The sequence below is a fragment of the Gracilinanus agilis genome, chromosome 4 (genome assembly GCF_016433145.1).
Source record: "Gracilinanus agilis isolate LMUSP501 chromosome 4, AgileGrace, whole genome shotgun sequence".
Lineage (NCBI taxonomy): Eukaryota > Metazoa > Chordata > Mammalia > Didelphimorphia > Didelphidae > Gracilinanus > Gracilinanus agilis.
In genome coordinates, this window is record NC_058133.1 from 487,339,591 (window position 1) to 487,482,101 (window position 142,511).

Here is a 142,511-nt window from a genome sequence, read left to right on the forward strand (position 1 = left end):
CCACTGGTTTAAAGATTCTTCTCTTTTTTAAAAAATAAGGATTTTTACCCCTTTCTAGTCCTGTCCTATGTCTCTTAATCTCCATAATCTTTTAGACATCAAAGACAGTGATTCATTAATCAAAGAACAGCTTCTGTAATTCTCTCATCATCTAGGGAGAGAGGAGAGAGGAGAGACAGAGAGAGAGAGAAAGAGAAAGAGGGAGAAGAGGTTCTAGAACAGAGCCTTGGTGGACTTATACCTTAGGGAGTGCGATCTGACTCATATCCAGCAAATGAGAATTCATTAGAAGTCAGATAGGAAGAAAGCTATGAAAAAGTAATGTCATAGAAAACCAATGAAGAAGAAATCAGGGGCAGCTGGGTAGCTCAGTGGAGTGAGAGTCAGGCCTAGAGACAGGAGGTCCTAGGCTCAAACCCGGCCTCAGCCACTTCCTAGCTGTGTGACCCTGGGCAAGTCACTTGACCCCCATTGCCCACCCTTACCACTCTTCCACCTATGAGACAATACACCGAAGTACAAGGGTTTAAAAAAAAAAAAAAGAAGAAGAAGAAGAAATCATTCAGGATGGTGAAAGAAATCAGAAAGTACAGACATTACATCTAATATTTATAAATATAATTGAAAGCATATTTAACTTAGTTAAAAATGCTATGGGAAAGGTGAGGAAGGGTAAATAGATAACTTTCAATTGTGAGAAATTCGAAAAGTCTTCACGGAAGAGCTGGCTTATGAGTGGGGTCTTATGGAATGGATAAATTTTTTTGAAAAGAGAATGTTGGAGTTGGTAAGGGCAGAAATTTCCAGGTAGGAAAATGGAAGGTCTTATGGAAGAGTGCCAAGTAATCAATCAGCAGACAATTTTTTTTTAAACCCTTAGCTTCCATCTTGGAGTCAATATTGTGTGTCAGCTCCAAGGCAGAAGAGTGGTAAGGGCTAGGCAGTGAGGGTTAAATGACTTGCCCAGGGTCACACAGCTGGGAAGTGTTTGAGGTCAGATTTGAACCCAGGACCTCCCATCTCTAGGCCTGGCTCTCAATCCACTGAGCTACTCGGCTGCCCCCTCAGCAGGCATTTATTAAGGCACTTTAATGTGCCAGGTTACCCTACTGGCTACCATGTATACAAAGACAAAAATAAAACAGTCCCTGGCCTCAAGAGGTTTACTTTCTATTAAGGGGTGAAAAAGAAGAGACAACAACGTGCATAGCCAAGTATATATAAAAAGTAAATGCAAAAACAAGTTAGTTCAATGAGGGATGAGACCTCATAAAGAAGATAACTGAGCTGAGCTTTGAAGGAAGCTACGGATGTAAGAAGCAGAAATGAGGAGCACTTAAGGCAAATGTACAGGATTGGAAGATAAGTGTGTAAAGAAGAGCAAGAATGTTAGTTCAGCTGAGCTGAAAACTTCTTGAGAGGGAATAAATAATGTGTAATAATTGCTGTTGAAGAGTTAGGAAAGGCAGTTGTGTAATGAGCCTAGCAACATAAATTGGGACCAGAGTTTGAAGAGCTTTAAATGCCAAAGAGAAGAGCTTGTATTTTATCCCATTAGTACTTGAGAACCGTTGAAGATTGGGAAGCACTAGAATAACATGGTAAGACCTATTCAGTAGGAATATTCTTTTGGCATCTATGCAAAGAGAAAGAGAAACCTATTAGGAGGCTATTGTAAGTGGTCTTGGGGAAGGGTGATGAGGACTGGACCAGAGTAGTCTCTGAAGGGAATGAATGTGAGAGATGTTGGAGAAATTGTCAGATTAAACAAGTTTAGCAATTTACTGATTATGTGTAGTAATCCAGCTGGACTGGAGAGAAGCTGTTGGAACAGTGAGTCTAAGTGACTATGAGAGTGGTAGCAGGATTATTGCCAAAGTTAGAAAGGAGAGCCGGAATTTGGTGGATAGTGGAGATGGAATTTGGTTTTAGACATGTTGAATTTGGCAGATTAGGAATAGGGAATTCGTCTGTTTTTCTTTGATAGAAAAAAATCCTGGATGAGGAAACTACCTTGAATATTGTAGGTCAACCTAGAACACTGAGAAGTTGAGGTATTCCATAGACCATGCAGAACTTGAACTCAGACTAACTTTTCTTGGTTCGAGGCCACCTGGCTACTTCAGCACCATCCTGATTTGTAGCTGCAAATACGGGACTTTGATCCAGGTCAGCAATAGCTTGAGTGCCCAGAGTGTTTTCATATTCCAGATGTGACAAAATGATGACTTTCTTTAAGGCAACCATCTTAATTCAGAATCAAATTTGCTTTTTAGCCTCCTTGCAAATCTATATCCTTATTTTTTCATTATTTTTTTCATTTATTTATTTTTGTTGTTTATTATTACTTTATTATTTTTTAAATTTTTATTTTATAATAATAATTTTATTTTATTTATAAAAATATAATAAAATTTTATTATTTATTATTATTTTTAATGAGGTCTCCATTGAAAATAATTAAAGTTGAATTTCTAAAATTTTGTTTCATCAAAGCAAATGAACATTAAAAATGATAAAGATACCACCTCATACCTAGCAGACTGACCAGTATGGTGGCAAAGGAAAGTGATAAACGTTGGAGGGGAGGTGACAAAACTGAGACACTAATACATTGGTGGTGGAGTTTTGAATTAATCCAGCCATTCTGGAGGGCAATTTGGAATTGTGCCCAAAGGGCTTTAAAAGAATGCCTGCCCTTTGATCCAGCCATACCACTTCTGAGTTTGTACCCCAAAGATAATAGGGAAAAATACATGCACAAAAATATTTATAGCCAAGTTCTTTGTGGTGGCAAAAAATTGGAAAATGAGGGAGTATCCATCGATTGGGGAATGGCTGAACAAATTGTGGTATCTGATGGTGATGAAATACTATTGTGCTGAAAGGAATGATGAACTGGAGGAATTCCAGGCTTCCAGGAATTGATGTAGAATGAAAGGAGCAGAACCAGGAGAACATTGTACACAGGGACTGATAACGCTGTGGCACAATCAAATGTAATGGACTTTTCTACTAGCAGATCCAGGACAATCCAGAGGAACTTAGGAGAAAGAACACTATCCACATCCAGAGAAAGAATTGTGGGAGCAGAAACACAGAAGAAAACATAGGATCGATTACATGGTTCAATGGGGATATGATTGAGGATTTGATGTTTAAAGATCACTCTATTGCAAATATGAATAATATGTAAATAGGTTTTGAACAATTGATACATGTATAACCCAGTGAAATTGCTTGTCAGCTCTGGGAGGAGGGAAGGAAGAGAGGTGGGAAAGAACATGAATCATGTAATCATGGAAAAATATTCTAAATCAATAATTAAACTTAAAAAAATGATAAAAATATATCCTTCCAAAAGTTAGATAAAAATAATATAAAAGTGATTTTGAGTTATAGTGCATGAAATGCTGCTCTTGTAATTTTCTCTGTCCTCCAGTTTCGTGTCATAGTGCCAGTATAGTCCATTGTATTTAACCTGAGGCATGTGTGGTTTTTTTGTTTGTTTGTTTGTTTTGTCATTTGATGTCTTCACCAGCTATCACTTTGTATATTGTTTTCTCACATCCATTTTCTTTGCCTGGCATTATATCATTCAGTTTAAGTTTATTTATTAAGCATTATTTTTTAAGTATTTTTCATATGTAAGATATAAAGCTTCATAGAAGTCTTCTGTTTCTTTGAATCCTTCCTGTTCATATCTTAAGTAAAATAATAATCTGTGACAGAGATTGCCTGGAACTTCTTTTAGAATTAAGAATTGCTATGAGTCTATCTTATTTTAAAATATAATCTGCCTAGTGGAAAGTCTTTTTCCTTTGAGGGAGGATTGAATGACTTTGGAAACTTCCAAAAGTGATTTAGAGCTCTCCAATGAAGGTGCATTCTTTTTGGAGATATGACTGTAATGAAGACACATTTTCTTTTATGATTCATAAACTGGTCCAGGATGTCACTTTTTAAAAGAATTCCCCAGATGTCTCAGGATTGGTTGTGCCTGGGGGCAGTCATTTTTTGATACTTCCTCTTCCTGACATTTGAACCCTCATGTGTTAAAAAGAAAACAGCATTTTGTGTGCTTTGCTCCCTACTTCTCTGCCCTAGAGGATGGGAGTGGGTTTCATTCTCTTATGTATTTAGGAACCAAGGTTTAGTTAATGAGTTTTGCTGCCTTTTAGTTGTTTTCGTGAACAATTCTATAGTAATTGTCTTCTTTTGTCTTCTTTTACTTTTCTTAAGGGGTAAACTTAGAAAGCAGAAAAATCACTTGATTTATTTGGTCAAAACCCTACATAAGCCTTCTTGTGTTTCTTAGAATTCCTCATCTCCATCCTTTCTTCCTGCACAGCAATATCCCTTTGCATTCCTATACATAATTTGTTTATTATTCCCTCTTTATAAGCAGCTACTTTGTTTCCAGTTTTTTGTTAACCCAAAATATGTTGTTATATTGTGTTATGCTTTTTTGTCATTATTCTCCTTGAAGAGGCATGCTCTCAGTAGTGGGATCAGTGGTCCAGAAATATCCTGCTTACTATGTGCCAGGCCCTGTGCTGTTTGTTGGGGATACAAAAGAGGACCCACAAATCAGTTTCTGCCCTCAACAAGAATGCATTCTAATGAGAGACATGTAAATAACTTAAGTACACAGAAGTTATCTACAGAGCAGATGAAAACAATCTGTATGGGGAAGGTATGTGGGGATGGGAAAGGTATGATTTGAGTTGAGTTGAAAAAAGGCAGGAAAACCTAAAGAGGGGGAGGTGAGGAGACAGAGTATTTCAGGTGCTGGGAACAGCCTGTTCAGAATCAGAGAAGCTCTAAGAGGATATGGAGTTACATGTTTGAGGAACTACAAGTAGACCAGTCAGTAGAGAGGGGTGGTAAAGTCAACAGGCATTTATTATATGCTTAGGAATGTACTAGGCATTGTGCTAAGAACTGGGAATACAAATTGAAAGAGACAGACCCTGTCCTCAAGTAACTTGTATTCTAATGGGGGAAGACAGCACATAAAAGAAAGCTGAGAAGTTGGAGTACTAATGGTGGAGGTTTGGCGGGCGAAGTTCAGAATGAACTTAAGCTGAAGAGAAATGAGACATAGTTGAGCTGTATGCCCTTCTAAAATGGTGGTTCTGGGAATTGCTGTCCAATTAGAAGGACAGGCTGGGACTGAGGCTTCAGGATGAAGGGCTGGGATACTGGGAAAGGAGATCTGGAAAGAATATATGCTAATAATGATTATGTGTCAGTTTGATAAATGCTTTATAAATATCTCATTTGATACAGCAACCCTGTGAGGAAAGTGCTATTATTAGCAGAGGTCAAATTACTTGCCCAGGGTCACACAGCTAGTATGTGTCTGAGACCTTTTTTGAACTCAGACCTTTAAAAGGATGTATATAAATGCTAACTATTGTTATATTTAATTCTGGAAGTAATATGGAGCCATTGGGGGAGAGTTTAGAGAGTGAAAGCTGTTTTAAACTGGAGTTTGAAATGTTTATAAAATAACTACTTTGAGGTATCTAAGATGCAGTTGGAGATTCTTGACTATAATTCAGCCAAGAGGCTAGGACTTGATCTGGGAGTCATTTGCATAGGGATAATACTTGAGTCCATAGGAGCTGGTGAGATCACCAGATGAAATAATTTATAGAGAAAACAGAAGACCCAGGACAAGGCCTGAGAGGAATTCAAATTTATTATTTATTTAAGATTCACTAAAAAATTTGCATTCCAAATTCTCTCTTTTCCTTCTGCCCCTGTTCTTCAAATCAAGAAGACAAGGAATGTAATTTCAGTTGTTCATGTAAAACATTTCCATATTAGCCATATTACTTCCTGATCTCCCCCCCCCCAAAAAAAAAAAAGTAAAATTTAAAAAATGATGCTTCAATCTCTATTCAGGCTTCATCATTTCTTTCTCTGGTGTATAGCATTTTTCATCATATGTCATTCAGACTTATCTTGGGTCATGTTAATTAGAATAGTGAAGTCTTTCACAGTTAATCATCCTCAGTGTATTACTGTAACTGTATTCAGTGTGTTTCTGGTTTTACTTCACATCGTATCAATTCATAAGTCTTTCCAGTTTTTTCGAAAACCATTCTGCTTATCTTTTTTTAACACCCTTACCTGCCATCTTAGAATCAGTACTCTGTATTGGTTCCCAGGCAGAAGAATGGCAAAGGCTAGGCCAGTGATGGCAAACCTATGACATGTGTGTCAGTGCTGACACGCATAACCATTTTTGATGATACATGGCCAAATACAGAGAAGTATGGGGCTGCATGCTGAGGATGAAGCATTTGCTGTAGTGTAATGTAGACACTCTGTGCATTATAGATGACAATTCTACCTATATTAATTTACCTATTTTGGTTTATTAAATACAGTTATGTATTACAATTATACATTTTTGTTATTTAAACTATAAATATTGTGAAATTATGGCTTTTTTTCTCGAAGTGACACACCAGCAGAGTTATGCTCAGTTTTTTTTGGCAAATATTGATACACCAAGTTCAAAAGGTTGCCCATCACTGGACTAGGCAGTAAGGGTTAAGTGACTTGCTACGAATCACACAGCTAAGAAGTATCTGAGGCTAGATTTGAATGCAGGCTCTCCCATCTTTAGGCCCACCTCTCAATCTGCTGAGCCACCTAGCTGCTCCCATCATTTCTTATAGCACAATAGTATTCATCATAGTCATATATCACAACTTGTTCAGCCACCTCCCCCAATTGATAGGCATTCAGTTTCCAATTCTTTGCCATCATAAAAAGAAATGCCATAAATATTTTTGTGTTATAAGTCCTCATCCTTTTTCTTTGATCTTTTAGGATACAGACCTAGTATTAATATTCTGGGTCAAAGAGTTTGCACAGTTCTATAGCCTTTTAGACATAATTCCAAATTGTTTTCTAGAATGGTTGGACCAGTTCATGACTCCACCAACAGTGAATTAATTTTGCAATTTTTCCACATTCCTTTTAACATTTGTCATTTTCCTTTTTTGTTGTGTTATGCAATTTGTTAGGTGTGAGGTGGTAGGTATTTCAAAAGAGTTGTCTTAATTTGATTTTCTCTAATCACTACGGATTAGAGCATTTTTTCATGTGAGATTTGATTTCCTCTTCTAAAAACTGCAGGTCTGTAGCCTTTGACTTTTATCAATTGGGAAATGATTTATTTTTATAGATTTTTGGAAATTTATAAATTTGACTCGGTCTCTACATATTTGAGAAATCAGACCTTTGTCAGACAAAGTTGTAAAAATTTTTCCCCTGGGAGGAATTTCCATAGTTAGTTGCTATGATTTGATGGAAGAACTAGCAATAAAAAAAAAATAAAAATAAAACAAAGCTTGAGGAGTGATTAGGTCTGTTAGGAGGAGAACCAAGAGAAAACAGTGCCCCAGAAATATAGAGGAGAGAGTATCCAGAAGGAGAGGCCAAGGATGAAGACTGTTCAACTTGGCAATTAAGAGACCATTGGTAATTTTGGAGAGGGAAGTTTCAATTGAATGATGAGGTTGGAAGCCAGATGTAAAAGGTTTAGAAGAGAGAAAGAGGAGAGAAAGTGCAAATTATAGATTGCTTTTTTGAGAAGTTTAGCCAGAGAGGAGAGATAAAGTACAGCACTAAATGGATCAGGAATGGAAGAATCAAGTGAAGTTTTTTTTTTGTTTGTTTGTTAGTTTTTTAGGATGGAGATGTTTGTGGACAGTAAAAAAATGGTCAGTAGATAGGGAGAGATTGGAGAGAGTGGGAATGTTATTGGAGACAAATTGCTGGAGAAGAAAAAAAGGAAGATAGGCTTCAGGGTTTATGTAAATTCCATTTTGAACATGTTGAGTTTGAGATGGGATATATAGTTGGAAGTGCCCAGAAAGCAGTTGGTATGTGGAATAGTTTAGGAAAGAGACAAGAACTAGAGGCAGAGCTTTAGTAGTCATCTGCAAAGAGATGGTAATTGAACCCATGAGAACTGATGAGAGCTTTGGGACACCCTCAGGGGCAGCTCCAGGGGTGAGTTGCCCACCTAGGTTACTGAGAAAAAACCTCTAGATCAAGAGAAGAAACAAAATATAGAGTAGTCATAAAAGCCCAGAGAAGAAAGAATATTCAAAATGAAAGGAGGGTGGTCAGTGAGGTTAAGTACTGTGGAGAATTAGGCTGTGGCATTTGGCTTTTCAGAGATCTTTGGGAAGACCTGTACAAACTGATATAAAGTGAAATGGGTTGGTCTAGGAGAACACACAATCATATCTCAGACCAGCTTTTAAAGACTTGAACTATGATCACTGCAACCACAATTCCAGAGGTCTGAGAGTGATGAATTCAAGTTGCACAATAAGCTAACACATTTTTGGACATAACCAGTGTGGAATTCTGTTTTGCTTCACTGGGTGTTACAAGGCTTTGCTTTTTATTTCTTTTTTCCAGTGGGAGAAAGTGAGAAAAAGGAGGAATAAAGTAACCCAAAAAGAATAGAGAAAAGAAGGTCATTGTAAATGGAGAGAAAAGCACAAAAAATAAAGACAAGTTAAGCCAGAGAATTTTGAGAGCTATAGTTTGATCTCATTTAGGTATATGAAAAGAAAAGCAAGCTATACATCATAGAGTTCTGTAGCTTCATCTACAATCCTCTTTTCCCAATCTGCTATTACTTGCAAATGATTGTTCCATTTGTTAAATTCAGAATTAAGATAAAAATAGATGAAAATGAAAACAAAAAATCATTAATGACTTTGGAGAAAGATTTCATTGGAAGCCACATCTCAATGAGTTTGAGAATTGAACAGGAGAAGTGGAGGCAACTATATAAAAACAGTTTTTCTTGGAACTTGACTGAGAGGAGATACAGATTGAATGCTCAAGGAATCAGCTGGGAAAAGCAAGGTTTTTCTTTCTTTCTTTTTTTTTTTTTGTCTTTTGTTTTGTTTTGTTTTTAATGATGGGAGATACCTTGACATATTTAAAGGCAGGAGCAAATGAACAAGTAGATAGGAAGAATTTGAAAATTAGAGAGGGGTTGTTGGAGCACTTAGAGAACCTGATATCAAAGGGACAATTATATAGGTTGGCCTTGATGAGACAGACCCATCTCTTTATCAGAAGTTGGAGTAAAAGAGGAGAGGATTATGATGACAAGAAGTTTTGAGATCTAAATTAGGAGAGATAAGGAAATTAAGGTTATTTAGGAATTTATATAGGAATTTGAGAATTCTTTTTTCTTTCTTTTTTTTTTTTTTGAGACATCTTGATCACAGAAATGGAACACTTGTTGAGTGATAGTGAGATCATCAAAGGTTCTATTCTTTATTCTGTGTGGCTGAGGTGGTAGAAAAGTGTAGGTCTTGAGTGTTAAGGGGATTAATGTTTGAGAGAATGTGTATATTGAAATGTCTTAGTCATAAGGGTTAAGCTACAGAGGAAGACCAAGTACCAAGTTCCTTGAGAAAGGAGGGAAAATGACATTGAGGGCAGTAAATAACTGCCACAGAGGATTAGGATATTTGGAGTAAGAGAACTTAAAAGGTGGTGAAGTTGCTAAATGATATAATTAGGAGGGTTGAGAAGTGATGATAGTAAGCAAAAAGTTTGGCCCTAGTTCACTTTTTCAGAATGTATCTATTATTGTAGAAGGTGCTCAGGGCTTCATCCTCTTCAGCCCGGAGACAGGATTCCTGAAGTTTGTCAATGATAGAATTAGGGGTACTCTGATCCTTTATATTAGTGGTTCTCCAAGTGTGGTCTCTGAACTCATTCCAGGGAATCCATTAGAACAAAACTATTTTCATCATAATACAAAAACTTAACATTTCTAAATATTGAAAGCTATAACCCATATAAACAAAAGCTCTTTGGGAGTGGTCCTTAATTTTAAAGAATGTTAAAAGGGGTCCTGAGACCAAAAAAATTGAGAACCACTTCTCTATATGAGGGGTCTAATGTTTAAAGGTCAGGCCCTCATTTAGGTTTTTGGGAGAATTTTTATTGGGCTAATAATGAGATGGATCTTTCTACTTTAAGATTTTTCCAAGAAAAGGAATAGTAAAGTGAATAGAGTGCTGGGCTGGAAATCAGGAAGGCCTAGGTTCAAATGCCTCATTGGACATTACTGTAACCCTGAACCTCAGTTCTTCATCTATAAAATGAGGAGTTTACTTTACAAAAATAATGTATCTTTATTCATGAAAAAAAAAGTCTTATTCTTTTGGTGCAAAGTTGCTTCTTTTCTTTCTTAATTATTCTGTGGCAGAGAACAGAGAAAGGCCAATTCTTTATTTAGAACTCTAGTCAAAACTTTCATAGCAGAACCAGAGAAGCAGCTTTAAAGTTTCCTGCTTCAAATGTTGGGGGAAAACCTGCCTACTTGTTTATCCAGAACCATATCTGAATTGATTACCAGTTTTCATAGACTATGATAAAATACTTTCAGAGAACAATTCTTCTGAATAGAATTCAGTAATTTGGAAGGCATTGCAGAATCTGCTCATGCTTCATGATATGTTTATACAAAGCTTTGTAATGTTAGTGATAATGATTATGTCACATATATTGCATTATACATGTGGTCCCCTGACTCTTCTTCCCATCCCCTAGTAACTCCAGTGCTTTCCTGAACCATTTCATAACGTCTTTGTCCAGTTTCTATTAGAGCCCCACCCTGCTGTTGATGTAACCTTCTCCTGGAGCCTTCTCTTTTTCGTTGCTGTGAGAGACACACTAAGCATGGCAGTTCTGCTATCACCTGACATTGCATTGCTAAAATGTAAAACAGAGCAACAAAAACCACAGGGCTTATGGGAAAAATAGAGTTTTAAAGGCACACTACTCAAAAAACTTCATTAGTGACACTATAGAAAAACAGTACCACAGTTTTTTATATATTAAATAGTTCTGAAATATATAAATACTATAATAGTGGCTGCTGCTTGACTTGTACTCCAATCTACAGGAGGAAGTTGGACAGGCGGAAACTCAGGAGGCCATGATTTAAAGGGAGTTTGAGTGGTATAGGTGCTGCCCCCCTCTTTCTCCCATCAGAGCTCCTATTGCATATACAAAATGTGGCCCTTTTTCCAAAGATCTGCAGTTTGCTTCTGGAAGTAGGCATTGAAAAGGCTCTAGGTCCTGAGTTATTGTGAAGTAGTGTTGCTTTTTGCTCTTTCTCATAGAAGAAATTATGCAGAAGAAAAAATTAAAATGTTCCCTAATATTTCAATAGTGTTGGATCAAATTCACATTTTGGAAACACCTATTATAGAAGAACTGAATGTATTTTGCTCATTTCACCCTTCTGTTCTTTGCTTGAACCAAGAACTTGCCTCTGTGCTTTCAGGGAAGGGATGAAAAAATCAGTTTCTCCTCAGGCCTCTTTACTCCCTCTACCCTTTCCTTCCCCTATCATAAACATTCTTTTCAGATTCCATTATTATTTTATCTAGGTTGTATGTGAATGGGGTAGCTAGGTAAGTGATGAAGTGAATAGAATGCTAGACCTAGAGTCAGGCAGGAAGGCTCATCTATTTTTCTGAGTTCAAATTTGGCCTCAGCTACTCAATAGCTACTGTGTGATCTTGGGCAAATCACTTAACTTCAATTGACTCAGTTTTCTCATCTTTAAAATGAGTTGGAGAAGGAAATGACAAGCCATTAAGGTATCTTTGCCAAGAAAACCCCTAAGGAGTTGGGCATGACTGAAAAAAATGACTGAACAACAAAAACAAGTGAGTGGGGTGTCTCTGAACTGGTCTGAAATCCTAATCATTATTAGTATTTGGTGAAAGATATTTCAAGTTCCAAACAATTTTTTCTCTTTTTATATTTGATTTACTTTTTGTTTTTCTAGCACTTTCATTTACAAATATAGACCTCCCCCCATTTCCAATCATCTTTATAACAAAATAAAAAAGGAAAGGGGGAGTACTTAAGCAAAACTAACTAAACTCTGATAGGATGTGTGATGTTTGATTACAAGCTTCATCATTATAATTACAGAGCATTCAGTTTTCTTGTTCTGTCCCTTTGTAGTCGTTGTTTAGTATTGTTTAGCTGATTCTGCTTGCTTCACTTTTCATCAGTTCATGTTGGTCTTTCCTTACTTCTTTGAATTCATTATATTAGTTATTACTTACAACTAATTACTTAACTGTAATTAGTTGTTACAGCAACATTCCAGTATACATTCCCCTATTGTGGTTATTTGTCCATTCCCTAATCAATGGACAACTGCTTTGTTTCTATTTTTTTTTGCCTACCACAGAAAATACTGCTATGAATATTATAATGTTAATGAATCCTTAATGCCTTTGATTTTCTTGAGGGTTTTGTCTGGAAGTAGAGTCATTGGGCCAAAAGGGAATAGATATTTTGGTCACTATTTGTTTAAAAGTACCTTTCCAAATTACTTTATAGATTGGTTGAACTAGCTCATAGATCCACAATAGTAAATTAATGTTCCCATCTTTCCATGGTCCTTCCCTCTATCATTGACTTTATCCATGCCAATTTGTCAGGCAAGAGGAAACTTGAGTTGTTTAGATTAATATTATTCTTATTGTGATTCTATATAGTTTTAATAGCTTGCATTTCTTTTGAGAACTATTTTTAGAACTGTTGATTCATATTCTTTGACTAATTAGCCATTGGGAAATGGCTTTTTGTTTTATATACTTATGTTGATTTTGTCTTTATCTTGGGTATCAAGGCCTTAATCAGAGATACTAGATGCAAAGATTTTTTTTTTTTATTGATTCAAAAGTATCCCTTCTTAGCTTAGTTGCATTGGTTTTGTTATTGCATAAGCTTTTAAATTTCAGTTCATCAAAATAATCAACTGTATCTTTTTTGATTTCTTCCCTCCCTTGCAGTTAATTAAAAACAAAAACAAAAACTTTTGACACAAAATGTGTACCATTTGATAATGTAGATATAGATTAGCTAAGAATAAATTCAGAATATTATTTCTAAAAAGAAATCCTGTCACATTGTTTGTTGTCATTTTCTCTTAAATTTTAATCCCAGCAAAGAAAAAATTGGTTATTTTTATTCCATTGTCATTATGAGTAGAAAGTTTAGTACTTCATTAAATTTTGTTATAACAAAAAAATGTTTGACAAGGTTGTTCAGTGAAGATATCCAAATATAGTAACAATTTTGACAAGTTGTAGTTGTGCTCAGTAAGGGCATAACTTATTTAAAGATGTCTAATAATAAATGTATTTGACACTGAATATTTCAAGTATAAGGGAATTTCTTGCTTACTTGTTTTTGTGGGTATGTATGTCATTCTACTCCATATGCTTCTGAATATAATTCTGGACGAAGCAAAATTTTTTTGTTCAGTCAGGTCCTACTGTTTGTGACCCCGTTTGAGCTTTTCTTTGCAAAGGTACTGGAGAGATTTGCCATTCCTTTTCCAGCTTATTTTAACAGATGATCTGAGGCAAACAGGGTTAAGTGACTTGCCTAGGGCCACATAGCTAGTAAGTGTTTGAAGCCAGATTTGAACTCAAGAAGATGAATCTTCCTGATTCCAAACCTAATGCTGTGCCCACTGTGCCACCATATTGGCTAGGTTAAGGAAATAGAATGACTGAAATACTCCTCCACCTATCTTCACCTTCCTTTACTTGATCCTTTATTCTGGTATGCCCTTTTGATTAGCTAGCTCAGCACATCAAACCTGATTCCTTTTTTCCTTTTTTGGTCTATCTTTATTAATTTCTGCATTTATTTCTTTTTCTTTTTATAAGACTTATCCATTTTAGCTTCCAAAATACTAAAATGCTGTATTACTTAAAAGCCATTAAAACAAAGATCAAAATCAAACCAGATTGTCTTACTGCCTTGGCTTACATGTTATTAGTGGTGGTACCAGGTGGCTAGTAATTTCTGTTTTAGAGTATGATTAATGCCAGGCTCAAAATTTATTTTCAATTCTAGATTTGTTGTAGGTAATTAAATTAAGGGCCTTGAGGATTATGTAGGAATTATAAAGTAGTGAAAAAAAATTTTAAGATAAATAGATGCCATGTATCTTACTGTGATCTTCATTGAAGAAATGTTCATTTATTAGTGAAATAAAACAAATTATTCAACAGTTTAGTTTTGAATCACATCAAATAATCACTAATAAAAACTTTTTGATGTTCCCCTCAGGTCAAAAATGGGTCCAATATTGTGCTCCATAGGCTGAGATTAATTGTACAAAACTGTGTTAGTAGGCCTTAGTAATTTAAACCCTATGTTGGGTAAAGGTGCTCAACTTATAATAGGAATTGTAAACAGCAAGATCTAAATGATATTTCTCATCTTTTACGATTTGAAGTTCCATTCCTTTCCTCATTATCTTATCTTTTTGCATTGGTCCCTTCTCTCTGGTCTCACTTGTCCATCCATCCCCTCTTCCCCCCAGCCAATGTCCTGTGGCTCACTCTTTCTTGGCATCATGTAAACCTTCTCTCTTATGTCTGAACTTGGCCTTCACTTTTGTCCTTGAGTTTCACCATCTAGTCTTTCTACTTCTCTATAATGTCTTCTGTTTCTACCTTCTAATGCCATGTCACTTTCCATGCCTTCTCCTTTGGCTCTTAGACTTCTTCAGACCTGGCTATATACTTATCACTGACACTATCCCAGATCTCAAGTACTTTTCTATCCTCTCACTGCATGCCATATCTCTGTTGTTACTCCATGCCTTTTCTTTTCATATTTTTTTCCTGTTTTTTTTGGAGAGACAATTGACTAATTTATACCTTTGGCATGGAGGACAGTGGGAAAGTATAGAAATTAAATGTATTTTCTGGTAAGTTGCGTTAGTTGATCTCAGATGGGTAAAAAGAGCAGGGACATTTGAAGTTACTGAGTTTCCCATAGTTTAAATGAAACCTTCCTAGCCACAATTTGGCTAAGCAATAAACCATGCCAAAATTTGTACTTAAATATTTTTGAAAAATTATGGTGTTTGGAAAACATTTTTCAAGGAATATATTTTCTTTATATCATTTTCAAGACTTGAAACAGTTGCATGTCATTATCAACAACATTAACAAGCACTTATTACACTGTGCTGAGCTTTGGGGGTTACAAAGAAAGCCAAAAAGACAGTGAGGGAACTGACAGCAGGGTCATGTATAGAGAATAAAGTACAACAGAGCATCCAAGAAACTGGAAAACGGAGCAGAGAGGCTAGGAGACGAATCTTGGACATTTGAAAGCATAGCTTTAACCATTTGGAAATCATTTTTAATTTAAGGTTTCAAATCAGTTCTTTAAGGTTGAATTTTGAGAAATGGCAAGGGGGTAGAGCCACTCTGGGCTAAACATATACTTCTAGGTCAGTGATGGTGAGCCTTTTAGAGACTGTGTTCCATGCCCTGCATGACCCCCTCCCCCATGTGTGTTGGGCATGCCCCCCTTCTCCCATGGGAGGGAGAAAGCGCTTCCTTCCATTGGGCTGCTGGGCAGAGGGGTGGGTGAAGTGAAAAAAATGGTCCTCAGTGCAGGTGAAGAGGGGGAGGTGAGTGTTCTGACTACTCTGTTCCACTCCAGCTCTGCCACCTGTGAGCCTTTCACTCCCTTTTGGCTGCTGGTTATATGAAAAAATTGTCATCAGGCACAGTGGAGAGGGGGAGTAGGCAGCTCCACCTGAGTCTCTCTGCCTTTCTAGTAATGAACTCTGGGGGTGGGTGAGACAGCAAGTGTGCCATAGGTTTGCCATCATTGTCCTAGGATAATCATTGGAAAATCAAAGCCGCTCTGCTGATAGGTGTATGCAGATAGTTACTGCCAGTAATCAATGTGTTTGTGTATAGTTCTGTGGTTTATGAGATGTTTTCACTTGTATTATCTCATTTATTCCTTAGGAGAGCCCTATATGAAGTAATAATAGTGTGTTCCTTACAAAAACCCTGATTCTATATAGTGTTGTAAGGGTTAACCTTATTTTTCTCATCAAGCAGTAATATATAGGTAAAGAACCTGCAGCCCTCTAAGGTGAAATGACTGATCCCGTCCTTCCCTCCCCAAGTTCCCACAGCTAGTTAGTGGTAGAGCCCCCCAGGCTGTTGATTACAAGTATGGTATTCTTTTTACTATTGCCTTTGTGGCCACAAAACAAAGAATAGTCTTGAAAGTTGGGGATTGAGAAAGTGGGGCTCTTGAGCAAAGTTCTGTTCCCCCCTCCCCACCAATTATTCTTGCACATACCCAAGGAGGAAAAGCACTTTCAGGATTATAGACAAATATCAATAAAGATTATTTTAAAATCAAAAGATATGCGATAGGATTAGAGATCTTTTAAGTAGGGTTAGAGAAACTTTTAAATACAATGTGGGCCAGAAATGCTAATATGGTTGTAGGCTACTTTAAGGGAAGTATTAAAGGAAGTGGTAGTCTACCTGCTTTCATTTGCCTCGGTTAGACTACATCTGGAGAATTGTATTTATTTCTGGTTTGTATATTTAGGATTGGATGTTGATGGGTTGTATAAAGAGAGTAGGGCAGTGAGGAGGGCAAAGGGCTTCTAGATCTTGCCATTGAAGATTGGTTGAAGCAACTGTGAATATTTATCATGGAGGAAAGACATGACTGGTAGAGAGGGGAGTGGGTCTTTTTAGTTGTTTTCAGATATTTGAAAGGGTTGCTGAGTGGTAAAGAGATTCGACATCAGAACTGGAGGACAGACATGTAAAAGGCAATAGAAAGAGGCAAGTAGTGACCTTATGATGGGTATGTAGGGATGGGACTTGATTTGCATTGTGGTAGATAACAGACTCACTTAAGTACCTGATAAGCTTTTTCAATACAATATAAAAACTGAAAATCTAGGATAAATCAGTAAAATGGAAGACAGGTTTTTGTGAAGGACTGTTCCAGTTAGATCCCTCCAATAACCTCCCTTTAACCTCCTTACAGTTTCTTCTCTTTACTTCCATGTATTACCTACTAAGTACCAAACACAGAATTAAGTACTCTAGAAACAAACACAAAAATTCCAGACCCCATTCTTGTGAGCAGAGCACTTTGTAAATTTTTTTAAACTCTTACCTTCTGTATCTTTCTCTTCCTTCAATTATTATCAGTTTTAAGGCAGAAGAGCAGTAAGGACTAAACAACTGGAGTTAAGTGACTTGCCCCGGGTCACACTGCTAGGACCTGTCTGAGGCTTTATTTGAACCCAGATTCTCCCAACTCTAGACCTGGCTCTATCCCCTGAACCACCTAGGTGCACCCACTTTATAAATTGTAAAGCACTACATGCAGCAAGCTACTATTATTCTAAAATGTGCTTGGTAAAACACTTGTTGACTTTATTGAGACAGACTATTAAGAGCTGAAAGGGCCTAAAATCTTTCTGTAAGGAGCCCCTTTTTCAGCACATCTAACAGGTAAATATTTGCTTAAAATACTGCCAGTGAAAGAAAACATAATGCTTCATAGTCTGGTAGTGTTAGACATTTCTTTAAAAACTCTTTAACGGTGAACCAAAGTCATCTTTTGTGGCTTCTAACCATTGATTCTAGTTCTGTGTTTTAGCTATAAAAACACAAAAGCAATCCACTTCTGTGTTTATGCAATACCCTTTCAAATATTTCAAGACCACTACTATCATTCTTGTCAACTCTTCCTCAAAAATGAGTCTTATTGTCTAGGCCCTTCCATTTTGTGTACCTTTCTCTGGATGTACTCTTTTAGGTGACTTACTGGTTAACCAGAAGGATAGCCTGGCAGCTGGGCCCTTAGACCAAGATTTTGAATTGAACCAGATTAAAACAGAAATATTCACCTGAGAATGGTCCCTTAGAAAGGGGAAAGGGAAGAGGGAGATGGAGATGATTGGCATACATTGTATAACTGCAAGGGAAATGCTTAACTTGACTATTTGCATGGAAAGCACAACATCTAGATGAAGGATGACTATGGATTAGGAATCCAAACTTTGGGGTTGGGTAGCTTAACTAGCTGAACACATAAATATCAAGGTGCAGGAGTAGGGAAAGCATCTTATTGGCTTTTCTGGAATTGGCATAGTTTAACTGTTAGCGTGTTGCTTTGTAAGGATAAAGTTTCCTTTGAAATCCTACTCTGATTCCTCATTGATGTGAAGGCAACTTGGGGGTTTGGGATATTAAGTAATTATTGTAAGCTGCTTGCTCTATGCTTTGCCATTCCATCTTATGGTCCCCAATTCAAATCATCTTTGCACTATAGCTCTTTAACTATATCCTAAAGTATAGAGGGGTTACATTCATTCTGCATATGGAGTTTCCCAACTGATAAAATCAGAGGTCTTTGGAAAGAATGAAAGTACAAAGAAAATTTAGATCATAAAATCAAATGATTAGTGATTAATAATGGTTAAGTGACTCACCTAGGGTTACATAGCTAGGAAGTGTCTGAGATCAGATTTGAACCAAAAATCTCCCATCTCCAGGTTTGGTGTTTTTATCCACTGACCCACCTAGCTACCCCATATAAGATATTTTAGAAGCACTTGGCACAGTCCCTGGCATATAATAGGTACTTAATAAATGAACTCTTCCTTTCCCCTTTCTTCGGAACTTTCTTCTGTTATGTGCATTTTTGGAAATATTTCATTGATCCCTCTTTTCTCCCCATCAATATTGCCACCCAGCTGACAAATCAAGGAAAAAGGGAAAAATTCCACTTGAATAAATAAGCACAGACAAGTAAAACTATGACTCTGGCAAAAAGACATATATTTCTGTCCCTTGGGACTATTCCTTCTGATCTTCTAGAAACATGGTTGGACCACTGCATTGATCAGAGTTCTTCAGTCTTCCAAAGTACTTTTTCTTTATAATATTATTAGGCTTGTACAAATTGTCCTCTGTCTGTTCACTCTGCATCAATTCATACTACCCAGAATTCTTGGCAATCATCTTTTTCCATTTCTTACAGTGTAATAATATTCCAGGATATACATGTACCATCTTTTGTTCAGCCATTCTCTTACTGAAGTGCATTCCTTTATCTTCTATTTCTTTTTTCCCCCTTTAATATGCTTTCAGATTCAGGAACTTTGACTTGCTTGCAGCTTCTCCTTACATCTCATCAGATGCTTACTTCTCCTTCCCCTTCTTCCATGGATATATTTTTCTTATTTTATATTATTTACCAAATGGGAAATAGCAGGTACCATCTCCCTCTTCCTCCTTTCTTTTTGCTTTTCCTCCAGGACCTGTATTTTTCTTACTTAAACTCCTTCAGGATTATTTGGAGACATTGAGATTTTGAAAGGACATTGCTTCTTTCCCTCCATTAGAATGTCATACTTTCATACTGTCCCTCTCAATTGCTCAAAAAATTTAACTTTCTAGGTTTCCCTTGAATCTTATGTTGGATTTGAAAATTCCTACTCGGCTCTAGTCTTTACATCAGAAGTGTTTGAAGTTCACTATTTCATTAAAAAATCAGTTTTCTCCCTGTACGATTATCTTTAGCCTTTTTGTGATACTGTGTTCTGAGATCTCCCATTTTTTATGAAATATTGACTATGACTCTTTGGTACTTAAACTGCTGAATTTAGCTTTAACATATTTGGGATATGACTCTTTTTCCTTTCAGGGTTTTCTTTCAGTATGATTAGTGATTCTTTTCTTTCTTCATTTTGCCCTGCCGTCAGATTGGAATAGATCTGGACAGTTTTCACTTATAATTTTTTGAAATAGAGTGTTTAGTTCTCCCCCTGCCCCCAGTCAATGTTTTCAGAAAATCTAATGGCTCTTAAATTATGTCGACCTTTTTTTTCAAGATTAATTATTTTTGATAGCAGATCTTATATTTTTTCTGTTTTGTTTTAAAATTTTCTTCTGCCTCATGGAGTCAATAATTTATGTTTGGTCTGTTTCTCCCTCAAACTATTCTCCCAAAACTTTTTTCAAGAGCTTTTATTTCTTGATTCATTGCTTTTAAGTATTCATGTAGGCCTTTTCCAAAATCCATTTTTTCCTTTGAGCCTCTTCTTGCATTTGTAAAAAAAAGTTACATGCCATTTCTTCTCTAGATTTGTAATAATTAAAAAAAAATAAACCCTTACTTTCCATCTTAGAATCAATACTTTATATTGGTTCCAAGGCAGAAGAGCAGTAAGGATTAGGCAGTGGAGGTTAAGTGACTTGCCCAGGGTCACCCAGCTGGGAAGTGTCTGAGGTCAGATTTGATTCTAGGACTTCCATCTCTGGTTCTCAATCCACCAAGCTACCCAGCTACCCCCACCCCCCCCATTTATAATAATTTTTGATAGGTTGAATGTTTTTCCTTGATTTTTCTCCTCTCTCCAGTTTTAGATATTGGATTGGGGTTTCGTGCTTTTCCTCCTGTTGCACTTTTGGGTAGGGTGGTTAATTCTGCGTAGTCTGTGTCCCCTGGTTTCTTGCTCTGTCTTCTACTTCCTGGGGTTAGGAGCTTCCCTCCCTTCCAGATCTTTGAGGTTCAGAGTGCTGGATCTTCTTGTGGCATCTCAGTATATAACACTAGGAGCCTTGGAGTTCTGGGTACCTGCACTATCTCAGGTCTGAACATTTCTGGGCCACTCTTGTTTGTTGCTGTTCACACAGCCTGCTATGTGTTTATAAGCTGCTTCTTCCTTCTTCCCTCCTCCTTTAGGTTTTCCTTCAGCTCTTCTTTGGTTGACCTGGGAGGCTATGTTTTGCCTGAGCTGACATTGGCTTCATAGCCCACTGCTGATGGGCTATTGTGGGCTGACTCTCTGTGCAGCTCTTGGGTGGAAGGAATTATTTAATGTAGTTTCTCTTTGGATTTCTTAATAATTTTTTGTTCTGGTGTGAATTTTAGGTTTTTGCCAGAGTAGGTGTGGGAGAACTATTGCTATCTTGGCCATAAGTCATTAAAGTAAGGTTCTAAGCACAGTAAATAGGCACTTATGGGGGAAAGGAGATTAAAGGTATAAGAGATAAACGAGAACTAACTGGATTTGGAATCAGAGAATGTGGGTTTACATTTCAACTGCCTCTGCATGATGGTAAGCCCCTTAGCCTCCTTGGGACTCAGTTTCTTTATCTAGAAATGAAGGGGTTAGAATAAATGACCTGTAGTACTTTCTGGCTCTAAATCTCTGAACCAGTGATCCTACCTACATATGGATATGGTTCTTGCCCTCAAAGCATGTGTAACAGTTTAGCTATCTAGTTTTTGCCATATAATGCTTATCATTACAGAGAGAAGACAGTTGGACATTAAAAAAAGTTGAATTTCAACAAGTAGATAGGGAGTAAATGAAATAAAGACAAAGCAGAATTGTTCTGATTGTTATCCTTTGTCAGTGTGGCAGAAAAACAGGAGCATACTATTTTTTTTCCTGAGAGGAGTCTTCACAAGTACAGAAAGTCCCTTAGATATGTGACCTGGGTTACTAAGGTATGGGTTAGGTGTTGTTCATACCATTAGAAGGTTATTTAATTGGTAGAAGGATAAGGTCAGTAACTTTAATTTGGCAACTGCCTTTTTTGAGCCTTGTATAAAATTGTCTGCCTATCAGTCTCTTTTCCTTGTTGTCTAATGACATTCATTTGCTCTTTTTTATCCTTTAGAAAGTTGTCTAAGGTCTGGAACAACATGCACAGGCTTGTACTTTCCTTTTCTCAACTTGAAAAGGGAGTTTTCTTAGTTATATTTTCTCATTAGAGAACTCCCAATAATCTTGTTCTCTTGACCCTCATATGTTGTATATGTGATATTGATAGTGTTACTTTCTCTTATCATCCCATGTTATTGTACTTGGGTATACTTTGAAATGGGAATTTGAAATTCTTAGCAAATAATGTTGGCTTTAATTTAGAATTAACCTTTTGACTGTTGATGCATGACTTCACATTATTTTTGCATAGTGAAGTAACACATAAGTGATTATAACATAATTTTTGATTACATAGACATATGTAATTGACATAAGATATTTTTCTTTAATGTACAGAAGTATTCTCTGGCTAGCAGAAGAATTAAGTTTGGGGCAGTTCAAGGTAGGTTTTTATGAATTACCAGTAGAATTACATTTAGGAATTAGCACAATCATGTACTGTTAAATATTTTACATTACTTAGAATCAGGGAATCTCTAGAGATGAAAGAGAACCCAGATGACATCTCTTCCAGCCTAGGCTTAAAGGAATCCTGTCTATAACACCCTTAAAAAGTAGATCATTCAGTCCTTGCTGACCTCCAGTAATTTTCAACTCACTACCTTGCTTTTGGATAAGCTAAATTGTGTTTTTCTTACATTGAACTAAAACCTGCCTCTCTACAATTTCCATCCATCACTCCTTTTTCTCTTTGAGCAAAGTAAAACAAATATGTCATTTTGTACATGCACATCAAAGTTCTTTAAATTCTTTGAGTGAGAGAACTATCATTTTTTTCTCTACTCTTTTCTTCTTTTGTCTACTTCTTCTTCCATCTCCCTACCTATCTCATACTAGATAAAAATGCAAAGGTCCCTTATGGACCCAATCCTCCTACTGATCAGCATGGAATTCCTGTTTGTGACCTAAGCTCGCCCACCCCGTGGCAGCCTGGTGATCCCAGCTACTTGGGATTTACTCTGTTGGTGCTGGATTTATGAATACTCCTATTGACTTTTTTTGTCTTAGTGTAGTTCAGAATTCCTGAACTTAGCAGTCTATTAGCCCTCTCAGTGCTAATCATGACTAGCAAGATGTCATTCTCCTAAGAAATGCATCACAACCTAAATAAGCTCATGTTAGCTTTTTCAGCTGCCATGTCACACTCACTGCCACTGTCACACCCACTGAACCCCATATCTTTTTATATGAACTGTTGTCTAACTGTGCCTCCCTCATCCTATATTTGTGTAGTTGATCTTTTTTTTTTTTGCAAGATTTTTCCTTTTCTTGTAGTCAGATTTTTATTCTCTTGATTAGGAATCTTTCTCATTCTTGTGTCATTTGCAGTTTTGTGTGACTCATCTTGCAAAAGGACACCAGAAATGTTTACCAGCAAATGATAGTCTTTCCTTCTCAGTTACTGTCTGCCCATTTAGCGCCAGGTCCTGGGAGGGAAAGTCTAAAGATGAATAAGACACGTCCTTTGTCTTGAAGATGCTGATGGTCTGGTGGTGTTAATATTGCCAGAGGAGTACAAAAATGGGACTATCTATTGGTATTTCAGTGAAGTCATGGGAGAAAAATTAGGAAAGAGTACAGAAGGAAGTAGCATGTCAAATACTTTAGGAACTTAGGCTTTTTCTAGACATTTATTATACTTTACTACATTTCATGTAGATCACTTTGAACATCTTAAAGCACCAAATGTTAGTTATTATTATTACTCTCCCTCCAAATAGCATTCTCTTTGTAGAAGATCATTCTAATAGAGTTGGATAGAGTACTTGGCGTTTACCACAAAGCAAATTAGCACCCCGGGTCTAAGTATTTGATGGGAAACAGGAGAAAATCAGGAAGCTCTTGGGTTACTGTGTGACAGTGTTAGAATTTCCAAGCTTCCTCTCAGGTGTGTGAGAGGAGAGCCCTGTGACAATTTTGCCCTATGGTTTTATTATTATTAATACTAATCCGTCTGTAAAACCCCTTGGCTATAGTTTCAGAGAATAGCAACAATACCCATTACAGAGGCTTCGCATAAAAGAATCATCTTTTCTGGCCCAAACATTGGGTGGGTTTCAAAGGGGGGGAGGGTAACAGATCAGTTTTGGTTTCCTAGGCCCTAGGGCTCCAGGATGTGATTATCATAGTAAAAGGGGAAAGAACCCCTTTTAGCTTTAACACATACTTTCAGTTCTAGAAAATAGAAATGGACAAGAGTAAGAACTTTGAGTACTTGTTCCAGGCAAAGAGGCATAGAATCCATAAGGAAAGGTTGAAAAAATTAGGGAATTAGAGAAAAGAAGGCTGTGGTGGAGAGGGGATGACCTCATTGCTGTCTTCAGATTTTTGAAGGACTATCTTGTAGAAGAAGGATTATATTTGCTCTGTTTAGTCCCCTGAGATAAAGGGACAAATTTAGCTTGATTTAAGGAAAATTTTCCAATATTCCTAATACTTAAGAGTTTTCATAAAGTTTTATGAGGTGCCTTGAAAGGTCATTGTGTCTCTCCTTGGAAGTCTTCAGGCAGAAGTTATAGGTTCATTTGAGGGTATAGGTTGGACTAGATGGCTGTTGAGGCCTCTCCTATTTCTACAATTCTTTGAAAAGACAGGTGGAATTTTATGTCAATAAAGTAATCAGCAAGTATTTAATGGTGTGCCAGGCATTTATTGATTAGGGATAAAATGATGTCAAATCAGGGACAAATGATGTCTTAGGGACAAAAATGAAAATCATTTGCCCCCAGGGAGCTTACATTTATTAGAGAAGACATCAATGTGCATCCATAGTATAGGTTGTGTCGACATGGAATCTAGAGTCCCCAAACTTGTGGCTTAGTGAGATCTGATGAACCCCAGGTTTTAGAAATAGCTTGTAGGTTGGAGATGCCAAAGCTTGTGCTTGTTTCCCTGTTCCAGTGAGAATCCACCCTGAAGGGAATCTCAGGCTAGCTGTTGCAGACTGAATAATGGACCCCAGGGTAAAAGCTAAGTGACACTTTGGTGCAGTTGGTAGTGCGTCAGTCTTGTAAGCTGAAGGTCCTGAGTTCGATCCCTGGAAGGGGAATGTGGTACTATGGGAGAAGCTTCTAAGGCTAAAGAGTCACTTAGTTTTTACCCTGGGGTCCATTATTCAGTCTGCAACAGCTAGCCTGAGATTCCCTTCAGGGTGGATTCTCACTGGAACAGGGAAACAAGCACAAGCTTTGGCATCTCCAACCTACAAGCTATTTCTAAAACCTGGGGTTCATCAGATCTCACTAAGCCACAAGTTTGGGGACTCTAGATTCCATGTCGACAGTTGAAATGACAGAATTGGGCAAATAATTGGATTTCGTGGGGTAGGAAAGAGTGAGGAGTCAAGGAAAGTGCCAAGTTGTCATTGAAAGGATGATAGTGAAAAGAAAGTGAGTGGAGAGGGATAATAAGCTTAATTTCAGACAAGTTCTAGATGCCTATAGGACATTCAGTATGAAATAGCCACTAGGCAGTTGGAAGATGTGTGACTAGAACTCAAGACAATGAGCCTGTGTATATTGATTTGGAAATAATCTTCAGGCAGATAATACTTTATTACATCCGTGGTTCCTGATGAGTTTATTAAGTGAGAGATAATTGAAAAAAAATCCCAGAATAGAGGCCTGGAATTCTCTTATTAAGTAATACGATATCAAGAGAAATAGAGAAGCTAAATAGGTGGGAGTAGAACCAAGAGAGAGAAGTCAAAAAAATCATCTAACAGAGTATCTAGAATGAGATGGTCATTAGCATGTTGATTAGATGTTGTAGAGTAGTCAAGAAAAGGCCATCAGATTTGTCTGTTAAGAGATCATTGGTAGCTTTGGAGAGGGCAGTTTTAGTGGAATGATGAGGTCAGAACTTCTGAAAAAGGCTGACGAGTAAAGTAGAGAGAGCTTTTTCTGGTAGTTGACATTAGCTCCCAAGATAATCCCTCATTCTAACCTAACATTTACTTTTTTTTTTTTTTTTAAACCCTTACCTTTCTGTCTTAGAATCAATACTACTGTATATTGGTTCCAAAGCAGAAGGGAAGTAAAGGCTAGGCAACGGGGGTTAAGTGACTTGCCCAGTTACACAGCTGGGAAGTGTCTGAGGCCAGATTTGTACCCAGGATCTCCTGTCTCTGGGCCTGGCTCTCAATCCACTGAGCCACCCAGCTACCCCTACCTCTACCTCCCAAACCCCCCCCCCCCCCCCAATCTACTTTTAATTCCACCTTTCCTGGGTTCTGAGAAAAGCATTTATTCAGTAATTCTCAGTACCATTGTTAGAAATTTAGGAGGGAAAAAGGAATTTTTTCCCTGGGAATATAGTTTGGCAGCATTTTCTAGCACACCAGAAGATATCACTTGATACAGTATTAGAGTAAAGGAATAGACTTCCTGGACCCAAGTCCCCAGTAACCCAGTTAATTAGTACATCTCAAATATACAGTGAATACTGTGTTAAGATTACTATCTTTTGTTATGTCCTTACATTAATTATCAGGAAAAAAAGATGCAAAGCCAGCTAACTGATATCAGGGCTATAATGAAAGAATTATATATGAAGCCTACTCAGAAAAGCAACTAAAATACTTGTCAGGCTCAATGCAAACTTTAGGAAATAGGTAGATAGAAGTGAAGGAAAAATTTAACTGTTAGAATAAAAATCATTTTATACATTTGTAGTGTACTCTTTTCTTAGTTCCCTGTTTTTGTATTATCCAAGCTGAAAATAATTATGGATTTATATAATAATTTATATAATTATGTTTTCAGCAGAATGTTTTTTTATTAACCTTTATTTGAAGTTCCTTCAGTAAGTCAATTTTGTGTTAATAACATGATTGTGAAGTATGATCCTAGAAGTTTCTCCTCTAAAGTCTAATAGCAATTATTTGTTATTTATTAAGTTAATTAAAAAAATTAAGCTGTTAGACTGAGGCCTGTTTAACCTATGTTAACAGTCTGGTATCTGAAAAAATATATTTTGTGATTCTCGGTATAGTAACATACACCTTAAATCAAAGGAACTCATAAGCATTTGATACAGATCAGTAAAACTTTAGGTATTTTTGAAGTTGGTATTGGTGAATTATAGGTTCATTTTCTTTGTATTTAAACAAAAGTGAAAAATAAGCCTAAAAGATATTTTCATGTGCTGCAGTAATGGTGTACTATTATACATTTAGAAACTTGTATGAGTCAGTCAACAAATATTTATTAAGGACTTCTCATGTGCTAGGCATTGAGCTTAGCTTTGGGAATACAAATGAAAACAAAAAAAGCCCCTGCCTTCATTCAAGAAAATGACATTCTAAATGGTGGAAGACAACAGGTAAAAGGAACCCGAAGGGGAGGAAGGGCTGGCATACTGGCAAAGTTGAGAGAATTAGAATCAAAGCCAGAAGAGGAATGAAGAATAGAGTTGAGGGGGCGAGTATTCCCCCAAATGGAACCACTCACCACTCCCGACTTCTCTCCAGTTATCCATTGTGAAAAGAGATTGCAAGCTTTGAGGAAAGTTTCAGTGGGAAAAGGCAGCTGAGGCACAGTGGGGTAGTATAGAGCCAAGAGAACCAAGTATCAATGCTGAGCTGTATCTTTAAATAAAATAGCCCTAAGTGATTTGCTTTTATTTAGTGAATGCACAGTACTCAGTTCCAGGATAACCTTATTAATTTCCCCTCAAATAGCTTTTAGAGTCTGTGGCTTTCAGAAATAACCCTGAAATAGTTATAGTGCTAATTAGGTTTACGTTGCTATATAATCTGGAAAAACAGAGATGCTATGTGATATTATTAAAGGTGTAAACAACAGTGTTTAGATGCCCGTGTATTTTTAATACTTTAAATGGGCATATCTTCCTGTTTATTGAGAGCTTGAGAACTACTGTTAGAGTGCAATATGCTCTCATATTGAGGCATAATGTAATAAAAGCCAAAGTTACATGTGAAGGCAGGATGGTAGGGTGGAAGCAAGGATTGGGAGCAGCCAGTAATAGAATTAAATCATCATGATAATAAAGGGGAGGAACAAACATTTATTTAGCACCCACTATGTTCTAGGCACTGTGCTAAGCACTTTACAAATATCTGGTTTGATTCTCATATTAACCCTTTTTGAGGTAGTTGCTGTCATTATCCCTATTTTACAGATGAAGAAGCTGAGGCAAATAGGTTAAGCATTGTGTTGCCAGTAAGTGTCTGAAACTGGATTTGAACTCAGGTTTTCCCAGTAGCAACAACAATAATAAACATTTCTATATCTTTTGAGGTTTGCATAGTGCTTGACAAATATTATTTCATTTGATCCACACAACCACCCTGGGAGACAAGTACTGTTATTATTCTTATTTTACAGAAGTGGAAACTGAAGCATCCAGAGACTGACTTTCCAGGGTCACACAGCTAATAAGCGACTGAATCTAGTTTTGAACTGAGGTCTTCTTGACTTCAGGTCCACTCTGACACCTTGCTACCAAGTAGCCAGGAGTTAGTTTTAGCTTGCATTGGAAACATGGAAAAGTATCTCTTGACTTTCTATAGGTAACCTTGTTGTTCAGTCACTTTTAGTCATGACTGACTCTTTATGTCCCCATTTGGGGTTTTCTTGGTACAGATCCTGGAAAATGGTTTGCCATTTCCTAATCCAGATCTATAACATAACAGCATAAAATAAAGTATTTATCCAAATAGTCAGAATGGGATTGAAACAATCCATTTACTAATCCAAGTCCTCCTTCCTAAATGCTGCATATTGTGAAGAGTGAATCAAACTCTTTGCCTATCAATTAGCAACTTTTAAGCTAATCAATCAAAAACTTAAGTACCCCTACTTAGTACCTTGCTGATCATTAAGTATAAGAGTTCACAAGTCATTTGCTAGAGTGGGTGATAACTCCAGAGGCTACTGCCCACCCCCTGGGCGGTGCTAGGCAAATTGAAAGACTGCAATTGGTCCCCATAAAGTTGGGGAGTGACAGGAAGTGACATCGAGAAAACCCGCTTTGAAAAGGCCAGCTTGAGGATTCAGTTATTCTCTCTGCATTGGTGAGTCAGACTGGAGGAGGAGACTCTTTCCCCAAGGTCCTACATCAGGCTTTCAGTGTTAGGTGGAGTGATTTGTTCTTTTGGTGAGGAGGTTCTCTGCTCGTGGTCGCTTTTATGGGAGACTCCCTTCAGCTTGAGTTCTGGTGATATTCTGGTGATATTCTTGGGCGGTTTTAGCCTCTTGTGCAGGGAGTCTTCAGCATTTCCTGGTTCTTCAGATTTTGGTTTCTTAATTAGGATTTTGGATTCTGTTGAGATTTGTTTTTGGATTCGCATTCGTGGTCTGGAGACATTAGAATTAAACTCAGGGTATTTGTAGCTAGGCAGTTCTTTCTGTTTCTTTATCTACATTTTTCCGATTTCACTCTTTCCACCTCTTTGTAAATAAAGCTGCTAAAAGTCATTTTGACTTAAACTGTAATATTTTTAAATCTGCCACCACATTTTAGAATTCTCATATTTAGCACAAAATCTAAATTTAAATTCTTACACTATTGAATGTCTATAGAAGGCTAGAAGTGAAAGAAATTTCAAGTTTGTGTGTATTGTAGCCTCACTACTAAAGATTTAGATTGCATTTATTTAACATAACACCTCAAAATACTATATTTAAAAATTGGAAGGTTAAATAATTTGACTATACACAAGATTTTTTTATTGGAAAACCTGTATATGGCACAACCCCCTCTTCAGATAATGATGCTATCTGATTAACAAATAGTTTCTCTCATATGAAATACATTATATAAGATTCTGGAAAGATTTGAAAGTTTTGATAATACTGAATCCCTATCCTTTTGTAGCTTAGAATTTAATGGAAGATGAAACTTAAAGATAACTATCTATAATTCACAATAAGCATATTAGATCTTTTTAAGTGCTATATAAGATACTTAAAGAAAGCCTTCTAAAGGAAGGAGTAGAATTTGAATTAGACTTTAGCAAATAGGAATTTTTTTAGTTTTCTTGATGTATTTTGTATTTTTTGCACCACTGTCACTAGAAGAAACTCTCCAGGTGTCATACCCTCCACTTGCTCTTTCCCCCAGAGAGCTGTCTCATATAACAAGTAGTATGTACTGGGGGGGGGGGGGGGGCGCAGTAATCAGCATAACTAAATTGATAAAGTCTAAAAATGCCTGCAGTGTGAAACATTTGTGGACCTCTTACCTCTGCAGAGAGATGGGTAGAATGTCTTATCTCTTCTTGAAATCCATGCTTATTTAAAATTTTGCAATATTTACTTTTGATTTATATGTGTAGTTCTTTCTGTTTACATTGTCCTAGCCATTATGCATATTGTTTTCTTGGCAAATTCTAATTCACTCTAAACCAGTTAAGGTACATCTTTCCCTGCTTCCCTGTCATCACATTCATCTTTTCTTACAGTACAGCATATTCTATTACATTCACCATAGTTTCTTAAGCCATTCAACCACTTTGTCTCTAGTTCTTTGCTATCACAAATAGTGCTGCTAGAAATAAAAATAAATAATGATTCACAGCTCTACTGATAATGCATCAGTGTGGCTACTTTCCTATAACCTCTTCAGAATGGATTATTTCCATCTTTTGTTTCCATTTTTTTCGGGGTATGATGTGAAGAAACCTGAGGTGGTTTTGATTACCAGTTTCTCTTTGTTTTTTGGAGTGTTCTTTCTTACGGCTTTCTGTTAATAGTTTATCATTCCTTTGAAAACTGTTCACCTGATTATTTATGGGAAATAACTTTTAGTTTCTCTCATATATGTATTTTGTATCTGCATACACATACACACATATAAATAATTGGAATTAATATTATTTGGGACCCTCAAAAAGCTCTTTTCATTGCCATTCAATATTTTCCTTCATTAAACCACTTCTCTTCTTATCCTCCTTACATTCATTTTGCTTTTTAGTTTCATATAATCAAAGTTGTCTTTTTTTATCTTTCATAATTGTCTCCATCCTTTGTATAGTTAAAATATATCTCCTTCCTAAAACCATGAGAAATACATGGTCTTGTTTTTTTCTGATATTTTTATAATATGACCCTTGATATTAAGACCATTACATTTAGAAAGTTTTGTGCCATGTAGAGTAATGTGTTGATCTAAGCCAGTTGGCTTTCTAGTTTTCCCAGCAGTTTTTATCAAATGAGATTTTAAGTAACTTATGTTTTCTGGTTTATCGAACACCCGATTATTAAGTTATATTGTGCCTGTTTTCTTTTTTTGTCTAGTCTTGTTCCTTTGATCTACCTCTACTAGATAGAGATTTTTAAAATTCCCCTGATAGCCACCACCATCAAAAAAATTGAGCCAGAAATTGAAAATTTTTTAAATAGAGACTAAAAATTTTGGGTCTAGAGAAGATAAATGAGTTATAGTTTGGATAGGCTACATGATGTTTTTCCTTTTTGCATTACTCCAAGATGTTAAATTTTGAAATTTTCTTATAAGGATCATTATTGTAATTTAGTGTTGTTCTATATTATTATTTTTAAATACTTGACCATAGTGGCAAAAAAATTAATTCATATAAATCAACTTGAAATAATCTTAACAACCATATTTAAAATGTCCACTGTATTTCAGCATACAAAGTTCTAGCACCCCCCCAACACACACACACACACACACACACACACACACACACACACACACACACAAAATTTGAAAGAATAAAGGAGTGAGGACCCAACTTGCAAATTATGTAAAAGTTTGCATGTAAATCAAATGCAGTTTTAAAAAAACAAATTGCCCCATAATAGCACTAATCTGGATAAGCAGAACTTTGCTGTATGTTCATTTTGGATTCTATCAGGCACTTAGTTAATATTATGCCTTAAAGATCATCCTTTGACCAGACTAAATAACACAGAAGTTAGCTTCAGGCAGGTGCTCCTAATTTAATTTTATTTGGATTTCAAGTAGTTTGAATAATATTAGTCATGTGATCTCTCCTGGAAACCCATCAAATTGTATAGGTGGTATTATCCAGCAAAAGTATTCATGAATCTAAAAATGTTTAAAAAAATTGGATAGAATCAGCAAATTATATAGCTAAATCACTATATAGTAAGAAATAAAAAATGCTAGAGTTAATTGTTCTGAGACCCTGAGTTCTGTTGTTAATTCTATGTGACTTTTGAGTAAAATCACTTAATGAATGATCTATTTGTGTTTCAGCTTCTTCAAAGGGAAGGGAAGGATAGATAATACTTTAATGTCCATCTCATTTTGTCAATCTTAAGGCATCATACATAAATGTGGGCTGTTGTTAATTATCTTCTGTTGAAAGTTAGCAATATTAAGGAGGTTTGAGATCAGTGAAAAATTTAACCAAACCGCCTAAATACTTTGGTGTTTTTTTTTTTTTTTGTTTTGTTTTTTTTTTTTTTTTGGTCCTGTAAAGGTTTCACAAAATCTAAGGGTTGTGGGGCAGTAGTGGGGGTGGGGAGGGAGGGGCGTGGTGTCTGCTTGCAAACTGTGAATCATCAATGTAATTTGTGTATATATTTGCTTCCCTATACTATTTTGAGATATTCTGCTTAATTCTTATCACTTCTCTTTTATCCAGTGTGTGAACAGATATATAAAAAGATGCACAGAATTTCAGAATTAGAAGGGACTTCAGCAGCTATCTAATCTCTTATACACAGAGGCCTTCCTACTATTACATGCCAGATAAATGATTATCTACAATAATTGGAGGCCTTCAAGAAGTGGATTTCACTGTGTCTTAAGTTAATCCATTCCACTTTTGGAAAGCTCTAATTGTTACTAGGTTTTTCCTGATATCAAGCACAAATTGCCTTGTTTCCCCCACCCCCAGCCCCCTCAGTTTACCTGATTGTTGATAGTTCTGCCCTTTGGGAATAAACAGAACAAATCTAATCTGATCTTTCCCTGAATATACATGAAGACAGCTATTGTGTCCTCCAAATCTTCTCTTTTCCAAGCACCTTCAAATGCTCTGAGAAATCCAACTGGTCATCTCTCAACTGATGGATTTGTCTATACCCCATCCTCCATCTTCTTGGCTCCCTTCACACATCTAGAGCTGGAAAGGACCTCAGAGGCCAATTGAATCCAGACTAGTCCTTTCTATAACAGAGCTGGAAACCTGGAATTCAGGCAAGTTCAGTGAACTGTCCAAAGTCTTTTAGGTAGTAAACTTCAGAGGTGGTATTTGATTCCAGAGTCTTTCCAAGCTTTACAAATCAATCAAAATAATCTTCCTAATTAATAACTCTACATTATTATTTCCCCTTTTAAAATATTCAGTTTTATTTTCAGTTCTGAGTTCTTTCAATTCCACTTATCCTTTCCCACACATTAAGAAGTCAAGAATAACAAAACCCATTACAAATATGTATAGTTATGTACAACAAATTCCCTAGCTGTGTACAAAAAGAAAGAGAAGGAAATACATTTCAGTCTGCACCCTGAGCCCATCAGTTCCCTTTCTGGAGTTGTTTCTGGAGAATGTTTCATCATGAATCCTTCAAAATTATGACATATCATTGTGCTGATCAGAGACTTAATAATTCTTTCAAAGTTCATTACCTCTGTAATATTGCTGTTATTAAATAAAATATTCTCCTAGTTCTGCTCACTTTACTATGTTTCAGTTCATACAAATCTTGCCAGGCTTTTCTGATACCCTCATCTTCATTCCTTATATAGCCCAATAGTATTCCATTGCAAAAATATACTATAACTTGTTCAACCACTTCTCAGTTGATAGGCATCGCCTTAATTTCCAATTCTTTGCCACTACAAAAAGAGCTGCTATAAATATTTTTGTACATATGAATCCTTTCCCTATTTCTTTTATCTTCTTTTGGGGATATAGAGCTCATAGTGGAATCATTGGGTCAGAGGCTATGCCCCATTTGATAGTTAATATTTAAATTTGGGCATACTTCCAAATTGTTTTTTGGAATGGCTGGACTAGTTCACAGCATCACCTACAGTGTTATTAATGTATCCATTTTTACCCCTCCAACATTTGTCATTTTCATTTTTGTCATCTTAGACAATCTGATGGGTATGAGGTGGTACCTCAAGAGTAGTTTTAATTTGCATTTTCTAACTTATTAGAGATTTAGCACTCAAACATCCTTCATGGCTCCTTATTACTGCTAGGATAAAGAAAACAAAAGCTCCTTCAGTTGGCACTTAGGAATTCCAGCTGACATTCCCAGCCTTACTTCCTATTATTTCTCATCACCTTTTCTTTTTGGATCACTGCACTCTTCTCTGTGTCTTCATGTAGGCATTTGGATTTCCTCCTTCCTCTATATTCATTCAAGCTTTTCAGAATAACTGGAGTATATTCCTTCCTTATCTCTGTTTTTCAGAATTTCTTACTTCAGGGCTTAGCTCATTTGATATCTCTCCTGTATACCTTCCCCTATTCCTCCTCAGCTGAATGTTCTCTCCTTACTCAGCTTTTCCTAGGGCACTTTGCCCTTCATCATACCATAACTTGTGTTGTATTTATTTATATGCATATTATAACCTTCTTTATCTCTCCCCCTTCTCCTTTCTCAAGCATCCACATATGGGTACAATATAAGTGTTTGTTGAATTTAATAAAATTCAAGCCCATCAAAATTGCTTTTTTATTTTTAAAGCAGCAATAAGCAAATAGACAAAAAAACTGGACCAGGAAGGATGAGATTCTTCACTTAAATTCTTTAATATTTTGGAATTTGAGGGGAAAAGTCCTACCTTTGATATTGAATCTTCTGGCTGAGGACCAACCTAGCTAACTATGACATATCATCTCTAAATTGACCACTGGTTTTGAAACAAAAATGAAAACACTCTTCCATCAATCCTAAATGGTTATGGTATACCAGTCTCTGGAAAATCAATGGGAGAAATACATAGTGGTAAAAGAAAGATTGCATTAGATTTTCATTGAAGGGATGTCTAGCAAAGGATAGAGTAGAGTGACTAGAATCTTTGTGGCTAAGGACTATAATTTAGAGGGAATAAAGTTTAGCACATATACTCTTTCCTAGCAAATAGAAGCTACTATAGTAACTAATTTCCTCCCCTACTCAAATTTGTCTTAATTTCTTCTTGTATTATTTTCACAGCATAAATCCCCAAGTTGATTTGAGGGGCATTTGTTGTTGCTTGTTTTGGGCATGCCAAGTACTATTTTGGTTAGATCCTAAAATTGCAAGTTAAGACTGTCATATAGGAAATGTATAATTGGAAAAGGAAATGGGCTGGCAAGGAGACACCCTGAATATTTCACAGGTACCCAAAAATATAAAAAAGACAGCATGTTGAGTAGATGAGAATAGTGTTTGTGTTCCACTCACCCTCCAGTCTATTGTTTTTCACATTAAACCTGTCCGGTTCCTTCAGCTGAACCTTCTGACATGAACTAAAGGTCCTTCACCTTTGGTTGACCAATCTAGCAATGACATTCTTAAACTATGATACTCAGGACTGAAGACAGTACTCCAGAAGAGGTCTGAAACAGGCAGAATACAGTAGGATTATCATCTTGTTTCTGGAGGCTATACCTTTCATAATTCAGCCCAAGATAAGCTTTTTTGGGTGACATTGCTGACTTGATTGTACAGGGTTTGAGACAACTAAATGGCACAATAGATAGAGTATGAGACTTGGAGTCAGGAAGACCTAGGTTCAAGTATGGCCTCAGTCACTTGTTAGTTGTGTAACCCTGAGCAAGTACTTTAACTTCAATCTTACTCAATTTTTTCATCTATAAAATGGGGAAATGAGGATAATAAGAGCACCTACATCCTAGGGTTGTTGTAAAGATAAAAAGTGATAATATTTGTAAAGTACTTGGCCCATAATAGGTAGTAGAAAATGCTAGTTAGTATAGTGGCTAGACTGCTGGGCCTGGAGTCAGGAAGACTTATTTTGCTAAGTTCAAATCTGGCCTCAGACATTTATTAGCTGTGTGGCTCTGGCCAAGTCATTTAACTCTGTTTGTCTCAGTTTCCTCATCTACCAAATCAGTTGGAAAAGGAAATGGCAAATCACTTCAGTATTTTTGCCAAGAAAATTCCAAATGGGAGAGACTGAGTCAGACTGAAAAATGACTGAAAAATGATTGTTATTAGGCTACCAAAACCTTATCCTTTTCAGAACAGTAGTTATCTTTCCATGTTTCCTCATCTTACACTTGTGAAGTAGATTGAGTACTTTATATATTTACCCCTATGGAATTTCATCTTATTAGATGCGGTCCAATAATTAAACCTCTCAAGATATTTTTGCCTGCTGAATTCATCTACTGTGTTAGCTATCCATCCTACTATTGTGGCACTGCAGATTTGAACACTGTACTAAAACCATTTGAGCCTTTATCCAGATCCTTGATAATGTTAAAAAGCACATGGTCAAGCACAAGATAACTGCATACTTCACAGAAGATTAATTGCCACCTGACACTGAGCAATTAATGATGACTTTCAAATGACTGCCATTTAACCACTATGAATTAACCTGATTATATTAGCAACTAATTAATATCTCTCCATATTCTACAAAAAAGTATGAAGTATTTTATCAATAACTTTGCTAAAATCTAGGTAAACTATATCCACAGCATTCCTTTCATCTAGTTCAGTAATGTCAAAAAAGAAAATGAGGTTATTCTGGCATGACCTGTTTTTGATGAAGTCGTACTGGCTCATTGTAATCACTGTTTCTCTTTTTGGATGTTCACCAGTCATCTCTTTAATGATCTGTTCTACAAAATTGAAGTCAATTTTAGTAATTGTCCTGTAGTTGTAGACAATGTTCTCTTCCATTTTTTAAAAAATTGGGATATTTACATTTCTCCAACTCTGTCCTCTTGCCTAGTTTTTGATTTTCTATATATTATTGTCAGCGGTTCAGCAATCACAACTTGCAGGTAAGTTAGATTTCTTTAGGGGCACCCTTAAGTGCTCTTTTAGTCCCTTTGGATTCCAGCTCCCTGTTAGGTCACTTTCTTGTTATCCCATCTCATCCACTTCAAGCAAAGGTCTAGCTTTGATCCTTTCTTTTCTCCTTGTGTCCCCTTAAAAAAAAAAAAAAAAAAAAAAAAAAAAGCTAGGTGCTGCATTCAAGGATCAGAGGCAAAGGACCTTAAAGACCATCCAATACTGCCCCATTGTTTTAAAAATGAAGAAACAAAAGCTGAAAGAATCAGAAAGAGTTGGTATTTAAATTTCTCTGACTTGAAGACAATGCTTTTTTTTTCTCACTATATCAGACTAAAATTCCTGTCTGTGAAATCATTGGGGTGATCCCTCTATCAGTGGAGTTCATCAGCTGTTCTGCCACTTAGTGTCTTGGAGAGTTGTCCAACACAATTACTTTGGTAGGGTATAGTGAGGGGAAGATTCAGGAAAGGCCTTGTCTGGAAGGCTTACCTTGAAGGGGAGCCAGGATTTCATGAAGTGTGTGTGAGGAAGGAGAGCATTGTGGGCATAGTGACAAGTTTTGGCAATGGCATGGAGGTAGGAGAGTGTTCTCTTTTTGTTGGGCAAAGGGAGCAAGGGGTGGATACAGAGAGGTTTCTTTGGCTCAATATAGACAGAATGAGGAAGAGTAATAGAAAATTTTGGGCAGATAGCCTGGTGTCAGATTGTTAAGGACACTAAATGTTAAACAAAGGAGTTTCTTTTTTCTCCTGACCGCTAAATAGAGTCACTGAAGACACTGGAGCTTGGACAGTGGGCAGGCTTGTGTTTTTAGAATATCAGTTTGGCAGCTGTGAGGAGATTTCCTTGGAGAGAGATTGAGAATGGGGGAAATTAGGTGAGAGGTAAATGAGGTTTCATTTAGGGTTGTGAGAGGGGAGAGATGGGGGATGTCATTCTTATTCATGTGACCTGGCATTTGGATTTGTGGGTGATGATGATACCAGGGTAGGAGGATAGTAGTATAATCTTCAACAGAAAATAGAGAAATTAAGAAGAGCAAGAAGAGAAGGGCATCATTGGGAATAGCTTGAGTTTAAGTAGACTCATTCATGTACTTTGTCCTTGTCATTTCTTCATTAGATTGTAGCTTACCAAGAGCATAGCCAGTGTCCAATCTTCCACACATATAGTAGGCATTTGTTGGATTGCACTAGTTAAAGAGAAACACTTCCTCTTAGTCTGGGATAAGGAAATTTCACTGTCTTTCCCCATCCTCCCTTCACGTTCCTTTTTCTGTTAGGAGCCTCCCTCGATGATAGCTTTCTTTTCCTCTCTGGAGAAGGAGCTTAGCAGAAAGAGATAGCAAATAAAAAGAACAAAAAGATTCAGTTTGAGACTCCAAGCTTCTGACTAAAATACCCAGATTCTTCACCTAATTTTTATTGGCGGTATTTCTTTTTTTTCATCACTGAGATATTTCTGAATATATTCTCCTCCCCTCCCCTCCCCTATCCTTCATAACAAAGAAAAAAGAAAAAGAGCAGTTTACCAATGTGTCAGTAGTATCTGTGCCACACCCATGGTACCCCACCTCTTTAAAGAAGAGGGAGAAATGCATTTTTTAGCTCTTGTCCCAGGCTAAACTTTTTTTTAAGGATTATTTTTAAATGTCTTTGCTTGTTATGGGGAATTTTATTAATTTAAGAAAAAACATCTTCCCAAATTCAAAGACAAACAAATAATTTTTATTTTTTAGAAAAGTTATCATGGTTACATAATTCATGTTCTTACTTTCCCCTTCATCCCCTCCCACCCCCCCAACCGATGTGCATTTCCACCTGTTTTAACAGGTGTCATTGATCAAGACTTATTTCCAAATTGTTGATAGTTGCATTGGTGTGGTAGTTTCCAGACTACATCCCCAATCATGTCTGCCTCAACCCATGTGTTCAAGCAGTTGCTTTTCTCCTGTGTTTCCTCTCCTGTAGTTCTTCCTCTGAATGTGGGTAGCATTCTTTTCCATAAGTCCCTCAGAATTGTTATGGATCATTGCATTGCTGCCAGTACAGAAGTCCATTACATTCTATTTTACCACAGTGTATTGGTCTCTGTGTACAATGTTCTGGCTCTGCTCCTTTCACTCTGCATCAATTCCTGGAGGTCTCTCCAGTTCGCCTGGAACTCCTCCAGTTTATTATTCCTTTGAGCACAGTAGTATTCCATCACCAGCATATACCACAATTTGTTCAGCCATTCCCCAATAGAAGGGCATACCCTTGTTTTCCAGTTTTTTCCCACCACAAAAAGCGCGGCTATAAATATTTTCATACAAGTCTGTTTATCTATGATCTCTTTGGGGTACAAACCCAACAATGGTATGGCTGGATCAAAGGGCAGGCAATCTTTTATAGCCCTTTGAGCATAGTTCCAAATTGCCATCCAGAATGGTTGGATCAGTTCACAACTCCACCAGCAATGCATTAATGTCCCAATTTGACCACATCCCCTCCAACATTCATTACTCTCCCCTTCTTTCATTTTAGCCAATCTGCTAGGTGTGAGGTGATACCTCAGCATTGTTTTGATTTGCATTTCTCTAATTATTAGAGATTTAGAACACTTTCTCATGTACTTATTGGTTTTGGTTTCTTTATCGGAAAATTGCTTATTCATGTCCCTTGCCCATTTATCAATTGGGGAATGGCTTGATTTTTTTTTTTATACAATTGATTTAACTCCTTGTATATGTGAGTAATTAGATCCCTGTCAAAGTTTTTTGTTATAAAGATTTTTTCCCAGTTGTTTCCCTTCTGATTTTGGTTGCATTGTTTTTGTTTGTACAAAAGCTTTTTAATTTAGTATAATCAAAATCATTTATTTTATATTTTGTAATTTTCTCTAACTCTTGCTTGGTTTTAAAATCTTTCCTTTCCTAGAGATCTGACAAGTATACTATTTTGTGTTCACTTAATTTATTTATAGTTTCCCTCTTTATATTCAGGTCATTCACCCACTCTGAATTTATCTTGGTGTAGGGTATGAGATGTTGATCTAAACCTAATCTCTCCCATATTGTTTTCCAAGTTTCCCAGCAGTTTTTGTCAAATAGTGGATTCATGTCCCAAAAGTTGGGCTCTTTGGGTTTATTCAGCATTTAATTCTTGTTTCAACTCTAGGTCAGTTACATATAGTACATATATCATATGTTGGACATATGGTATATTTGTCTCCTTTATAAGGGAAGCAGTGTGTGATGATGGTTAAAGCTCTGGTTGAGAATTGGAGGCCTTTTCTGATCCCTGCTTTGCCTCTCATTAGTTGGCTTTGATCTGGTGCCTCTCTGAGCCTCAGTTTCTTCTCCTAAAATGGGGTGTGTGGCCCAGATAGTATCTGTATAAGTTTTCTTCCAGCCCTGGCACTCTATTGTTGTTGTTGTTATTGTTTCATGTCTGACTCATTGAGACCTCATGGACTGTAGCATGCAAGGCCCTTCTACCCTCTACCATCTCTCCCAGTCTGTCCAATTTCATGTTCATTGTTTCCATGACCCCTTCTCCATCTCATCCTTTATAGCCCCTTTTGCCATCAATCTTTCCCAACATCAGGGAATTTCCAGTGAGTCCTGTCTTCTCATTATGTGGCTAAAGTATTTAAGCTTCAGCATTTGACATTCCATTAAATAGTTTGAATTAATTTCTTTACATATTGACTGATTTGATCTCCTCCTTGTCCAAGGGCCTTTCAAAAGTCTTCTCCAGCATGATAGTTCAAAAGCATTGATTCTATAGTGCTCAGCTTTCCTTATAGTTTAACTCTCACAGCCATACATTGCAATTAGAAAAATCATTAGCAAAAAATTCAGTTTTCAGACCTTTCCCAGCAAGATGCTGTCTTCTTTCTAGGTATGCTGTCCAGATTTGTCATAGCTTTCCTTCCATCTTTTAATTTGGAAAATAATTTCACTTTTAAAAATTGATCATGGAGGCATTTGCATTTTATATATTTGCATTTGTGATACCTTGCTAGTTGTGTACATATCTTAATATATACATATTTCTGTATACGACCACATATATATGTTATTGCACTATTTGGTAAGAAAACAACCCAGTATAAATAATGCCTTTTGATCTAAAGAAGGCAACGGCTTCACTAAATGTTTGGTCTAGAAAAAGTTTTGCCTGTTTAATTCAGAAAATTAAATTACTTTAGTCAGATAACTAAAAAAAGGCAGTTAAAAAGTCAAAACAGGAAATCTTAAATGTAAAATGTGCTCTTTTGAAGAAATTGGCTAACCTACCAAAGCCTAGCTGATGTTGCTAAAAAGAGTAGAGGAGGGAGGCTCTAGGTAGACAGGCCCAATACACTAAATGTGTGAATTAATATTCAGGAACAGAAAGTAAGGTCAAAGAAAGATATAATGGCTTTTATAAAGAGAGGCTACCATAACAGATTATGCTTCATATATAATAATGCCTAATTGGCCCCCATCTCAGGAGAGGCCAAACAGCAAAGCTGACAACAGTGTTCTATCTAGATTTGATATCGGCTAGAGTTAGGACAAAATCATTAGTTGCTTAACTGGCTTGAGGATAAGCTTGAGATTGTGGCACAAATTAGAGAACATCCCTCTCAAATCCATGACTTGATTCCAGGAATTTTACTTCTTTTATATTGTGTCTCATGACATCAGGCAGTTTTCTCATTCAGTTTTTAGTGTCTCCTTTTTGGGGGCTGAAATTTAGCAAAGGCCTGCTGAGGAGATAGGAGTCTTTCTTGTAAGTTTTCTCCAGACTTTTAACTGTTACTAGATATTTTACTGGATTTTTTCATTTCACTTAAGATAGTAATTGTATACACCAGAGACAGATATCATGGCATAGTGAATAGAGAGAGCTATCCTCACACTTCTGGAAGCCCCAAGTCCTGCTTTTGACATGAATTGACTGGACAAGTTCCTCTGTTTCTGAGTGCCCAGGCAACCCTTTAAGGCTAGAAGTTCCAGGAAGATGTCATCCTGCATTTGTTAGAGCCAGAATGTCTTCAGTTCCCAGTATGGTTGAAATCACAGGCTCAGCCCCTATCCATGCTAGACTAACTGAATTTCCCAATTTAATAGATTTCATGAGTACATCAGTGGTACATCAGTGGTACATCAGGGAAATGTCAGGCCCTCGATAGCACGTTCATTGCCAACCTTGTGGATAATATTAGTTTGCTTATATACTAATTATAAGTAACATTAACATATATATTTCCTTTACTGATGAAGTCAGAGGTACAGAACCAGCCCTTTATACACATGTGCACATACACATACATATTTGATATCATGAGGGTACAACTTAGTCACTAAAATTCCTCCATCAAAACATGGGTTAGGTAGTTACTTTTCTCTCTATGGATTCATGAATTACTATATACTAATTCACACACTTGGCAGAATTCTCTGATTTGAGGTATTGAAATGATAACCAAATATCTTAAATGAAAACTGGAAAATTCAGTCATGCATACAGACCTGTGATGCTTTCATTGATATAGTGGATTCTGGGGGAGGGAACTCCATCTACCAGGACAAATTTGTAACTTAGTCTAAAAAATGGCCTGGAGCAACAAGAGGTTAAATGATTAAGTAACTCATGTTTATTTGTCATTTTGTGGTTTACAAAAGATTTACAACCCCATAGGGAGGTAGTGGAAATGTTATCTAATTCTTAATGTAGTGAAAACTGAGGCTTGGATGAATTGTCCATGTTTATAAAACTAGGTACCTTCTTCATCTGTTTCCCATGAGTCCTTTTTTTTTTTAAACCCTTATTTTCTATCTTAGTAACAAATCTAAGACAAAAGAGCAGAGGTTAGACAAATAGGTTAAGTGACTTTTACCTAGTGTCACAGCTAGGAAGTGTCCGAGGCCAAATTTGAACTCAGGTGCTCTCGACTCTAGGTGTTCTCTCCACTGTGCTATCTAGCTGTCCCCAAATTAGATGCTTTCTAAAGATCCTTCTCGACTCTAATGTTATATTTTTTTGAATGTTGGAGCTGGAATTTGAATCCAGTTCTTGAATCCAAGTTCAGTACTTTTTCTATTTTAGTTACTACCATTCTGTCGTGAACATTTCAAGTCTTCAGTTCTAAAATATTTGTGAAAAGTAAAATTTTAATCAGTCTTCGTGTAGTTTTTTTAATTGACTATCTTTATCAAATAGTTGTACCCTTTAATATGTATAGCAACCCAATGTACATAATTTTGTTATTAATAAAATATAGATCACATGAAGAATTATGCATATAAGAATTGATGTCATACTTGAGTTTTCAAATAAAAATGCAGGCTGCGTTTGCTACCTACTTTTATTAGTTCCTTGTGACTATGTACATCAGATACAGCAATATCTATAGGAAGCTTTATTTCTGTTTGAGATCCAGTGGTGGGGTAATAGACATGGATAGGCCTCCCATGTGCTCATTTCTTCGTTTGCTGCATTTTTGTATCTTGAATATATTGCTGGAATTCAGGAGGGGAAATCGGAGAATATTTGGAATTTAATTTTACACCCCACTGCAGAAATTACCCGATTTTAATATTCTAGGAGTGATGGGCAAACTATTCCCTGCGGGCCAGATCCAGGCTGTAGTTTGTTCATCCCAGCCTCAAGCAATTCCCTAATCACTACATCTGGATGTGGAGCATAGTGATTAGGGAATTGCTTGAGGTAGTGATGGACAAACTACAGCCTGGATCTGGCCCGCAGTGAATAGTTTGCCCATCACTGCTCTAGGAAAATTGATACCCTGTGATCACAATTTGGTTATTAGAATTTGATTACAAAGAATACACTTAACTGACTCTGAGAGACATCATCCAACAAAGCCCTACTCCTATACATCGAGAAATAAAGCTGACCCAGAATTCCCTTTTGTTTACAGAGCAGAAACTCAGATGAAAGTCCTACCAAGTCAGGGAGGCTTGGTCCATCCAGATTGTTTCTTGATAAAAGACTAGCATAGCAAAGTTTAGAAAAGCTCCAGATGAGGACTTTGGGGCCACAGAAACTCTATAAGCATGGCGCTGCCTCTAACTGATGAAATCTAGATCTTTTGAAATCCCGAAATAGGATTTTTAGTCAGTGAACAAACATTTGTTAAGTATCAGGTGTCATGTGAGGTGTTGGGATCATGAAAAAAAAACTGGAATAGCCCTTTTCCTCAAGAAACCTCCATTTTTCTTGGGAAGACACCATCTAAACGTATAAATACATACAAACTAAATGTAGGATAATGGGAGGATAGCAGTAGCAACTGAGAAGGCCTGGAAAAGGACTCTTGCTGAAAGTGGCTGTTAGGATGAAATTTGAAGACATATAGGGATTCTGAAAGAGATGAAGAAAGAATGCATTTCAAACATGGGGGACAACAGCCAATGCAAAGGCATGAAGATGGGGCAGGAACAGAATTAAAATGCTCAGACTATCATCCTTTGAGTTCTTGAGGAAGAATCATGTATACTAATCCTGAAAAGGTAGGCTGAGATCAGGCTTGTAAAAGGATAGACCTTTGAGGATTTGATTCTAAAGGCAGAAGAAGGTCTTTGTAGTTTACCCCATAGAAAGAGAAACCTTTAGGTTAGACCTCCACTTTAAGAAAGTCACTTTGGCAGTTGTGTGGAAGACAGATTAGAGAGGGGACCAATTAGGATGTTGTTGGAAAAGCCTAGGTGAAAGGCAGTGAAGGCCCGAACTAGAATGGCCCAGTGTGAAGAGAGACATAGCAATAGTGCAGAAATATTGTAGAAATAGAAATGACAAGATTTGGCAATTGATTGGATATATGAGATGAATGCCAGTGAGAAGTTCAGGGTAACTCTTCACTGATTAGTATGCAGTATTTAGTTGTTTAATACAAGTGATATTCTCAGAAAGGATGTTTGAATTTGTAAATACAAATTGTATTTGAGAAGAATTGTTTAATTTTAAAAGTATGATAAATTAGCTCTTCAGGGTCTTTTATTTTGGGTAGTGGGATTTCACTCCTTTGTCATTTGAAATTCAGTGAAACAAAGCAGTAACTTATCTTATTAATGCTTGTTGGCAAACTGGATAGATATGCATTTATGTATTTGTAAAAACATAGTTTCCTGGTCCATTTTCAAGGGTATATACAAAATAAGAAAATGGGGGACAACTATATCTTTGGGGGATGAATGATTTTTTTTTTCCTTTCAAGGATATTCTGATTTGTGATCATGGCTGATTCCAAGCCTGCACTGTCTGATTAACAGATGTAGGGAACGAGGCATTGTGGGATTGAAGCAGTTGCTTTTGAACAACAATGCCCTTTTTGTAAGAATTTGATGCTTCTTAAAAGATGAACAACATGACATCATTACCACTGATCCAAGAAGCATTCCTCTGGTCATACTGAGTGCACTCTGATTATCAGTTCCCTTCCCCCATCTCCTTTCAATTGCACTTGACTGATGTTATTGTCCATTGTTGGGACTCATGTTGTAAATGTGAAACAGTTGCCTTTTTTTTTAAAAGTTAAAAAACCTATTTATTCATTATTTTGATCTGCGATGAAAAAACAATTGTTTTCTTCCTTCTTCCCTTATTTAAACTAATTTTTTAAATGTGAATTACTTGGGTATTGAAAAAACTACCCGTCTTTCACCGAATTTTTAAAAATGTACTTTAGTGTTGCCTCTTCCTCTTTTTTGCCACAAGTGAAATTCAGCATAGACTTAAAATGTCTACTTTTAACTATGATATTTCTTTAATGCTCCTTACTGGATTAATTCTCTTCCTATTCTCTTTTAGAACAAAGTAATATATTTAACTAATGGCTTTTGGCTCACTACATATTAAGCATGTGAAGCTTGTATTGCTTATAAAGAAGTTTGCATTGCTGCAATCTAAATGCCTTTCAGATCTAAATAAAATACATTCTTTATGCAAGCCTTGGACTTTAAAAGGGTTTTAGGCTGTAATGGTACAGAATTTTCTTCTTTTGTCCATCTCCCTTCTCTTTCATGTGAAAGGAAAGATAGTTATAGAGTTTCTGGTGAACCATTTCCTGAAAGCTCCCTCCCAGTAACACTTTTCCTACAGTGGATTGTGGCAGCTGTTTAAAATGATCGAGCTTCAAGTGCCTTTGTCAGGCTCCTGGTTTTACCATTGATATGGCAATATTCAGCCTGAGTGCATCCTTGACAGTGCTAATTTAGACTGTGCTTTGCTTTGGGAGTCTTCCATTGTGGGGAGTTAGGAGTAGGAAACGGAGTGACATAGTAGATTATATTAACTGCTAGAATGAAGTAGCGAATATTTAGTGGCAGTAATTCCTAGGCTTTTTGGTACTGCTGCTGTCCTCCAAAAAAGATGGTGATTGTGTGCATATATGAAAAAAGTCAAGTAAAATGTCAAAAAATGATAATGTAACCTTTTTGCTCTACCCACTGAGGTCCTTAGAAATATGTCTCAAATGTAAGACTAGAGTTGATCATGGGAATAAAAATTGAGCTAGGTAGGTTTGCTCAGATTTTCTAATCTTCACTTCATAATTAATGGAAACCTAAACCATCCATATAATAATACAATATACACCTTGCCCAGAGAAAGACAGGAAGAAAAAAAGTTAAGTGTTTTTGGTAAAAACCAGAAGGTTGTGGGTAGATCCCTGAGAATAGCACTTTAGAAAAATAGTCACAGAATGATAACTGGGCAATTATCTATCCACTTTCAGTTTGCTTCCGTTTCTTCATCTGGAGGAGTGGGATTTGATGACCTACTTGTACAAATGCCTTTCAGGAGACTTGTGGGCCTGATTTTATAACTGAGGAAATTGAGATCCCAAGAGATTTAGCAGTTTGCCCAAGGCCACAGTGATACTCTGTCACAGTTAAGGCCATATGTCTCCTTGACTCCCCATTCTTTTTTGACACACCATGTTATTTTATGAATACAAGCAGTATCATATTGCCAAGGAATTTTAAAAGTAAGCACAATATTTAAAATATATTAATTAAATTATTATTTATATCAGTTTACTTAATATATAATAATATAATTACTATTACCTAAATTAATTATGTGATTAAATATATTAATTAAATACATTAGTTATGCTTCTGCTAATTTTGGAACATGAGAAGGATTTTAAAAACATTTTTACATAGGCAGTATATCAGTGGACCATTCGCACTGCCTTTTTACACATACTGACTTTGTGACCCAGAGCAAGTCATTCAGGTCTTGGGGTGGGCCAGGCAATTCTCTAAAACTATGAGTTGTAGAGAAAGTGCTAACCTGCATGATCAGAGAAAATTTCCTCATTCCTCAATTTCTTCTATCAGTGAAATTCCTTGTCTAGGCCCTTTCCATACCATAGAAAATATATGTAGGTGGCTATGGATTGAGAGCCAGGCCTAGAGATGGGAGCTCCTGGTTTCAGACACTTCCTAGCTATTTGTTTTCTCTAAGCAAGTAACTTAACCCCCACTGCCTACCACCTTTACCACTCTTCTGCCTTGGAACTAATACTTAGTATTGATTACAAGACAGAAGGTAGGGGTTTGGGGTTGTTCTGTTTTGTTTAATTTTCCCAGTTATTTAGAACACTAAATGACTTGGCTAAAGGACTGAGAATTATGAAACATCTAGATAAAGCAGATTAGGCTCCTTTTCCTCCCCTCTTTTGCAAGAGAAAAGAACAAGATTCTTGTTATTTTTTTTTTTCATCTTTTTTAAAACCCTTAACTTCTTTGTATTAGCGCCTAGGTGGAAGAGTGGTAAGGGTGGGCAATGGGGGTCAAATGATTTGCCCAGGGTCACACAGCTGGGAAGTGTCTGAGGCTGGATTTGAACCTAGGACCTCCTGTCTCTAGGCCTGACTCTCAATCCACTGAGCTACCCAGCTGCCCCTCTTATGTTTTTGAGTCATAAAAAGAAAAGATTGTTGATAGACAATTTAGAGGGGTTTCATTGTTTTAAGTTAGTTGATAGACACAGTTGTTGGATTTAAGAATGGTCTAGGTAATTTTATAGCTATGTTTTGTAATCAGGTAATTTGTGCTAAAGGAATTGAAATTCTGAAACTTCAGAGAGAAAGATAGTTGTCTAATGACTGCTCAAAAATATCCCTTCTTCCAACTGGAACTGGCCTAATCTCTAGGTCCTATTTTAAGGGAAATTCGAGTTCAATCCCAAATTATCAATTATTTCTACCAAGTTTTATATTCTCACTTACTGTTATTCCTCAGACTCCATACTTTGTAGATTTATAACTCTTTGTTATAAACATACAATATGGTTTCTTGAATTAAAAATTTACTGTGGGTTTTGTGAACTGAGGATGATAATAATAGTCTATTTGTGAAACATTCTGCTCTGTGGAACCAGAGAAGGTTTGAGCTCTGTGATTAGTTTCTGTGAGAGTAGTGCAGTAATGTCATTTCTGTGGGGAATAATATTTATACATATTATACTATGTGATCTCAATAATAGATTATCATGCATTTCAGATCAAGTCAGTGAACATTATGAGGTACCTGCTCTCTGTGTGTGCAGAGCTCTATACTAGGCAGATGCCCCACTTCCCCTACCCCTCCAAAAAAGCTCCTCTTAAGGAGTGTATATTCTTCTGATGGTGGTAGAGGGTGAATGGTGGGAAGAGCTAGAATATATATACAAATAAAGCATCCTAAAAGGAAAATTGAGGTAAAAAGGGACACTAACAAGAACCTGGTATCCAATGCTTTGGGGGGTTTTGGTACCCAGGGTGAGCCTCATCTCAAAAGATGACAAGGATGTGCCCTTACCCCAATGTTGGGAAAGTCTTAGATTGGTTGTTGTTTATTAACTTTCTTTATTCCTTACCATGTATTTTTTTTTTCTTCTCTTACAGTAGTCCATGCAGAAGTGACTTCATTTATACAGATGAACCAAGGATTGGGACAGCACTATAAACCCAGATAGTCAGATAGCTGACTGCCCAGCAGGATGCCATCAACTAGCCGAGCGGGCAGCTTGAAGGACCCTGAAATTGCTGAGCTCTTTTTCAAAGAAGATCCAGAGAAGCTCTTCACTGATCTAAGAGAGATAGGTCATGGAAGCTTTGGAGCAGTATATTTTGTGAGTCACCAAGTTCTCATATCAATCAACAGTATTTTTTGAGTAGGTGCTTTATGAAAGGCATTCATGATATGAAGTGATGAGGGTAATATAAAGGAAATTCAAAACAGTGCCCCTGCCCTGGAAACTTGGGGAGGGAGAACACAGATATGTCAAATGACTGGAAAAGTTTTGATTTCTCTTTTTTATATATTTTATGTATATAGGCATACCTCAGAAATGTGAGTTCAGTTACAGACCACTGATATAAAATGAGTATTGCACCAAAGCGAGTCACACAAATTTTTTTGTTTCCTGGTGCATATAAAAGTTTATACTCGACACTAGAGTCTATTAAGTGTGCAGTAGTATTATGTCTTTAAAAATGTGCATACCTTAATTTTAAAAGAGTTTATTGCTTAAAAATGCTACACATCATCTGAGCCTTCAGCAAATTGTATTCCTTTTGCTGATGGAGGGCTCACCTCATTGTTGATGGCTGCTGATTGATCAGAGAGATGGTTGCTGAAGATTTAAAAAGCAGTGGCAAGGGGCAGCTGGCTGGCTCAGTGGATTGAGAGCCAAGCCTAGAGACGGGAGGTCCTAGGTTCAAATCCGGCCTCAGACACTTCCCAGCTGTGTGACCCTGGGCAAGTCACTTGACCCCCATTGCCTACCCTTACCACTCTTCCACCTATAAGTCAATACACAGAAGTTAAGGGTTTAAAATAAAAAAAAAATAATAATAAAAAAAAGCAGTGGCAGTTTCTTTAAAAAGACAACAGTGAAGTCTGCTGTATTGATTGATTCTTCCTTTCATGAAAGATTTCTCTGTAGTATGTGATAGTGTTTGACAACATTTTACCCACAATAGAACTTCTTTGAAAATTTGAAATTGGAGTGGTGGTGCCTTGATGCTCTGGTTTTCTATCTCTTTTACCTTTAGTATAATTGAAACAGGTTGCCAGTCCTTATTGTCCTTCTGAGTATCATGGAAGAGCTGTGGTCTAAAGATGCCCCTCCTGGAGTCTTAGTTTTCCCAGTATAGGGCACTATGTACATACACCCTTTCTTTTAGGGAGGTGAGTGTTCATTTGAAAAGAAGAATTTTGTATTTCCTAACTTCAGAGAGTAGCATTTATTGTCTCAGTTTTGTTTTCTTGGATCATTTCCTATTTGCCTAAATTTTATTTATTCTTGGTTTTTCTTCACCTTTTTAATATTTTCTGGATTTGCCAGAGGAGAACCATAGTTAGGCTCCTAATTCTGATGGGTGCTTTAGAAGTCTGTATATTCAGTTCTTTCCTTTTACAGGTGAGGACATAAAGGCTAATAAAAGTTAAGTGACAGGTCCAAGTCGAGGGACCTTTATGGCTATTAGGAGAAGAGAACAAGCATTTATTAAATGCTTACTATGTTTTACTTAAGCATTGTGCTAATCTCTTTACTAACATTACTTCATTTGATCCTCAAAAACACCCTATGAGGTAATAGTTGCTATTATTGTCCATCTTATAGTTGAGAGAACTGAGGAAAATAGCTGTTATTTGACTTGCCTAGAGTTACATAGCTAGTAAGTATCTGAGACTGAATTTGAACTCAGGGCTTTCTAACTTCAGCCCCAGTACTCTTTTTTTTTTTAACCCTAATATCTTTTATATATATCCTTCTATATTAATTTTATTTGTTACAGGGCTGGGCAATGGGGGTTAAGTGACTTGCCCAGGGTCACATAGCTAGGAAGTGTCCGAGGCCAGATTCTAACCTAGGACCTCCTGTCTCTAGGCCTGCTCTCAATCCACTGAGCCATCCAGCTGCCCCCTCCAGCCCCAGTACTCTCGTCTACTGTGGCATCTAGATGCCTGCATTTCCAAAGCTTTCTGTCAGTGTAGCTAGGGTTGTGACTGTGGGGAAAAAAAATGAAATATGAAGACTAATTTGTAGAGAAAGTAAATGCTGTTTGGCCAACCCAAAAAAATCCTAGGTGATGCTGTAGTAATAAACAATATCCATATTTCTCCCATTCATTTATCTGATGTTGTGGTTAAGTTCTGTTTGAGTCTTCATGGTCCCATTTGGGGTTTTCTTGGCACTCAGTGGAGTGGTTTGCCTTTTCCTTCACTAGCTCATTTGACAGATGAGGAAACTGAGGCAATCAAGGTTGAATGAACTTGCCCAGGGCCATTTGTAAATTTACAAGTTTACAACTTGTAAATGCCCGGGTTCAGATTTGACCTCAGGTCTTCCTGACTCTAGACCTAGCACTCTTATCTACTGTGTCACCTGGCTGGCATACACTGTGGATTTGTTCCCATTTCTGCCACATAAATAGACTAGCTATTGTTGTTGTTGTTGTTATTATTATTTTGAATAAGCTTTTTGATTCAAACTTCTATTAAATGCCCCACCAAAACCTACCTCCTATTAGAATCCTAAATACAAGGAAATTATTTTCTCTTGTCCTCAAGTTAATTTTATAAATTTTGAAAGGTTAACCATTTTTGAGGAAAAAAAGGCAAAAATAGAAATTACTGAATGTGCAGGAAGCTGAAAGGGATTATAGTAAGTAACTTTAGCAAAGTTATAATCAGTAGAGCTTAAAGCCAATGAGATAATAAAGCTAATTAAATTCAATTGAAACTTTGGTTTCAAGTGTTTAAAAAGTTTCTATATCAACTCAACCAAGAAACCTTTCTTGAAAACCATTGGGTTAAGATGATTATTAAAATTACCTCTATTTTATATTGATAATCCTACTAAAAGGAGCATTACTTATTCTGACTTTAGTTTACATTTACACGGAGTTATTGAAGTAAATGTGTCTCAAGTAGTGTCAGCTTATTTTTCTTTCTAAAGATATAGAATGTTAGTATGAAAAAATCCTACCTACCCTACTCACATTTTCCTCTGGAATAGTGAGCCTGGATCCCAGCAGATCCATGTAGCATTAGTATCCATTGAGTCATCTTTGAAGCTTTTTACAGATAGATCCATATGGAAAATTGTCTCAGTATTGCTTATTTTGTTTTACAATGTACACAAGTTCTTTTATAAGGCTAACATTGTGGGAGTTTGGTAACAAAAGCAATCTTGTGGTTAATTCTTTGGATATATTAAAATTTTCAAATTGTAATTTTCACATGTTAGATATCCTTACAGAACTATACGTGTATAGTGTGTGGTTACCCTCCTTTCTTCACTGTATATCATAGAACACATTTTCCAGTGGAAACAATTTGACAAATGATAATCACTAGCAAATATTTATCAAATGCCTACCCTGCATGAAAGTGACTACTGTAAACTGTGACTACAGGTGACAACTGTAAACTGTAACCTGGAATGTCTTTGGTGGTGTGACCAACTGAATACTTTTTGTAATTAGTCTCTTTGGACCTGAGGACTTAATGCATTGATCATTAAGGCTGCATCATATTCAGCCTGATCCTAGGAATTCATTTCAATCCTTGCTTTTCCCAGGGAAAATTCCTATGCTCCTTTGCGGCTTACCATGATGGATCCATTCAGAGCTAGTGTTGATATGAATGCCTGCATTGGAGCTTTAGGTACAGAAATGGCCACTGAGCAGCAAAATTTGAACTACTTTTTTGAGTGAATTAAATTATTATGGGCTAGGCTAAGAGTCTAGGAGTCACTTTACTCTGCTTACCTCAGTTTCCTCATCTGTCATATGAGCTGCAGAAGGAAAAGGCAAACTGTTTCAGGGTCTTTGCCAACAAAACCCCAAATGGTGCTGTGAAGAGTTGAACACAACTGAACAATAACTCTAAATCTTGTTGCCTGATCACTCTTTGTAATATCCTATAGAAAAATAACTGACTTAGAAATGGACAGAATTGTACGCATGTTGGTAACTGCTTCTATCTTGCCTAGTTCCAGCTTGTCCCTTTTGGGATAAATAGTCAGTTGTAGGTGTGGTGTACCTTTCCTCCTTATTCTTAATATTCTTCCCAAATGTCTTAAGATACTAGAGCTATTTACTACTAGCTCCTTCATAAAGGAACTCATTACACTAACAGAACTTGTCCTTGTTCAGCTTCAAGTCTTCAGTTTTCTTCCTCTGTCCTTTAGAATCTAACTGACAAGCTGATTCAATCATGTAGAAAAATTTGTTCCCCACAGGGTTCTAGCTGTTGCTCCAAGGTGTAGGGGTTTCATCTTTTGCTCTGGGACAAAATCCTGATGATCTTCTCCTAGTTCTGGCTCTATTCCCCTTCCCTCTTTTACCCAGCTGCTAGATTTGCTTTCATGCACTAATCTAATTATGGTACTATTATCATCTATTCTCTTCAATGTAAATTGATTGCCTTGCACTTGCAGGTGATATAGGGCAATTTGACTAAGGCTCTTAGTAGGTGCTCAATAAATGTTTGCTTACTGTTTGAAAAGATTACTCTGAAAACATCTTTTTGATTAATAGCCAACTGAAATTCCTAAATAGCTTTTGTGACAGTCCTAATCAGATACATTCAGACTTCCAGATTTGAGTTTTACTGTTCTGAAGGCTTAGTTGGGGGTCCTTCTGCAACCACTAGCTCTTTGGATCTGGGGTTTCATGACTGACAACTGAAACCTCCTATTTTTATCTCCAGCATTTAGTAGTACTTTGCATACAGTATGCACTTATTACATGCTTCTTCCCTTCTTCAGAACTAGCTAGTTGTGATTATAAAATGGGGAAATAAAAAGAAACTGGGACTCACATGTCTTACATACTGTGACTAAAGAAATCCATTACTCTCTAGCCAGCTTGGTGATGCATCCCTCAAGATTTAGCTAGACTGGTGGTTTGACATACCATGCCCATACTTCAAGTCTTTACAGTGGGTAGAACTATGCAGAGCTAGTGCTCCATTGGCAAAGTGTTGAGAACACAGGGTTCACTACCATTCTCCAATGGTGCAACAGAGAGGGACTTTACTGGAGGTTTATACTTCAGTGTTAAAAAAGAAAAGGGAGAGAATGTTTTTGGAAGCAATTATAGGAAACTATTACTGCACAAGACAAAGGTATTTAGAGAATATAGATCAAAAGATCTGCATTTAGGGGCAGTTAGGTGGCTCAGTGAATAGAGAGCCAAGCCTAGAAAAAAAAATAGAATAAAAAACCTAGGTCCTCAGTTCAAATCTGACCTCAGATACTCCCTAGCTATGTGACCCTGGGCAAGTCCTTGCCATTCTTCTGCCTTGGAACCAATACTTAGTATCAATTCTAAGATACAAGGTAAAGATGTTCTCGGATGCCAGCTTTGCCATTAGTTTGGGACAAATAATTTATTTGTAAAGAAGAAGTAGAGAGTTCTTATTAAAAAAAAAACCCTGGAATTATGATTAATTTTCTCTTTATTCTAATTCTAAGAGAAGGAAGATAGAATTTTCAATTTGTATTACTAGAAGGGCACCTAGGTAGCACAATGAATGGAGCACTAGACCTGGAGTTAGGAGGACCTGGGTTTAAATCAGGACTCCTAACTGTGTTACTCTGGGCAAATCAATTAACCCCAATTACTTAGCCCAAACTTACTGTTCTTCTGCCTTAGAATTGATATTTCGGAAGACAAAGATTTAAATAATAATAATACTATATTATAGGTTAGGCTGTGCTTAGTTATTATAAAAGAATTCACTCTCTTAAAACAATCCTTCCTTACTCTTGCCTTACCTATATTTTTTGACCTTTGTATTGATCACCACATAGAGAAATGTATGTACTTTTTTTCTCTAATCCATTAATTTTTTTTATCAATTTGGAGTGGGGAATTATCTTTGAATGAAATATGTTCCAAAGAAATACGAATTCTGCTTTAAAAAATAAAATTGTTCTCAGCAAGGAAAGCAGAGTAATCAAGAACACAATATCAGAATGTCTTTGAAACTAAACCCAAGAATCTTGTGTAGCAGACTGCCTTTCTAGATCACCAATTGAGAACTATTTACATTCAGTCTCTGGTGAAAGTATATGGCTGTGAGAGGAATGAGCACACAGTGCAGGAAACCAGAAATCAAGTGACCTATTGACAAATGTCACAAGTATTGTGTGTCTTTGGGTAAGTCACATGATCATCTTGTGCTGCTGATTCTCTGCTTTTAATTTTTTTTTTTTTTTTTTTTTTTTTTTTTTTTTAAATTTTAACCCTTAACTTCTGTGTATTGGCTCCTTGGTGAAAGAGTGGTAAGGGTGGGCAATGGGAGTCAAGTGACTTGCCCAGGGCCACAGAGCTGGGAAGTGTCTGCAGCCAGATTTGAACCTAGGACCTCCCGTCTCTAGGCCTGGCTCTCACTCCACTGAGCTACCCAGCTGCCCCTGATTCTCTACTTTTAACATAGGAATAATCCAACCCTTCTACTTAATTAATTTGAAGGAAGATGGGATGAAGCATGTAATGGATAGACTCTTTAGAGAAAATACCCATTTTATTAGAATCATGCCTTCAAGGAGCTAAGCTAGACATATTTTGCATTGTTTATTAAGAAAGTAAACAAATAATCCCCTTATAATATTGTTCATGTCATACATTTAAAGATATAGGTCTGAATAGTCTTTAGACCTAAATACAATTCAAGTAATATGTTAATTGCAAACCATTCTTACTATATTCAAGGACCTCTGTACATGTGATCTGTAAGTAGTCACCAACCTTTGAACACTTGACCTGTGCATTTGTTGCACACTCTAATGGCAGATGCCTCCCTGTCTCCCATCCCCAGAGCCAGCCTTTTTTCTTTTTCTTAATTCCCTGACTGGTAACTTCTAGCCCACACCTTCCTTGCTGTCTAAGGCCAGCAGCATCAGCTTATGGCCAGACCCAGCCTTCTTTCTGGCACCCTTTGGAACATGCAGAAGAACTAGAGTCCTTCTGTATTATCTTATGTATAAATACCTATGTATTTGCCTTCCACTTTTTTTTTTGTCTTTAGTGCTCACAGTTTAAATTCACTTTGAGCAAGTTCACATGATGCAACATCCTCCCTAGATTCCTTTTCCAGAAGAGATGATATCAGAAGGAGCCTTGTGCTCAGACAGGCCTGCTATTAACTATTTGCTTAACCTTGGACTAGTCATTTTACTCTCAGAACCTAAGCTTTCTCTTGTATATAATAAGGCTATTGGAAGGCTTGGTATTTCATGGTCCAATTCTAGTCATTTCAGGAGAACTTGTATATCCTTCTAGTTTACCCTGTCTTACTCCATTTGTGAGATCTTCAAATCCCACAGTTTTAATCATGGCTAATAAACATAACAAAAATACTGGCTATGTATCTCTCTCAGGGAAAAAAAAGTAAAGCTCCATGTTTTGAAGTTAAATTAGAGGTAATAAGAAACCAATGTTAGCAAGCCTTGAACAGAAGTCCCTCTTGAAATCTCCACAGAAGTCTCTATTTGCTCTCTCATTGGCCTGTAAATAGACCTGCATTTCTTCAAGCCAGTGGCAAAGCAATTTAGTTCCCATTACATGCCTGGCACTGGAGTAAGCTCTGGGGAAAAACATAAGCAAACATATAAATAAAATAAAAACACCACTTTTAGTTGTGTTTTCTCTATTTCACTTAACAATGTCATAAGGATTGTTTTTTCTGTGGTTAATTTAGGTGTGTCAATTCCATTATGGTTAAAAACTTAGCCAACCAGTGATCTTTTGGAACTTAATCCTTTCATCAATTGGAGACTGATATACCTGGAAGCTTTTTCACCACCATTCTTATATTTAGAATGTGTTTCTTAATTTGAATACATTCATAATTTAGACTTAAAAACAGTTGGGTCTTTTCCCCACTTGATCTGAACTAATGAGCTTATATTTCATGTTTATTTCTAGTTTGACCCTTAATTGGAGAGTAGAGGAAAAGATAACATAGGGAGAACTCTTACCATCTAGGGAGAAATTAGCAGAGCTGTTTTGATCAGAATGTTTTAAAACTCTTTAGCAGTTATGTTTAGTCATTGTTGAGTGCAGTCAGAGAATGAAGAGTCCCTAGAATTAACCTCCCACTGGAATTGGGTGGACTGTCACTTGGAACCTTTACCTAGCAGTCACCACAATTTACCTGTTTCCTTCTTTAGTCAATGTGTGTTGCTCCTTAATGATTTATCCCTTCCTGGAGGCTTATCTCCCTGGCTCTCTGAAGAGTTTTCTGCTTGCTGCTGGCATAGGCCAAATGGACTTTTGAAACTGTTCATTATCCTTCCCTGCCCTTTGGGCCAGGGTTGAGGGTTTTGAGGCAAGAGAGTGTACCAGTGACTTGCATATCCTTATTTCTGAGGGTAAGGTTTTAGGAGTCCCTAAGATTGTACAAATTTTGTGCCTGCCAATAAGAGAAGTGGAAGGGAAAAGTAGGTGTATCTCTCATTCCTCTTGTGTTTTTTCCTTACATTTCTCTACCCTTCCCCCCCCCCCCCCAAAAAAAAAAATTGGATATGGGCACACTGGGGCACTCTGTGGCCTGGACTGGATTTTGCTAGTTCATAAATTCTTATTAATTTCTAATTGGTTGAATATATTGGTAGAATATACTTTTTTTTTATCCAAGAATCTTTTATTTTTATTTTAATAGTCATTTATGCCATAAATTCATAGGGGATTGGTTCCAACAGCTCAGGTTCCTTGCCATTGGTTCTCACAAAGTGTGCTTCTCTTGGTGGAGCAGGCTGATGTTTCAGTTGAACCCAGGTGCCTTTTTCTTTAGCTTCCTTCTTTTTCTGATCATTTTCCTTCACTCGCTTCAGGAAGCTATCTCTGCTCTTAGAATGCTTAATATGCTCAATACGCACATTAATCCTCTTGGCTAGAATCTTGCCCTTAACCTGTTTGTTTACAACAATGCCTACAGCATGCTGAGTGACATTATAGACCCGTCCAGTCTTGCCATGGTAACATTTGTGGGGCATTCCCTGCTGAACTGTGCCCATACCCTTGATATCTACAATATCACCCTTCTTGTATATTCACATATACGTAGCCAAAGGAACTACACCATGTTTTCTAAAGGGTCTAGAAAACATGTAGCGCGTCCCCCTCCTCTTTCCTTTTGTGTTTGTCATTTTGGCAACTCACTGGAAGATGGTGGAGCCGGCGGAAAGTAGAATATACTTTTAAATACCTCCTTCTACCCTCCTGATGAGTCTTTCTTTGAGTAAAACACATGCAGTTAATGTAGCAGCCACATTGACCAATTGACTCAATCACTCACCCACCCTCCCTCCTGTCTTCCCTCAGTTTTTTAAAAGTCTCAAAATAAAACTTCATTATCTGCAATAGAGGAGAGTGGGTGGGTTGGCATAGTAGGCACAGTAGATATTTAGAACCTTGGAAGCAGGAATCTGAGAATACGGAAGGACCACTGTTGTTGATGAATTTATAATGCTTAAGTTTGGAGGAATGATATCACAGATTCTGTCATTTGAAAAAATGTATGAAATGGCATAGTAACTCTTTTCTTTATGATGTTGCAGGCACGGGATGTGCGCACCAATGAAGTGGTGGCCATCAAGAAAATGTCTTATAGTGGAAAACAGTCCAATGAGGTATGTGAAAGAATTTATGTTTATGCTAAACTCTGATACAAGACTGATCAGGAAAGAGAATATTCTGGATATAATCATATGATTTGTTTAACTAAACATTGTGTGTATCATAGATCAAGTTAATAATTTTCAAAAACTAAAATACCTCCGACTAACCTGTAGAAGTGATAGAAAGGATCCTGAATTTGGGGTCAGGGCTGATCTCAGCTCTGCAAGTTTGTATGGTTTTGGTTAAGTTATTCAACTTCTGTGAACCTCAGTTTCCTCATATGTCTTTATGAAGCTGGACTAGATGGCTTCTAGGGTCCCTCTCAGCCTTCACTGTGGTGCTATGATGCTATAAACATACCAACTGAGGGTAGTCTTTCATTTCATATTTTTCTTTTTTCTTTATTCATTCACTTTATTTATTTTTTTGTTTATTTGGCTGCTCATTCATTCATTCATTCATTCATTCATTTTTAAAGCCCTTACCTTCCATTTTGGAGTCAATACTGTGTATTGGCTCCAAGGCAGAAGAGTGGTAAGGGTAGGCAATGGGGGTCAAGTGACTTGCCCAGGGTCACACAGCTGGGCAGTGTCTGAGGCCAGACCTGAACCTAGGACCTCCCATCTCTAGGCCTGGCTCTCTCAATCCACTGAGCTACCCAGCTGCCCCCATTTCATAGTTTTTTGATGGTTCAGCTGGTACTCTTCAGTTACGTTCAGGTCACCCTTTATGAATAGTATAATCACTATACTGTCAGGATAGCACTGTGTATAATATACATTCCCCATTGATTGAAGGCCTGATAAGTTAGCTTTTACTGTAACCTTGAAAAAGAAGTAAATAGTTGCTTTCTTGTTAACTTCATACTGGGAAAAACATATTTTAAAATTAATGAAGACCTAGCTCAATGGATTGAAAGCCAGGCCTAGAGACATGAGGTCCTGGTTTCAAATCTAGCCGCAGATACTTCCTTGCTTTGTAATTCTGGGCAAGTTATTAACCTTCATTGCCTATTCCTTACCACTCTTCTGTCTTGGAACCAATACGCAGTATTAATTCTAAGACAGAAGGTATAGGTCTAATAAATAAATAAAATTAACAAAGACCAAAAAAAAATTAATGAAGGCAAATGGACTTTTTGCCTCCACGTCCTTAATTTAAACCCCATCAGCTCCTCAAATCCTTGTGTTCAGACTTTCCACCACTCTGCTAAAACTTTTCCCCTGAAGTTGTTAATGACTTCCAAATAGCCAAATCCAGGAACCTATTTCAGTCTTTATCTTTTATACAGCATTTGACACTATTTACTAACTGCTTGATACTCTAGCCCACCTCCTTTGACTTCTATGCTATTGCATGGATGGGATTTTCTGTCTACTTCTCTTTTTACTTTCATGTCTTCTCTTTTTTCTGTAGCTAAAACCAAGTTGTCCCTAAAGTTTCTGTCCTTGGCCCTCTTGACTCTAAAAAATTGTAAAAGAAGTTTTATTGATATCTTTACTTTTCTACCTTTTCTCAGGCAAGCTTTCTTTTGCTACCTGTCAATCAAACTTTGCTCTGTAAAAAGAAATTAAGCAAAACCCAGTAAGATTGACATCTTGGTACAGGAGGAAACATTCAAAATGGAGTTAAAAATTCCAATTTGAATCCTATCTTCACCACTTGTTGCCTGTGTGAGCTTGGGCAAGTCACTTCATTTCCTTGGGCTTCAGTGTTCTCATCCATGAAATTGAAGGCAATGTACTTAATTGACCTCTAATGTCTCTTCCAACTTCTAACTTTTTGTCTTATGACTATGTCTAATGCCACTGTCCCTTGTAGACATCTCTTTAATTTTGTTCTCTGCCCAGAGCTTGGCTTCCTCTTGGTGTTCTCATTTACATTATTGTTGTCTTTGCGAGTATGTGTGTAATTCTTATTTCAGTATTGAGCAGTGCGTGTTTCTCTGAATTCCTTATGTTTGTAATTTCTTGCTACACGTAATAATATTTCATTACATTGAACTTCCACAATTCATTTAGCCATTCCCCAGTTAGTTAGGTACCCATTTTATTGGAGGTTCTTTACTACCACAGTAAGAGGTATATATTCTTTGTTGTATTTGGAGATAGTATGCTAAATAGTAAACTGGCGAGTTATAGGGTCCAAAAGTTAATCACCTTTTTGACAAAATTCCTATTGTTTTCTTAGATGGTTGGACCAGTTCAGTTTCACCAAGTTTGTTAGTGTGCCTTTTACCATATTCCCTCCAACATGAATTGCTTCAACTTTGTGGTTTTTATCAACTTCCTAGGGGTGAAGTGAAACCACAGAATTGTTTTGATTTGCATTCTTCTTTTTATTCATGATTTGAAGTATATTTTCCTAAAGCCTTTGATTATACTTCTCTTTTTACACACCATTTGTATCCTTTTGACTCTCCACTTTCTTTTTCCCCTTCGTAGTATCTCTAGCCTTGTACATTCTAAGCACTTAATTAAATGTTAACTTAGATTTAGCTCATTCACTTCCATGGCTTAATTCAGCCACCTCGATGCAAATGATTTTCAAATCTCTTTTATATATAGACCTCTCCCCAGAGATCTAATCCCATATTTCTAGCTGCCTAGTAGATATGCCTCTACCTAGATATCTTGCTTAGCACAAACTGAGCATTCCTAAAATTGAACTCATGGTCACCCTGAAGACAAAACTACTCCCTTGTCATGTTTTGTTGTTGTTGTTTTGTTTTTTAAACCCTCACCTTTTGTCTGTATTACTGTATATTGGTTCCAAGGCAGAAGATTAGTAAGGGCTAAGCCGGGGATCAAATGATTGCCTAGTTTCACACAGCTAGGGGAGTGTCTGAGGCCAGATTTGAACCTAGACCTGGCTCTTAGTCCACTGAGGCACCTAATAAGTCCACCCACCCCTGTTTTTAATGACAACTCCCCCCCCCCACACACACACACACACACCGTGCTTTTAATGATACTACTACCAGTTCTTCCATTTGACACTCCACCTGAAACTTGTGAGTAATCTTTGACGTATTGTCACCTTTAAAATCTAATTACTCATTCTGGATGTCCTACCTTCTAATGTCTCAGACTTTCCTCTCAGTTCTTCCACTGCAGCCACCCTCCCATTTTTCCTCCCAAAGCTTTTGGATTGTAATAGCCTCCTAGCTGGCTTTCTTGTCCTTAGGCTGTACTTTCTCCACTTTTTCACATTGTTGCTTTTGTGACTTCTCAGGGGCATGGCTTAAGCTCCTCCTACTGAGAACCCTTCTGTGAGTTCCAGTTGCCTACCAAATTACGCTATCCATAACTGCCTTTCATGGCCCTCTCATCTAGTGCCCTCCTAGCTTTCCAGGCTCCCCTCTCATTATCCTCTTTCTTGTACTACACATTCCAGTCTAGTTAAAGCATTCTTAGAATGCCCTTTGTTCTCCCTTTGCCCTTCTCTCTGCCTTAAGCTTTCTCCCATGTGTGAAATAGACCTCCCCATTCCCATTCTTCACCTTTCCTTCAGGTGTCATCTCCTAATTCTTCTAGGTAAAACTCATCACACTCTTCTGAGACTTCTTAAAGCCTAGTACATTCTGCCTTTGTGTAAATCTTCTGATTTGTGTAAATCTCTTTCCTTGGTCCTCACTCTATTATCCTTGGTGTTGAACATTCTTTTAGCATAAATGCTGGATCTTGCTTCATCTTTTTATCCCAAGCACCTAATGCCATGCCATATTGATAGTGTTGGTATTTAACAAATGTTTGTTGGCTTGGGTTGAATAACAAAATATATTCTAGATTTCAACTACTTAAATAGTATCTTGGTTACATAAAACTCCCAAGTGGAAAAACAAATGAACATTTATCTTGATCGAAGTTTAGGTCAACTTTTCATCTTAAAAAGAACGCAAAAAATGGTTTGGCACTGGAATTTACTTTATATTTTTTTACAAGGCACTTATAGATACTTACTAGGAATGATCAGAGTGAGCACAGTATTTAGTTTGCTTGCCTGTAAAATCAGATTCCATCACACCCTAAAAATTGGCAGAGGTAAGAAAACAGGAACAGTCATTTTTATCAGGCCATGGGAAGACAGGCACATTCTGTACTGTTAGTAATCTTTGAAGTGGCCCAAATGTTCTGGATATCAAGTTGGAATTATTGATGGAACATATCTAAACTATTGTTGTGGCCCAATAATCCAGTCCTGGGTTAAATTCTCAAGTGAGCCAAAGACAATACCAAAATATTAATAACAATCACTTTCTATGATAGCAAAAAATTATAAATAACATAGATACTTATAAGTTGTATGAATTGCTTTTTTTTAAGGTACTACTATACGAATTAATGAAATATTGTGGTACATTAAGATATAATGGATATGAATAATTCTGAGAAATGTGGAAGGATTTTTCTTATAGGTGTAATTTTAACTAAAATAGATAACATTAACTCTTAGAATTTATGCCAACACTGGCTAATTGAATTGAATTCTATGTCATTATGTGATATTTTTTTTTATGAACAAAATTTTGCTATATCAGGCCCATTTTTAAAAATTGAAGTTTTCATATATACCTTCTTGTTGACTCTTTTTAAAATTATTTTTTCCAATTTCATATAAAAACAATATTTAACATTCCCTTTTTAAAATTTTGAGTTCCAATTCTCTCTTCCTCCTTTCCTTCTTATTACTCCCCAAGATGACAAGAAATTTTATGTAGATTATACATGAGCAGTCATGCAAAATATACTTCTATGTTAATTACTTTGTAAAAGAAAATAAAGACTCCCCCTCCCCCCTCCAAAAAAAATAGTAAAAAATGGTTTGCTTTGGTTTGTATTCAACCTCTATTAGTTCTTTCTCTGGAAGTGGATAGCATTTTCCATCATAAGTTCAGTGGCATTGACTTGAATCTTTGTATTGCTGAGAATAGCTAAGCCATTCAGTTAATCATCTTACATTATTGCTATTACTTTATACAATGGCCTCCTAGTTCTGCTCACTTTCCTTTGCATCAGTTCATGTAAGTCTTTCTAGGCTTTTCTGAAAGCATCCTGCATTTCTTATAAAAATAGTTTTCCATCACAATTATAAACCACAATTTGTTCAGCCATTCATCAATTTATGGGCATCCCTTCATTTCCAATTCTTTGCCACTTCAAAAAAGAGCCACTATAAATATTTTTGTACATGTAAGTCCTTTCCCTTTTTCTTTGTTTTGCATATATAGACTAATAGTGGTATCACTTGATTAATGGATAGAAAGTTTTATAGCCTTTTGGATATATTTTAAATTGCTTTCCAGAATTGTTGGGTTAGTTCACAACCCCACCAGCGGTCTATTAATGTCCCTGTTTTCCCAAAACAGGCTCAGGATTGTCCAGGTAATAAATAGAACTAAGATTTAAACCTAGTTCCTCAGACAGTTCTATGCTTTTCTTATTGTACTCTGGAGATTCAAAAAATGCCCAGTTTAAACAGAGCAAAGGGAGTAGTGATACAACCTAGACCATATTAGATACAACTGCCAATGACTTTGTCTTAAATTGTGCTTTTGTTAAAGGTGGGTCAAAATGAATAGGATGCAATTTCCTTTTTCTTTGAGACTTTTTTTTAAAAAATTCTTACCTTCTGTTGTGGAATCAACACTAAGTATAATTTATAAGACAAAAACACAGTAAGGGTATTAGTTTCAAATGTACAGGATGTAGTTTTAGAAGTGAATGTGAATATTTCTATTAATATTTCTGTCCTAGTTAGGACCTGGGTTTGATTGGCTACAATTGTGGGTTTGAGTAGTTAAACTGTAGCCAATATATTTTAAAAGGAAGGATGTGGAATTGATTAATGGGGTGGAAGGGGATAAAAAACTAAACCAAAATGAATAAACAAAGCTTTTGGGGGATGATAAGTTGTAATACGGATGGAAATAGTGAGAAACTGTTTCAAAAAGAAATTTCAAGTATTATTTATAGGCCTCTAGTAATAGAAGAATGAAGATGTGATTTTCATTGATAAATGAAGAAGGTTGGTAAATCCAGAGGATTTGTGTCAAATTAGATATCCAAAGAAGTTTTGGACTTCCTTGAGTATATAAGTTTAATGTGTGTTTAAGTTGAAACATAAATGCAGAAGCCAAAATTCTAAAAATGGCCTATAAAAAGAAATTGCTTTCATTCTGGTTCTAGATAAAAGTAATATTTCTAGTTTACTATTAAGAATCAGTTTCAGTATAGGTAAGTGTAATTTAGCTTGCTCATTCTAGGTGATTTATAATATGCTGAAAATACTTTAAAAACCAATATTGTTTTGTTTCATACTTTTTTTTTAATTATTTGAAGTCATATGCTTTTTAGAAATGGATAGCTAGGTGGCTCCATAGTACACAGGATCTGGAATCAGGAAGCTCCATCTTACTGAGTTGAAATCTGGCTTTAGACACTTTATTAGCTGTGTGACCTGGAGCAAGTTACTTTTTGCCTCAATTCCTTCTCTGCAAAATGAGCTGGAAACCCACGCTGTCTTTGCCAAGAAAACTCCAAATGGGGTCACAAAGAGTTGGCCAAGACTGACAACACTGAACAACAAGCTTTTAGAAAACAATATTCATGGTCCTAGGCTGTAGTTACCCAGCTTTTCACCTATGGGGACATAAGGACAGTGAATACAATAATCCCTGCTTTCAGGGAGTTTGTATTATAATGGGAGAAGCCACAGAGATATAGATAGAATGTGTAAAATGTACACAAAGAGGTTAAATACAAAATAATTCTGGTTAAATAAAAGTTAACTTCTTAAATGCAAGTTTTGACTGAATCACCTTTTGGCACAAACACATCATCGCTGACTTGGAATATTGTGGTACAACAATGACCTGAAGATGAATCTCTATCTACATGCATGCACACATTTTGCAGTCCTGGCACTTTTCTGCCCTCAGCTAAAAATACAGGTTCAGGGGGGGCAGCTAGGTGGCCCAGTATAGGTAGAACACTGGGCCTGGAGATAGGAAGTCCTGAGTTCAAATGTGATCTCAGACTTTCTAGCTGCATGACCCTGGGCAAGTCACTTAACTTGAATTGCCTAGACCTTATCACTCTTCTGCTTTGGAACCAATACTCAGTATTGATTCTAAGACAGAAAATAAGGTAAAAAATAAAATTAAAATATAGGTTGGTGAAAACTATCTGTCCTAGATAATAGGACTAAGAGATTTGATTTCCAGGGAGGCAGAACCAAAGTGTCATAGTAGCAAGAAGTACAACACCCCCCCCCCCCAAAAAAAAAAAACCAAACAGATCTAGAACACACTACAGATCAAGTCCTAATTAGAAAATCACAGAAAAAGTCACAGTTGTTTTCTGTCAGCATAGAACCAGCATGAGAGACAAGTAAGAGAGGGTTTTGCTCTGTGGATGGGGTCCGGCCAAGAGCTCACTGCACAGAGCATCCCACTTTCCAAGGACTGAAAGATATCTTAAGCTCTACACCAGGGCAGATGAGGTTCTCATGCTGTTTGTGAGAACAGATACCAAGCTTTGTCACTCACTGCCCAACTCTAGGTCATATAGCCAAGGTAGACTGAGCCAAGAACAACTTTAAAAAACACATTTCATTGAATATTTCCCAATTATGTGTAAAAATTTAACAATTTAAAAAAATTTTAAGTTCCAAATTCTCTCCCTCCCTCTTATCCCTCCTTCATTCTTGAAAAGGCAAGGACTTTGATTCAGATAATACATGAAATGCCATGCCAAACATATTTCCATATTAACTGTGTTGAAAGAAAAGAAACAAAATAAAACATTAAAAATAAACAAAGTTTTTAAAAGTCTGCTTCAGTCTTCATTCAGAGTTCATCACTTCTCCCCCTGGAGGCAGATAGCTTTATTCATCTTGGTCCTTTAGAACTGTCTTGGATCACTGCCTTGATCAGTAAGTCTTTCATAGTTGATATTCCTTAACATATTGGTATTATTGTTTACGATGCTCAATTTCTGCCCACTTTACTTTGCATCAGTTTTTTTAGGCCTTCCCGGGTTTTTCTGAAATCATCTTGCTTATTTCTTATAGCACAATAGTATTACATCACAGTCATACACCACCATTTGTTCAAACGTTCCCTAATTGATGGGTATCCCTTCAGTTTCTAATTTGTTGCCACCACAAAAAGAGCTTCAAAACTATTTTTATACAAATAGACCCTTCATGGAACAGTTCTAAAGCAAGCAGCCTTTGTGTGATTCTTGTGCCATTAGAGGAGGGAGATCTCAGCTCCAGCCTCAGCCCAGTCTAAATCTTGAAGAGAAATATCCAGGCAGCAGTCTCAGACTATAGGGGGATGAATAGTCCTGCCCCTCCAGACCAACAAAGCTTTCCATTTGGTTGAGCAACACAGTCTCCTGAAATGCTCAAGAGGGAAAAGCCACAGGCTTGATACTCAGACCCAAATCCAGGACAGGATCTTGCAAAGCTCAGACCAGGGTACTATTGATCAAACTACTTTGGGAGCCCTGAAAGCTTATAAGTCCTCAGCCTGAGCTGTCCCCAAGGAGTTCAAAAGACACAATACACAATATCTTCAAGAAAACTACTGCAGGCACAGCCCAGTCATTCCCTTCAGAATGGAATAGAACCTAGTCCTAAAATCAAATCAAAAAATAGTTAAGAAAAATGAGCAAACAAAAAAAGAATGTCACCATTAAAGCCTTTTATGTTGATAGGGGCAATTAAGATAAACCCAGAAGAAAAGGGAAGGGCTTCAAAACATCTACAAGTAAAGCCTAAAAGAAAAAAAAGTGACAATTAACTAAAATTCATATTAAAGATGGAAGAGTTTTTTATTTTTTATTAAAAAATTTTTTTTTAAACCCTTATCTTCCGTCTTGGGGTCAATACTGTGTATTGGCTCCAAGGCAGAAGAATGGTAAGGGCTAGGCAATAGGGATTAAGTGACTTGCCCAGGGTTACACAGCTGGAAGAAGAGCTTTTTAAAAAAGAATTAAAAGTATCTTTGTAAATGAAATGGGAATGCTGGAGGAGAAAAATGGAAAATATCTGAGACCTGTGGAAGAATGATTTGGAAAAGAAATAGCTTGGCACAAGTGGCATAAAACAAGCAACAAACTCAGAAAATAAAAATGGAACAAAGAACCTAATGAATTCATGAGACAACAAGAAATATTAAAACAAAATCAAAAGACTAAAAAATAAAAAGTATGGTTTCTCATAGCAAAAGAAACTGACTTGGAAAATAAATGAAGGGAAGAAAATGTAAGGATCTTCAGATTACTAAAGAGCCATGGCCAAAATGATAATCTGATAAGACATTATACATCAAGAAATCATGAAAGAAAACTGCTTAGACTTCTTAGAACTACAGGTCCAAGAGAAATTAGAATCTTCTAGTTACCTCCTGAAAGAAATTCCCAAATGAACACTCCCAGGAACATTATAGCCCAAATCCACAGCTTCCAAATCAAAGAACAAATACTAGAAGCAGCCAGAATGAAAGAATTCAAGTTCAAAGGATCCACAGTCAGGATTACACATTATTTAGTAGCTCCCATTGTGAAGATGCAAAGGACTTCAAGTATAATGTTCCAGTAGCTTAGAGCCATGAATAATTTGCCCCACAAAATTAAGTATAATTACATTGGGGGAAAGGAGGGAATGAATCCAAAGACCGGAGCTTCATAGAAGTTTTGAAGTTAAAAGATAGAAGTTAAGAGAAACATAAAAAGCTTTTTTAGGGATGCTGAAGAATTAGAAACTGATTGAGTTACAGTCCACTAGGAAATGGCTGAACAAGTTAAAAGTTTTATATGCATGTATAAAAATACCACTATACTGTAAGAAATGACAAAGGGAATAGTTTCTGAGAAACCTGGGAAGACTTGTATGAGTTGATGAAGAATGAAGTGAGCAGAACCAGGAAACAATTTGTACAAAGACAATAATGTAAAGTCAACCAATTTTGAAAGATTTAGAAACTCATCTGTGTAATGACCAATTATGATTATAGAAGAATAATAGAATTGAATGAAACATGCTACCTACCTTCTTCTGATAAAGAAGTGAAAGGATTAGAGTGCAAAATGAAATAGATTTTTTGGGTGGCCATAATTTAGAAATGAGCTTTTTTTAAAAATTTGATTGCTAATATTTCTAGAGAAGAATACACAATTTAAGAAGTCCTTTGATAGATTGATAGGTAGTAACATAGAAACAATATAATACTGAGCTCCAGCTAAAAAAGTAATAATCCATTCTTGAAGTAATGTTCAAATCTGCTGCTGATTTATTTACAATATATTACTTTATATTTAAGTTATAAAGCTCCTTTCAAAGAGAACTAAAATCTTATTTTGTAAGGCAAGTTGTTAATCAAGTATTACATGAAATCTAAAAAGAAATTTTTTTATCAATTACAGAAGAAATAAGGGTAACAAGATCAAGCTTAAGCAAAATGACCCAGATTCCTCAGGCTTTCTCCCTACCCAGTCACTCCAAAATTAATCCACTAACTTCCTCACTCTAGAACTATTTTCAGAGACCATTCATTGGGTTTGTCTATAGATAATCTAAGACCACTCCTTAGGCATAGTACGTATGCTAGCATATATTTTAATCCTTTAAATTTTAAGAAAATTATCTTATAAAATTTGGATTGTTTTATATATTCTATTGGGTTACATAGGGTCCATTTTAAATTACTCTACCAGTGATTGGCACATCACATTGTACATAGGAGGTAGGCTTGGATTTCACTGCTCTTGCTAAAGGCAGAGACTGCCCATCCCTGTTTGCCCAACTAAACAGCAGGTTGATCTGGATGCCAGGTGACCTCACATCCTGTAATGTCTTGCACATAATCTGAAATAGCCTATGAAAAATCTGTTTATACTACATCTATTTTCATCTGGTTTCTAAAAACCTCTTGAATTTTATGAAAAGAATGAATGAATGAATACCAGAATAGTTTCTTTAATAGTAAAAGGAAGGTAGAAACATCTTCACAGAACATTTCTTATTAGAGTTAATGAGAATTTACAGCATTCTTTATTAGATACATTAAATATCAACATGGTGGGGTAAGTCAGGAAGGCCCGAGTTAAAATCTGAACTCAGATACTTAAAATCTGTGTGACCCTGAGCAAGTCACTTAGCCTGTCTGCCTCAGTTTCCTCCTCTGCAAAGTAGAAATAATAATAATAGCCTCTACCTTTCAGGGTTGTTACTAGGATTAAATGAGATAATATTTAAAGCCCTCTGTAAACCTTAAAGCATTCTGAAAATATTAGCCATTATTATTAGAAGACAATTTCAGATACATAATAGCTACTGGTGTAAGCTGTCAGTGGTAGCATGGTTTAGAGTGAATGCCAATTAAGTCCTTAAAATAAGGAAAACCTCTTGAAAAAGGAACAGGACCTTGAAGCAAATGCCGGTCACTAGGTTTCAGATATAAATAGATGAACTGTAGGTTGGTTAATACGCCCTGATTTATAGATGGTAGATCTGAAATGTGAATTTTTATTTCCTATAGATGGTTTTAATATTTTATACCCAGATCTTAGCCAAAAGAAACTAGCTTCTCATGTCTAGAGTCTTCTCTTACAGAGGACTTGGTTTTATAGTTGTTGTTATTAAACTCTTACCTTCCATCTTCCAGTACTCTATATTAGTTCTAAGGTAGAAGAATGGTAAGGGCCAGGCAAAAGGGATTTTAGAGACTTGGCCAGAATCACACAGCTAGAACTGTCTAAGGGCAGATTTGAATGCAGGACCTTCTATCTGTCAATCTACTGAACCACCCAGCTGCCCTCAGTTTTATAGTTTCAATGGTCAGCAACCTTTTTGGCAGTGAGAGCCATAAATGCCTGTGGAAGGAGGAGGATGGAGGGGGAAGGGGCTTTAATATGGGGCGGGGGCTGAAGGGCCCCTTGGGCTCTGCCCAGACTGGCCGGGCGGGAGGTGGAGCCAGATATGGCTTGAGAGCCATACGTTGCCAACCCCTGACTTAGAGCATAGTATATTAGGAGGACCTGCCTTGATTTTTTTTGCAATTTATATAAAATTCTCTTGTATATTTAAAGAGACTCTGTTAGGACCCTGTAAGTTATAGAAGACATTTATATGCATGTAAAAACCTTGCTATTTTATAGTATGGGAAATAAAATTAAAAGAGGTAATGGTTAATTAAGGGACTAGATTGGGGAGAAGGGACCTAAATCCCCAAATACTGACATTTTCTTTCTTTAAAAAAATTATTTATTTTTTAACATTTTACAAAATTTGATATTTTCTCTTTTCCCTTTTCTCCCTCCTTGAGAAGACAAGCAATATGCTATCAATTATATATATGAAGTCTTAGAAAACATTTCCATAGTAACCATGTTGCTAAAATAAAAAATAAAAAGAAACAAGAAACATAAAGTGAAAATGTATGCTTCAGTACATACTCATAGTTCATCAAATATCTCTCAGGAAGTGGATATTGTTTTTCATCCTGGGTACTTTGGAATTGTCTTAGAACATTATATTGATCAGAGCAACTAAGTTTTTCGTATTCGATCATCATTTGACAATATTGCTGTTACTATTTATAATGTTCTCTTGGTTCTGCTCCCTTCACTTTGTATTAGTTTGTATAAGTTTTCCCAGATTACTTATTTCTTTTAGCACAATAGTATTTCATCACAACTTGTTCAGCCATTCCCCAGTTGATGAGCATCTCTTCAATTTCTAATTCTTTGCCATCACAAAAAGAACTGCCATAAATATTTTTGAACATATAGGTCTTTTCCCTTGTTCTTTGATCTCTTTGGGATACAAATCTAGTAGTGGTACTGCTGGGTCAGAGAATATGCACTCCCTTCCCCCCCCTTTGAGCAGTTTCAAATGGTTCTCTAGAATGATTTGGACTAGTTCATGACTCTACCAAAGGTGGATTAGTGATGTAATTTTTCCATTTCCATTTTTTATTCTCCAGCATTTATCATTTTCCTTTTAAAGTCAATCTTAGGGGGCAGCTGGGTAGCTCAGTGGATTGAGAGCCAGGCCTAGAGATGGGAGGTCCTAGGTTCAAATCTGATCTCAGACACTTCCCAGCTGTGTGACCCTGGGCAAGTCACTTGACCCCCATTGCCTACCCTTACCACTCTTCCACCTATAAGTCAATACACAGAAGTTAAGGGTTTAAAATAAATAATAATAATAATAATAATAAAATCAATCTTATTTTTAAAATCAATTTTAAGTCAATCTGATAAATGTGAGTAATATCTCCAAGTTGTTTTAATTTGCATTTCTCTATTCCATAGTAACAGAGAATTTTTTTAATGTGAATATTGACAGTCTTGTTTCTTCTGAAAACTTCCAGTTTATATCCTTTGACCATTTATCAATTGGAGAATGAGTGATTTTTTTTTAAATTTTTTTTTTAAACCCTTACCTTCCGTCTTGGAGTCAATACTTTGTATTGGCTCCAAAGCAGAAGAGTGGTAAGGGTAGGCAATGAGGGTCAAGTGACTTGCTCAGGGTCAAACAGCTGGGAAGTGTCTGAGATCAGATTTGAACCTAGGACCTCCCATTTCTAGGCCTGGCTCTCAATCCACTGAGCTACCCAGCTGGCCGTTGAGAATGAAGGCTAGAGCCTCCAGAAACCCCAAGGGAAGAGAAAGAGAGTCAGCCTAACTTACCCACGTGACAATTCAAAGGGAAGTAGTCTGAGGTCTCACTCGAACTCCTTCAACATCAAGTTCAAAGCACCAAAAGCCCTCCACGGGAAGTTACCATCATATTTAAAACATAGCAGCTTTTGTTACTTCCTGCATCCACCTCCAGTTTCATGTGGACAAATGGCAGCCTCAGCTATTTTACCCTTGTTTTTGATTTGACACTATCACATGTGGGTCACAGACTTCCCCCTCCCCACTTAATTCTAAGTTGGGTGGGGTAACATTATTTCTGGTGGCTAAAGTCTAAAGAATGAATGAGGGCGAGCTAATTCCATTTACACACTAGGAAAGTTTTGTTGTTTTTATTTTGTTTCACTTTAACTTACAGTAACAGTTGACTCTCTTTCTGTGTATTCCTTTTTTACAGAAATGGCAAGACATTATTAAGGAAGTCAAGTTCTTACAGAGAATAAAGCATCCCAACAGTATAGAGTACAAAGGCTGCTATCTACGTGAGCACACAGCATGGGTAAGCATTCTCTCTGCCTCTTGCACAGTTAGACAGTTGGGTTTAGAATGGGTTAATTTTTAATGTTTTGAGTTTGTTCAGTAGAGCCAATGATCACAATAAAAGAGAGAGATGCTGAACCGTTAGATGGCAGGGGAAGAGGGAATGAATTTCTGGGTCTTTTCAGTTTGTGCACAAATTAGAATTTTCACCTTGTTTTCTTGGAAATGAATTTTTCATATGATATTGTTCTATTCAGCAAGAATTTATTAAGAGCTGAATGTGTAGCAAGTGTCATGCTTTACAAAGCCGGTGTTGGGGAATCAAAAACAGTGAGAAATAGTCCCTGCCTTCAAGGAATTAGTGTTCTTCTGGGGGAAAATAACATCTCCTAAATCGATATGTACCATATTTTAGTGAGAGTGAGGAGCAATTACTAATGGAGGATCAGGACAAGTTCCGGTGGACACCAGCACCCATGCTATGGTTGGGAATGCAGTAGGAAGCTGAAGATATAAAGCTGGACAGGGACCTGGCCAAAGACAAAGAAATAAGTGGAAGATGAGGCATCATTGATAAGGAGAACAAGCAGGGCAGTATAGCAGGAATGTAGAGTAGGGGAGTGAGGAATCAGAGATCTGCACAAGAAGAGAATTTAGAGCCAGACTCTAGAGAATTTTGAGTGACAAGCAGAGGGGGTTTATATTGTTTCCTCTGGTAATCAGACTCTGTGTAGGATAGGTGACATTTAAATCAGAAGGTAAACATAGGATGTTTGAAAGCATTGGTCATATAGGCTAGCTTTGGGCTTGTGGCTGAATGTGTTTTCTTGCCTATGTAATATTTAAAGGTGATTGTTGGCACCTAGGTGGCAGTGTTTAGAGTGCTGATGTCAGAAAGACCTGAGTTTGAATCTTGCCTTTCATATTTATTAACTTTGTGACCCTAGGCAAGTCACTTAACAATTCATCTGTATAATGGCACCTACCTCCCAAGTAGTTGGAAAAATCAAATGAGATAACATTTATAAAGTGCTTTTCAAACATTAAAATAACATGTAAAAGCTAGCCATTATTATTCTAGAAAAATTTGAATATAATGTCTGAAACTTATTAGTGGTGAATTTTTGTCCTATTGTTGGTAGGAGTGCTTTCCATAGACCTTTGAATAGCAAAGGGTTTTTGCTTCCTGGATAGATCATAGGCAAATACTGTTTCAGATTTACCAAATCCAGTTGAATTTTTGGAATCCAAAAATTTTGTGGCATTTCCTCAGTGTCCTAAAATCTATAAGAAAAGGAAGTATATAAAAAGTGTAGTATATAGAGACACGGGTTCAAAAGCAGGAAGGCCTTGGTTCAGTTCCTGCCTGTGTCATATTCTAGTTGGACACCAGACAAGTCATATAGTCTTTTGGAGGACTCCAAATCGGTGCTGTCAAACTCAGAAAGGAACTACAAATTAATATCATCTACATTGTATTTTTATTTAGGTTGTTAAACAGTTTCCAGTGACATTTTAATCTGGTTATTTTGGAACAATGCTGAAGCCAGTGAGTTGGACACCTCTGCTCTTTGCAGAGGGGTTAATTACCTGAGAATTCCCTATACAACAAATCACGTTTAAGCCCTGTTATCTGTCCTTTGAATTTGTAAGCCACTTGAGTAGAAGGTATCATTGAATAATGTCCAAATTGTGACTTTCACAGAGTCATTGCCTGTCTCTTTGTGAGATATCCTGGAAAAAACACAGGAAAAGTAGACAAACATATAAGAAGAGGGATAGTTTGTTCCATAGAAGCAGTATTAGAAATGGACAAATAGCTGTATGATGTTATAGTGGAGGTATTAGAAATGGACAGTATTAGAAATGGACAAATAGCTGTATGATGTTATAGTGGAGGTTGTTTGTGATATATAAAAGACTTGAGTGAAGAATGCTGGTCTAGACCATCGCATGCTCTCTGAGCTTTTGTTAAAGCTATGTCCCCAAGGTGATCAGTAAGTTATATTTACTGTATTTGAAAGTTACTCAAACACATAACATGCATTCAACAAATCTTGGATAAGTTTAAAGGACATGTACTCCCCACTCCCACCCTCATGGTAAATAGTTCATTTTTTATATAAATTTTGACTGGCCTTGAAGTTTATCATCACAGCTTAAACCATTCAACTTCTTTGAGTACTAATTTTGAGCATAAACGTATTTTACCTTTTATGGAGTTTAAAAGATTTTTATAATTATTTTCATGCAGCTTGTAATGGAATATTGCTTAGGATCAGCCTCAGACTTACTAGAAGGTAAGTTTCTTTTTATTCTTAAAATAATAAAATTGGAGACTTCTAGTAGATTTCCCCAAAGTGAAGTTTTAATTTAATAAAATAAAAACTAGAGAAATAACAGGAAATAGAGGAAACCTTAACTTTTTGTTTTCTAGATTTTCAGAATGGTATATTTTACTGTCATGAAATTATACTATTTAGAAACAATACTTTCCTAACTACCACCATAAGCATCATCTATTTTCTTCTACACTTTGAAGGCCCTTTTTCAAAACAGTGCACAAATAGCAGAACTAGCTCTTTCCTTTGAGGTCAGAGCTTGAGGGTATATTTGCTGGTACTTATTTCTATTAAGAACCCAGTACTTTGCTGGCAAATAAAAAAATTCAAATAAGAGCTACAATTTTACAAATTGAACTTGGTGATTCTCTACCTGTGATTTTGCTGTGTCATATTGGAAATACTTGGTTTTCCCACTTCCTTTCCTTGTCCCCCTACATTTTCAGAGGCTTTATTTCATCATAGAACCTTTGGGGGGGGTGGTAAGGAGATAATATGAAAGTATGTGAATTACATATTGACTTTTACTAATTGATTTTCAACAAATTCTTCTAAGTTCACAAAAAGCCATTACAAGAAGTGGAAATAGCAGCAATCACACATGGTGCTCTCCAGGGATTGGCCTATTTACATTCTCACAATATGATCCATAGGTGAGTGTTTTGAGAGCTAGTGTTCTCTCTTTCTCTCTCTCACACACACACACATGCACAATTGGTTTGCTTGATTGATCATAGTAATAGATTTATGGTGGTTAATAGCAAATTAAATGTATTTTCAAGAGTTTAAAATTTAAAATTTTAATTATAGTTTTTCTATAAAAATACCATGTTTTAGAATGCTGAATTTAACTGGAGTACAAAAATGTCAACCCAATGGTTGTCTGTTTCTTCATTTCCATCTTCTATTTGTTTGTGACTATTGGGATTTTTTGAGTATGTTTATGAGTATTGACTCATAAACTTGATATGATAGAAATTTCCACATCATTATTCCTTGTTATACAGTTTAGTTACCTTTAAATGTGATCATTTTATCTTTGAAAATTAAATAGAAAAAAAGAAAGTGAATTAGAACCTTATTCAATAGCCATCTGTGGGGATTTCCCCCATTATTTATATTACTTTTGGAGGCAGAATGAAGTCTATATAAAGCTTTGGAAGGAGGCTAACTTTTTTCAGGATTATTGAGAGTATCCTTAAGATATGTTAAGAGATGATATATATGTACATGGAACCTCATAATTGTTTGATTTGTAAAAGAGAGTACATTATACGGTCCCTTGGGTATACCATCCAAATTAGTATACACTATCCATGAAGAGATAGTGTATTTGCAATTTGATTTTGCCTTTCTAGAGAAGTATATTGGAATGAAACTTGTTAATCAGAACAGTATAAGATTAGTAGCTGTAGAAACTATGGTTTTCATTTCTATATAAGATTAAGGAAGTAGTATGTTTATGACTTGTAGAGAAAAAAGTTTTATTTTTTCTCATGGGAGATTTTTTGCAATTTAATCATGCATGTTTTCAGCTCCTAATTCAGTTCATTCCTAATCATTATTTGTACAAGTAAACGAAGACTCAGAATATAGATTTTATCTAACAATTAACTAATTTTCTAAAGATTCTTTTCCCTTCCTATTTTTTTCTTTTAGATAATTATTTTCAACTTATATAGCTTCTGTATTTTTTCTTCTAATTCTGAAGCCTTTCTTTTCTCCCTACCCCGAATGTAGCATGGAACATAATTATTTTGGTTTTCTTCTCCTTTTGGGGGGAAATTCTTATTTGATTCTAATCACAATCTGAGAAAAGCAAGATGTATAATTTTCTATGTCTCTTAATCAGAGATATCAAAGCAGGAAATATCCTTCTGACAGAGCCAGGCCAGGTGAAACTTGCTGACTTTGGATCTGCTTCCATAGCATCTCCTGCCAATTCCTTTGTGGGGACGCCATATTGGTAAGAATGTTTTTCTGTGCTGATGATGGTCTTAACTGTACTAATCAGTATATGGCAAGTTGAACTTGATTCAGTTTAGAATTATTTTTATTTGGAAGGAGTGTCTAATGGGAGATGCTAGGGAATACCCAGGGGAAATGGGTAATAATGTTTTTCTTTTCTGAAAGTATACCATATTGAAAATATTTGCATTTTAACTACTGGCTCTAGAACATTTGTCTACCATCAACTCTCAAGTATCCATGGTTAGAGTAGTGCTCTTTCCAGCCATTAGATTGCCTGCTTCTTTCCTCATTATTTTATTGGTAGCACTTCTAATAGACCTTGGGTATAGGACAGAAAAGTAAGTGAAGCACATCTGTGAATTGCTTTTGACTCAAAGTTTGGTGGGGGGGGAGGAAATGGAAACAATAAATGAACATGGTGGGTTATTTTTGGGATCATATGTACTTATACTATATCCATGTTCATCTTTATTGGCCACATTATAGTTGTATTTTGCAAATATTTGTGGAGTTTAAAAAATTATACAAAATTATATACCCATCAGTCCATTATACTGTAGTAATGATATTTATATACAGAGTCTTCCATGAAGGATATAATAATGTCTGACATTTCTATAGCACTTTAAAGTTTACAAAGCACTTCACATTCTTGATTTCATTTGACCCTCATTTCTAACCTTGCAAAGAAGATGTTAACAAGTATTTTATAGATAAACTAAGACTCAAGAAAGGTTAAGTGATTTAATCTTGGGTCAAATGCCTCATATATGTCAGAGACAAGATTTCAATCCAAGTCTCTCCTGAGACCTTTTTTAACTGTGCTGAAGGGGTAGAGTACTTAGATTTCCAGAAGGTATCAGTAACAGTTCCTGCCATAGTGTCCAGTTTAGGAAACCAAATATATACATGGGAATGTACTACTTCTACATGTCATACTATAACTAAAACATTGTGTCCAGTTATAAATTAACCCATGGATAATGACGTATTTTAAAGTGGGTAAGGATCAAAGACTTTTTTTCCTTGCTTAAGTAAAGCTTTACCTTCCATCTTAGAATCCATACTGTGTATTGGTTCCAAGGCAGAAGAGTGGTAAGAGCTAGGTAGTGGCAGTTTAAATGACTTGCACAGGGTCACAGAGCCAGAAAGTGTCTGAGGCTAGATATGAACCTAGGACCTCCCATCTCTGAGTCTGGCTATCTACCTAGCTGTCCCTGGAATCAGTCTTTTTAGAAGTTTTTTTTTTTTATATATATTTGAATTCTCCTTAGGACCTAGAAAAAGTCAATTTTAAAAAATATTATTTGTTTGTATGATTTTTTTAACCTTTAAAACATTAGATCATCTGAAATAATAAAGTAATCAGTTGATAGTTAATTTTAAGCTTCTGCAAACAAAAGACAAATACTGTTGGTCATCATTTAGGGCAGTGGTTCCCAAACTTTTTTGGCCTACTGCCCCCTTTCCAGAAAAAATATTATTTAGCCCCCTGGAAATTAATTTTTTTAAATTTTAATAGCAATTAATAGGAAAGATAAATGCACCTGTGGCCATCACTGCCCCCCTGGATCACTGCAGCACCCCCCAAGGGGTAGTAGCGCCCACTTTGGGAATCACTGATCTAGGGGAAGAGTGATGGATCAGCATAGTTTGCCCCCTATTTGCTATCTGGTTCAGGCATATTATATTCTAGGATGTACAGATCAGAATCTTCACATTTTAATAGGTGAGATCCTGAAAAAAAGATTAAGGGCAATTATTGGATTGGTTTTAGCATTAAGGGTGCTTCCAAATGAAGTTCTACGATAGTTATAGTTCTCTTGTTTCCCCTATACATTCTTTGCCCATCATAATACTTATATTCAAATAAGTGGGCTTAAGGTTCAAGCTAGTACTCATTCTTTCACATAGGTCATGTAGTTCACCTGGAATTGTTTAATAAATTTTTAAATTTTTAAGAAGTAAAAATTAATATTTTGTGTTTTAGGATGGCCCCAGAAGTAATTTTAGCCATGGATGAAGGGCAATATGATGGCAAAGTAGATGTGTGGTCTCTTGGAATAACATGTATTGAGTTAGGTAAGCAACATATTGATTGATGTGTGATAGGTTGACCTAATAGATGTTTTAACCCCGATTCTATCCCAAATATTGCTTTCTGTATTGTATACCAATTCCTTAGGGAACAACTAATGAAACTTCTGTCAGAGGGCCCATTTCATACTTTGGCATGTCAATTAGTGTAACTTTAATGGATCTAAAATGATTTTGTAAACTAGTGATATAGTCTATATTTAGGAGCAGTGAACAAATTTTTTAAGTATTTAATGTGTAGACAAAACTCTGCTAGGGTTATTTCACATGAAATTTGATATATTGGAAGCCCTCTGATAGAATGCTATGAGTACCTACTTGCCTGGGATAAGCCAGGTGATTTATATCCATTTATTCATTGCCTTTTTCTACCACTCTTGATTTTTGTCAGGGCATCACAAACATATCATAGACAACATCCTTAATTTTAGAAATAAAATTAGTCAGGCTCTTCTAATCCCCCAACATCACAATTCTATTTCCTGACCTGTCCAATACTTTTTCTTTTTATGAAACTCCTCCATATGCATTTTTTTAAAATAGATAAAAAATATTTACAACTACTTGGAAAAAGCATGCTGGGAGTGTTTTAGAGATTCACCAAGGATATAAACAGTTCATAATGTCTTAGTTTAAAAAAAAATCACTGTTGACTTTGGACAGACAGGATCTTGTTGCCCAATCAAGCCTAGTTTCAGTGAGAAACTGATATATCTGTAGCCATTATACTGTCTCATGGGGATAGATATGATTAAAACGTATTGCTATATAGTTAAAAATAATTTTGCAATGATTTTTCTAAAGAAGTCACCTACGAGCATGACTTGCATTTTTACCTTGGTTCTGAGATTAGTGCTTGATAGTAAAAAGAATCACTCCCATTTTTATTTCAAAGAGACAAAAGCAAATTCTTAGTAATCTTGACAACATCTCCCTAAAGTGGATAATAAAACAAACAGGAAAACCGAGAGGTGAAATGGATTAGTTTTAACCTTAAAAGACTGTTGGCATCTTAATGCCTTGGTCCTTAAAGTTTACTTTTGTTCATGTAAGGGTTTTTCATCCTTTGTTTTTTTCTCAGAGGAGGCACTTGAACTACCCACTCTCCCATATCCCATCACCAGCTCCTGTGCCTTCCCCAAAATTACAAAAGTTGCAGTTTATCTAGTAAGGAACATCTGCAATTGTATTAACAGTATTTTCAGTGCCATTCTCTGTTACCCTTTAAGTTTGCACTTTGAGGAAAATTGCTCAGAATATATTGGAAAGAACTCTCATTGAATTGTTGTCTACTTACATTTCCATTGACTTGTGTGAATGCAGTTGTTTTTGTATAAAATTGTTCTTTAATATTCTAGGCCATCAATTTAATTTTATTCTATTATGAAATAGACTATGTTTATAATAAAGTGATTTACATTTCCAATAAAACAAATTTAAGTACTATGTGGCTGCCATAGTACTCTCAATAAGAATTTTGATTGGCTTATCCAGTACCCTAGGAAAGCATTAACTTATGTGTCTCCTTACTTCATTCCGTTGCTTCAACATACATACTTCATTTTTATTCCAGGCTGAATTTTTCTTTGTGAAGTTAGAGGTCAAGGGTTCTGTTTTTTATAATTCATTGGGAAAGGCCTGGCTGATTTTTGTCAGTTGAAGCTAGACACAATCTTTCCTAGGTTAAAATAATTGAAGAAATGGTAAAGAATGAAAGTGGACCCTTTTCCCTTGATATAGCAGTAGCCTAAAGAGATGTATCTGAATCTTCTGGGTCCTCTACTAGGTTTTGGTAGCTCTGAATAAATATACCTTTGGCTACTATGGCACCATAACAGGTTGAAGTCAGTTGGTATTTACTTACGTTTACCCCAAGAAAGTTGAGGATGGACATTATCTGTACATAATAAGCTTGTTTAGGAGTCCTCCCTGCTGCTCTGAATTAGCTTCAAAATGTGATGGGTGAAAACCTTTTTTTTTTTTTTTTTTTTTTTTTTAAAGACCTTTTGGTCTTTCTAGCCTAGAGAGGAATGGAATTTTATCATTTTACAGTGAGGTTCTGGGCTAACCTGGGAATTAGGGCATAGAGTGCTATGTCAAGTTCTTTTCTTCTCCCCTCCCCTGTGCCTGCCCCTAGTTTTCCTTTGGATAAGACTATTCCATAGAAAAGAGAACTATTGATAAATATTTTTTACCCTGGGATAGGAGTGTTCCAGGTTTCCCACAGTGTCCAGAACAAGGAGAAAATTATTTCTGAATATACTGTTTTAGTTACTGCTGCTACTAAATTTCTCATTATCAATCAATATTTAGCATCTACTTTGCAACTAGTAAAACATGAGCCACTACGGAGGATTACAGAGAATGGAAAAGTTGCTTAATGTGTCCTAAACTCATTCACCTAACAAATGGGTGCTTTTTAAACAATCTGCATTAGCAACAAGAATACAGGAAATAATTTTTTTTTAAAGTAAATGTCAGTTTTCTGGATTAGGCCCTATAAATTTCCTCCAAAAGCCTTTAGCTCTATTGTTCCAATTGATTTACTTTCCATAGGAAAGTTTCATGTTGGGTTTATTAAAAGTATTGCAGACTAATTGAGTACCATAAGCTCAATGGACCTCATGTCCATTCTCTCTCCCTTTTTTTTTATTTCTTTTCAATTTTATTTATTTATTTATTTATTGCGCCCTTAACTTCTGTGTATTGGCTTCTAGGTGGAAGAGTGGTAAGGGTGGGCAATGGGGGTCAAGTGACTTGCCCAAGGTCACACAGCTGAGAAGTGTCTGAGGCCGGATTTGAACCTAGGACCTCCCGTCTCTAGGCTTGGCTCTCAATCCACTGAGCTACCCCAGCTGCCCCCATGTCCATTCTCTTTTGACATATGACTCCAATATCTTAGATCATTAGCACTCTGCAGAGTTACTATAACATTTAAAGATATGGAATCTCAACTAATTTCACCAGTGGAATTCTAACATAAGAGTGGGACTGAATGTTAGTTTCAGTTAAGAGTTCTTTACTTAGTGTTCTTTAATTTAGTGTTAGTTCTCAGTTAAGAGGTCTTTGAAATGAATGGTATGAGAGTTGTCAACATGTCATGCTGCTGCTGAACTGTCACTTTGCTGTATTAATTTATTTTCTCATGAAAATTTTCTTTTCTATTCAGCGGAAAGGAAGCCTCCTTTATTTAATATGAACGCAATGAGTGCCTTATATCATATAGCTCAGAATGAATCTCCTACATTACAATCTAATGAATGGTGAGTATTTCTGATAGACATGTTGTTAGATTTAATTCAGTTCAACAAACATTCATTGAATACCTCCTCTGTGCCCAGCAATGTGTTGGGCACATAAATAAAGTATGTTGGGTAACATGAAGATCTTTTACTTCTGGTACACTGTTGTATCCCTTATTGAATTACATTTACCCTTTGGAAAATGGTATTTTGTAGCATATCTACAAAACACAAAGTCTAGAAATAGAATATACTAAAATCAAAAGTTGGCTCTCTCCTTCATAAATGACAATATACTACTATTATAAAATTTACCTTGGAACAGGAATCATTAATATTAAATAAATAGAAACTACATTTTAAAACTACATTTGAGAACCTGAAAGTCTGATATAGAATCAGCCTGTAGGAACAGTTGGAGAAATACCTATTAAATATACATGAAGGAACACAGAGTATTTTGGTTGTGTAAAAGATGGGTTTCTTGAATTAACATATATAGTTACCTATTCAAATGAAAAACTAGGGAACAAATCACTCATTGTAATCCTGACATTTGTTAATATTCATATTGCTTTGATCTTCATTCCCCTAGATTCCATGTAATTATGTTCACTTGTGGCAAAGAACAGTTTGACCAGTTTAGAAAGCAAACATTCCATTAGTGATGGAAATTTTTAACAGTAAGGAACACTTCATATGAATATGGTTTAGAGCGAACAATCATTTAGCATTTATCGATGATAAAACCGAGACCCTGTGAAGTGACTATGTGACTTGCTTAAAATATCACCAGGTCATAAAGTCCAGCATATCGGGGGTGTGTGTGTGTGTGTGTGTGTGTGTGTGTGTGTGTGTGTGTGTGTACACGTGTGTGTACGTACTAATCTCTTCTAAAGAATCTATGGTTCCATCCACATCAATCTTCTTCCCACTAAAGCAAATCACAAATCCTTCATTCCATAGTAGTTAACTTTCATGAAGTGCTATGGCCAATGTAATTCATCGCCTTATGGCCAACCTTCTGACCTAATTGTTGGCAAACTGACCTGTAGCTATCTACTTGAGGCCTTTCTAGCTTAGCAATACCCACTTTACTAGCAGCTGGCTTTCAGGAGCTCATGATCACTCCCATGCCTTTGTGAGACATTAGAATAGAACTAGAGTGGAGAATTATTAAGATAGAGACCTTTAAAAAGTATGCTATATATCTAAAAGTGTCTACTATAAAAGGTAGTTCAGTTAAGATATATCCACAGGTTTTACTAAAGAGATTTTGAGCTGTCTTATGGAATCTGTTTGACATTCTTTATTTAGAGATGTGAAAGAAAAGTGTGATTTAGTAACTCAGCCAAATCACTAAATACGTATTGGAGAGCTATTCCTCACACTCTGCTATACCAAGTACACAGAGGAGCATGGGTAAGGCCCCTGCCCATAAGGAATATATTTTCTAGGTTAAGAGTCATTGCACATTTACATAAAATAATTAGTGAATTAGTCACTGTATCCCAAATGGGAAAATTGTGAAGTATAAACTGCCATATTGGGACACGGTACATGATAAGATGCTTGTCGTGGAGTATGGATAGTGTTATTCTTGTCTACCAAAGAAAGAAGTCTCTTGAAAATTTATATTAATGTCTTTTCCCTAAGATTAATGTAATTTTGTAATATTCAGCAGTACCACAAGATTAGGAGCTTTAAGAAAATATCCTCCCTAAGATAGTCAAAATGTTGCTTAGTCTCGGAGGGCTTTTTGGAAGCTGCATATGGGACAAAAAGTTGGAAGGAGAATCATTTGAGAAAGTCAGAATAAAGGTGCCCTCATAGGATCAAGCAATGTCATTTAAATGGGAGCCAACAAATGACAGTGTTCCCAAGTCATTGCTTACTTATCCTGTGCTCTCCCTAAAAAATACAGAAGAGTCCATGATTATATGTAGGTTTGGATTCCTAATTCTGACTGAATGGTTGACTACATCTCCTTGATGTAGGGTCTTCCCTATTTTGTTGCTTCCCTGTGTCTTCCTTCTCCTACTTATTAGAATCTTGGCAAGTGGAGGAGGATGTTAAAGTAAACATCATGGTCAACATTTCTTTTTTTTTCCCTCTTGAAATAGGTCTGATTATTTTCGCAACTTTGTAGATTCTTGTCTCCAGAAAATTCCTCAAGATCGGCCTACATCAGAGGAACTTCTCAAGGTCAGTTTTCTCATCTTCAGGACCCTTCTCAAATGGTAATAACTCTTCACCAGTTTGAACAAGCATTAGAATTGTGCATCTAATTATCCTGAAACCCTGCCTGGAGAAAGATTTGCCTTTTTATATTGCTCTTTATGCCTCTCTTCTTTTTTAAAAAGATCTTTTATTCTCATCTTAAGAAACATACAGCAGGAGGATTATATATAAGACTACCTCTTAATTTACAAAAATTACTTAATAAATTCAATCCATTGCTTTCGAAACTGCCCTGCTTGTCTATGCTTCCTTCTTCTCTGCGTACTTAAAAAAATGTTTCAGTGGTCTTTTTCTTTTGGTGTCATTATTGCCATCTTCTTTTCACCTATAGTTAAGGAACAAAATCCAAATCCTTGTAACAAATAAGCAGAGTTGATCTAAATCAATTCACACATTAGACATACACCAAAATGGACATGCCCTCCTTCAGCCTGAATCCATCTCTGCTCTGACCAAGCACCACTCTTGCAGTGTTCTATCTTCCACCATTTGGAGACACAGCTGGGCATGGCTTTGTTCAGAGCTTTCTAATCTTTCAGGGTTAATTTTGTTCACTGTGTTGTTTTCCAGGTTCTACTCTACCTCAAACCACATTAGTTCCTATTTCTCAAGATCCTTTTTCATCTCCTCTTACAATAAAATAGTAATGGGTCTCATTCACATATCACAGTTAACTCAGCGGTTCCCCATTGGTGGACATCTTAATTTCTAGTTCTTTGCTTTTATCTTTTTTCCCCTTTTGATCCCATCTATTCTTTTCCTTAAGCACTGCTAGATACTCTTAAATATCTGAGTAGTGATTTTACATTATTACTTAGTATCTCTAAAGTATGTTTGTATCAAAGCACTTGGGTTCAAATCCTGACTTTGCCTATAACTGCTTGTGTGACTCCTTAAGACAAGTTATATAAGCTCTCTAGATCATATTTTCTTTATCTGTAAAAGAAGTTTCAATTAGATGATGCTGAGGTCTTCCCTTCCCCTCTCAGACTCTAAATCAACAAGGCTTTTTTTTTTTTTTTTTATCTGGGTATAGTATGTAGTAGTGGCAGCTAGGTGACTCAGTGGATAGAGCACCTAGCCCGAAGTTCGGAAAACCCAAGTTCAAATGCAGCCTCAGACACTCATTAACTGTGTAACCCTAGACAAGTCACTTGACCTCTGTTTGCCTTAATGCACTAGAGAAGGAAATGGCAAACCACTTCAGTGTCTTTACCAAGAAAATCCTGTGGACAGAATGGCATGCTATATTCCCACAAGGTCACAAAGAGTTGGATTTGACTGAATTACTCAACAACAACCAAAAAACAAAATATGTTCATAAATAATTCAGTAAACCAAAGCAGCAGGCCTAATTTTTATTTCTTTACAACAGTACCTATGTGTTGATGTGCAACAAAAGACCTTCAGAGGAAAGAATAGCTCCTTTTATTTCTTGTACCTATCAAACCTTACATGGTGATTGCCTTCGGTTAAATATGGAAGAGAGGGGAAAATAATAGCTTGCAAACATTGTGCAAAATAATTTCATTAATATTTTCCCTCTTTTCTCCTTGTACGATATTTGTATATCTACCTTCCTTAACCAGAAATGATGGGTATTTAAAACATGTTTGATCAGTACAATTGGAAAGGATTTGATGGTCATCTTTTTTATCTATGATAATTAAGGGATTCTGGAATATTTTTTAATTTTTTCTAGAATCTGAATTAACTGTAAGATTTAGGTATCAATTTTTACAACCTTGTGAAATTTTTTATTTTGGCCCCATTTGTCTTTAGTGTGTAAGCGTTAAATTAGGAGTTTTGACAAAATAAGAGCAGCTTTTAATAATTTAAGTTTTAATGAGAATATAGTAGAGTTGTAAATTAATATTATCTCTTTAAGCCAGAGAAAAGAAAACTTCCAGCAGCTTTTAACAATTAACAATTTAGTTTAAATAAAATAGAAACAGTAAAAGAATCTAGTAAAATGTAGATTGTAAAGGAGAGATATATAGGAAAGAGGTAGAGAAAGAAAATTTCCTAATGTCTATACTAGTTATCCTATAAATACCTATAATTACTACCTAAAACTGCTTATATCTGCCTATAATAACAACCACCCCACAAAATTCCAACCCAATCCAGCCCAATCAAATGCAACACAATCAGTGTTTAATCTAACCCCAATTAGTTCTGTCAACAAAGACCAGCCATCTCCCAACCCAGAAAAGGTCAAAAAGCCTTGTAAAGGCTAACGCCAAGAAGCCCTCTCAGTAAGCTCAGGCCTGCCTTTATATTCCAGCAACTAAACATCAATCATCAACTCACACACTCCCAGCAGCCAACTCTTCCCAACACCAGCCCTAACTGTCAACAACTGACAGACGCTGGCCACTTTTTATAACCTTTTCCTACCTCACTTCCTGTTTCTATGGTTCTTCCTTCCTGTCTCTATGGTTTTTCCTTCCTGTCTCTATGGTAAGAAGACTTTCAGGTCCCCCATTAAATTAAAAAAAGGAATAAAGAACTCCTTTTTACAAGTGTCATATCAATTTCAATAAAACTATTACCTTGGATACTTTTTTTAAACCTTGCTAGATTTTCTTCATCTGTAAAATAGTGGGAATGAGCTGAGTGAACTCTAAAGGCCCTTCTAGCTCCAAATCTGGGAACCAACAAATAACATTGAAAGTCTGGAGATTATACTAATTATAGCAATATTGCATTGCAATGTTCTGCAGAACAACTAATTGGAAGCAGCAACTGTGGCAAAAGAGTTTAGAATCAGAAGAGGGAGGTTCTTCTCTCCCTCCCACTGGAGCTTGATTTCTCTCCCTTAGTTGTTGGGACCTGACTCAGGTCACTTCACTTTGAACATCAATTATTTTTTCTCTTGACTAATGACATGAAACCAGTGGTTTCAGTATTGGGTCTTTGTGAAGATTGAATGAGAACATGTAGGTGGCACTTCCTAGTTTTAAAATCTATTGACATAAACTTACTGTATTATTCACATCTGATTGGAGGGAAGTCTGGAAACATAACATCCAAACTACTATCAGAAGTAACTTTAAAAGTAATAATGTTATAAAAAACACTCTTTGTCTATATGGGTAGCAATAAAGGGACCCAATCCCCAGGCCTGGAGGTTCATGTTTTTTGTAAAATGCACTGCCAAAAACATATGCTACCTTTGACTCTGCTAATTCAGAGATGGAAGCACCTTGGAAAGCAATTTGGAATTATGCAAATAAAGTGACTAAAATGTCCTTACCTTTTGTTCTAGCGATTTCAGCTCAAGACTTCTATCCCAACCAGATACAACAAATCTTGGTAGCAGGATTTTTTTGTTATAACAAAGAATTGGAAACAGAGTAGACACCCACTAATTGGGGAAAGGCTAATAAACAAGTTGTAGTACGTGAATATATAGAATCTGACTGGCATAGATATAGAGAAGCTTAGAAAGAGGTATATAACCAGTGGAGAGTGAAGGAATCAAAACTAAAAAAGCAGTGGTGACAGCCATGTAGTCAAATAGAACAAAGTTATAAAGTACAAGTATTTATTGGAAGAAGAGACAGGAGAAGACATTCCTACCTCAGTCATTTCCACAAGTGGGAAGTTCCCAGGCATTGCACATTATATGGTCTTAAACTTCTCAGTGTAATGATAAGTTGTGCTGATTTTTTTTTTCCTTTTTGGAGGGGGTGTGATCTAAAAAATACATATTTGTTCTATGAGATGGCTCTCTGAAAGAAATAAGAGGAATTCTGAAGGAAACTGATGTAGAGAAAGTAAGATATCAATAAAAACTTATTTTACAGATAAGAAAACAAAGATTTCAGAAGGGACACAGAGAAGTTTGTTTACTATAAAGTTAAAAAAGAAAAGAAATAATTATACCTTCTCTTATATTTAGGATATGAAAATTTTTTGTTATGGGGCTCCATCATAATTATTTACATCTATATATATTTTAAACCCTTATTTTGTCTTAGTAACAACTCTAAGATAGAAGGGCAAGGGTTAGGTAATTGGGGTAAGTGACTTGCCCCAGGGTCACACAGCTAAGAAGTGTCTGAGGTCAGATTTGAACTTGTCCTCCTGACTTCAGGTCTTGTGCTCTATTCACTGTGCTACCAAGTTGCCCTGACAGATTTTGTTGTTGTAGTTGTTGTTTAAAGGTTTTTATCTTACTTTCTCCTTGTCTTAAACCCAGCACATGTTTGTTCTTCGTGAGCGCCCTGAAACAGTGTTAATAGATCTCATTCAGAGAACCAAGGATGCTGTAAGAGAGCTAGACAACTTACAGTATCGGAAAATGAAGAAACTCCTTTTCCAGGAGGCACATAATGGGCCTGCTGTAGAAGCACAGGAGGAAGAAGAGGTAGGTGGGAAAAAAAATAATAAATGCCATAGATTGGGCTCTTCCCAGAATTTTTTTCCTTAAGAATGCAATATTTTAAATCATTGCACCCTGCTATCAAAACCTATTGTTGCTACGACCTAAAGATATTATTAGACATGAATCTAGAGGAAATGCACATACCAAAATAGGGTGCTATAAACTTTAGTGCTACATAAATGATGGCTAGTATGGTGGTGGTGGTGGTGATAGTATCAGAGATTGAGTTGAATAACAAGCTATGAAAAATCCCATGATAAATTTTGAAGATTATCTAACTTTATCATATAAATGGATATTTCTCTTAACAAAGGAGAGCTGACACTTGGAAGCTTTTCAAATTTCAGTAAACATTTCTTAATAAAGCAAATTTCTTTTGATAAGTTTTTCCAGAGAAAGTGATAATTAGGCAGCTTCTGACCTAGTTCATTAGTAACATAAAGATTTTAACTGAATGTTCTTTCGTAGGAGCAAGATCATGGTGTTGGCCGAACAGGAACAGTGAATAGTGTTGGAAGTAATCAGTCCATTCCCAGTATGTCTATCAGTGCCAGTAGCCAAAGCAGTAGTGTTAACAGTCTTCCAGATGCCTCAGATGACAAAAGTGAACTAGATATGATGGAGGGGGACCATACAGTGATGTCTAATAGCTCTGTCATCCATTTAAAACCTGTGAGTATATGTTTCAAAAAGATTATGATAAAAAGTAATTATGGTAGGGAATCAATTTAACTTGCTTCAAATATGGAAATGGCAAAATTAACTTTCTACTCCATACCTAAATTTGGGGGGTGGGGGAGAAGGTTACTTTACACAGAGATGAAAATTTATGCACTAATTAAATATGTTGGAAGTTAGATGACAATGCAGTGGTTAAATTTGAAAAGCTCTTTTGGGTACCACTTTCTCTGTAGTGTTGCTTATAGTTTTGTGTTAAAATGAAATCTCTTGGTTTCCATGCCAGAGTTTAGCTGTATTTTAGTTTTGGTCTTGCCTCTTTTGTATACATTCTCAAATATCAGTAGACTACAGCAATGAAAGAAATGTTTCACTCAGTTAATAGGCTGCTACTAAAACATTTCTACTTAAGGATACTACCACACTCATGTGAAAGAGACAATACTTTGTGAACATTCTATTGTTTGGAACTGTTCATAGACAAGTTGTGTAATCATCATGCTGCTGCTAAGACAACATGCATCATGGTACAAATGCCAAATCAATGATATTTCTTTTGGGGAAGATAGTAGCTTGTTTCATTATCATATGTGAAATGATGAGATGCCTTTCTGAAGTATTTGGCTAGGGTGACAGCATCCTTAATTACTGTTTACCTCATCATGACTCACAGATTCATAGTATAAAGAATAGACTGACTGCACATTGCTGTGACTTATGGGATCTTAAAAGCATGTTTGTGTTTTTTCTGCTTATATTAAAACTGACCTTGCTTCCCCACATAATGTGAAGAATGGAATTGTAGCCATTAAGTATTTCAGTATCCTGAGTTCATTTTCTTATATAATGTATTCAGGGAAATTCTCTTGGTTTTTAAGTAAATTATAGGTAAAATGCCGAAAAATCTTAGTTTTTAGGCTTGCATATATGTTTTTTTGTTTATAAATGCTTATTTAAGTGATTTAAGTTGTCTTTGAAGGAATCAAAATGCCAAACATTTGATCTCCTCAAAATTATGATTAAATTTTATTTATTTACCTACTAAATTATTGGTGACATTCTCACTTCTCAGGAGGAAGAAAATTATAGAGAAGAGGCAGATCCAAGAACAAGGGCATCAGAACCACAGTCTCCACCCCAAGTATCTCGCCAAAAGTCACATTACCGTAATCGAGAACATTTTGCTACCATACGCACCGCATCACTGGTATGTTCTTTATTGGACTCTTAAGACTTAAACATATGTACATCTCATTTTGGGCTTTGATGTGTCTTCAGCTGTGCTTTTGGATGCTTCTATGTATACCCCCCAAGCAGGAGTATAAATTAATTTCTTTAATAATTTTGGAGGTGTATCTGCGAAGTTCTTGGCACTTTATTCAGTTTTATGCAGGATGCAAAGATGAGTAAGACTAGTGATGTCATACTTGAGTAGAAATGGGGCCATTAAACCATGTATCCTCTTCTAAAACCACATATTAACATTATCTATGTTTAGTTGTATTTTTATTTATTTTGTTAAATATTTCTCAATTACATCTTAATCTGGTCTTGCCCGAGGGTATTTGACTCCTCTATGATCTAAGAATATTGGCATAATCATGTAATTACTATAGAGTACCCTAAAGTCACCATAAGAAGGGTATTTAGTGCTGCTGTAGTTCAAAGAGACTAGATCTCTTAAGAAATCAAGGAAAGATTGAGAGCCAGGCCTAGAGACAGGAGGTCCTAGGTTCAAATCCAGCCTCAGACACTTCCCAGCTGTGTGACCCTGGGCAAGTCACTTGACCCCCATTGCCTACCCTTACCAATCTTCCACCTATAAGTCAATACACAGAAGTTAAGGGTTTAAAATTAAAAAAAAGAAAAGAAAAGAAATCAAGGAAAACTTGATGAAGTAGATAGCATCTAAAATGGACCTGGAAAGGTAGGTGAGTTATGGAAACGGAGGATCCTCTGGAAAAGGACAAAGCCTGTTTAAGAAATAGAGAGGAGGCGTTACAATTTGTTCTATAACTTAAATGCCCTCTATCTTTAATCCACCTTTCTACAAACGAACATTAAAACACATAGCTTTGTACTTTATAAGGATAGTCAGAGTATTAGTGAGTTCATTTATAAAGGTGTACCTTGGCCTTCCACTGGTTTAGTTATTTTAGCTTTTTATAAAATTGGGTCCAGATTGTAAATTTCAGCAGAACTAGTTAAGCAAAATAGTGTCTCCTTGACTTTGTCTCTCTTGTGCCAGAAGCCTGTAGATGCTATGGACATGTTTTATTTTTTTTTAAAGCATTCTAAACTTTGGAATCTTGTTGTCTAAAACTCTTATTAATTTGTAGCAAACTCATACTTTCTCATTCAGAAGAGGGTATTCCTCTTCTAAAATTTCATCCAAAAAATACATTCTCTAAGAAGGCTATTGGTAACATTTCCAGTTTTGCTAAAATTATTTCCCACAGCCCTTTGGGTCACTGAACATTATTTGTGGACTGCCTCAAATCCAAGGAATTTTGTGCCCTCTGATGAAGTTTCAGTTAAACTGCCTGAGACATGATCTAAGTCCAGGGACCCAAAGCTTGCCACATTACCACTACTTTCCTCCCCATCTCTGGACAGTGATCAAGGCAGAGATGTTAAATCTTCAAATACTTATCAGGCCACTGGTCGGTTGCCTCATCCTCTCCCTACAATTAGTATAGAAATAGCAAGCTTAAATCCAGGACCTTTACAGATGCAGATCTGTAGTGTGCCAGTAAACACCTGATTGGGACTGAAGTGCCTGACCAGTGCTAAACTTCGTGGAGAAACATGTCCTACATGTTTTTCACACACATTTCAAGCTCAAATTTCTTTTTTTCTCAAGACATTGTTGATACAAATTCAGCCTGAGGCCTCCTAACTCCTGTATCTCTTTCTGCCATGTTTTCCAGTAGTCCTTTCTCTCATCTATGTCATATCTTTTTTCCTCCAGTGATTTTTATAGGACATTTGGACCTGTTAACCTTCTGCTTATGAGTCATTGAGCCATAGTGCTAGGCAGCTCACTGAACTTAGGTCCTGACCAAGTTTAATAGGTGTTCTGGCTCATCTAGTGTAAAACAACATTAACTAGTACCAAACCCAAGGCTGACATAAATAGAATGTCTCTCTAGGATCTTTAGCCCTCTAGTCCAGACCTGCCATTTTGTAGATGAGGAAATATAGGCCCAGGGAGGCTAAGAGACTCATCCTAAATGGCCAGGAGAGTAAGGATCAGAGAGGGTGGGAGGGTCCTGCCACTGAAATGTGCCAACTACTAACTTGTACTTGAGGCAGACGTATTTTGGATGTGGTTTTCCATCTGACCAAGTTAGTACAAATAGGTCTAAGACTGGCTTGTTTCAAAGGAATAGGAGGAAAGACTTCTCATTATTTTATCCTTTTCCTTGTCCCAACACACCTAGGTTACAAGGCAGATGCAAGAACATGAACAAGACTCAGAACTGAGAGAACAAATGTCTGGCTACAAGCGCATGAGGCGACAGCACCAGAAGCAGCTGATGGCACTGGAGAACAAGCTCAAGGCTGAGATGGATGAGCACCGCCTCCGGCTGGACAAAGACCTTGAAACACAGCGGAACAATTTTGCTGCCGAAATGGAAAAGTTGATTAAGAAGCACCAAGCGGCCATGGAGAAGGAGGTAGGGACATGGAGATGACTGGTATGTTGGTTGAAGCTCATCTCTTATCTCTGATAGAGAAATGACACTTGGTGTTGTGTATATCTATTCCCAGGAGCCACGCAGATTGATAATTAAGGGGAAACTCTTACTCATATAGAATTTCTATAATTTTGGGAGATGTTTTACTTTCTGCTGTTTGGTTGGAGATGAAGCATGGAAAGGTGGAAGTGGTTTTCCTGTGTGTCCCCTTCATTTTAGAGCTAAACCATGCTTATGGATAACTAGCCGTGGTAGCTGCAAAGTTCTCTTTCATAGCCTTCAGAATTTTGAATGATCAGAAAATGGCACTTCCATTGTTTTGCTTTTATCAGTTTTGAGGCAAATCATTCAAACCAATCTGTGTCTCAGTTTCTCCAATTGTCAGATCGGTGTGTTATTTTCTAGCACATTATTCTACATTGGATTTTTAAAAATTGAGTGTTAGTTGGAAGAAAATAGCTTCTGCCTACATGATATTAGAGCGTGGTGATTGATTAATTAGTCAATAAACAACTAATTATTTTGTTTGAGTTTGACTTTTCCATTGATTGTACTGGCATCCTGTAGCCATTCTTCAAATAAAGGGTAGTTGTGAGAGAAATAGTGGTTTTAAGTAAGCAACTTAACCTTATATAAGTTAAGATATCTGTTGCGTCATAAAGTAAATTAAGTTAAAAGTTGCATCAACTCATCTCTTCTTGCTTTTCAATAGGCTAAGGTAATGGCCAATGAGGAGAAGAAATTCCAGCAACATATTCAAGCACAGCAGAAAAAAGAACTGAATAGCTTTTTAGAATCCCAGAAGAGAGAGTACAAACTACGGAAAGAGCAACTGAAGGAGGTATTTCTCTTTTCATGCAACTTCTCAGGCCAGATCTTGGCTCTTGGCCTCCCCACAGTATATGCAGGCTTGATGAACCAGGAGGAAGAAGTTTGCTTGGGCAACCACTTCTCAAGTGGGATCAAGGTTCACAGAGTATCCAACCAGTTGAGATTAGGCTACAGCAGTTCCCAGATATGTAAGCTGTTAAATGAGTATTCCCTGACTATACATAGTGATTATTTATTATTTATTTTATTTTCTTTTACTTTTAATTACTCATCCATTCCATTATACCTAGAAATGTAAGCATGGTACCTTAAGAATAAAGCAAGCATTTTGAAAGAAATAATTAAATGGAACATGTGGGGGAAATTTGCATTCCTTATGATACAATATAGCTATTTGGCTTTAAGTGGTAGAGAAGATTCAAAAGTCAGACAAAGTTGGTTTAGAAGACAACTTGTTGTTGTTGTTGTTGTTGTTGTTGTTGTTGTTGTTGTTGTTTTTAAACTTTTTCATCTTCTGTATTAGAATCAATACTAAGTATTAGTTCCAAGACAGAAGAGCTGAAAGGGCTAGGCAGTTGAGGTTAGGTGGTTTGCTCAGGGTCACCCAGTTAGGAAATGTCTGAGGCCAGATTTAAACCCAGGACCTCCCCGGCTTTCAGTTTACTGAGCCACATTGCTTCCCCAAAACAGTATTTAATTAAAATCTGTATTTAATGATGAGTATATCTGGGTTATCAGAGTTTGATATTATTAAAAATGTTGAAATCAGTGCCCATTAGAAATAGGGGTTTTAAATGCAATGGACTTCTCAACTAGCCGCAATACAATGATCCAAGACATTTCTGAGGGACCTATGAGAAAGAACTGGGGGAGTAGAAACACAGAAGAAAAGCAACTACTTGATCACATGGGTCAATGGGGATAGATTGGGGATATAGACTCTAAAACAATCACCCTAGTGCAATTATCAATAATATGGAAATAGGTCTTGATCAGTGACACATGTAAAACCCAGTGGAATTGCGCATTGGCATCAGGAGGAGGTGGGAGGAGGGGAGGGAAAGAACATGAATCATGTAACCATGGGAAAACATTTTAAATCAGTTAATTAAATAAATAAAAAGAAGAAATAGGGGTTTTAAATAACTGCCTAAGCAAGTCAGATTTGATGACTTTTGCCATGTATTTTCTTTATGAATTAACTTATTAGATTTTGTTTTTAGAAATTATTTTTTTTATTATAAATATTTATAAGTTTATATTTTTTCTGTTTCATTTTGATAGAAGATTGGGGTGATATTAAAAGTTTTGTAGTCTTCTTGAACTAGCATGGTATGAATTCTATTTAAAACTTTTCAACTCCAAAGAATCTAGTGAAGACTTTTAAATCAGTCCATTGACCATTCTATCTTTCACATTATTAAACCTATTGACCATTTCCCCTCCCCCTTATTTGATGTAAAAGCATTTTTATTGAAATGAATGGTTGCAGTCGTGGTTGGAATAAGGTAAGAAACCACAGGATTTCAGAGGTTATCTTTCAACTCTGAAAGTTGAAAGGGCTCTACTTTACTACCCATTATTGCTTATTTTTCCATTCAGAATTATTCTACACAGAACTATCCTACTTCAAAGTTTTAACTTAAAATTTCACACCATTGCTATTTATAATCTTTCTAACTATTTCAGTCACACATTTTATGCCTTTCTTATCATGGTATCCCTAGAGCACTACCTTCTAGCATTCTTGAGGATTCTCTTAGGATAAAGTCATATGACAGTATGGTGCACTCCAACCAGGGTGGGTTTTCTCAACTATTACTCATGATTCTATAGCCTTTTAAAAATGGAACTCTTGGGGGCAGCTCAGTAGCACAGTGCATAGAGTGTCCTGCCTAGAATCAAGAGGACTTGGGTTCAAATCTAGTCTTAAACACTTCCTAGCTTTGTGACCCTGGACAAATCACTTAATCTCAGTTACCTAGCCCTTGTAGAGTTGTAACTAAGACAGAAGGTAAGGGTTTTTGGTTTTTTTAATTTTTTTTTTTAATGGAGCTTGAGGCTAACAAGCACATGTGCTTCCTGATGCCCAAGCCACTTGCCCTTTCATCACTGTCTGTTAATGCCAAGAAGAAACAGAAAATTATTCTGGGGAACTCTGGAGACTAAGGTTGTCTAGTATTGAAATAGCATCTTCAGGACAGGATTTGGCCATTGCAGGTAAGGTTCTGAGTCTCTTTTGTATAGACACAAAAGGACTTAGTCTGATTGTAACTGACTTTATCAGTATGTAGCTAATAGAGCTTGGTCTGAATTATTTTATCAGGAGCTGAATGAAAACCAGAGTACCCCAAAGAAAGAAAAACAAGAATGGCTCTCCAAACAAAAGGAGAATATCCAGCACTTCCAAGCAGAAGAGGAGGCCAATCTCCTTAGACGACAAAGGCAATACCTGGAGCTGGAGTGCCGTCGCTTCAAGAGAAGAATGCTGCTTGGTCGGCACAATTTGGAGCAGGACCTTGTTAGAGAGGTACTTTAGAAGAGGGCAAGAAATGTCTAGAAAATGTGTGTCAGGTATAAATATGAGTAAATGAATGTGATCATTTATGGCCTCTGTCTTCTAAGTAACATGTCATAAGAGTATGTGTTAGATCCAGTTTAATGCATTTTTCTTAATCCTAATCTTTTTAATTGGTCTACTCTTGTAGAAGCCAGAATGCCAGTTAGATATTTAGCCTTGTTATACCTCTTAGCCTTTAGGGCAGGGGTTGGCAATGTATGGCTCTTGAGCCATATCTGGCTCTTTTGAGGGCCAGATATGGCTCTTTCTGCAGGAGCCATAAAGTCAATTTTTTTTCAGGCGCTGTTACAGGAGTGGCACTGTGAGCACTGTACAGCTCTCATAACATTACATTTTAAAAAATGTAGCATTTATGGCTCTCGTGGCCAAAAAGGTTGCCGACCCCTGCTCTAGGGACTCTGATTTTCACTTTCATTTGACAAGATGGCTTAAAAATAAGCTCTAGATATAGTTTAAACCTGTTGAAAAAATTAAATTTAATGAATGTTAGCCATAGTATCTAGGAAGATTTATGAAGTATATGAAGATTACAAAATATATAAGGAAATTTGTACTCCAGTCTAACAACAAAACCCTACCCAAAATCATTGGATCAGATCTGTGGTCACAAGAACTGCATTTTAAGAACTCTTTAACTGGCCATGCTATGTATCAGGTTGTGTGTGTGGAGTTTGGACAGTCCACAGTAATAATTCTCACCCCTCCTGCCTATCTCCTGTTCTGGATTAGGAATTAAATAAAAGGCAGACCCAGAAGGACCTGGAGCACGCCATGCTGCTGCGTCAGCATGAGTCCATGCAAGAACTCGAGTTCCGCCACCTCAGTACTATTCAGAAGATGCGCTGTGAACTGATCCGACTGCAGCACCAGACTGAGCTGACTAACCAGCTAGAATACAACAAGCGACGAGAACGTGAGCTGCGGCGCAAGCATGTCATGGAGGTTAGGCAGCAGCCCAAGAGTCTAAAGGTATGTGAGCAGTTAGATGGATTCTCAGAAGGGGAAGGCAGGGAATGTAAACTAGAGACACTGGATCTTTCCCAGGCTTCATATCTATCTCTTCCTGAAATTCTCTGTGATTCATTACCCATCTATAATATGCTACCATCTTTGTTACCTTTCTGGCATGCTCTTTCCTCTGATGTGGGCACAGTTCAGGAAGAAAAGCACACTCCTAAATGAAGGTGATTGCTATTAATTCAAGAACAATGCCTATCCCTGGAAGCTGTTATGACCATCTCATAGAAGGGTAATAGAACCTACACAATGCTTTCCCATCCCTAACCAGGTTACCTGTTGGCCCTGCCAGTCCATGTCATTAAGGTCTTACCCCAAGTGGCAGGAGAGCAAATTTAATTCTGTATATGATCATTTTTCTTCTTGAGTTTCAGGTGAAAACATGATTTCTAAATCATTTTAATTTTCCAAATGAAGTGGCTTTTTTGGTCATCTCTAAAAATCAACCCAAATTCAGTTTTGCTCATTTGTTAATGTTACAGATATGGATATTTTTAAATTTAAAAAATATTGCTGATCTGTGGTGTCTGATATTGGAAGAGAGGGAACAAAATGGTCATAGCACTAAAAGAATAGAATTTTAATGGGTAGAAAAATTGAATTTAAAATAGCCATGAACCCGTAGCATAATTGTCATTGATAGAGTTAGATCTCCAAATAGTTCTACCTTAAGTCCTTATCCATGTCTAGGAAGGGTTCCCAAGTCTAGTGAGGGGTGAGTGACATTGGGTGCTTTCCTGCTGGTGCCTCTTCTTTTGGGAGCAGAGCTTGCATTCTCTACCCTGTAACTCTGTTGGAGTGGAATGAGATTGGCAGTACTATTGGGCAGAGCTACCTAGTGAATACAAAATACAAGTCGCAGCATGTTATCCAAATAACTGAAGCCTCCTCCAGGCTCCAGAGGAGTTACCCTGGAAAGGATAGAGTAGACCAGGTGCATGATTGAAATGACACTCTTTTGATCTCCCACCAGTGTACTGTTGTTCCTTACTTCAGATATGACTGAGAAACCTGAGGCTTGGCAGTAGCTAGATGGATTTGTTCTAAACACTCTCTGTCTCCTTTATGCTCTGCTGCTAAATGAACGATGGTCTCTTCAAGGGGAAAAGTTTCAAGAATAAGATGCGTTTTATTTGTGATTCCAACACCAGCAGCACCTAAAGAGTCCTCTAACCCCTTTGGAGAAAATTATTAGCCAAGACTCCAAAAAATAAAACAAAGGCTCCAAGTCAAAAAGAAATAGGTTTATTGAGAGACGGATCCAGTCTCCCAATAAGGCTGGCCTCTGGTTAGCACCAGAAGACACCTAGCCTTAAGAGAAGATCCCTTATATAGTTAGTTATAAGGCATTAGCCTGTGGTTTGGGCCCAAGCCTTTGGCCTATTGTAGGAAAAGCACAGATTCATAACAGAGCAAATGAGAAGGATGTACAGTTTCATTGGCCTCCTATGATTAAGGTCAGAAGTTTAAGTCATGGTGGGGGAGGCGGGATATCAATATCAGAACAATATAGCTATAAAGTACTACAGGATTATAGAATAATAAAATATAGATTCATAAGGGGAATAGGATTTTCCCATTCACACTCCAAAGGCTGTGGTTTGTTAGGGCTTTGTCATTTCTTCAGCCATTGGACCACCAGCTTTTCATTTGCTCCATGTCTGGGGATATGGTGATCACACCATTTGCAGTAAACTAACCACCTTGCACCTAACTAACCTCCTAATGTGTCTTCTCTCAGCTTTAGAAGCAGTCAGTGGAGTTGGATAGAAGGACCTAACCAGGAAATACCTCTTCTTTGGAGGAGGGCTGGGGATGGGGGAGATTGAGCAAGGACATAGACTCAAGGCTATTAATTTAGCAAGGAGAGTAATGAGTGTGTTTCCCTTCATGTTGTAATTTACCTACTTATTTTATATGAATAGAAAATGCTATTTTGTTCTCTGTTGAAGATGATTTCTTCCATCTGAAGTATTCCAGCTGTTATTTAGGGGTTTTCCCTCTCTGAATTTTCAGTTTAGTTCAAGTTAAACTTTTAATTCTATCTCACAGCCTAGCTGATTTGTTAGCATTCCCTCATTTCTCTTCTCCTCCCTGCCAAGTAAAATCACCCCTCTCCTCACCCTGTCCTTTTCATAAAGTCCTTCTTTTCTGCCCTCAGACCAGTGAGGTAGAAGTTTTGGGTGCTTTTCATAATATAGCATTTAAAATAAGAAAACTTGTTAAAAGAATGGCATGATGTGGCAATAGCCTCCGAGTCTTTTCTCAACTCAGTTTCTGACAAAAGAATTCAGGAAGGATTCTAAGGACTAAGCATTTTGCTTCAGAGATATGGCATCATATATATAAAATTACATTGTGTGTGTGTGTGTGTGTGTGTGTGTGTGTGTGTGTGTGTGTGTGTAATTTCATTTTCCACTTAGCTCAAAGAAATTCTCTCAAGACCTCAAGTAGAATCAAGGCATGTGACTATGACTTGGAGTCTCAAGGGAGTGGGTGGAAAGTGAGGACAGAATAGCCTTGATGTCATAGTACTGTGAACAAGGACTCTCTGCCAGAAATCCAGTCTGCAAAGGGGGGGCCTGGGTAAGGACTGCAAAACAGCTGATGCCAATCAGATTGCATATCAGTTAAACATGCAAAATTATCATTTTCTTTCAATGGAGAGGAAAACTCCTCAGAAAGGTCAGGGTCCTAGTGCAAAGAATTTTGGAGCACATTTTCTCCAAGTATAACCAAAGAAAACAAAAGGCTTCTTCATTTCTTACACAGTGTGTATCACCCCCCCCCCTTTTTATTTTTTTTTTTTATGTGTGTGATGTTCATTGAATCAGTGTGCTGGATTTATGGCAGTGCAGTTAGATAAATTAGAATTTTTTTAGTTATTCTGGTTGTGTTTGCTCCTTGTGAGGAAGCCCCTGCCATATGCATTTCTATATTTAAAATTCAGTGGCCAGTTAACTCACATGCATTGAAACAAGATCCTATGCTGTGCCCTGAAAAGAGAGACATAAATATACCAGTTCTGGCCCTCAGTGAGCTTGCATTCTATTGGAAGACACAATGTATATGCCAATCAGTATGTGTCAAATAAATACAAAGTCATTTTATAAGAAAGGGAGAGAAGTAGGAGCTGAGGGGGCAAGAATAGATAGACCCTATGGAGAAGGCAGTGGAGAACTGAATCTTGGCACAGACCCAGGATGTGGCAGGGAGACAGCCAGAGCAAAAGACATGAAGAAGGAAGAGGGAATGCCACCAAAAGAAGCAGTATGGTGTTTGGGAGGCTGGGAAAGGCAGGATAGGAAATAATATGTCTTAAAGTGAGAAAAGTAGCTTGGTCTTGGCTAATACAAACATAGGTAGTGCCTTACTTCCCATGGATAATGGAAATTGTATTGCCAACCTTAGTGGCTAGGGGAGGGAGAGAATTTGGAAGTGAACATTTAAAAAATGAATGTTTTAAAATTTTAAAAGGAAAGTAGCTTGGGGCCAGGAAATCAGGATGGTTGTCAGGACAAACCATGAACCTGGGTCCTTTCCTAATTCTAGGCTTGATTTACTTTATCTTTCAAACAGATCACAGAAGAATAGTGACTTATTTTTGTTCTTTGGCATCAGTTTGATTTGACTTTCTTTAAAAAAAATTTTTAAACCCTTACCTTCTATCTTAGAATTGATACTATCTCATTTCTAAGGCAGAAGAACGGTTAGGGTTAGGCAGTTGGGGTTAAATGACTTGCCCAGGATCACATAACTAGGAAGTATCTGAGACCAGATTTGAAACCAGGACTTCTTGTCTCTGGGCATGGTACTCTGTCCACTGTGTCACCTTGATGTACCTGGATATGACTTTTTAATAACTTTTCTGGACTATAGAAGAATTAAGCATGGTTTTAATTTCTCTGTCAGTAAGCATTTATTAAGCACTTACTATGTGCCAGATGCTGGCAAAGAAAGGAAAAAGTACCAGCAGCCCTGGCCATTTTAATGGAGCAGACAACAATATGCAGTATAGGTGGAATGTAATTTCAGAAGAACGACATTAGCAGGAGGGACTAGAAAAACTGTTCTGCTAAAGTTGAAATTTGGCCTAAATCTTGAAAGAAGTTAAGGAATGGGTTCTGTGGCTCTCAATCCACTGTGCCACCCACTGTCCCCTAAGACTATTAGTTTTGACAGTCATGAGATCATTGTTAACTTTGAAGAGAGTGATTTTAGTTGAATGGTGAGGTTGGAACCCTGATTGCAGAGTTTAGCAATGATGAAAGGAACTGGAGGTGCTGAGCATAAGCAGCTTTCTCAAGGAGTTAAGCTGAGAAGGGGAGGAGCAGCCCTAATGGACATGGACAGATCAAGTGAGGCTTTTTTGAGGATGGAGAAGGCATAGATGGAGAAGAGTGAAGTTGATAGTGTGGGGACAATTTTCTGGAGAAGATGAGAAAATAATGTGGGAAAATGTCTGATTGATATGAGACAAGATGGAATCTCTCACTAAATAGCCTCAGTTTTAGTGAGGACAGGGCAGGGGGATGAAGTATAAAACACTGGGGAAGAGGATGCTATGGGAGGCTTGAAACTGAATGAAAAGATTTAGGACCATTTTGGTGAGTGATAGAATAAATTGATTATGGAGGTGCAAAAGGATTGCTATGCTGTAGTGAGGACTCAAATAAGATTTGAACTTCACCCAGTCAGAACAGTTTTAAGATTTTTTTCCAGCTTCATTTAGTAGCACATAAAGAGTAATGAGTCTGGCTAGAGTAATCCAGTGTTGGAGTTGAACAAAGCAGGATTGGAAGATAGGAAAGGGGACAAGGGATCCAAGTGTAGTTAGATTGATTCACCACTGGGTTGAGATAGGGAAATAAGGAGAGTGTAGTAGGGTTAGTGACCTAAGAAATGACTGAGAGGTAAAAGAAATGGATGTCACAGGAGGGATAAAGAACAGAGTTAGGGAAAGGTGGAATGATAAAATATTCTGATGAGATAATGGAATTTTAGAATTTGTGAAGTAATAGCAAGATCCCAGGGTATGACCATCCTGATATGTCACTGAAGTGAAATGGAGGACCACATCATGGAAATTTGATGAACCAAGTAATTGGAAAGTGAAACTCCTTTAGAATGGAGTTAGGAGTTGAGGTGGAAAAAGACTATGAGTCAGGCACAGAACTTAATAAGGAAAGAAGGCATATGTCCTGCAAGTCAGTGAATAATGGCCACCAGGATCTCGATTAGGTGATAAATTTGAAGAGCATCATCACAAAAGAAAAGGATACTCCTGAGTGATAGTAGCAGAGAGAAGCAAGGAAGATTCTAATTTTTCCGCCCCAACAGGGAATCAGAAGTACTGGAAAAAATGGCCAAAGAGCCTGGCAGTTTGATCAAAAAGGAGCCATATTTCAGAATCAGAAGATGTAAGATATGGAAAAGGGGAAAGATTTAAGAGGAAAAAGTCAGGGTCATTGAACCTGGAGTAAGCATTTCTGTATGCCCGGCACTGTGCTAAGCTCTAGGTTACCAAAAAAAGGCTTAAGACAGTCTATAAAAGAGAAGCTGAAAAGTCTAGGGATGGACAGACAGATGCCCAGTGTTGAGATATGATAAAGTTCTGCAACCAAGTTGGAAGTGATGAGATATTAAATGGTAGAGGATCTAAAAGGAGCTTTCCAGTGTCCATCATCACCACCACCACCACCCTCTCCAATCAAGGGCAGGAGTTTTCAAGTTGATTTATCTTGCAGAAAGATGAGTTTCTAGAGGTCATGAAGTCCAGGAGCAGAGCTAATTGGGAAATGATATGATTTTTGTTACTGAAGGATCCAGGTCTAAGTGAGTGCCAGAAGATAGATGAAATGAAAAAAGAAAAGAGATAAGACGGAAGAAATGTGTAAGTGACAGAGTAGGGGTTCCAGAGAGGACAAAGGCATAGCCCAGATCTGGGATTGGGTTGGGAGGGATAGGAAGAGATTGAACTAGGTGGAAGGAAGTGGCATTTGGAGTAGGTTTCTGTACCTGGGGGCTCATAATCCCTGTGATGAAAATAGTTTGAAAAGGTTTATAGCTTGTTAATTAATCCTTGAGAATGAGTCCAGGCAGAGTATCAGTGTTGAGATCAGTCCATTGACAGAAGCAGGTGATTAGATTAGTCTTCTTTGTGTCCTATTAGTCCCTGAGGAGGCCTACTTTGCAGCAAGCAGGAGCAAGCAAAGGGAGTCTGGTTAGGAGGCAGGAGATATAGTGTGAGGTGGGCTAGCTAAAACCGGGAACAAGATATGCTCCCAGGAGTATTCTTCACGGTGCTTGTCGGGGAAGGGGTTCTGAGAAAGAGGCAGTCACAAATACCTTTCATTTAATTAATTCATTAATAAGCCTTTGCCCTCTGACTTAGAATTGATACTGAGCATTGAGAGCTATAAGGGCTAGGTAGTGTAGGGTTAAGTGACTCGTCCAGGGTCACATTGCTATGAAGTGTATGAGATCATATTTGAACCCAGGTCCTCCCGTCTCCAGGCCTGCCTCTCTATCTACTAAGTCACCTAGCTCTCCCACCAACATTTTTTTGTTGTTTTTGCTTGTGGTATCAGAGTAAGCCATTTCCAAGGGATTTGTTTGCTCTCCTGAAGGGGAAAGTCAATAGTAGTATTAACTTAGTAGGAAGAACTTCTATGCTGCAGCTATCTTGTTATGGCCAGTCGCATAACTAGAACTAAGGCTCTACCTAACATCAATAGTAAGCCAGGTCTGAGCATCCTGCAGCAGAGACAAGTCTAAAATTGCTGCTGGCATGATCTCCTTTTGTACAGCCCATCTCACAGACACCTTCTGTTCACAGCATACTGATTCATAAAGGTCCATTGAATTTGTCCCTTTGTGTGTATGCATCACTAGAGTTATCATGCCAATCTAGAGTACATTTAATGACTCATTGAAATCATGACAACATTGACCAAGAAAGAAATTTGTACTGTTGAGAGCCTGGTCATCAGTGGGATCTTTGGCTCAAAATGCCAGTGTTCCAAATGTCAACTGAAAGCAGCTGCAGCCTTGGATCGCCTTGGTCTTTGTGTGTATTCCTTGAACTTCCCCATTCCTTTCCTTCAGTCTTGTCTTCAAGCATTTTGAAATCTCAAATTCTCAAGATGAGTAACTTGAAAGCCAGCCTTCTAACTAATGGATCTTTTCTCTCTTCTCTAAGTCTAAAGAATTGCAAATCAAAAAGCAGTTTCAAGATACCTGCAAGATCCAGACCAGACAGTACAAAGCCTTGAGGAACCACCTGTTGGAGACCACACCAAAGAGTGAGCACAAAGCAGTTCTCAAGCGACTCAAGGAGGAGCAGACACGGAAACTGGCCATCCTGGCCGAGCAGTATGATCACAGCATTAACGAGATGCTCTCCACTCAAGCTGTGAGTGTACTTTGACTGCAGGGCGGGCTCTGCTCTTCCTCTCCACCAGGAACAAGAGCTGAGGAGAGCCAGAATAGTCAGAGAAGACCAAGGGCCTCCTGTTCCAGACTGGGCAAGAGGGAGAGTGGCCATTCCTCAGGCACTGCCATGTGGGAGACGGGGAATGAGTCAGCATAGAAACAGTCATATTCAGAACTTTGCTGGCCTGGCCCTGTCCTAAGAATGGGGCTATGTGCCTTCTAACTGCTGAAGATCAGTAGTTTTAGTCGGGCCCCTTGGTGAGCCAATGAGCAGTATTGTGTGAGAGCTCACCCCATTTTCCCATTCGAATGGGGTGCTACTTTTCTGTTCTCTCTCTTTGGTAAGTACTAAATAAAGAGGCTCGCATCATTTAGCCCAATTGCCAATTCCTTCAGCACTGTATAGGCTATTGAGCTTAAAAGAAGGGTAGCCCTCCTTTCCTTTCCTTTCCCCACCCTTAAGTGGATCACCAGGGGCATGCCCTCTGTGTAAGTCCAGCCTCTTTTCTTCCCTCTCAGCTGCGTTTGGATGAGGCCCAAGAAGCAGAATGCCAGGTCTTAAAGATGCAGCTGCAGCAGGAACTGGAGCTGCTCAATGCGTATCAAAGCAAAATCAAGATGCAGGCAGAGGCCCAGCATGACCGGGAGCTCCGGGAGCTAGAGCAGAGAGTCTCTCTCCGCAGGGCCCTCCTAGAACAGAAGGTATGTGTGTCTGACAGAGCCATAGCTGATTGCTTTCTAGACTTTGTCTTAGAGGCAAGCTTGTTTGTTTTTTAAATGACCCTCATTTTCCATCTTGGTATCAGTTCTAAGGTAGAAGAGTGGTAAGGGCTGGGTAATGGGGGTGAAGTGACTTGCCCAGGGTCACACAGCTAGAAAGTGTCTGCGGCCAGATTTGAACCCAGGACCTCCCATCTCCAAGCCTGGCTCTCAATCCACTGAGACAGTTTCTTTTGTTATCAATTTGTAATAAATTCATGTTGATGTCAGGTGAGTGACAACCTCACAGCCTTAAGTGCTGTTATGGAAGGTTTGGGATTCAGGGAAAGAGAGTCCCTAAGACTAAGACAGTCCTAGGGGGTGTGCTCTCCCACCCCCCCGCCCCCCCTTTGTGGACCTCACTATGGATTAGTACAACTTCTGTGGTAAAGAAAGGAAGAGACCTCACTATTTGACTGGGATGGTCAGGGGCATATACCTTTCTCTCATTGCCTGGACAAATTCCTAGTGATTACCAAGTTAAAGAAGATTGTTGCCCATACCAGGCCCTTTGCTGTTCTAGCCTTAGCAGCATCAGTGTGTAAGGTGGCAAGGATCAGAGATTCTTTTCCCCTCTTCAGCCTAACTTAATACTCCCCGTTCTCTTTCTTTCTTTCTCATTCTCTTTCTAACTCTGTTTCTCTGAGACCCTCCAATTATGCTCTCCTATTTTTTATAGGAGACAAAACTAAGGAATAGAGAGTATCTTGCCCAAGACTGTAGAGTCCATCAGGGATAGTGTCAGGACTAGAACTGAGGTCTTCTCCCTTCCAATTTTGAGCATTCTTTTGCCAAACCATTATAGTATCCCCCAGCTCAAGTGCTTACACTTAGGAGGACCTTCTAGGCTATCTTGCCTCATTGTGCTTCTGCCATATACTTGGACATGGAAACTTACCTGGCAGCTTTCATTGTGTCAAGTTTCTATCTTTTATTCATCGTCAACACATATCCTCCATTTGACTTCATTCTTGTCATACTCCGGTGCCTTCATTGCTTTCTGAATAGTGTGGAATATTCTTCTCTCCTTGCATTTCTTCCTGGAGCTGCTAGAGTAAAGACAAAATGCTTGATTAAGATAAATCTAACTTTTTTTTAGCCACCTGAATAATTTCTCTTTTGTAACTCAGCAGTTGACATGGCTGACTGCTTCTTCAAGAAGTCAATTAACATTTGCTCCAAAAGGCTATTTTTCTGAATTTTCTTTCCTATGCAGTATAGTAAAGCCAATGTCAAATGCATCCTTTTTAAAAAGAAAAATAAAAAATGAACCCTGGTTTACAAACAGATCGGTCTTGTTGGTGAGCTTAGCTTTTAGACTCAGTATAGATGCTAAAATCTCAGTATAAAATTGCCTTTGCACTCAGGAAAAATGAATGAAAGGGAAATTTTCCCTACTTCAGAGCTCTTCTCCCCAAATAATTAGCCAATTTTAGCAGCAAGATCAGGAAGAAATATTGGAGTAGTGCTTTCACATTTGCATTTCAGCACCACCTAGTGGCTCTCTATGTCCTCCTTATCTAGTTAGCATCTCTTGTTTTGTGGGATAATGTTGTTAAATTGGAATTCTGCATTTTTAATGTCATGTTAAATATGGCCTCCTGGAATGCAAACCCAGATGAAGATCAGCCAGTATAATAAACATGTCAGGTGTTATAGAAGCACCCATTTCTAAGTGCTACTTGGTTTTTCGAAAAGAGTTTCTGTATTTTCAAATGACATAGTAGAATTGTCACACATAATTGTGCGACAAAATTGTTAACACAATAGCCTGATGACAAGAAACTTTGAACAAAAACCAAGGCAATAGTTGTTTCCAAATAGATAATTGTGGTATGGAATTGCTTTAAATCCAATTTAAGTTTTCAGACTACAACACCAAGCAAATGAACTATATAAGTTCCTACATGAGTTCATATTTTAATTTTTCTCAGCCTTCACTTAAGATCCATCTTGCATGCTGGAGAATGTGAAGAATCCTAAATTGCTCACTCAGCCCATTATCAAACTAGCCCTCCTTTCAAAGGACCAGTGAGCTTTATTGTGCTCTTCTCTAAAATGATGTCAGTTTGGGTAACTATTTAAGTAAAAGGAAATGTCCTGTGCTCTTAGTATCCTGAATCTCCAGAGACCTTCCACCTGGAAGGCTTGTTCACTTCTCTTTAGAGCTGGCTTACATTCATAACAACTGGCACTTCCTGAGAAGAAGTATCCAATTCCCAATGGCTATCCTTCTGTTGTGAGGCATTTTGTTACTTTCTGATAAAGTCATTCTCATCAACCTAAGAATATTTTCAAAGAAGTGATTATGTGTAATGCCTGTAATGCCTATCCCACATGGCTTTGTTTGAGCTTCATGACTTGAATTGATCAGTGCCTTTGATGACACTCTGGTGCTTCTTTTTCTCTGTCACTTCTCAGTGAGGCTGTCCGCAGTTGAGTCATAACCTTGTAATACAGTAGGGCAATTAATCAGGATAAGTCAGTTCATTGGCTGTAGCTGGAGATAGGCAAGAATGTATATTTTTGTACCTAAGGTCTGTTAAGAGGTCAAAGGTTTACTTCTCTATCAGTCTTCTCTGGGCTTCTAAAGCCATCACAGAAGGAGAATTAAGATGTTTGGCGACTAACAAAAGAATGAGTATGAAGGACCTAACTGCCCTTTGAGAGCATCACTACCTTCTTTTCCAGCCTCCCTTCAGCCCAATGACTGCTCTGACATACTGGCCTCCCTGATGCTACATACACACACACACATACACACACACTCACTCTCTCTCTCTCTCTCTCTCTCTCTCTCTCTCTCTCTCTCTCTCTCTCTCTCCCCCTCCCTCTCCCCCTCCCCCTCCCCCTTCCTCCTCTCTCCAGGGTTTGTGGCCAGCACTGGCTACCTCCAATGCTTAGAAGGCCTTCCCTCCTGCCTCTCAGAGCTTGGCTCATGTGTAACTGTATGCAGCAAGAAACCTTTCTCTTTTTCCCTTGCTGCTAGTTCCTTCCTCCAAATATCTGATTTATATTTATATATTTTTAAAGCCACCTTCTGTCTTATTAACAATTCTAAGGCAGAAGGGCAAGGGTTAGACAATCAGGGATCATCCAGCTCGGAAGTTTCTGAAGTCAGGTTTGAACTGAGGCCCTCCTGATTCTGGGCTTGGCATTCTATCCACTGTGCTACCTAGCTGCCTCTTTTACATACTTTTTGATGCTTGTGGTCTGTTACACAGCAAACAGAAGCGAGCTCTTTGAGTTTAAGCATTGGAGAGGACATGGTCAAACCTGTGCTCTAGGAAGACTTCCAGAGGGGCAGTAGCAGTGTCAAAGGAGAAGAGGTGGCATATGTACGAGACATCACAAAGATGAAATGATTTGGGTCTCTGTATTCCTAGCACCTAGAACAGTGCCTACCCCACTGATGAGTTGATAGCCCACATACAATTGCTCCAGCCAATGTTGCTTTGTAATGATACCATTAATACTTCATTATGAACCTCATGGTAGTATCAGAGACCTAAAGTATTCTACTTCACAGTGGCTTGAAGAATCAATGAACAGTTGAATGGTTTGTACTATACAGTTGGCTCCTCTCAGACTGTATTGGAATGTGAGTGTGAATTGGAGTTGACACCATCATTTCAGTATCTTATCCAAAAGAGACTCTTATTTTCAAGCTAAATATTCTTTCTTCTATTTAATCAAATTAAATTGGGTGACTGATGACCACACCTTGAGCAGATTTATATAGGAAGTTCCTTTGCCTGCTTTTGGCTTGGGCTGGAGATACAGTGTTTAGGGTTATATCTATAATAGCAATATCAAGGAAGCTTTAAAGGTGCAGGAAGTTAGAAAAAGAGTAATGAACAAGAGTAAATGACTATTTCGGTGAAGAAACACTTGAGTGGCTATGTTAGCTAGAAGTGTTAAGATTAAAAATGATAAAGACTTGATATAATAATAGAAATTAGTAGTTTAATTAAAGCCATGCTGATAGAGATAAAAATCATTAGACCACGCGCCTGTAAGAATTCACATTGCCTCAGCCATCTTTACCTTTCGTATCGCCCTGCGCCTCGTAGCTAAGAGAGCGACTTCCTCCTCACCCAGGAGACTTATTCCCTTTCTTACATCATCATACTTCCTGTTTGCCATGAGGAATCATGGGAAATGTAGTTTCAAAGTCTCTACGTGTCCATAGGAAATATATAACATACTTTTAAATGGCATCTCCCCAATTCCAAATATACAGAAGTTAAGAGAAAGGAAGGTAATGCTCCTTGGGATCCATAATGGAATCAGTATTAAGAGTTCAAAGATACTTTAGGGATTGCCAGAGCCAGCCACCTCCCCTGGTAGATGAGGAAAGAGAGACTCAGAGACAGGAAGTGACTTTTCTTTCTTTTTAAATTCTATCTTTTATTTTTCAGTTCTATATTCTCTCCTTCCCCCCTGCCCTACTTATTGAGAAGGCAAGAGAAACAAAGTCCCTGACACATCTCTATGGTCAGGTGGAATACATTCCTGCATTAGCTGTGTCCAAAGCCAGAAAGAATGAAATGCCTTTTCCAGGGTCACAGGGTTAGGCGGCAGATCTGGGACTTTTCCTTCTGTACTGTGATGCTGGCTTAGACCTCGCTATTTATTGGTTTAGAGCTTTTTTACCCAGGGAAACTTTGGTTTAAAGTCCACCACATAAACAGAGGATGGTTTTCCTTTTTAATTCAACATCTAGCTCTTCAACTCCCAGGTCTCTTGCTTAGTTTGACCTCTAGAAGTCCTCTGAATTTGATTTTTAGTATAAAAATAAAATAACTAGTAAAAGTAAAATTAAAATATATGGAGCTGAAATATTAGATAAGATTCAGGAGCAAACTGCTTCAGTGTCTGTGCTATATCTTTGTGTAATGGAGGGGAGCAGCCATGGGCAGCTATCATTGGTGAGTTAATTAATCCTCATAAAACTTGAACTTTTGGCATTTAATTATATTAATTTAGTTTTTTAAAATATAATTTTGAACATTTGTGAAATAGTTATTATTATTTTGCATAATATGCTTATTATGTGGTATTGTTTTGCTTTTGAATTTGTTTCCAAAAAGTTGTAGTTAATATTTATAATTGTGTTTCAAAGCTGGGGGGACTTCCTTCTTTTTATTTAATTGAATTCATCTAACATATGTAGCTTTATATGTACAGGACCCTTCTCTAGGTCCTGGGACATATACAGAAATAAATAAACTGTAATCCCTGCCCTTGAAGCCTAATTATTAGGGTCCAGTAGAAGAATGAAATCCACACAAGTAATGGTACCAGTCAGAATGGATTTTAAGGGCAGAATTAATTACTATGAGGCTTCAGAAAATGAACATGTCTGGAAGAGTCAGTTGACTGCAAGGAATAGATGGCATTTGAAAGGGATAAAAAGCTTATGGAAACATAAGCAGAGCTGGGAAGAAAAAGGGTATACAGTTGTAAGGAAGATTAGGATGGCTCCCAAAGGAAGGAAAGCAGAGGCTACTTCTGGAAGATAAAAGGAGAGTTTGTAAGTATTTGGTCTCTAAAAGTTGCTTTTTTCCTCCTTTTCACCCTAGATTGAAGAAGAAATGTTGGCCTTGCAGAATGAACGCACAGAACGAATACGAAGCCTGCTAGAGCGTCAAGCCAGAGAAATTGAAGCTTTTGACTCTGAGAGCATGAGGCTAGGTTTTAGTAATATGGTCCTTTCCAATCTCTCCCCTGAGGCATTCAGCCACAGCTACCCTGGAGCTTCTGGTTGGTCCCACAATCCCACTGCAGGGCCAGGCCCTCACTGGGGTCATCCCATGGGTGGCCCACCTCAAGCTTGGGGCCATCCAATGCAAGGTGGACCCCAGCCATGGGGTCATCCCTCAGGGCCAATGCAAGGGGTGCCTCGAGGCAGCGGCATGGGAGTCCGCAACAGCCCCCAGGCTCTGAGGCGGACGGCTTCTGGGGGACGGACAGAGCAGGGCATGAGCAGGAGCACAAGTGTTACTTCACAAATATCCAATGGTTCACACATGTCTTATACATAACTCCAACAATAATTGTGCGTGGCAATTCCACTGGAGCTGTCTGCCAAAAGCACCTGCCGCCTACAGACATCATCCCCACAGCCGTGTCCCGGGGGCGCTGCGGTGCACACGGAATATCGGGTTCATTTTGAAAAGCGTTCTGCTCTGGGTTCACTAATGGGATGTCATCGTATTTGGCTGCTGGCTGTGGTTTTTGTTTTGTTTTGTTTTTTTACTTTGTGGGGGGAACTGTGGGCAGGGGATGGGTAGAAAACCCCCTCTGCATTAGCCAGAAAGGAGCCTCTTCTGAATGCAGTCCAAATGGGCTTGCACCACCACTTCCTGGGTGCCTCTATCCTCAGAAGCTTAATGAAAGGTGTGGATGGAGCTTTCCTGATACCCCATGATTCTTGGGAGCTGCTCGTGGCAGGTAGCGCGGGTATGTACTAAACTAGAAGAGCATGTGAGCATATCTCCATTCCCTCCCTAGGTTCCAATTCTGGTTTAATTAGCCTGCCCTCTCAGCATCCCCAGAGTAGGATAGGGGGCAAATCCAGAAACACCAAAGGTTTCCAGGGAGCTGACCATCTCCAGGGTCAGAAACGGGCTTGCCTGGTTTTTACTTATTTATTTTTGCGGGGAGAGCTGCATGGGCCTGTTAGCGGTCCAGGCCATCCAGGTGTGCTCTGTGTCCAGCATCCAGAGGAGAGGTCTTTGTTTCAGTCATGAGGCAATTGTGACACCCAATCTTTGAGCCTTTAAAGGGAAGGGTCAGAAAGTCAAGAAACTCCACTGGGGCAGCTTTACTCCTCTTCAAGTATATGCTGTGGTTTTCCAGCACTAATGGGGAGAGGTAAAGACTGCAAATCCTGCACATGTGCAGCTCTTCCCTGGGACCCCTTCCTCATCCTAGCTGAGGCCCAGCTGATCCTCAGGCTCCCTCCCTGAAAACAAAAGACATGTAGCCAAGATACGCCCAAGGCCAGATGTAGTTGAGGGCTGCCATGTTTGCAAATTGCCGCCTGTTGGAATTCCCCTCACACTACACATACACAGATGTGATTCCCCCCCTTTTGGCTTGTTGCAATGTCCTGTTTACATGTAGTGTAGCCAATTGTTTCGGTGTCTAGTTGCCATACAGAGTGTACCAGGAGTCGCTGAGCCAACGCCTTTTGCCAGCTGCTGACTAACCCCCATCAGCACTAAAGATGGGGCCACACAAGGCAGCCCCCCTTCCTGCTCTTTTCCATTGCCATTTTCATTGCTGCACTGCTCTCCGGCTTTCCCAACCAGAGCCTTTGTGATCTTTTGGTAGCAGGTTAATGTCCCCTCCCCTAAATAGGAGACACCACTTCCAGAAGTCTCGATATACTTGTGTCAACAGTACTACTGAAAGGGAGCTAGGAAGTTTGGCAAGAATTTTACAAGAAATCGTACTGGTCAGGGAGTCTGTTGACAAAATCTGTTTTGTTGGGGTTTCTGTTTGTATTCTGTTTGTTTTCATTTTTATGATGAAGGATCCACTTTTAAGGCTGAGGCAGGAATTTCATAGTACTCAAATTTGTGTCAGTTGGCGAGGCTGGTATTGGGGCGTCCTTGAGTTAAAACAGGTTGGTTGAGTTTGGCTTGAGGTGAATGTTCTTTCCAGTGATCGAAGTTTCTTGTAATTTATTTTTTCTTCCCCTTCCTATTTTGTCTTGAAGAAAACCCTAGCTGCTAACTCTAGAACTTCTTTAAGAGATTCATAGGGCTTCAAGGTCCTCTTCTCTCAATATCCCCATCAGTGGCACACCTCTTCATCCCCGCCAAATTCATTTGCTAAAGTGTCCAGTTTCTCAGAAATCTTCCCCTTTTGAAGAATATTAGGTAACTTAATAAAATCAAATGGAAAAACATTACTTTTGCCTAAATTGTTTGGAAGCCCTTGCCACAGAAGGTAAAAGGCACATTCATGAAAATTGGCCAGCGATCCACATAGCTAGGTAATCTGTTAGAAATGTACCTCTCATTGCAGCCCTCCCCAGGTCCAAAGATAAATGTTGCAGCTACTTGTCATACCTGCCTATTGAGTAGACTTGTAGTTTGTTAGCCTTTTTTTTTTTTTTTTTTGGCAGTAAAACCTAATTCAAGTGCTTCCTAAAAATGACTTTGGATGTTTTCCTAACTTGAGAGGTTTGCATTTGCATTGGGATATTTCACATATATCCACTGGAATGTAACATGGTGGTGGCGGCCAGAAGTTTTGTGTGTGCGTGCGAATGGGGGTAAAATCAGTTGAGGTTAACCAGTGCTACACGACTTACGTCCCCCGATTGCACAGTGATCCATTTTGAGCTTATTCTCTCCCTGTTGTAGATGTGAGTGAAAAGAGCCTCTAGCATAGTCAAACTCACTTCCCTAGTGTTCTCCAAACCTGGATACCTTTCCACTTGCAACACTGACCCCAGAGGTCTTCTTCAATAGGGCTTTGTAGCCAATTTAATTGTGTGGGTGCCAGTTTTATGTGTTGGTCATGGGGCAGAGCTGGATTATTCCATTAGATTAATATTTTAATTAAAACAGATAGTTTGCAAAAACTGATTCAGATTTTAATTGATTTGTGTGTGTGTGTGTGTGTGTGTGTGTGTGTGTGTGTGTGTGTGTGTGTGTAAAAAGTCCTCTGCAAGATCTCCATGATGGGAATCACCCCAACATAAAATTTATAACAGGAAACTTGGATGGTTTTAAGTGAGGCAAGCACTTTTCTGAATCAGTTTGCAAATGCCAACCTGTAATCGGATTATACTACCTCTCCTAAGTTCTGGTGCATGCCATGGCTACTTCTTATGTGTGTTTCGGGAAAACATACAACCTAGAAATGATGAGGAAGTTGTCAAAAGTCTACCAGAAATTTGCAAGTGCTGTATTTGGTGTCCAGAGCCTCTGATAGTTGAAATGGCCTGGGTTTTCTGTCTTTCCCCTTTGTTTGTTCACATTGTCACTAAGACCTTTTAATCTTCTATTCCCCTTCCCCTACCAATCTGCACACGTCTTGTATTTGGTAGCATATCCTCCTTACTTGCTGATTAGTGCGGATCACAATGTTTGTCTTTGAGGTACCACCGTGGGAGAAGCCTGATGGCCAGGGCCCTACCACTAGGTAACTGTGGAGGACTTGGTCAATCTCTTAACCTCCTGGGGCTTCAGTTTTCCTGTGCCCTCTAAAGTCTTTTCCAAGATTCTGTGACTCCCTGGCCACTGGAGAAGCCAAGCCTGGTGGGCAAATGTCAGTCGTTAAAGAAGTTGGATCATCATTCTTCCTGTCTCTTCTCCTGCTTTGACTTAAAATGAAAACTCTGGGCCTCTGTCAGGTTGGAAGACAGACTCTAATTACCCTATTTTCACTCTAGAGTTATACTGCAGTAGTAAATATAAGTACCAATGTCTGGTGTGTTAATTCTTTGCAGAATGCATTGTGTTGGACACTGGAATAATACTATTTATTTTCACCTGTGAAAATAACTTTATTATACTTGAAACACCTCCTTTGCATTCCTCCATGTGTGCCATTCACTAGTGGAAATAAATTGTATTATACCATGATCTACTGGCTTTTAAAAAAACACTATGTTAAATATGCACATTTCTTGGGCTAGCTCTATCATTTGTATGTATATATTGTATATACATATGAGTGTGTACATATATGTATAGAGAGAGACACACACACATTTGGCAGTGCTGTACATTTGCATCAGAGCACTTAAGGGTCCTGTTCTTTTTATATATACACATGTACATGCACACATATGTGCGTGCGTGTGTGTGTGTGTGTGTGTGTGTGTGTGTATGTATTTACAACTCTCAGTAAAGGCAAGAATGCATGGGTTCCTCCCAGAGTGGTCATCTTCACTTATTGGGGATCCGTCTTTGTGAGAGTGTGGATCACTCAAGCCCTCTGAATCCAGAAGTGCCTCAGGCTCTTGAAGAAGGAGGGAAACCAGTCCCTTGGGGCTGAGGAAGTGAAGCAGCAGCAATGAGCAGAAGAATGCTAGGGCAGAAGCCAGCCCCGTGCTGGGGAAGTGATGGAGCCCAGCATAGTGGATATTCAAGAGAAAAGGGCCAGGCAGGGCTTCCTCTCCAGAAACAGACCATAAGAACCACAGGAGTGTTGCACAATTAGCACAAGCCCCCTGGTTTTCTGAGCAGAGAATTCGTTGTGCTTACGTAGGGCCCAGACCAGTGCAGGAGCTTTGTCCTGGAAAGGAGGCATCCACCAGGCGTGAGGGAAGTAACCGGCTGTTACTAGTGATCTTCCTGGTAACCAAGGCTTGTTCACTCTGGTACCGCTCCCCCAGCTACTTTCCAAGCAGTAACCCTTTATTTCTGTAACGTATTTGGTCTAGTTCTCCTTTAGCTCACAAGGGATAAACAGCATGTGCGCATTTTGAAAATTCTCTTGATTGTGAGGAACATTGGATTTGCTAGAGGGACTCCTGGCCAGAAGAACTTGGTCTAGGCGGTGGCGGTGGCAGACCCTGTGACTCTCAGGTCATCTATTTGCCTCAAGCTTCCCACCCACCCAGAATCTGTTTCCCTTTGGTGTGACTTCCCCTTGTCTAAGAGCATGGCACTGTCCACAGCATTATCGTTTCAAAATAAGACACTGCCTTTCAGTTTTGCAAGCTTTTTCCCTTTCAGTGGTGAGGGGCTGTAAGCCTAACTTTCCTCACTCTCAGTCAAATACTCGAGAAGAATGTGCTGTGAGCTTAGTAGAGCTTCCTCTCGTATGCAAGGACTACTGATTGAAGTCTATTTTGCTGTGTCTGGTTATGTTGTCTGCACTTTTATGAAATCACTACAATTAGAGCTACATTAGAAATGTTTTTAGAGATGTTTGTGGGCTCTGTTTATAGCTGTTAATGCTGTAAAGAAGGAAGTTGTCTTGTTAAACACTGTCCAGAAGAGAAGGTGAAGCTGAGAACTCCTCCTGTTGTTCATTTATTTGTATGTTCTACTGACTCCCAGTATTCCCAGACTGTCTACTAAAGCTGTGTAGAACAGTTTCCCCTCTAGTGAATGTACCGATTCCCAGACCTCCATTTACCTACCTGGCAGAGAGTATCTGTGGCTTGATGGTACTCCTAAGATGGATCTGAACTAAATAGACACCAGACTCATTGTGCACCTTATCTAATATCTCATGGGTCTCTGAAGGCTTGCCTTTCCCACCTTCCCAAAGAGGCAGGCACGTAAATTGGAGAGCTGTTTGCCAGACTTCAAAATCTCCAGAATGCTTCCCTTCCCCAACCCACTTTGATTTATATGTACAGAGAGGTGGGACTCTCTCTCTGAAGCCTCCCTTTGAAAGTGGCAGGGTGTGCACTGGACAAGCCAAGCAGATCATCTCTGGGTAGTCTGCCAGGAAGGAGTGGAGATGAGCTGAGACTTCTGAATGAACAAATAAAAAGGGTATCTTCATGCCCGACAATCCCTCCAAAGTACGGGTACTTCCACCTGCACAGTTTGACTTTTTTGCTGACCTTTTAGCAATTGTGAGTGAAAACCGTGTAATTAACTGTAAATATGTAGGTAACAAATTGACCTAGTTTCTGTAATTTTTTTTTCTTTTGGAGTTTTTGTACTAAAGTTTATAGATCTGTGCCAGCTAGAGAGGAGTTGCTGTCATTGCCCATCGTGGCCCTAGCACCTAACCCTATAACCATCCTAGGTGACACTTAGAATTAACGCGTAAATGTTGTATGCAGGGGGATGGGAGGCTTAATTGTGTGTCAAGTTGAACTACTTTTGAAGCAAAGTCATTTTCTTTCATGTAATATTTCCATATCTTCAATCATGAGTGAGGTAGGGCTTTTGCAGAAGTGTTTTGTCTTTAAGTGCAAGTGTTTTAATGTCCTATAAATTATGCAGGCAATAGATACCTTATGGTTTGGAGCTTTGGTCCCTTGGGCTCCCTTACAGCTGAAACTTCAAATGGAATGAGTGGAACTCGTCACTGGCACGCAGATCCTTTTGTTGGGAACACTTGTGTCCTTCTGCCCTTCCCTACCATGTGCTAGGTAGCTTGGGTGCTCCTGGGCTCATAGGCCGATGAACTGAAAGGAGAGAAAAAACGACAACCGTCTGTCCTCTCCATGAGCCTGGGTTTGCATGCTTTTAGTGCCCCTCTGCCATGTCTCTGGCAACTCTGAGGTTAGCCGCATTTGGAATTGAGACATCAATGTTTATGAAAAGTTAACATCTTTGCTTTGGAATCAGATGGATTGGGGCCACTTGAAGGCATGGAGGAGATCCATTTAATGGAAACATATTGTCATATTCTAAGCTTTAGAGCATCACACACTAAACAATATAGGATTTAAGTAAGATGTGCAGTTCCAAAGGCTGCCAACTGAATGGGCTCAAGTTGGTCCCAGAGACCCATCAGCCCAGATTGCACCTGCCCAAGAGTAAGTTGGATTCTCTTTTCCCCATGGTGTTTTGGATGTTGGCTTCTATCGGTGTGGATATACTATCAGATGGCTTGTTTTCAGTGCCCATTCCAAATGTACTGTGAACCTCCTCCTCCTTATCCTCTGCCACAAAGTTGGAAGTGTGTTAAACTTCCTATTCCATATCTGGTGGTGGTTGTAGCAACTTAGTGTGTGCCTCCTCCCACTCGCAGCCAAAAACACATCCAAGAAGGAGCTAAAGCCAGGCAGAGGCACGAAGGGGGAGAGCATTTCGGTGAACACAGAAGAGACCAGAAGTAGGTCTGAGGCATAGTTTTCCCAAGTTCCCTGGAAATTTGAAATGAGATAGGAGCCCACTTAAAAATGCAATTTTCATGGAGAAAAGGGATAGCAGAATTGGGGAGGGAAAGAGGAGGGACTTCTGGAAGAGGAGAGAACTTTGTGGTCATCTTAACTTTGCTTTTATGAAGACCCTTTTCTTCTAGGTTACTCAATTAAGGACATTCTCCCAACTTCTTTTCTTTTCTTTTCTTTTTTTTTTTTTTTTTGAGCAAAAACAAAAACAAAAAAACAGGATGAGGGTCTGTTGTAAATAAGTGGCATTTTACAGTATAGCGTGTATAATTCACCCCGACTATTTCAACTCGATCAATTGTAAATGCTTAAGAAGTTTTTATTAACACTTGTTTTGCTAAATCCTATTTATGTGATTATTCAGAAGTCAATAACCCACTTAAAATTTAAGGCAAACATTTAGGTAAAAAATGGTTGGGTTACTTTGAGCAGTTTAGCTATAAGAACCCCCTTGTTTTTGTATACAAGAAAGATAGTATAATGTGCATTAACGAGGCTGGGAGAGACTATGAGAAATGTGTATAGTGTATATTTTAAAACAGCTTTGCTTGTATTGTGAAGATTTAAAACAAACTTGAGATTTCTAACATAACTATTAACACAATTTTAACATAAGTTATCCCACTGGGTTTAAGAGCATCTTGAATGTATAATCCTTTTTGTAACCCAGATTGGTTTCTGCTTCTACCCATCATCCAAATAGCCTATTTATGTTTTTAATTTTATACAGTATATTCACTTCCCCTTGATCTCTTCATCTCCAGCATGATTTTTTTTTTTTTGCACAGGTATTGTAGAAGTTTTAAAAGGAAAAAAAAAAACATTTTTCTCCATCCTGGATTTTTATCACTTCTTTCTTCCTCTTTCCCCATCTCCTTTCGTAAAGGCCATTTTATTCCATTTGCAATATTTGTGCAAATGCTAGATTTTTTTAAATCTTATTTTGCCATTCATCAAAAAATGCTCAGTCGGTTGCCTTTTTACAAAAAATAATAATAATAATAAAGGAAAGGAAAAAAAAAGCTGTGACCTTATCAGTTCTGAGTAGGCCATTGGGAGTTGTATGCACACATGTAACAGCCCAGGACCAATTCTGGTGACCCACTAAAGGGAAACTACTTTTAATGGCTCATGGGGCCTTTCTTTCTTGGAGTATGTTGCTGCCCAGAGGATATTCCAGTAATTTCTGTGACTATTTAAAGATGGCTAGTTGTGGGAAATCTGGGTAAGACCAGGTGCCCTGTGTTATCAGTGCCCTAAGAAAATCTAGTTGGGTTTCATCCAGAAAGCCTTTGTGACTTGCTAGTCCCCTGTGGCGAGGAGAAAATTAAGACTTTCTCAGGACCCCAAATTTGGTTAGATCACTTGTCTTTCTAATGGTAGCCTCCATCTTCTCCTGCCCCCAAGCCCTTGAGCCTGTCACATGTTCGTGGTGGGTGAAGGATTTCTGGTACCTGTAAACTAGGACCAATCTGTAAGGTGAGAGAGAATCATGTTGAAAGCGTGACATGCCGCCACCACACTAATAAATTTGGTTTTTAGCTCCACCTTTGTTGTGTCCTCTGAGTTTTCGGACCAAACAGATGCCCACAGTGAAGGCTAACAAGGGGTTGCATCAGGAAACGAGGCCCTTCCCTTGCTCTGAGCACCAGTGGGTATGGATGATACAAGTGTGCATTTTCTCTTTGGTAAAGATGGTCCACAGCACTAACTGGTGAGGCTTATTGTACAGTATATTGTCAGTATTCTTCTGGTTCTGCATACATTATAGTTCATATATAACCTGTATTAATTGTATAGATTGTGCATTTAAAGCTGTTACCAAGTTGTCAGGAAATGAGAGAAAACAAGGTCATATGTAATATTTTGTTTGTAAGTATCCTTTGTATCATAGCAAAGGAAAAGTTAAAAAAAAATCAACTGTAATAAAGTAATTTTAGTACACACAGTCTCAATGAGCTTTTTAAAACAAATTTTATTCCTCTGCCTTCTGGATGTCACGTTTCACTGGTCAGTTCTCTGTGGCTTGGCCCCAGGTAATGAGGCCCTTCCCTAGTAGGCCCTCTTCACCAAAGCCATCCCATGGCCTCCTGGGCTTTTTGTTCTGCCTGGAACTATCTTACCCATCCCTTATTGGGCCCTGTAGTCATGAACGGCTTAGAGATTAGCCGACTCCCGTAGTTCTTGCACCGTTTCACAGCAGAGCATGTAGACAGATGTTGGCCCTGCCTGCACTTCTCCCCTGGATTGGAAGCCAGAAGGGGCCGGATTCCCCTGCCTCGTTAATGGCCGAGCCAGAGTTCATCTGCAATTTAGAGCTCTTTCCACAATATACAGAAGAGGGATTTGGAGGCGAATCCTTGCTGTGGTGACAACTTTGTGACATGGGGCAAATCACGTCTGCTTCATTTCCTTATTATTGTGAAGAGGGCAAGTGCCCTCCTGTACCTCTAGAGGCATCAGTATTGGTTGGGGCAGCACGGTGGTGGTGGCAGTCATTGCCTGATCTGAAATCAGAGCAGCCCTGTTGAGCTCGGCTCTACCTGTGTGACTTTGGGGAAGTCACCTAGTGCCTCTGGGCTCCAAGTGGCCTCTACCACTCCATCTCTGACCCGTCCAAAATCTAAAGAAATCCTCCCCCTGCTCTCTCTGGCCCAATGCAGGGTCACTCTCAAGCCTGTAGGGTGCCCACCTAAAGGTAGATGCGGAAGGACAAATCCAGCAGAGGTAGGTATCATCGGGCTGGCAGATAAATGTGCCACAGAAGCTTCCTTCTACCTTGAGGTCTTACTTTAGACAAAGCTTTATTATTTATGCTATTGGAAGCAGAAATCACTGGTCCAGAGGCAGAAGATCTGGGTTTCTGGCCCTGCCGCAGTCGTTTAAAAGCTGTGTAACCCCCCCTAGATAAGTCATTTGACTTCTCTAAATTTGCTTTCTTATTTATAAAAACAAAATAGTGGGGCAGGTAGGTGGCACGAGATAGTTTGGAGTTGGTAGGACCTGAGTCCAAATATGCTTCCTAGTGAGCTGTGTGACCCTGTGCAAGTCACTTAACCTTGTGTTCCTAGCCCTTGCTGCTCTTCTGTCTTAGAACTAATACCAAGACAATCCAGAGGAACTAATGAGAAAGAACAATATCCATATCCAGAGAAAGAACCGTGGGAATAGAAACACAGAAGGAAGACATACGATTTATCACATGGTTCAATGGGTATATGATTGGGGGTTTTGGTTTTAAAAGATGACTGTTACAAATATGAATAATATGGAAATAGGTTTTGAGCAATAATACATGTATAACCCAGCAGAATTGCTTGTCAGCTCTGGGAGGGAGGAAAAAAGGAAAAGAAGGAGACAACACGAATCATGTAACCATGGAAAAATATTCTAAATCAATAAATAAAAATGTAATCTTGCCTAAAAAAGAATTGGTACCAAGGCAGAAGGTAAGAGTTTAAAACTGACAATGGCAGTCTCAAAACAAAATGGGGATAATACCTGCCTCGGGCAGCCTAGCTTTGTAAAGTGTGATAAGATTAAGAATTAGAAGAGACCTTATTGATCTCCCCAACCCTCTCATTTTACAGGTGAGGAAGCCAAGGAACATAAATGGGATAGCACTTCCCCAATATCACAATGGAAAAGAGGATTTGAACTCGGGTCCTTTGATAAAACTAGACTTTTTATTTTATTTTTGCTTAATACGCTATTTTTTCCCAAAGATTTTATTTTCCCAATTACATGTAATAACAATGTTCAACATATTTGCCAAAATTCTAAGATGCAAATTGTCTCTCTCCCTTTCCTCTCCCCCCCTCCCCCTCAGAGATGGTAAGCGATTCAGTCTGGGTTATATGTATATTGTGATGCATAACATACTTCCGTATTGGTCATTGTCGACAGAACACACAAAACCAAAACCCCAAAATAAAACCATAAAGAAACGAACACGGAAGATAGTTTGCTTTGATCTGCATTCCGACTACCAGTTCTTTCTTTGGAGGTGGCCGGCGCTCTTGGTCCCGAGTCCTTCGGGATGACCCTAGATCTGCCTCTTGAGAGGAGCAAGTGTTTCACCAGAATGACTTCTAAATCGGGTTTCAGTAGACCAGCATGGAAATGGACCTCGAGTGAGAGCACCATTTCCCACCCAAGTTTGTGTCTCCTTCACACTTGGTAAAACCAGGCCTGAAGAGTCTCCCATCCCTGCCTCGTCCTTAAAGATTCCTCCTAATAGGGAATGTGGGCTGTCGGTCTTGGGATCGAAAATGGTGCTTAACGGTCAATTCTGGGTTCTCGGATGCCCACTTGTAGGCATTTAAAGATGCCTCGATGTGTGATGGGAAAAGAAGCAGGTCAGTTATGGGGGAACGACGGGATCCGTGGACCGGTACTGCCCAGGAGGAAAAGACAAGGATTGCTTGACCGCATCGCCGGAGAGAGTGGAGGGAGCAGAACCCGAGTGACCGAACTCCTCGTCCACAGCACCGGGAGTTACAGCAGGGCAAAAGACGGGGCTGGGCCCGCGAATGGGACAAAAGGCAGCGTGGACAGTGGGGAAATGTTTCAGCCTGCTAGAAGATGATTCGCTGAAGCAGGAGGTCTGGTTATCGATTAAGCAGAAACACAACAGGTTGGGGTTCTGAAGAGAGAATCCTCGAGCCACGAAGCACCAACCACAGCCAGTGTTTGTAGGTTGGGGCCGGAGGAGGAGGCTCAGAATCCCCAGATGGCTTGTCTGGCCCCTCTGCTCCCCACCCAAATGGCCACAGGAAATAATGGCCTGCCTTCGTTTCTGAGGGGAAATGTGGAAGATAAAAAGGAAATAACCCACAGTCGCCAAGAGACAAATCTTCCAAGGCAGCCCAACCACATGGTTGGTGATAAATTGGGAAGGGGGAAGTAGGAGAAATAGACGTGGAAAACCTTTTTCTGTGGTCCACAGCTGGTTCAGGGATTTGGGGTGAATGCTAAATGGAACAGTGCAGAGAGGACGCTGGGCCTGGAATTGGGAGGATAAATTCAAACTCAGTCTCAGACACTAGCTCTTTGCCTCAGTTTCTTCATCTGTAAAATGGGAGTAATAATAGCGTCTGCCTCCCAGGGTTGTCGTCAGGATAACATCAAGTAATACTTGTAAAATCCCATATAAAGGCTACAATCTGCCAGGCTGAGGTCTTCTCAACTACTCTTGGCTGGAATGTAAAATGTCCATCAAATAGTTTTCATACGTTCTGCCTCTGTTCGTGAGGCAATATTCCCATCTAAAAAATTCATATCCCTTTATTGCTTCTAGAGCCACAGAAGCTCCTAAAATCTTCCTAAACTTCCTCCAGGTTCTGCCAATTGTTACAAAGCTGAAGGCACCTGGCTGGCTTCCCATTTCAGAATGGTGAATTCAAGCCACACTCATTTCTGTAGGAAGTCTCTTTGGGATCATAATAAATGATATTATTGCAGTTCTATAATGCTCTAAAGTTTGCAAAGCACCTCACATGCGTTACCTCATTTGATCCTCACAACAAGCCTGTAAGGTAAGTGGGATTATTCCCATTTTACAGATGAGGAAACTGAGGCAGAGAGATGAAGAGGCTTACCTAGGGTCATAGCTAAAGAATATTTGAAACAGGATTCAAACTTGGCCTCTAATGTTGTGACTCCAAATTCCACGCTCAATCCACTGTACCATCTGGCTGCTTTGGCATTAGGTAAAGTATATCCGAAAACTCTTCCTGCTTCTCTGGCTGAGCTGCCCATCTATGGAGCCCCTGGGGCAATTCTGGGGTTCCCACGTTGTCCTCACATGGGCTCCCCAGTCATACAAATGATCACTAGCTGAGGTCTAAGACTTGGTCCCATGGCCAATAAATGGTGAAGAACAAGCTTGAGCCCAGCCTTCTGACCCATAACCGAATGTTCTTGCCATTTCTCGACCCTTTCCTATAAAAAGAAACATTCTCCTAGGATCTAAGTCTTCTGTCCTGAGGAGGGACTTCCCTCCTGGGTCAGCCAGCACTGGGGGAAAGTGCTCTCTTTTTACTGACGTATTCCTAGGCTTTGGGAAGCAACATGGAAGTTCTTGGCTTGGTAGAACGTGGCGAGAACTTCAGTGGTCATTGTCCACTTTTTCATCCAGCCAGTGAAGACTATCTTTGCTCCTGGGCTTACGGCATCGCTTCCTTCCCCCAATCTGCTGGTTTGAACTTTTTCAGTTTCTTTCCCACTTCTGTTTAGAAACGTGGGAGAAGCCAAAAAAGGGCCGGGGGCCAAAGGATGGCTCCAGGTGCATTGAGAATCAACTGATGGGTGACATTTTTGTCTACAAAACTCTTTCCACCTCCAGTGTCCTCCAAGGGTCACACATTCCAAATGATCTGCCTCGAGCTTGTTTGACTTGTTCCCAGGCAGCTGGCTGTTTACTCAGGCAGGGCAGAACAAGTAAGACCTCTTTAGACCAGGAGGACAGAGTCGCCCAAACTTCATCTAACTGTGGGAACCATCCTAGCTGCCTGCCAAGAGGTCTGTCTAAATAAGCACCGGGCAAACTTGGGGTCTTCCTAAAGGGGGTCAGGGAACCCGAGATGGAGAAAGGACACAACTTCTTCTCTAAGGTGGACAGTTGGCAAGTTGGCTGAGGAAATTACAGGGTTTTCCCAGTTCCCTTCTCTGGGCCTTAGCTTTCTCCTCTGAAAATAGATGGTGGAACTAAGTAGGTCTGAAAATACCTCCTAGCTCTGTGGTTCTGACCTCAGAGAGCAGCCCGCGTCTGGGCTGCCTAATCCTGCCTTTGGACTTTGTCCTGATAACTCGTCACTGCGAATACCTGGGAAACCTGGAGATGATTATAATTCCTTCTTTCCCTTTTTAGTCTCCACGGGTGGTGCCCTCTCCTCTCCTGCTCGCTCTCCCCTTCCTCATTCTTCTCTTCTGAAAACAATGGAAGGGCCCAAAGCACCACACTTCCACGGGATGGCCTTTGGAAACGGGGCACAAAACTGGCATCGGCTTTTCTGCTGCTACAGCCACCAGGCTATTTCTGACTTTGCACCCAGCTCTAAATGACTGGTTGCCAAGGAGCAAAAAAATAGTCTTGTTGGGGAAATGCTGATTCATTCATTCACTGAAGTATTTAAACACCTGCCGAGGGCACAGCACTATGCCAGGCTATGGCATAGGCGTAGTGGCCTACCTTCTTCCCCAGTCTTGTGTCCCCTAAAAAGTCCGGTTTAGGCTTCAGTTGCTTTTCCTTGCCTTGCCTGGCACTGGCCAAAGGTTAGAAGATGGCAGAGCAGAGGGGAGAGGAAGAGGAGGAAGAGCAAGGGCTCACGATTTCCAAACCAGATTCTTCCTGAATAACAAGCCCTGTCTACATTTGAACCCAGGGCATGTTTCTTGGGACTAGCAGACTGCTGAATCGATTAGGCTTAGTCTCCAAATAGCAGAAATATCCTGAATGGCAGACTTGAAATTCGGCCACTAGGAACAGAGACGCTAAGCCATGGACTACGCATGACTTTTGGCAAATGTGTTTCCCCTTGAAAAACTTCTTTATTGCTGATTAGACCAGGATGTGGCTTTATCACATCTTTGGGGCAGTCTATGGGCAGCTTCAAATAAAGCCATGAGCCTTTGCTTTGCTATACCTTGTGGCCTGTGTTCCTAGTCATAGAAAAGGAGGTCCTCCCATCTGCATTCTGGGGTTCATCTTATGTTGCCTCCCCCACAGAACTGACCATCCCTTCAGGGCATGAGCAATTCTAAATCAGAGGAAGCAGAGAGAACTCCCCAAAGGCCAACATTCAGTGTGAATGGACTTTCAAATAACTGGGCAGAAGGAAAAATAAAATAAAATCAGGTATTAACTAATTCTAAGTAGGCAGTAACCCCCTCAGGATTTCTAGCCTTTCCATTCACAGTACGTGGGACACTTCCTAGCTGTGTGACCCTAGGCAAGTCCCTTAACCCTCACTGCCTAGCCTTTACTGTTCTGCCTTGGAATCAACACACAGTATTGTTAAAAAAAAAAAAAAAATTCCTCCCAGCTGTGTGACCCTGGGCAAGTCACTTGACCCCCATTGCCTACCCTTACCACTCTTCTGCCTTGGAGCCAATACACAGTATTGACTCCAAGATGGAAGGTGAGGGTTTAAAAAAAAATAATAATAAAAAATTCCAGCTATGCCCCAAGTCCTTGATCATGAGGGTCCCTGAGCCTTGGCACCAGACCAGGGACCTACCCAGAGCAAGCCTTGGCCGTTGGGTCTTTCATTAATGGCACCGAGCCAGCCTTTCTGGGTTTCTCCCAGTTCCTCCTTCCTCCCCGGCTCAAAGGTGGATTTTTATGCTACGAGACAGTCGTCAATATTCTCTACCCTCTATTTCTCCTCCTTGTCAGACTCTCCATGGACAATTTTCCAGGAAGAGAATGGCAGGGAAGAGTCTGAAATTGGAGACCTGAGCAGACGGAAGGAACAGATTCTTGTCCGTGATCTTCCTATCAACTCCCCCTCCTGTCCGTCAGGTCCCAGACTGAGACGAGGTGGGATACGGGCCAGAAGGACTGACGGCCCACATCTGAGGGGCCTCCAGCTTTCTTGGACGTGGGGGGTAATGACTGATCCAAACGAAGGGCTCGCCCTGCACACCAGCCTGAAACAGCTGCCGTATTCAGAACAGAATTTCCAGCCAGAAGGAGGAAGGCTGAGCCTTACTAGACACAGGATGTTTGCGTTGAGGCTCTGCGGTTCTCTCTAAGTGGCCAAAGAGCTGGGTCAGCCTCAAGACCAGTTATAGAACACGACATCTAGGAGATGGCGTATATGTGTGTCTGCTGCTGCTGCTACTAGGAAAAGAGCTCTTTTTTTTTTTTTTAATTTATTTTTTGTCTCCTAGAGTCACTGAATTCTCATTGTACCATTTGATTTTTTTTTTTAAACCCTTGTACTTCGGTGTATTGTCTCATAGGTGGAAGAGTGGTAAGGGTGGGCAATGGGGGTCAAGTGACTTGCCCAGGGTCACCCAGCTGGGAAGTGTCTGAGGCCGGGTTTGAACCTAGGACCTCCTGTCTCTAGGCCTGGCTCTCACTCCAGCTGCCCCGAAAAGAGCTCTTTTTGCTGAGGCTCCTGCGTTTTCCTATCGCTCTCCCACTGATAAATAAATGCCCTCTGATTTGTGAGGCCCCCGATGATGGGAAAAGATGGTGGCCAGCATAGACACGTTGGGTAGAAGAGGACGAATCGGAATGCCCCAATTAGGGACCACGACCCCTTTGAGGACGGAAGACCGAGATCCTCCAGCCTTGTTAGGGTCCATCCCCACCAGCAGGAAGAGGTGGAGGGATGCGAGGGAGCAGCTCCACAGAGGGACGGTGACTGCCCACGTCGATGGTTCCTTTCCGCACTGGCATGATTCCTCTGCAGGAGGCCAGAACCGATGAATGGAGGAGTCAGCCGGGCCACAATGATGCCGAGTCGTGTCTGTGGACCTCACTTGGTATATGACCGCTTCCAGCTAAACATCTCCTCGAGGCGAGGGGAGGTGGGTGCCGCCTCTCGCTTCTGTAGAGTGAATCGGCGCCGGCGGCCTGCCAGGAACGAGGAGCGGCGGCGGGACAGCCCCTTCACCCTCTCTTCTGAACGGAAGAACTCAGTCAGAGCCTGGAAATATTCCAGGGTAGCTTCGTGGCTCCAGGCCGGGGAAGAATCTTCCCGGAGGAAGCCACAGTGGCCCCCGTGGCGGCTGAGCAGAAGGAAGAAGTAGGGGTTGTTCTGGAAGAGTTTGGTGGGCAAGGTTTGGCCGGGAGGACCCCGCACGGGGTCATCGGCGCTGCAGATGCACAGCACGGGCACGGCAGCCTCGTCCACATCCCGGAGGGGATCGTTGTCATCCCAGTAAGTGTCCCAGCTGATGGGGAGGTTCTTGGTCCCACAAAAAAGAGCCTCCTCAAATTCACGCAGGGAGCGGCTCATGAAGAGTTTATCTGTGTCCACTATATCTTCTAGGGCTGTAGCATATCTGTCACCAAAAGACAAAGATGGTAAGTAGAGGCAGGGAGGTGATGAAGAAAAAGAACATCATAGTGGATTACTGGGGATACCATCCATTCCTCCAACCTTGGCTTTTCTTCCTCTTTCTTGGGATATTTATTTTTATTTTATAAATTTTTTTACTTTAATAAATTTCCACATAAGTTTTCCTAAGTTATATGATCCAAAATGTCTCCCTTCCATCTTCCTCCCTACTCCCCGAGCTGGCAAGCAGTTCAATCTTGGTTATACATGTATTAACACTCAATACCTGCTTCCATATTATTCATTTTTGTAAGCAAATAATCTTACAAAACCAAACGCAAACATATACCCAAATAAACAAGGGATAAATCATATGCTTCCATCAGCATTGACTCCAACAGTTCTTTCTCTGGAGGTGAATAGCATTCTTTTTCATAAATCCCCCTGAATTGTCCAGGATTATTGTATTGCTGAGAAGAGACAAGTCTATCACATTTGATCATCCCACAATATTTCTGTTACCGTGCACAATGTTCTCCTGGTTCTGCATATTTCACTCTGCATCAGTTCATGAAGCTCTTTCCAACTCTTTCTAAATCATCCTGCTCATCATTCCTTATAGCATAATAGTATTCCCTCACCATCATCGACCACAATTTGTTCAGCCATTCCCCAATGGAGGGTCATCCCTTTAGTTTCCAATTCTTTGCCACCACAAAAAGCACCACTATAAATATTTTTGTACAATCAGGTCCCATTTTAAAAAAAATATATCTTTGGGATATAGACCTAGTAGTGGTATTACCAGATCAAAGGGTATGTGTTCTCTTATAGCTCTTTGGCCACAAATGCAATACTATTCTAGAACAGGTGTTCTTAACCTAGAGTCCATAGACTCCCAAGCAGGATAGCCTTAAGGGACTCTGGAAACTTAAACAGGAAAAGATTGCAGCCTTATTTTCACTATAATTGGTTTTCTTTCTAATTCTATGTATTTTATGCTTTTAAAAACATGATTATAAGGTGTCCAAAGGCTTTATCAAATTGCCCGAGGAAACCAAGACATCAAAGGGGACAAGAATCCTTGTTTAAAGAATTTAAAAATGTTTCCTGATCACTCAGAGCCATGCCAAATAGCAAGTGATGGAAAAGCCATTTCAGTTTGGTCCAGCTTCATACAGGAGAGAAATCTCAAATGCATACCCCCCAAAACAAAGTGTCCTTGCTCTTCGGTGGTAAGTAATGTTTAATCTTTGTCTTTGTATTATCGTTGCCTAACACCAGCACTTGTTGATTGCTGTAGCCTGGAAATGAAGGGACTTGGGGTCTATCTGGTCCTTTCCCTGCCTTGCAGAACTCATGGGTCCATTTCTCACATTTCCTTCTCTACAAAATGAGATTGGACTGAATGATCTCTACCAGCTCGGACATTGTAGGAAACAGTTATCTCTTTTTGGAATCTTTTAGCAAATATCCTAGACTGGTTTTCCATTTCGTTCTCCAGCTCATTTCACAGATGAGGAAACTGAGGCAAACAGGGTGAAGTGATTGCCTAGGGTTACATAGCCAATGTATGTGCCACAACTTGAACTCAGGTTTGCCTGTCTCCAAGGCTGTTTGACTTAGATAGATAGATAGATAGATAGATAGATAGATAGATAGATAGATAGATAGATAATAGATAGATAGACAGATGGATAGATGGATAGATGGATGGATGGATGGATGGATGGATAGATAGATAGATAGATAGATAGATGGATAGATAGATAGATGGATATATAGACAGATAGATGGATATACAGATAGAAGGATAGGATAGATAGATAGATAGATAGATAGATAGATAGATAGATAGATAGATAGAAGGATGGATAGATAGATTGATGGATGGATAGATAGATAGATAGATAGATGGATGGATATATAGATAGATGGATATATACAGATAGAAGGATAGGATAGATAGATAGATAGATAGATGGATATATAGATAGATGGATATATAGATAGATGGATATATAGACAGATAGATGGATATATACAGATAGAAGGATAGGATAGATAGATAGATAGATAGATAGATGGATGGATATATACAGATAGAAGGATAGGATAGATAGATAGATAGATAGATAGATAGATAGATAGATAGATAGATAGATAGAAGGATGGATAGATAGATTGATGGATGGATAGGTAGATGGATATACAGACATATAGATAGGAGAGAGATAGATAGATGGATAGAGAGATGGACAGACAGATGGATAGACAGATGGATAGATAGATAGACGGGTAGACAGACAGATGGATAGATAGATAGACAGGTAGACAGACAGATGGATAGACAGTTGGATAGATAAACAGATGGATAGATAGATGGATATATAGACAGACAGATGGATAGACAGACAGACAGATAGATGGATAGACAGACATATAGACGGATAGATAAATGATAGATTTTGTTGTTCAGTCATGTCCAACTTTTCATGACCCCTTTTGGAGTTTTCTTGGTAAAGATAATGGAGGTTTGTCATTTCCATTTTCAGCTCGCTTTACAGCTGAGGAAACTGAGGCAAATAGGGATAAGCAACTTGCCCAGGGTCACACAGCTAGGAAGTGTCTGAGTAAATGCCTTTTTGGGGGTGGCTAATGCTACACGTGGCTTGCCTGTCCCGACTGCACGTGGGCAGGATAGCTGGGTAGACATTCCCAGGAGGACTCTGGGGTGGTGGTGGAAGCCGGGGAGAGGATCTGAAAAAGGCCTTTCAGTGAGGTGTCTGGGAGCCTGGCTTTCATTTGTCTGTCAGTGAGTGGCAGTTCTCAGGCTCCAGTGAAGGGCCAATATGGTGGCTCCTAGTCAGAAGATTTAACTAGGCGGGGACCTCCAATGGAGCCTCAGCCCCAAACTCACTGACCACCAGGGACCTCCCCTGCCTCTGAATTCTCTTCAGCCCGTTGCCTGTCTCAGGGTCAGGAGTGGTAAGCACAAGGTGGTCTCTGTTACCAGGTATTTGGGCCTGGAAAACCATGACAACCAAGAAGGAATGTGGACACCTGGATGTTCTGTTACCATGGCAGCTCTGCTGAGTACAAGGTTTGTTTTTCCCAGTACTGGGGGGAGGGGGATGAGGATGAGGATGAAAGAGGGGGAAAGGAGGCAGAAACAGGAGGTGTTGGGTGCCTCCTCATCACTATACTGACAACTGAAGCCTGGGCTATCTGCAGTGGAAAGCGTTCCTCCTCCTCATCCCCCAAGTTCCGGGCACAGTCCCCTTCTCTGTTGAGAAGCAGCCCCACTTCTACTCCCCTTCAGAGTTCAAAAGGCTCAGAGGAATCAAAGAATTGGACCCAAAAAGGGACCATAGAAACCATCGAGTCCAACCTTCTCGTTTTCCAAGGCAGGATTCTCAGGTGGTTCAATGGCTTTTGGGCTAGACCTGGAGTCCGAAAGACCAGAGTTCAAATCCGGCCTCAGACACTTACTAGCAATGTGACCCTGGGTAAGTCACTTAACCCCTAACTGCACAAAAGCAGGGGAGGAAATGTCAAATCACTCCAGTATCTTTGCTAAGAAAGCCCCATTCAAGGGGTCCCAAAGAGTCAGACAGAATTGAACAACCACCACCCCAAAAGGATGCTTTGGTTAGAGAGAAGTGACTCACTCAAAGTCACACACACAGTGGCCCATCTTTTGTGGATGCCCTCTGCCTCAGCTCTTATGTGCCCTAGGTCCTGCCTTCCTCAACCGCCAAGCTCAGGCCCCTTTGGATCCAGGGCCACAGTTCCTTCCAGGATCCCTTTTGGATATACCCAGCTTTGGACCAAGAGGTTATGTCCCAATTGCCAGCACTGGCCTCTTCCCTCCCTGGGGTCTGCCCAGGGGGCTGAGACAACTGGATTAACCAGAGGAAAGCCAGCCCAGGCAGCTATGCCCACCGAACACTCCCCTAAAATCAGCGTAAGACAGCTTTGCCCAAACTTTCCCAGAGGCCCTGCCTTGGATGCCGAAGGCGCAGCGGCTCCTCGGGGCTGCTCTGAGGTACCCACCTGCTCAGGGTGATTTTCTGGTGCAACAAGAAGGCCCTTTCGTAGAGCCAGGGCAGCCCAGCCTCAAACCACTCCCGGCAGCGGAGGACTGGCGAAATACAAGCTGCCCCAGTGGCGTAGCTCGAGGAGCCACACTCTCCCAGGTAGGACAGCAGCAGGGCCGAGCCGGAGCCCTCGCTGACCAGGAACAGGGGCGCAGCGGGCTGTCTGAAGCGGATGTAGGTGACGGCCTCCTTGAGATCGGAGGGGTCCCCGAAAGTCTGCAGCTGGGTGTTGAGCAGGGGGCAGCCCTGATGGCCCCTTCGGTGGAAGATGACCGGGTAGTAGCCCTTCTCCAGGGCCAAGAGGCAAAGCTGTACCACGTTGCGGGTGAGGCGACCCCAGGAATTGGGGATGACCAGCAGGACCGGCGGGGAGCTGTAGATGCCGGGGGCTCCCTGAGGGCTGGGGGCCCAAGGCCCCACCACCCAGTCCAGGGCCACCAACCCGTTGTCTGCTAGCTGCAGGTTCTCCCGTGCCAGCTGGAGCCCAGGGCCTGGCGGCAGCATGAAGTGGTACAAGGTCTGCAGATGCGGCCCTGAGAACCACGACGTGGGGGCAGGCTCGCTCAGGGCCACCGACTTGCGGAAGGTGCGCAGGACACAGTGTGCCAGGGCTGAGCGCTTACAGAGGAGGCGGCAGCCCCCGGGCACCAGTTCCTGGCCCTTACTGAAGCCATCCCAGCCGGCAGGCTTCTCCTCTTCCTCCTCCTCTTCTTCCTCATTTTCTTCCTCCTCCTCCTCTTCGTCCTCCTCGTCCTCGTCCTCCCCCGCCTCTTGTCTGGCGGCGGCCTCCTGGCTGCGCCCAGGAGCCTCTCTGGCTCTGCTCGGGAACAGCCCCAGCCATCGGGCCAGGAGGCAGATCAGGCTGAGGGCAGCCAGGGCGAGGCCGGGGCCCCAGGTGGTCATGGTCTGGCAGATCGGGGGCCGGCTGGAGACCTTGTCTGGGGTCCGAAGCCGGCGGAGCGGGCTGGAGCACAGAGCGAGCTCAGCGGGCGGCCGTGCGGCCGGCCGTGCGCCCCCTCGGAGAACTCCTCAGCGCCGGGTGCAGCTGGTAGCTGAGGCCAAGAGCTCCCCCTCCCCCGCGTAGGGGCCGGAGCTCCCTATTGGCCCGGCCTCTGGAGCAGCATCCAGTTCAGGGCTGGCTGCCCGCCCCCTCCGCCACCCAACGGCCACCGGTCCTTTGTACCGCTTGCAGCCGAAGGGGCGCCGGGATCCCGGAGCTGGGCGGGGCAGTCTCCCTGCCCGCCGGCCGGAAGGGGCCGTGGGCAGGGAGGTGGTGCCAGCTAGGCGGTGCTAGGAGGGGGCTCTGGCGTGCCGCCCTGTGCGTGCCTGTGCCCTTGGGGATCCCAGACAGGCCCCCGGGGAGCTTCTCGTTGTCCCACGTGGAATGGACGGTTTTGCTCCGGGCTGGGCCGTGAGGGAGAGGAGAGGGGAGGTCAGAAAAGTTCGAAGGCTGCGGCCACGGGGCCCAGCTCTCCTCCCACTCCTAGGGAAAGGCTCAGGGCGGCGGGGCGGCGGCTGGCTTGGGACTCGGCGCTCTCCAGCTGTTTGAGCTATTGCAAGCAGTTAGACACTTCCTTCCCTTCCCGGGCAGTCCTCTCCAACCCCAGACTCTGCCGGGGTCTCTGACCACTACGTATACAGGGCCGGTGGGAGCTGGAGAGCTTAGAGAGGGAAAGAGGGTACTGCTTAACCAGAGCTGAGACGGAGTCTTTCCTGTATCTAGGGTTGAATGGGAGAAAGAGGGAGGTAAATGAAAGCCAAATGCTGGCAAAGGAGGGCCTGGGGACTAGTGGGGGTAACAGGAGTCCTCCCCTATGGTACTTAGAGGCCAGGACTTACAAAGAAAGCTTTTCCCAGACTTCTGGGGGAGAGGATCCCCAATGGAGATCCTGATATCAGAAAAAGCCCGGAAGACAGATGCCTCTAGGTGGAGAGGGGATCCCTGAGAGATCCCAGTCAGACCTTTGTGGAGAGAACCCCTGCCCTCACTGAGCTCCCCCAGACTCCTCTGCGATCTAGACCCTGGGAAGAGAACTCCCGCCGCCTGTAGACTCTGAAGAGAGCCTTCCACCTCACACAGATCTGGACAGAGGGTTCCAGACAGTCACCTAGGGGTTCCCGGTAGAGAAAAGGTCTCTAAGCAGGAGCTCTCCCAGGATGAGGACGGATAATTGCTAACCAAGGCAGGGGAAATGGGGGCAGAAGCCTTTTGTGTTGGGCGAAGGGAGAAGTCTAGGCTTGGAAAAAGAATGATGTTGCTTTCCCATGGATGTTTGGGGGTTGAACCTAGCAACCCAACCACCATGGCTCCTTCCTTAATCTCCAGTGAGTGCTGTTGGCAGAAACGAGGACCAAGGGAAAGGGCAGAGGAGGGAGGCTAGACGTTCCTGCAAGCTTGCCAATTTACTGAGGGGTAAAGCCTGCTGGCTTCTGCCATATCGCCATGGACAAAGTCCAGCTCCGTCCCTGACAAACATCCCATGTCCACAGTAATTGTGCAAAGTGTGTGTGTGAGGAGAGTGAGTGGTAGTCAGTCACTGAGGGTTGGGCAGCCTCGTAGGAAAAGGGGATTGGAGGGAAATGGGAGACACCCTGGCCTTTCCTGTCCCCCACCCCCATTCCCACTGGGTGGAGAAGAAAGGTCAGCTGGGGCCAGGGAGTTTGAAAGAGGGTGGTTCCTCCTGGCACAGTTTCTAACAGGATCAGCCTTTGGCAAAAACCCAGTGATTGGTTCCTTTGTTCCCTTCATCTTTCCCCTCACACACTTTGACTCGGTTTTGCAATAGGACTGAGGGATTGGGAGAGCTGGGGCTTGGGGATTGGATCTTGAATGTTGGGGGAGGACCTTGGAATCCGGGGAACAGAGTTTCAGTGCTGAACGCTGGGACCTGAGCTTCAGGGGGTTGGAATTGCAATACTAAGAATGATTTAAAAGTTTAAGTTTTAATAGTTTTAACAGATGCCCCGGATAGCCAAGCCCATCATCTCGTTTGAACCTCTGGACAAAGCAGTGAGATAAGTAAATAACAGCCTTTCTGAATATGTCACGCTTTGAAATGCTTTGATAACAATAGCTAGCATTTTCATAACCCTTTAAGGTTCTTAAACCACTTAACAAGGATTACCCAATTTTATCCCCATAACAGCCTGCTGAGAAGGAAAGTGCTATGATCTCTCCTATTTTACAGATGAGGAAACCGGCAGACAATGGTTAAGTGACTTGCCAAAGGTCACACAGCTAGTTAATGGCTGAGGCCACTGGTAGATTTGAACTCAGGTCTTCCTGACTCCAAGTTCAACCCTAAAATTGCTGCATTACCCAGAGACCTCTTTTTCAATTATTTCATTTGATCGTGATTATAACCCCAAGGTATGCCATAATAATAATGATGATGCTGATTTATATATCTTTGTATGGCATACAAGGAGCTTTACTTGGATGATCTGTTTCACCACAGACCGGGTTTAGGTACCACTGGTATAATTTCTACCCATTTTACGAAAGGGAAAACTGAGGCTCAGAGATGGGGCGTGGTTGCTCGGGCTCCCGGGCATCCCTATGCTGCCTCACTCCTCAGAAGGTGCCTCGAGATCCGGGCTTAAAGGAGTTAAATGAGGATGTTCAAAGTGTTTTTCTGTGCCTGCGGGCTTGGTTCTCCGTCGTTAGAACGTAAACTCCTGGAGGGCAGTCGTCCTCCACCCTGCGAGTATCTTCTATTCCTTCGGTTCTGGGTGCGAAGCCAACTGTCACCCATCGCTGGTAGTGACCGCGCATGCGCAAATCACCCCGCCCAATTCCACCCCACAGCCTATGCGCAAGCGTGGCTCCCCTGCAAATCCGCTCGGCTCTGCTAGTTTTCTACGTGACCCTACCGAGCTGGCGTCACAGCGCGCGGCCCGCCGGATATTTTGTTGCAACTCTCCGCTCCTCCCCCTGCTCTCACGCGCACGCTCATTTCTTCCCCGCCCTTCTACCTCTCCACGCGAGGTCCTGCCCAGGACGCGCTCTTAGAGGGAGGAGCCGCGAAGGGCGTGATCTGGAGCCCAGACCCGATTTGGGGCGGAGACAAAATCGGAGACTCTCTGCTAGCCACCTTCTTTGACAGCGCAGGCCGAGGGCGGAGCTGGGCCTCCATGGGGCGCGCAGGAGGCGGGGTCAGCGTAGGGGGCGGGGCGACGAGCCCGGCAAAAAATGTACATTGCTTCGGCGGGACGCGCGTCCGAGGGGCGGGGCTCGAAGGAGGGACGGGCCCAACGCTTGGGGGCGGGGCCGAACCCCGGGCCGGCTGGGCCGGCTCCCCTCGGAGAGAGTTCGGGGCTTGGGCGGGGATGGCGGCTCCCCGCGGGCTGCCGCCGACTCCTCTACTGCTGCTGTTGCTGCTGCCGGCGCTGCTCTGCAGGGCGGCACGCGGCCCCCGAGCGGTAAGTTGGCCCCCAGCCCCAAGATCTCCAAGCCCCCCCCCTCCACCTTAGCACCGAGGCTGACGGGTAGACCCAGGAGCGAGGTCAACCTTTGTCTTGTGGACACCGCCAGCCCGGGGCAGAGCAGGGAAACTGATCCTGAGGCAGATAGGGACAGGGCGCCTCAGGAAGATGTGGATGAACCCCTGGAGGTGGAGTATTTGAGCAGGGGGGGAGGGGCGTAGAATTTACCCCAAGACTGACCGCCTTGGTTCTCCGCTTCTGGGGTTTTCAGGTGCTGACTGAGCTGGCCCAAGACAGGGCCCGATGCCCTGGGGAACTTTGGCCTCTGCCCCAAGAGGTAGGACCTTGCATCGGTGTGCAAATGGGACCCAAGCTGAGCCTACCCACACACCCATCCTTCTGGGCTTGTGGACAGAGGACCACTTTGGGGAAATGTGTAGAGATCTGAGAGGCATCTACCCCTTACGCCCCCACATCTTAGGTCCATATCCCCAGATCTGCAGCGACACCCCCTCCTGCCTCTTCTGGGAACCCCAGATGTTCCTACTGCCCTTCAGCTCTACAAGGATCTCCTGGTTTGGTCCCTCTCCTTCTTCCCTCATACATACTGCATTGGACAAGCATTTCTGCAGACAAGGCACCTAATGATATAAAAATGAATGACTTCAGCCTTAAAGAGCTTCTCCTCTACCCTCAGCCTGGTCCTTCTTTCCTAGAATGCCTTTCTCTCCCCTTCCCATCTCCCACCACTCCACTCCCCTCCGTTCTGCCTTCTCCCCCCAAAACACCCCATGGGTACTCTTGAGTCACCCAAACTTCCTCCTTTCTCTACCCACAGGTGTCTCCAAGAGTAACCCAGACTTGGATGGGCCCAGGGCAGGTAGGGGCTGTGCCCACCACCTACAGCATGGTGGTGATGGGGAAGGCTGATGCTGCTTCTTTTCATCTTGTATCACTAACTCTATTACCCATAACTCAGGGGTTTGGACCCTTTACTCCAGCCAAGCTAATCTGTTTGTCATCAGCCCTCTACCTTATGCCCTGCCACCCAAAATGACATATGGGTGGTATGGGACACGAATGGTGAGTGAGTGTTTCCTAATTGATTGGCCTGGAGCTGGATGGTGGGGTGTTGTGAAAGACCGTTAAGGCGCCAGCTCAGGGGGCTAAGTGGATTGAGAACCAGGTCTAGAAAGGGGAGGTCCTGGGTTCAAATCTGCCCTCAGACACTTCCTAAGCTGGGTGACCCTGGCCAAGTCACTTAGGCTCCATTGCCCAGCCCTTACTGCTCTTCTACTTGGAACCAACACAGTGTATTAATTCTAAGACAGAAAGGAAGGGTTTAAAGGAAAAAAACAAAAACAAAACCCTTATCCATTCCTGTGGATGGATGTAAATGTAGCACACTCAGACTTTACCACTTGGAATCCTTTTGCACCCAGCCTTCCTCCTTATCATCTAGGTTCAGTCATTTTCTTAAGCCTTTTAGGGTGTTTCCTTTCTAATCCTTCCTTGCCATGTGCATCACCACCAGAGAAGTCCTGGCACTTCACACTTGGGTCCTTACCACGATCCCCTAGTCGACTCTTTTCCTTCCTACTGTGGAGACTGCTGCCTTGAGGAGTCTTCTTATCCCTTTAAAGTCTTTCTGTCCTCAGACCTTTGCTTGGCCCAGCATCCTGAGGCTTAACCCTACCTCCCCCTCCAGTCTTCTATTCATTTCCACACAAATCCTCAGCCTAGCCAGCCCAGACTCATTTTTATCCTGCTCTCCTTCACCCTGATTTCTGTGCACATTAATTGGCTCCTCCCTCCTCTCCTTCTATCCCTCCATGAATGAAGAAAGGAAAAAATCATTTATTCGGTGTGCCAATACTATGTGCAAAGCACTCTCTTGGGCCCGAGGGATAGAGATAGAAAATTGATCCTGCCTTTGCTTTGAAGGAGGGAGCTCACATTCTAACAGGAGACGACACAACAAAGAGGGTTCAGCTTCAGAATCCTGAGAGCTCCAGGAGAGGCCTGGTGCATCTCAGATCTCAGTTCCTCTGTTGGTCCCTTCTGCCCCACACTGCCTGGCAGCATACCGGAATTCCTCGTACCTTCCACCTCCTTTCCGTGCCCTCTTATTTCGTCTGTGTTAACTCTTTCCTCCTGAGGCAGGGACCGTGTCTAATACAGCTTTTTCCCTTATGTAATGCAGGCATGGGTCCATGTAAGTTGCTCAGTAAATGTGAATTTTGGGGGCTGTTTAAGTCAACACCATGGTTTGGGTAACCTGATGTCTTGCTGAGCTTGATTTGAATGTTACTGGGAGTCTCTCTTTAACTTCAGTTTATTATTTTTTACATTTTTATTTATTTTTAAGTCGTTTTCCATGGTTACATGATTCATGTTGTCTCTCTCCCCACTTTCTGGAGCTGACAAGCAATTCCACTGGGTTATACATGTATTATCACATTTCCATATTATTTATACTTTCAGTTTTAGAATCAATACTGTCTATTGGTTCCAAGGTAGAAGAGCAGGAAGGCAATGGGGGTTAAATGACTTGCTCAGGGTCACACAGGAAGTGTTCTGAGGTTTCGTTTGAACCCAGGACCTCCCATCTCTAGGCCTGGCTCTCAATCCACTGAGCTACCCAGCTGCCCCCTAAGAGTTTCCAATAAATAGCAGATAGTCCTGGCTCTCCTCCCAACTGGTAGCTTTGATCCCTCCTCCTGTCTTCATGTGCACATCTATGGCCAGTCCAGTTTGGCAGCTCTGGCCTCTCTGCCTCCCCAGCCCTTAGGCTGTCCTTCCAGGCACCAGATTCCCAATGTGCACCCCAGCCGGTGCCCCCAGCTTTCTGGGGCCTCCAGAATAAAGACTCAGCTCCGGTGGGCATTCACCACCCTACCCAAGCGGATGCCTCCCTGCCTTGTGGACATCCTGGGCTTTCTGGCTTCCTTGCCTTTTACACACACCTCCCCTGGGAAGGCTTTCTCCCTCTGTTTGCCCACTGAAATTCTACCCATCTTACAAGTTCCCCCTCGGGGGCCGGGGGCTCCTATCGCATTGGGCCTGCAGCTTTCACCCACCTCTGTGGGCACTCTCTGCGCTCTCCCTCCTGGGCTCCGGCCTCCCTCCTCTGGCGATCCACCAAAAAGTGAAGCCTGGCCCAGGGCTCCTTCGGGGAGGTGCTCACAAGGGCTGATGGAATGAAAAAATGACTGAGGGCCCTTGGGGAGCGTCAGGCCTCAGAGGGGGCCCTGGGAAGCCGGCCAATGAAGAAGCTTTATCTGGAGCAGAACACCGAGGCCACAGAGGGTAAAGGAGTGATCTGAGCTTGGGTTAGAGAAGAACGGGGAAAACGGAGCCAGAGAAAGGGGTGAAGGGACGGGAAGGTGCGGGCAGGCAGAGGTGCCCGGAGCTGCGTCCCCTTTGTCAGTCTGCGAAAGTGGAAGAAGCGCCATCCTCCCCCCTTCTGAGATGGGTCCCGAAGGGAGAGCTGGCCAGCCAGCTCAGGGCTTGAGCCTGAGCCAGAGCCCTTCCCACCAGGGCAGCAGCATCACCTTCCTCTACCACCCCTGCGCTCATCCCCGGCTGAAGCTCCAGCTTGCCCTTCTGGCCCACGCCTGTGTGTCCCAGCCCGTCCTGACACCTCACCTGGGCCTCACTCAGCAGTGGGTAAGGCCCTGGGATTCAGTGGGGTGAAGAGTGGGCGGAGGAAGCCCTCCCAGAGACCCTTCAGAGCTTGGGGGTGCCAGGAAAGCGGGCCTTGCCTTGCCCACACTTGTTGATGGCTGCTTCTTACAGCCTCTCGTACTGGTTGCTTGGGGGGCATCCCTTGAGATGGCAAGAGTAGAGCCAGCCTGGGCGGCCCACTGGTTGAAGAGGAGGCGGAAGAGAAGGGTAAAAAGGAGAGCCCGGCCCACGCCTTCTAGGCCCCTGTGGCCTCACTGGTCCGAGTCCACCCGAGGCAGCGATCGCCTGTGTCCAAGAGGGAGTGTGCAGGTGAGGGGGCCCCTGGGTGGTGGGACCTTCCACTGGGCCCCCCAGTGTTGGAAGGTGCTGCCCTCTGGACCCAGGGAATGAGGGAGGGCTGACTGCTCTTCCTTGTGGCTCTCCCACAGGCCCTGGCTACAGCCTTTGCCCTCCGGAGTTGGCGCCCCCCTGGGGAAGGGATTAAGTCCAGGGGTTCAGAGTACACCCGCGGGGCCAAGAGAAGGGGACTTCGAGCTGCCCTCGGCTCCCTGGCCACAGCGCCGGCCACCAGGGCCCCTCCTCACTCCCATGGGATCGGTAAGCCCGTCCCAGACACCCCGGGGGAGGCCGGTGCTCTCCCCATGGGGTCCATTGCTCCGTCCAGTGCCCTGTCTCTGAGGGGGCAGCCGGGCTGGAGAGATGGAGGGAACAATGACTCCCACCCGGGGCATGGAAGCCCGGGGGGTTGTACCTGCCCGGGCCAGCCCTCTGCAAGGCCCTGGGCGGCTCCTTCCCGGCCAGCCCGGGCTCCCACTCCCCGCACGGAGGAAGCAGCGTGGGCAGCCACGGCCTTGACTTTCCTGCTGGTGCTTCTCACACTGGCCACGCTCTGCACCCGGCTGCATCGGAACTGCCGTCGAGGGGAGAGCATTTACTGGGGGCCGTCGATGGACAGCCAGGACACGGTGGCAGGTGAGGCCCCCCCTCGTCCTCCCTTCCCCGGCCCCGGGCCGCCTCTCTCAGCCCTCCCTTCTCTGTCCCCTGGCCGCCCCCTCCGGCTTCCCGCCCCAGTGCCCTGCTTTTCTGACCCCGCCTCCCCGGCTGCCTTCCTCCCGGCAGCGGTGCTGAAGCGGAGGCTGCTGGCCGCAGGGCCCCGAAGACCCAGGCGCTCCCGCCGGAGACCCCTCCTCCCGGCCGTCCCGGCCCCAGCCCGAGGCGGCCTGGGCCCTGACAGCGAAGACAGCTGCAGCGACGACTCTTCGTCCTGAGGAGGGCGGGCTGGGCCGGGGGCGGCCCGGAGCCTGGCTCCTCCCGGCCTGGCCAGGTCTGCCGGCGCGGGGCGGCCCTGCCACGTGGACGGCGCCCTGCTGGGAGCCCCTGCTGGCCTGTCGGGGCGGTGCAAGCCCCACCCCGGGCGTGGCCCGGGCCTCGATTTCCAATTAAATTATTTTCCTAGATTCCCGCGACTTCCGCGTCTTCCTCGGCTGCCCCCAGTCGCCGCCCCACCCCCCTCCCAACCTCCCGGGGCCACCCAGCCTGGCTCTTGGGGTCAAAGTGGCACTTGGCAGGGTTTATCTCTTTGGGATTCAGCCGGTAACTTAGTGGCGGATCGTCAGGGCCGAGAGCCGCTCACATTGCAGATTTCTGAAGAGTCGCGCGGGCGCCGAATCACTCAACTGGACGCTCCGTCCGCGGCGGTCCCCTGCCCCCAGGGCTGATGGCCGGCTCGCCGTCCGTCGGGCTATAAGGGCGGGGCG

The 142,511-nt window shown here is 39.8% G+C and overlaps 4 protein-coding genes across 8 annotated transcripts; 2 read left to right on the forward strand and 2 right to left on the reverse strand.

Annotated features, from left to right (window-relative positions):
* The first annotated feature begins 48,575 nt into the window (after nt 1–48,575).
* TAOK1 (TAO kinase 1) lies at nt 48,576–112,172 on the forward strand. Of its 2 annotated transcripts, XM_044672883.1 has the most exons (19): nt 48,576–48,707; nt 58,158–58,229; nt 72,328–72,429; nt 74,665–74,710; nt 75,309–75,405; nt 76,605–76,718; nt 78,714–78,805; nt 81,990–82,083; nt 84,186–84,267; nt 88,511–88,678; nt 89,165–89,368; nt 90,447–90,581; nt 92,818–93,054; nt 93,788–93,916; nt 96,233–96,436; nt 97,217–97,456; nt 104,706–104,918; nt 105,458–105,640; nt 111,283–112,171. In XM_044672883.1, exons 1-19 carry the CDS (start codon nt 48,576–48,578, stop codon nt 111,742–111,744), a joined length of 3,006 nt encoding a protein of 1,001 aa, XP_044528818.1. In that variant the 3' UTR covers nt 111,745–112,171. The 2 variants fall into 2 exon arrangements, with proteins under 2 accessions (XP_044528818.1, XP_044528819.1); XM_044672884.1 differs by lacking the exons at nt 96,233–96,436; nt 97,217–97,456 and having other exon boundaries at nt 111,283–112,172.
* Nucleotides 57,230–57,763, reverse strand: LOC123244407 (60S ribosomal protein L21-like). The gene has a single exon (XM_044672885.1). It carries the CDS (start codon nt 57,612–57,614, stop codon nt 57,264–57,266), a length of 351 nt encoding a protein of 116 aa, XP_044528820.1. The 5' UTR covers nt 57,615–57,763; the 3' UTR covers nt 57,230–57,263.
* Nucleotides 112,173–127,546: 15,374 nt separating the features above from the next.
* Nucleotides 127,547–133,545, reverse strand: ABHD15 (abhydrolase domain containing 15). Its single transcript, XM_044676294.1, has 2 exons — nt 132,599–133,545; nt 127,547–128,546 (listed from the first exon to the last, which is right to left on the reverse strand). The coding sequence occupies exons 1-2, from the start codon at nt 133,543–133,545 to the stop codon at nt 128,018–128,020; spliced, it is 1,476 nt and encodes a 491-aa protein (XP_044532229.1). The 3' UTR covers nt 127,547–128,017.
* Nucleotides 133,546–136,972: 3,427 nt separating this feature from the next.
* On the forward strand, nt 136,973–142,211 carry TP53I13 (tumor protein p53 inducible protein 13). Of its 4 annotated transcripts, XM_044676297.1 has the most exons (7): nt 136,973–137,064; nt 137,339–137,404; nt 137,906–137,947; nt 140,608–140,736; nt 140,866–141,063; nt 141,183–141,726; nt 141,874–142,211. In XM_044676297.1, exons 3-7 carry the CDS (start codon nt 137,933–137,935, stop codon nt 142,020–142,022), a joined length of 1,035 nt encoding a protein of 344 aa, XP_044532232.1. In that variant the 5' UTR covers nt 136,973–137,064; nt 137,339–137,404; nt 137,906–137,932; the 3' UTR covers nt 142,023–142,211. The 4 variants fall into 4 exon arrangements, with proteins under 4 accessions (XP_044532232.1, XP_044532233.1, XP_044532231.1 ...); XM_044676298.1 differs by lacking the exon at nt 137,339–137,404; XM_044676296.1 differs by lacking the exons at nt 136,973–137,064; nt 137,339–137,404; nt 137,906–137,947 and adding an exon at nt 137,967–138,150.
* The last annotated feature ends 300 nt before the right edge of the window (nt 142,212–142,511 follow it).

Excerpts from the sequence above, each read along its gene's own strand:
- TAOK1 (XM_044672883.1), top strand. The coding sequence starts at position 48,576 with ATGCCATCAACTAGCCGAGCGGGCAGCTTGAAGGACCCTGAAATTGCT. Across the intron at positions 72,430-74,664 it reads TACGTGAGCACACAGCATGG|CTTGTAATGGAATATTGCTT; the intron begins GTAAGCATTCTC and ends ATTTTCATGCAG. Across the intron at positions 93,055-93,787 it reads AAGCGGCCATGGAGAAGGAG|GCTAAGGTAATGGCCAATGA; the intron begins GTAGGGACATGG and ends GCTTTTCAATAG.
- LOC123244407 (XM_044672885.1), bottom strand. The coding sequence starts at position 57,614 with ATGGGCACAGTTCAGCAGGGAATGCCCCACAAATGTTACCATGGCAAG.
- ABHD15 (XM_044676294.1), bottom strand. The coding sequence starts at position 133,545 with ATGACCACCTGGGGCCCCGGCCTCGCCCTGGCTGCCCTCAGCCTGATC. Across the intron at positions 128,547-132,598 it reads CAGAAAATCACCCTGAGCAG|ATATGCTACAGCCCTAGAAG; the intron begins GTGGGTACCTCA and ends TTTTGGTGACAG.
- TP53I13 (XM_044676295.1), top strand. The coding sequence starts at position 140,539 with ATGGGTCCCGAAGGGAGAGCTGGCCAGCCAGCTCAGGGCTTGAGCCTG. Across the intron at positions 140,737-140,865 it reads TGGGCCTCACTCAGCAGTGG|CCTCTCGTACTGGTTGCTTG; the intron begins GTAAGGCCCTGG and ends TGCTTCTTACAG. Across the intron at positions 141,727-141,873 it reads CAGCCAGGACACGGTGGCAG|CGGTGCTGAAGCGGAGGCTG; the intron begins GTGAGGCCCCCC and ends TCCTCCCGGCAG.